This window comes from Chionomys nivalis, chromosome 3, assembly GCF_950005125.1.
Source record: "Chionomys nivalis chromosome 3, mChiNiv1.1, whole genome shotgun sequence".
Lineage (NCBI taxonomy): Eukaryota > Metazoa > Chordata > Mammalia > Rodentia > Cricetidae > Chionomys > Chionomys nivalis.
The window spans coordinates 123701515-123811696 of NC_080088.1; the positions used below are offsets into that span (position 1 = coordinate 123701515).

General features: G+C 47.5%; 1 protein-coding gene and 1 pseudogene across 1 annotated transcript; both read right to left on the bottom strand.

The window, feature by feature from the left end:
• LOC130872270 (small G protein signaling modulator 1-like) overlaps window positions 1-43646 on the bottom strand; it is a 92283-nt pseudogene extending 48637 nt beyond the window's left edge.
• A 4971-nt stretch (window positions 43647-48617) lies between these two features.
• LOC130871430 (RIMS-binding protein 2-like) lies at window positions 48618-109829 on the bottom strand. Its single transcript, XM_057764764.1, is given in 27 exon segments — window positions 48618-49076; window positions 49533-49667; window positions 58399-58470; window positions 59852-59955; window positions 61554-61722; window positions 62273-62457; window positions 68413-68530; window positions 69891-70132; window positions 70135-70446; window positions 70449-70590; window positions 72898-73056; window positions 74509-74655; window positions 75933-75979; window positions 75982-76369; window positions 77630-77780; window positions 91261-92077; window positions 96074-96183; window positions 97623-97643; window positions 97645-97694; window positions 99452-99588; window positions 102655-102697; window positions 102699-102883; window positions 103965-104117; window positions 104194-104232; window positions 105846-105945; window positions 107894-107980; window positions 109698-109829. Coding segments are annotated over 27 exon segments (4272 nt in total). The 3' UTR covers window positions 48618-49049.
• Between the last annotated feature and the right edge of the window lie 353 nt (window positions 109830-110182).

The following is a 110182-nucleotide window of genomic DNA, read 5'->3' on the forward strand; positions in this document are numbered from 1 at the left end:
CATGCCCACCTCTCCCACAGAGCCCTTTTGCTGCAGGTCTCCAAGATAGGCTAAGCCAGCAGATCTGGCTCTGAGTTCAAGGAAGAGACCTGGCCTCAGTGGACAAGGTGGAGAGTGACCAAGGATGGCATTTATGCCAACCTCCAGTTTCCACCCAGACACACACACACACATGCCCACGTGTGAACATGTACACGGGTATACACATCACACACACAGAAATAAAATGGGGGCATGGTTTCCAGTTGGCACTTAATCTCTCAACAGCCATCTTGTGCGATGAGCCGGGAGCTAGACACTGCCTGGAAGCTGGGGACACAGATGTGGCAGCCTGGAGGCTGGGGACACAGACGTGGCAGCCTGGAGGCTGGGGACACAGACGTGGCAGCCTGGAGGCTGGGGACACAGACGTGGCAGCCTGGAGGCTGGGGACACAGACGTGGCAGCCTGGAGGCTGGGGACACAGACGTGGCAGCCTGGAGGCTGGGGACACAGACGTGGCAGCCTGGAGGCTGGGGACACAGACGTGGCAGCCTGGAGGCTGGGGACACAGACGTGGCAGCCTGGAGGCTGGGGACACAGATGTGGCAGCCTATTCTTGCATTCTCAGACTCAAGTTCATGGTTGGGGAAAGAACAATGCAAGTGTAACTACAGACAGGAAGACAGGGAGTAAAATAACAGGGGATGGGACAGAGATGATGGAAGTGGGCGGGATTTAGAGAGCTGGGGGAGCGGAGTGACAAGTGGGCGGAGCATGTGCCAAGGCTCTGGGGCAGGAGCAACTGGTGGGCCTGAGGAGCAGACAGGAAGAGAGAGAGAGACAGATAGACAGGAGGCATGGGCCCTCACCAAGCTAAGGAGCAATGCACACTGATGCCTCCCATGCCACACTCACGCGCTCTCGATGAGCTGCTCTAGTTCCTGCACCTTGCGGCTCAGCTCCTCGGCCAGAGGGAAGCCTTTGCCCACCTTCATGAAGAGCGCGGCAATCTTGTTGCTTCGCAGGAAGCCAGCAGCCCTCCGCCGCAGCCCGTGCAGCACACAGGCCTCCACTGCCGCTGTGGGGACACGGTGATCAGTAGCTCGGTCCACACTCCTTAGCACCAAGAACAACTTAACACCATGAGAAAATACATCCATGCCCACTCGTCAGGCGCACCAAAGGAATCAAGAGAGGTTGGGGTCAAGGTTGGCCACGGCTGCTCACCTCTGTCAACCAGCAGCCTGCTGTGGACTAATGACTTCCCCCTTTCTGCCTTTGTCCCCCCCTTAAAAGGGGGTGCAGGGTGAGCAGTGATCTATCAGGATGCTGTTAGGATACAGGACAAAGTGCACAGGACATTCTTAGAGCCCACACAGAGAGCTCTTTCTGAGTCCAGGCATCCTTGCTGACAAGAAGACAGATATTGACGAGCCTCACCTGAGTTAAAGAAACCATTGCCATCTTTGACATCACAGCCACCATCCCACCATCATGTCCATCAGCTGTGGCCATTGCCATTACCTTCTTCACCCTCACCATCATCACCTGTTATCACCATTGTCTCCATTATCATCAGTATCATCGTTATCATCACCATCCACACTATCGTCACCACTATCACTAACCTCACCATTGTCACCACCACCATCTTCACCATCGTCATCATCATCATCATCACCATCACCATTGCCTTGTCTAGATTTTATGTCAACTTTACACAAGCTGTAGTCATCGGCAAAGAGGGAACTTCAACTGAGAAAACGTCTCCATAAGATCAGGCTGAACACAAGCCTGTAGGGAATTTTCTTAATCACTGATGAATGTGGGAGGCCCAGGCCACTGTGGGTGGGGCCACCCCTGGGCTGGTGGTCCTGGGTTCTATAAGAAAGCAGGCTGAGCAAGCCAGCAGCAGCTCCCCTCCATGGCCTCTTCATCAGCTCCTGCCTTCAGGCTCCTGTCCTGTTTGAGTTCCTGTCCTGACTTCCATCAGTGAGGGAAGTGTAAGTGAAACTTCCAAAGCTGCTTTTGGCTATGGTGTTTTATCACAGCAACTATACCCTGAGACAACAATTATCATCACCTTCATCGCCATTATCACCACCACCACCATCACCATCACCACCGTCACCATCATCATCACCATCACCATCATCACCACCATTACCATCATCACCACTATCACCACAATCATCATCATCACCACACAACCACCATCATTGCCTGGGAATCCTCTTTCTATTTTCCACCGGTATGCATTAGGTGCATACTCAGTGCTCACTGACAAGTGAATATACAGTAAGATCTCCCCCTTGCTGGGTAGTAAACAACTGTTAGAACTGATCTTGCCCTGTACCTGCCACAAAACCGTGCAGCGAGAGCTCTGGTGAGCACACCCTGAAACGGTGAGCCAACTGGCGTTTGGCAAAGCACACACATACGGAGAGACACTAGGGACTTGGCTATTTTTTTTTTGTCACTGGGTTCCTTCATTTCGTGTTGAAGGTACTTCATTTTGAGGAATGCCTGATGGCGCGCTATCTGCACATGCAGATGGGCAATCTGGGCAGGGCTCCTGGGGGCTTCCATAAAATGGGGCTTTTAGCTGACCTGTACAGTCCTCTAGGATTGGTCAATCGGCCCCCGGGGTTTGGATGTGTCTGTTTAGGTCTTTCTGACAATGCTCCCCAAACAACAGAGAATGAGAAAACTTTACACTGCATTCAATGTCTTTCAGTTTCTCCCACTCCCAAAGAGCATCAGTCTGATATTCTTCTTATTATTTTTAAGCCAAGGTCTCAGTATGTGGGTATAGCTAGCCTAGAACTCTTTATGTAGATCAGGCTGGCCTTAATCTCACAATGATCCACTGCTTCTGTCCCTGTCTCCTGAATGCTGGGATTGGGTGCAAGGGGCTGGGGATGGAGCTCTTTACAATTCTGCTTTGAGACAGAGTGACTGTTTAAATGAGAATGTCCTCACAGGCTCATATGTTTGGATATCTGGTCCCCAGTTGGTGGAACAATTTGAAAAGGATTGGGAGGTGTGGGTTTGTTGGAGAAGGTGTGTGATTTAGGGCAAGTTTTGAGGTTTCAAAAGCCCATGCCATTCCCAGTCAGCCCCGCCCCCCTCTGTCTCATATTTATGGATCAGAGAGTGTAATCTCTCAGGTACTGCTCCAGAGCCACGCCTGCCCACTGCCACACTCCCCACCAGGATGGCTATGGACTCGCCCTCTGAACTCCATGGCATTTTGTTACCAAAGAAAAATCCCTAAGACACAGGGTCTCACGAAGATGCCTGGACTGGACTGGAATTTTTGGACCAACTCACCACAGCCTTCTGAGTGCTGAGATGACAGGCCTGTACTACCAGGTCTGACTGGCTATGACATTCTTTAACTGCATTTTATTCCCCTGCAGCTTAACTGACAGCTGTGTCTGCAAGTTTTAATATGTCATTTTATCCTCAGATAGAAACATCCAGAAAAAAGTAAAAGCTGTCATAAGCATATAAAATGCAAAAATACATTTTATATAAATAAAATATTACAGTCTACACATATACAAGTGTGCTCATATATGTTTAAATCGACACACTCTACTTTGCTCGTGACATCCTTGCTGGCCAGCCAGTTGGTCCAAAATGAAGACATTCAGGCTCAGCAAGAGACCTTGTCCCAAAAGCAATTGGGTGGAGAGCAACTAAGGAAGGTACCCCATATCAATATCTGGCTCACACACATGAACACATGTGTACACATGCATATATCACACACACTCAAAATAAAGAAAGATAAATGAATAGGAGAACTTGCCCAAGGTCACTCTTTGGGTTGGTGTTTGTCAACTGGATACAGGCTAGAGTCCTCTGGGAAGAAAAAGCTCTACTAAAAGAATGCCCCCATCAGACTGGTCTACAGGGAAGCCCATAGGGCATTTCCTTGATTAGTTATAGGTGTTGGAGGGTCCAACTTACTATGAACGAGCTGGTGGTCACCGGTTCTATAAGAAAGCAGATTGAGCAAGTCATGGGGAGCAAGCCAGTGAGTAGCACCCCTCCATGGCTTCTGCTTTGGTTTCTGTGCCCAGGTTCCTACCCTGATGTTGTGGGACAATCTCAGTCAACAGAATGGCGTGCCAACATGGGGCTGACCAAATCTACTTAAAAGCCTGAGAGAGCTTGGGAAGTTACTCTAGATAAAAAAGAATAGAGTTAAACACGGCTTCTTAATAGCAGCATTTTCTCAGGTGGGCTCTGCTTGCGAGAGGAAAGTACTCTCATTTAAGAGAGGCTTCCTGACTCAGCTTTAGCTGTAAAACCTTGCAGGTCTTTTAAAGAGGTCCTGCCAAGAAACACATAAATGGTATTGATGCTTTTTGGTGGTGGCAGGGACCTTGAAATACCATAGAGTTGTGGCAATAGACATGGCTCCAGCCAGTACCTCCACCATGAGGCTGAAATCTCAGAAAGCTAAGGAATGGACTGGATTCAGCTGTCACAGTCATGGCTTTACTCTTAGTCATATTTCTTAGCAAATTAAAGACTCACATGGTTAAAAAAAAAACCCAGAAATACACAGTAAAGAGAGATTCAAAGATGAAGAAAACCTCTAAGTGGTTTACAGTGTGTTAAAAATATATGCAGGCTTGGGAAAGAAAAGAGAAAGGTTAAAGTTCTTAAAATAAAAAAGAAAGAAAAGGAGTAGTTGGGTGTGGTGGCACACGCCTTTAATCCCAGCACTTGGGAGGCAGAGGCAGGAGGTTCTCTGTGAGTTCAAGGTCAACATGGTCTATGGAGCGAGTTCCAGGACAGCCAAAGATACACAGAGAAACCCTGTCTCAAAAAGCAAAAATTAAAGAGAAAAACTAAAAGAAATTGAGGTTAAAATAAAGCCACATAAAGATGGAAAACACACAGAGAATCTGCATACTGTATGTTATTATGTTCTGTTTGAATTGTTTGAATGCTGAGGAAGGAGCAACAGTTGCTAAAAGATATTTGTTTATAAATGCTGCTGAATTAATACAAGATAGATATTTTGAAAATACCTTGACTTCAAAATTGAAGTCAAAAGGTATGTTAATTTGGAGAAGAGGTTTTGCTTTTGTTTCCACAGGAAATGGGAGGCTGTGGATTCATTCTGAGTTAAGAAAAATCAGGTTTGATCAAGGAATACCACCTAAGAAATCTCCAGTAGGAATAGATGACACAGATGTCTGAGTTCTGCATTCAGAACAGATTCAAGACTGCTGCCTGAGATGATCAAGCCTCACAGGATATTCCAGTCATGACTTGATCATAATTCTAAATTTTCTTTAGGTCCGCATAAGATTATCAACACCCCCAACTAGCAGAAAGTAGCCTGGAAAACTATGCCCACATTCCCAAAAAAATGGACTCTGGATATTTTCCCTTATTTGGAATGTTGGTTACAAGTTGTTATGAATAATAGTCAGGAGAAAAGTTAAACAAAGGATATTAGATTCAGAGTTCTTGTTTTTTTTTTTAATTTTTTTTAAAGAGGGGGAAGTGCTGTAGGACAATGGTTTGTACCCTGTCAATTGTATTTAATAGAATGCTGATTGGCCAGTAGCCAGGCAGGAAGTATAGGCAGGATGATGAGAACAGGAGAATTCTGGGAAGAGGAAAGCTCTTTCTGCAGTCACGACCCAGCCACAGAGCAATCAAGATGTGACTGCCACACTGAAAAGGGTACCAAGCCACGTGGCTAACAGAGACAAGAATAATTTTTGATTTAATTAATACAGTTTCTATGTGGTTCAGTTCTGGGCGGCAATCCCCTGCAACCCCCTGATGTTCCTCTGTGATGGACTGTGACCTAGAGCTGTAAGGAGAAACACACCCTCCCACAAGCTACTGTTGATTCTGGTGTTTATCATAGCATTTTAATGCAAACCAGGTCATGCACTCAACAGGAAGAGGCAGAGGTGGGATTTGAACTCAGTCTGCCTGCTACAAAGTGGTGAGGTTCTGCTCCACACACAATCAGTCCCAGTGGTGGTTCCCCAGTCATGTGGATGGACCTGGGCAGGCTGGCTACATATCCTTGCTCGGGTATCTTCTTCACAAGGCCATGACCATAGGAAGGGACCCCACTGTGCACTTCCAATGAGACATTCCACTTACTAAAGTTCCAAGGAGAAAAGACAAGAGGTTCCCCCTTCAAAACGGCCACCCCATCATTAGCTGGAGGTGACCTCAGGCACAGGGAACCTGGCTCCTCCTGAGCGGCGATGGCCTACAGTGGGGTCTGAGTCGCACTTCAGACCTTCCAGGCTCAGTCTGCTAAATGTGGGTCTCGAGATACCTCAGTGGCTGCTAACTCCCCACACCCACCTATCTATTACATGGTCTTCTTTAGCCCAGGCTGGCCTGGAGCCAATATATAGTTGAGAATGACCTTAAACTTCTGGTTCTTCTTCTCCCACCACTGGAGTGTGGGGGTACAGGTGTGTGGCGCCATGCATGCTATGTCTTGCTGGGGATGGAATCCAGGGCTTTGTGCATCTGAGCCAAGCACTCTGCAGGCTGAGCTGTGCTTCAGCCCTCAACCCTCCTTTAAGACAGTTCCCATTCGCTCCATCCTCTACCCAGAGGGAGATGACTGAGACCATCCCTCGTGCCTCAAGTGGATGAGTCAGTGTGTGGCAAGCCCTGCTGGGCCCTCCATGGGACACAGGAGGCGTCCTCAACCCTTCTCCCACGACTCTGCGTTTCCAAATTCACTTCCTCCCGCAGAGTGTCTTTGGGATCCCAAAATAGCTTAAGAGTCACAAAGCTCAACATAAGGCAAGAGCTGGCTCCTAGGTGCATCTCCCCCGCTGCAGCCCATCCGGAAGCCGCTCCCCACTGCCTCCACTTCTGAGGCCGCTTCTGAGGCCACCACTCACCACAGAAGGAGATGATGTGACTGCTGTCCTCGTGGACAAACTTTCGGGTAACGGCCTCCTCCATGATCTGCTTCACCTGTAGGATGCACAGGGGTGGGAGAGAGTGATCAAATGGGCTGCTGTGCCCCAGGGCCCATGCTGTACCCCCAGAGTGTCCACAAGTTGCACGGAGGCTTGTCACCTTTCTCAGATGTCACACAAAGTGCCTTACCCTACACACAGTTCCAGAACTGCTCCTGTGTGATCCTTCCAAGGACTCGGTGCCATTCCTGCTCTGATTCCTATGGTGTCCTACCTGCATCTCCTCTCCAGGATACAAGTCCCCCTGCCTTGCCCTTTGCCTTATCCGCACTATATATTAGGTGCTCTACAAAGATCCCTTGGATGCAGTGATAAATGAGTTGGAAGATAAAGGAATTATGGGGGCACCATGGCGACAGTCAATTGTGGGTTTTTGGAAGCATCGGGATCCAACAGGTTTGTGGGTGAGCTTTGGGAAATAGAGGCTCACAAGAGTCCACCTGCCAGGGAGAGAGGAAGGGAATAGATGAAGATGGACCACCAGCTGGGGTCCCTGTTACAGGCTAGGGCCTGTCCTCATGACATTCGGTCCCTGTCATACACTGCTGAGTGACTCCAGGATACACAGGTTTCTTTGCGAAAGGACAGCTGGCCTCAGAAAAGTAATGTCCTCTGGGGCTTGAATGTCCTCTGGCTTTACCCAAACTTGCATCCCATTATGCCTGGAGGCATTATGAAATTCAAGCAAAGCCTTTCTCCTGGGCCTCAGTTTCCCCACCTTGAGTCTGAGGTCAAAAGGTGATTCAAAGGCCTGTCCCAGAAATCCGTCACAGGACCTGTAATACAGGACAAAGGAAGCCAAGTCCTGGACCCTGCCCTCTTCCTCCAGCGAGTCCATATTTGTTTTCCTGCAGGTCACCACACACCTGTCTGAGGTGCCCGCAGCCCCTGTAGCCCCTGTCTCTTCCTGCGGCTTGCTTCCTGGAGGTGCACACAGGATGACAGAGCCCTCGGTCACATGTCACTAAGTGCTCAGAGGCAGCAGGGCAGCCACAGCCCGTCCACCTGCGTCAGCACCAGTGCATGACTGGCTCTGAGAACAGCAGCCAGGCTTCACAGGACCTATTCTCAGCCTGAACCCCTCCGCAAGCCCACGGCATCACCCTGCTTTACAGATGTGAGCCCAGGGCTGCACACATGCCAGGCAAGCACTGTACCACTGAGCCACACCTTCAGGCATCTTTCATTGGCACCGTCAAAGGAAACTGGAAGTCAAGAGCAGAGGGGCAACAGGAAAATCCACAAACATGCAGAAATGAAAGGGCTCATCTGCCAGTCAAAGAAGGCCCAGGAGACTTGAGATAAAAGTGAACAAATACAATATGCTGAGGTCTACTAGATGCAAGACCTACTAGGTGCAAGACATACTAGATGCGAGGCCTACTAGGTGCAAGAGAACAGTACTGAGGGTGGAAGACCTAAATGACAGCTTACCTTCACTTCTTAGGAATCAGCAAACAGGAAGAAATAAACCCAAGGCAACAGAAGAAAGGACATAATAAAGACTGAAGCAGAGAGAAAATGATGTATTGGGCCAGGGAGATAGCTGAGTAGGTAAAGCCTGACCATCCGAGTTTCCATCCCCATGGTGGAAGGAGAGAATGAACTTTCACAAGTTGCCCTCTGACCTCTGCAACACGCCCTCACACATAAATCATCTAAGTAAATAGATAAGAAATGAAAGCCAACAGAGGGCTAGATTTGGAAGCTGGCCAGTAGCTTGCTGACCCCGCATGAGTGTGGCTCTACCAGGGTGATGTCCTCTGAGTCCTGGTCCAGGCTTTCACCCAGCTGGGCTAACCTGGGATAGCTGAGGGACTCTGACATCGCCATAGTGTGGTGCTCCAGGCTCCAGTCCTCGGCAGTGACCGCGGTGTCTCAGGCAGGTGTGGTTCTGCTGCCAGTATCCTCCTGTTTTCCGGAGGCGGCCATCTGCTTGTCCCTACCCCCACCCCCGGGGCTGCTCTTACTCAGCAGCTCTGCTCCTGCCTGTGCGCAGAGACACCAGGTCCCATCTGTTCCGTGTCCCCAAAGGAAGCCATGAGCCTCCTCAGGACATGTGGCAGGTCTCCAGGCTCGGGTGAGGGGAGGGAGCAGGCAAAGAACCAACCCTGATAAGTTCTGCTCCACTCGGCTTCCTAGAATGTCTCATTTCCCTACTCTCCCCACACACCAATATTTCTCTTGCACTCCCCAAAAATTGTTGCGACAGACCAGCTCCCCAACTGGCTTTGTGCCGGGTTGTGTGCCCTTCTCTCTCCACCCACAGGCTATTTTTGTTTGTTTGTTTGTTGTTTGTTTCTGGTTTCTCTTAGCTTTGGATCCCGGGACTCAGTCTGTGGAGCAGGTTGGCCTTGAACTCAACAGAGATCTGCCTGCACCTACCCACCGAATGCTGGGATTAAAGGTGTGTGCCACCACTGCCCAGCGCCAACTGGCTATTTTAAAACACTTTCTCCTACTTAGTCCGAGTATGACCATGACCATATTTGAAAAGAAAATCTTTAAAATTAGGCCATTAGGGTTGCCCCCAGTCTAGTATAAGCAGTGTCCTCATATGAACAGGGACAGAGGGACACAGGACAGACGGTCCAGAGGGAAGATAGCCCGGAGACAAGAGAGAAGATGACATCTAGAGGCCAAGAGAGCACAACACAGCACAAAGGTCTCTGTCCTTCCTTCACAGCCTCCAGAACTTCAGGACAGCACATTCCTGCTCTGTGTAAATCAATCTGCCTGTGGTATTTTGTCACAGTAGCCCAAGCAAACAAAAGCAACACCCTCACAGGATCAGGACCTGTGTCCTCATCTCTGTGTGATGATCAAGGTCATGACTCAGCACTTTGCTCATTCCCTCATACACACACACACACACACACACACACACACACCTCCCCAGCACACATCAGAGACTGCAGTGCAACCATTCTAGCAAGGTTCAGTTTCCTTTACGGGTGGGGAAACTGAGGCATGGAATTTTTTTTTCTTTTTCAGATAACTCACCCAAGATCCGAGAAGTCCAACCCGGGTCCTTGTCTTACAAAATGACCACATTTTGGTTTTAAGGAAGAGGGAGGCTTTACTGAACATGTACCACATCTCGCTGCCTGTGGGCAACACCCTCCTCAATGCTCACGCGCACATCACTGGCTCTACTCTATGTAGAGAGTCAAGGTGTGTGGCTCAGGCACAGATCATGTACTTAACATGTGTGGGACTCCATCCCTAGCACTGTGACAGGGCAAGACAGTGCAGAGCTTCCTCCATGTTTGAATCTTGCTGAGGTCATTTTAGGTTTAACTAGAATTTGGTCTTTTTGGTGGGAAGCCCCTGGAAAATTACCCAGCTCTATCCTAGAACCTGAGACCGCGATGCCCCAGCTAGCTTATCTTAGCTTCTGTTAAACAACTTGTTTGTGCAAAACTCCCCCTGAAGCTTAAGGGCAAGATACCAGGATGTGGTTTTTGCTTTAAAAACCCTTACTCTAAACACTTGGCACTGCACTTGGGTCCCGAATACTTGAGTTGACAGGAATCAAGATTGTCGGTTAGCTATAAACAGAGTGAGTGGTCATCTCTGGCGGGCTCCCCTAACAGCAGCATGTGAGCACTGTGTCTGTGGGGTTCAGAGAGCCGAGGCACCTTCCCAAGAGTCATACAGACTGGGAATAGCACAGGAATTCGAACTCAGTTCTTTTGGAAGAACAGGCCTGCCCCTCTGCTGAACACCTAAGGAGCTGGGAACTCGGTGGAAAGGGACTCTCACCTGGGTGTCTGTGGCAAGGAGAAAGGTGGAATCGGCTCTCAGGCCAAGGCTGGGAGTCTCTCCCACACAGAGACCAAAAGAGACACTGAGCTGGGGGTCAGGAGGGAGAGGTACCCCAAGAAGATCCTGCCAGCAAAACCCTGCGGGGATACTTTGGGAGGCCTTAGGGGCCAACATGTGACCAATAGGGTGTCTGGAGTCTGGATGCAGTCCCCCACAGCAGAACTTGTTCCTCTCGAAACCTGCTTAAGCTGTTAAGAATCAGTGCACGTGTGTTGGGGCAGGGGTGTTAGATGGCTCAGTGGTTAGGACTACTGGCTTCTCTTCTAGAGGACCTGGGTTCAATTCCCAGCATACAACAGTGGCTCACAATTGTCTATAATTTAGTTCCAGAGGCTCTCCAGCCTCCATAGGAACCAGGAATTTACATGTGCACAGATAAAAATGCTAACAAAACATCCATATATACTCACTAAATTTAAAAAAAAAAACAGACAAGCATGGTGACACACACCTATAATCCAGCACTCAGGAGGCAGAAGCAGGCAGATCTCTGTGAATTCGAGGCCAGCCTGGTCTACAGAGTGAGTTCTAGGACAGCCAGGGCTATTTAGAGAGATCCCATCCCCCCAAAACAAACAAACAAACAAACAAACACAACAACAAAAAACAAAGTGTCTAAAAGGCCTCCCTGACCTGACACAGTCCTGAAATTCAGGCACCCAGGAGAAGGGGCAGGAAGAAAAGGTGTTCTAGACAAGTCTGGGCTAAGGAGCAGAAACCCTGTCTCAAAACAGACAAGCTGGCCAGGAAGTAGAGCTGTCCGACTGGGTCTCGCTTTCTGGGAAACAGATCTGAGGCTTCAAGCAAGCAGAAACCTACCAGGATTGTGAAGATGCAAGGGCATGAGCTCTCCATAGGGGGCGCTCATGGGCCTTCCGCGGAAGGCCAAGGAGTTTTCACTCAGGGCTGCCCAGGACACAGCTGGCCCCGGGGTGGTAGCTGCCCTGCCCCTCCATGTAGGCCTCTGCAACACCTGCTTCCATTCAGAGAGCAGCCCTGCCTCCCTCCCTCCCTCCTTCCACCTGTAAATATTTAAACAGCATAGGAAAATGGATCTCCAGAGGAAGTCAGGACAGGCTGTGAAACCAGGCAGGTCTTCCAGGCTGGAGGGATGTTCCTGGGTCTATGGTTGTCCCGTTTGCTGACCACCACGTGTCCCCATCCTCCCACAGCCCACCTGGAGTTCTGCCAGGTTCCCAATCAACTTCCACATTCCTGTCTCCTGCCCAGTGTTCCTAGTCACATTGATGCCTTTGACTTGGATAGGACTAGGCTAAAAATTCCAGAATCTCCAGGCAAAATGCTTCTTCCCCTAGGACCCTGCACAGAGCTGCACCAAAACAACAGAGCCCTTCTAAGGGACAGAGATGGAGCACGAAGGAGTCCTTGGGAGCCACTAGACCCAGGTCAAACCCTGTCATTCATAGAGTGATCTCCAGCCTGGGTTTCCCATGGTGAAGGTGGGGGCCCCATTCAGCTCTACCCTGGTACCCTCCACTCACATGGTTCCTTAGAAGGATCCCCCACCTCTCTAAGAACATCTAGAATGTCCTCCCGTCCCTCCCAGCATGCTGTGTTCTTGGTATACCCTACCATGCTTGGACTCTTACACACCGAGTTTGTTGAATGGCCGTTGGAGACCCTGAGGGCCATGGGCACACAACAAGTGCTTGCTCATATGAGACAGTGACCACTCTGGGGCTGTTATCACCGCTAATGCCAGTCACTGATGCCTCGGTAGCTCCGTCCTCAGAACTGTCCCCACCTCCTGTCCTTCCTGATGGGGCTTTGTATATCAAAGGCCAAGGGCAGCAAGGGTTTTTCCATAAAGGGCCAGAAAGGAAAAGAAAAAAACTTTCTGCCTTTTGGGAGAATGGCCCCAGGCACCCGGGTCTCAGCCGCAGGGAGGTGGTGTTAGTAAAAGCACGTCTCGGATATCGTGTGGAGTACTGCAAGGGTCTTTTCCTTCTGCTTCACTGAAGTTCAGGTCCAACTGGGCACTTAGAATTTTTATTTGCTAAACCTGGGAGACCTAATTGCAGGCCACAGTCTAGGTCGCATGGTCTCTTTCGTTTTGTTTACAAATCTTTAAAATTGTTAAACAAACATCTTGCCTTAAGGGTGGGCATGATATGCTGGACTTGACCCACAGGGATCCCTGGCTGGAGGCACCCAGTACACAGGCTTGAGCAGAAGAGGACTACACCCTCTCCTGGGCCCAGCTACAACCCCTCCAGCCCCTGCTGACACCTGCTGGTTGGTGAGTGAGGAAACACCATGGGTGTCTCCACTCTTCCCGTGTTCCCAGAGAAACTAAGACTGTGGAGCTCAGGGAGCTCCAGGCTGTCTCAGGTGGGGACCCCAGCAGCAGGGCAGCAAGCAGCGTTCACTTGACCCCCTGCAACTGAACATCAGGATCTGGTACATGGGCAATTCCTGGCTCCCCGGCCTTGATTCAGTTTCTGTGGGTCACCTCTCCCAGCCCACCTGGCACACACTGACTCCCTGGGAGAATCATGCTGCCAAAGGAACAAGCACCTTCCTTTGTCAATTACCAGGCCGAAGAAGGCAGCACTCAAAGGCCGTGCCCTGCACAATGCCAATGATGCCATCCTGGAACAGGCGCACACACGGGGGAAGTGAAGAGATTGCAGGATGCCAGGGCTAGAGGGGAGAGTAATAGGGGACTCAAAGGGTGCGCAGGGCAGTGATGGAATTCTGTTCACACACTTGTCCAAGTGACCTGTGCCAAGAGGACCCTCAGTGCAGCCACAGGCCTCCAAGGAGACCATGACGGGTCCCTGAGGATTCCTTAGAGCCAGAGTGCAGCACCCCGTCCAGGGGAAGCGGGCTGCAGGGAAGGCCAGCATGTGGAGGGATGAGGGGATGGGGGATGGGACTCCAGGCCAGACCTGTAACCCTCTTCTCCAGTCTTTCCTGTTCCTCCACATATGCAGATGGAGGCAGCCAGGCTGGGGAGGATGACCCACAACATGAAAGGGTGCAGAGGGCAGGCCAGGGAGGTATGAAATTGGACAGCAGTGGGCCCCAGAGACTGCAGAGGATTGGGAAATCTTTCCCCTGCCCACTCCCAGCCCACCGGCTCTAAATAGGTGTTTGGATTGCAGGATGGAGGTCTGTGGCTCAGTCGCCTGAGTTAATGGTTTATCTCCTTGCTATAAATAGGCACTGGGCATGGTTCCCTCACCAAGGGCTTGAGGACTGGCCAATCCCCCCACAATCACGGAGAAAGGTGTTCTAGGCGGGGGATGCGATTTCTACCAACCTGTACTGGTGCTCCAGGCCCCCTGGAACCAACCCTTCTCATGGGATGAGGTAGTTGGAAGGAGGAACCCCAACCTCCTCTACGCCCAGAGAAATGAGCCAAGCTCATGCCTCACATCCCGCCCACACCCGAGAGCCGTCTGCCTTCTAGGTGTGCAGGATCCATGGGAGAGAAGCTGTGGCTGACTTGTTCAATGTTCAGTTCCTACCATCTAGAATAGACCTTGGAATGTACTAGACATTTAATAACTATGGGATAGATGGAAGGATAATGGATGGAAGGATAATTGCATGCAAGAGTGGGTGGGTTGCTGTATTGGATAGGTACATGATGGATGGATGGATGGATGGATGATGATTGGATGGATGATGGATGGAAGGGTGGATGGGTGGATGGATGGATGGATGAATGGGTAGATGGATGATGGATGAAAGGGTGGATGGGTAGATGGATGGATGGATGGATGGATGATGGATGGATGGATGTATAGATGATGGATGGATATAGAAGACCATATTATTATGTTTTATGGTCCTGTCTTGCTTACAGGACCCTATGCTCCTTAAAGAAGCTGATTATGTAATGTTCATCATGTGTTATACTGAGTTTGGGGGTCACTGTGGGCTCAGGACCTAACAGTTAAAGGAATAGGGTCCAAATGCCTCTAGTCTATATACAAGGACACCCAAATCCAGAGAAGAATATGACTTTGCTTTACATAGGAAGTCCTCACTGCCACCTCTGTGCCCTTCTTCCCTCCTGAGATTGTTGGGGACAGATCTTAGCTCTTGGATCATCTCTGTTTCCTGGCTGGAGCTGGCGGGACAATTGCTGATGCCCTAACTGCGGCAAAATCTAGAGGCCATCGGGATGCCCAGCCTCTGATCTAAATCCTTAGTATCCCCAAGAACCTTGGGATGAAAGGCAGGTGCCTGCTCTCTAAGTTTGGGTCTGAGCCTCAACTTGACCACCCGTGGATGGAACAGCACCACTCACTAGGTGCTAGCGCAGGTTCCTTCAGCTGCTGAGGCCAGCAGGACTCAGCCAGTGGAGGTGATCACTAGAACTTACCTGGTGTGAGGGGAACCACCTCCCTTAGGCTGTCCTCTGACCTCCACGTGCTCACTGGAACACCCACTCCCCATACACATAATAATTTTTTAAATTAAATTGAAAAGTCAGATCTAGACAAAGCAGAAACTGTCCGTTCTGTCTCATTCCGGCTCACTGTAGGTGAACACCGGTAACTGGAACCTGACAAAATGTGCTTTGGGGTTGGAGGGCCTCAGTCAGTTTTGGGCACCTGTTTAGTGGCTGTGATTTTCACAGGTGACACTGAAGCTTACCCAGTCTTTTCAAGGACCCAGACACACCAGAGCACCCTGGGGCAGTGGCGGATGGAGGGTAACCCTTTTGTATGCTATTGGCTGATGAAAAAGCTGATTTGGCCTTTAACAAGGCAGAATAAATCTAGGTGGGAAAGCCAAACAGGGAGAAAGAAGGGCAGAATCATGTGAGACAGGAGTCAGAAACCAAGACACGAGACACAAGCAGACAGGTAGACCCACGGCCACAGGGCAACACATAGATTAAACGAAATGGGTTAATTTAACTGTAAGAGATATTTAGTAATAAGCCTCAGCAATAGGCCAAAATTTGTAATCAATATAACCTGAGTGATTATTATCGATTGTATTTTGAGACAGGGATTTTCTGTGTAACAGTTCGTCTTAACTGTCCTGGAAGTAACTCTTGTAGACCAGGCTGGCCTCTAACTCACAGAGATCCGCCTCCCTCTGCCTCCTGAGTGCTGGGATTAAAGTCTTGCACCACCAGCTCCCAGCCTAGGGATTATTTCAAAGCTGCTACTGCACGGTGCAGTTCAGAGAAACCTCCGTTTCCAACCCCTCCATGAAATTTGTAAAATGGTTTCAGGATCACCTTAGTCACAGAGGTTGCTCCAGCATGCTTCAGTATCTGGTACAGATTTGTAGCACTGAACAGATGAAGAGGGAGGCCAATGCCTGTAATGTCAGCCCTTGGCAGTAGAGCAGAACGGGATGTTTGAGGTCACCATTAGGCACGTAGGGCCCTCATTGAGCTTCGGCATGGGTCACTAGCCCTGTCTCGAAGAATCAAAAATCAAAATACTTTGAGACATACCAGTCCACAAAAGTTGAATTCATTCTTTATGATTCTCCATGCTCTGTCCTGTCTTCCTCTCTCTCCCCACCCCCACCCCGTACTGTGCCTGTGTGTATCTGTGGTTCTTCTTACATGTACATGGATACACTTGTGTCTCTGTGTACACATACATTCCTTTAGTGTATATGTATGCAGAAGCCACAACAAAACCTCAGTGTTTGTTCCTAAGACACATTCACCTTGTTTATTGACACAGGTCACTCATCTATATCGGGTCTTGGTGATTCTGCTAGGCTGCTGGCATTGACAGTGAGAGCCGATAATCAGCAGATGGCTGCCTTGCCAGTGGTGGGATTCCAAGCATATGTCACCATTCCTGTTTGTCAACAAAGAGGAGGAAGACAGGAAGTCAGAAATCATGCTTGCCTAGCAAGCAGTGAAGGGACACCTATTTCTCAAGCTTCCTTTGCTTTTTCAGGGGAGGGTTTCTCTGTAAACAGCCCTTGCTATTCTGGAACTCCCTTTGTGAACACGGCCGATCTTGAACTCACAGAGATCCTTCTGCCTCTGTCTCCTGAGTGTGCTTCCTTTGCCTTGGTTTTTATGTTTTCCCCAGTTGCTCTGATTTTTTTTTTTGTGTCTCTGAATTTCCTGAGGCAGGTCTGTGCTCATGGCTGGATAGCTAAAGAGGGGACATCTAAGCTGAAGGCACCTTCCCAGGCCTCTTTGTTTGTTGCTGCTGTTGTTGTTTTCTTGAGCTATAAAGGTTTTTCAATATGGTTGGGCTTTACATCCCTTAAGGCCTCCTTTTCATTTGGCCATCCCAGAAACTGGTTTCTTCCCTCCAGTGAGAGCTCTGGGACCATGTGACCTTGAGCACAGAACACCTTCCTAGCTACTTCCTGGACTGCTCACATCAAGGCAGTCAAGAAGCATCGGGTGTGACCATGCTGCAGACGTGACTTGTCTGTGTGCTTCAGACACAGCTACCAATGAGACATAGGTGCCCTGAAGCATGGGCTGCTACCAGAGTCAATGCCAAAGCTTTGTGGGAAATAGTTCTGAAAAATACCAGCCACGGTGAAATCAAACAGGATTAGAAAATCCTGACTGAGAAATTGTGCTGCAGTATTTCAGTTCACTTGGGATTGGATATCATAGGTGTATATCAACGTGAAGAGGTGGGTCAGTGTCGGGGTCCAGCCCCAACATAAATTATCTCCCTGGGCCAGTGAGGAAGGGTAGGAATAGTCGAGACACAGTTCACAGGGCAATATCAGGAGGGAGTCCCAGGATTCATTCTAATCCTAAAGATCACCCATGTTTATTTTCCAAACAGCTTTTATATCAAAAGGTAAACTGAGGGGGAAGTTCATTAGCACTCTGTTTTGGGGTAGGGGGACTAAAGTCACTTCCACAAGTATGGTTGCTCTGTCAGGCAGCCTGGATTAACACTTCCCAGGTAATCTCCATAATGGCAAAGAAAGAATCAGAACAATATTAGCATATCCTAATCTTTTGAGGATGGCGACATCCTGTCTGGAAGTCATGTGACCACCTTCCCTGTGGCCAGGTATGAGCTGGTCTGTAAGTTTGGCTGCCATACAATGTAGGGCCTGTATAATACTGCCCCACGGGTCAGGATAAAAATCAAGTCAACATTTAATAAAGTAAATAATAAAGAGGAATTTATTTATTGAATAATGAAATAATAAACAGAGAAATTTCTCTTTTAGGCCTGGGATATGTTCTTAAGAGTAGAACATAGTCCTGATGCGCCAACATCAAGTGAAAAGTAACGGTGGGTTCCATACCACTGTGGCATCGTTGGAAATGCTGCCACACAAAGCTATGAGCTGACATGTTATCCCAGAGGGGGAGCTTACAACAGGTTACCCCGCTGTTCTTCATAGGTTCAAGCGACCCATGATTTTCAGCAGAGTCATCTGAGGAGACAAAAATGAAGTTGAAAGCACAGTTATGCAGGAGCCTTTCGCTAGAATGCTGTGGACAAAAATCACAGTTATCGCAGCTTGAGGAATAGATCCCGCACATAAGAACAATCATTTATGAAAGATGAAGCCTTCACCCATGTTTCTTTCTATTCCCTTTTCTTCATGCCTCCCAACTTTTATGTGTGTCTAGGTTCATATGTGTCTTCTGGAGCACTGCCTGTGTCCACTCCTGTGTGAGTAGGAGGGGTCTCAAGTGTCATACTTACTTCCTGAGACACTTTCCCTGAACCTGTGACTTGTCGGTAACTCTAGACCACCTGTCCAATGATGAAAAGGGGACTTCTCCCTTCTACCTCCATAGAGGTAGGATGAAACGCTCACACTGGCCTTCAAGGCTTTTGTGTGGCAGCTGGTTCTGAGCCCACGGCCTCACATTTAAAGACCGAGCACTTGGTGGAGTGAGTTATTCCTGTCACTAGGAGGGCAATATCATGGCTACATTCTCATCTTATGATAGCTCTCAGGAGCCTAATGTTGTCAACAGAACAAATGAATAATTGACCCTGTGTGTAGTCAATCCCCTGTTGGAGCTCTGGATGGGAAGCAAGAAAAGCTTATGGTTGAATATGTTCACGAGTGCCTGCAAGGTAAGGAAGACCAAAGGTTATTATCCATTTCCTGCCATGGTGAGCAGCCTGGGGATCAGGAAGTTTGGCCAAAAAAGAAAACAAAACAAACCACATGGTTTCTTGACTTGTGTGAAGATGAGCAGTGTGGATTTGCTGTCTGAAAGGGGCAGAGAAGCGACCACACGCGTTCCTGAGGTAAGACCGAAGGGCAGATGAGGTTGGTGCCTTCAAGTCTTTGAAAGGAAGTGGCCTGGCTTTACTGGATGGTGTCCCTAATGGATTCTGCAACCTTGTCTGTCAGGGACAGATTTCTTTCACATTGTCCCTGGCTAGACAGCCTTTGCTTGGGGAGAGCTGACCAGACATGTGTGTCCCATTCTAACCTTCCATGGTGCTCAGCCTGAATTCTCTGGCCACCTGCCCACCTGCCTCCCATTCAGCTTCCCCATGACAGGAGGCAAATCATGATGTCAGAGTCACACAGAGTTTACTAATCCCCTGCTTTCCAAGGTCTCATGAGAAAACTGAGAAAATCGCCCTTTGCTTGCTTAGATGGCTTTCCCAACACAAGGAGCTGATTGGCAGGGCACTCCCTAAACTCCATGGTGCCCTGCACTGGTCCAGGACTTATGTTCACATTGACTACTGTGTCTGGTAGTCAGCGGCAGGAAGACACCAACACTGAATGCCCCACCTCTTTCAGCAAGTTGGCAGAGAGGCTGTGGCATGGGTTGGTTGACGGGGGCCACTGTGGTCAGGCTTCCACTGTCACATAAGGCAGACCACTGATGGTTTTGTATGTTGTGTCTTCCAATGAGGATTGAGGGGTGTGCCTGTTATTTGTTCTTTTTTCTGAGACTATCTAGCCCATTCTGACAGTGTGAGGTGGTCACAAACATCCAATTGGGTGCAGAGAGGCAAAAAGGGCTCCTCTAGGTGAGGGGCTCCACAAAAGAAACTTCGTTGTGGATAAAACTGAGTGTAAAGGTCTCTTCTGTCTTCCAAACATCTTTATGGAAGTGCAGGTTTGCAACTTTCAAGAGAGACAGTGGTGTCATCTGCTCTCTGAGAGTGCAAGGAGAACGGAAGAGTGGGGACATCAACAGTCAGAACTCAGGGCAAGGCTACCCAAGAGTTTCCTCTCCCCATCCTGGTTAGTATGTGGCTTAGTTTGAATGAGAATGGCCCCCACAGATGAACATGTTTGGATATGGAACAGGAGGTATGGCCTGGAAGAAGGAAGTGTCAGTAGGGGTCACAGAGCTTTAAGGATTCTAGAACCAAACCCATTCCAAATAACTCTCTCTCTCCTCTCTCTCTCTCTCTCTCTCTCTCTCTCTCTCTCTCTCTCTCTCTCTCTCTCTCTCTCTCTCTCTCTCTCTGTGTGTGTTGTGTGTGTGTGTGTTGCTTGAGAATCAGTGTCAGCTATCACCTCCAGCTCCAATGCCATGACTGACTGCCTATTCCTAGATTCCCATCAGGATGTTCATGTGCTGTCCCCCTCTGCAACTGTGGACCCCTAAGTAACATGCTTTTTCGCTTAAGTGGCGACAGAGTAGAAACAGCAGGAAAGGGCAAATTCAGTAAGTGAATGCTAGAATAGGTATCTGTCTGCACCAAGTTCCTATCTCAAAGGCCCCAGGGTATCTGGCAAATGATTCATGACACAGGGAGACAAGTGTCAAGCCCTCCTCAGGATGACCTGCTGACCCACTGCACCATCAACACCAGTAGAGTTCGGCACTGTAGGCTGCCACAGAGACTTGTGTGTGCAAGCTGTGCTCAGCAGTGGCCGAGGGAGTAGACTGCTATTTGCTAAGCTGACACAACACCCATATTCAGAAAGACCAATGCCAGCATTCTCAGCAGTCATAAGAAAGCCCGATTCATTGGTGGATTCCATCAAGACCAGGCTTCAGAAACTCATCCTCCATAAAAAGACACTCAGAGAACTCAAACTAATTCATCACTTCAGCGCTTCTCAACTTGTGGGTCTCAACCTCTTTGGGGATCGAATGAACCTTTCACAGGCTCATCTAAGATCAGAAACAGGAGCAAAGGTAACTGTTTTTTGGGGGTCTCCACAACATGAGGAATTGTATTAAAAGGTTGCAGCATTAGGAATATTGAGAACCACTGATCCAAATAATCCCCTCAGGAGAACCCTGGATTCCCTGTCAGCTGGGAAGATCTCGCTGACCCAGAGAGCTGTTCACAACCTGCATGGTGACCATGAGGATTCTGCAGACACCTCACTCAGCAAGAATGTACACAATAACACTGGCTGACACCTTGTAGCTCCATGACAGTGACTGTTGCCCCAATCTAGACCCCGGATGTCATCACTGGACACAAAGCCATCCCAGGATGCTGGCCTTGTCCAGCAGTGATGTTCCACAGCCCTCTCAAGTCCTAGTTACCTTTTCACAGTAGCCAGAAAAGTCCTGTAATTTTAGTCAAAGTGAAAGAATCATTCACTGGGATAAAAATACTCCCACAGTTTCTGAACTTCTGGAACATGGGAAGGGCAGCGTGGACCCTGGTGGCAGGAGGCAGTGAGGAAAAGAACGCAGATTCTTCCGGATCAGCCTGAGGTTGTTAGAGCAGAAAGAGGAGGAGGATCGTGGGAAGGGGTTGGTTTGAACCCCTGGGGAGGCATGGTCTTCCGCTCCTGGGAACCCATGCCCTGCATCTCATATGTCTCTTCTTCAGGGAGTTTCTCCCGATCAGCCCGCCCAAGGTCCCTGTCCCTGCCCTACATTCTCATCTCTTTCTTCTCAGCTGCCTGGCTGGAACTGGAATTTCCTATGGGCAGACTCCTCTCCTTCCCTAGTGTCATGCCCTGTCCCCCTCACTGTCTTACTGATTTTCTTCTCTCTTGCCTTGTCCCACACACCTCTCTCCTCCTCTCTGCCCTGTCCATGGACTTCTTTACAGCTGGTCATCGATAAGGATCTTCAAAAATTAGGGGACGACTTGGTGATGACCCCATGTTGTGTGGAACATGAAGCTGCATAACGTGGATTGCAGAAGTTGGAAGGCTGGCTCTTTAAAATGGGGTGGCCCTGTGTCCGACTTTTCTGTCCAGCCATAGTGCTGGGACGACAAGTATCAGCTTACCTTAAGGGAGCTAACAGCTCCCACTGCAGGGAGAGGAGGGGTACAGAGCTTGTCCTTATGAGTCACAGCATGTGTCACTGGGCGTGATGATTTCGGGTACAATGCTCTATAATGTTCTGGCCTGGCCCCCTCTTGTGGCTGGTAGGCCACACCAGGCCGAACGAGACCCATGGTTTAAGAACCATGGCCCCAGGCCTGTTCTTCAGACCTTGAAAGAAGACACAAGCAAAGGACTCTGTTAGTGACTCAGACACAGGCAGGACTCACCACTGGGCTAGCCTCTTGTCCCACAGCACTCTACATGATTCCTCTTGCCTAACCTGATCTCCCTTCCCCAAGCCCAAACCCCTCTCCTTCCCTCCACTGCCCCTGGTTGCATCCTCTGCTTGTCTGCTTCAGGCTCAACTTTCCCAGAATCCATATAAAGGGGCAGAATGGGAAAGCTCCTTCTAGGGTCACAGACATTAGGATTCTTGTCCTCTAAATGGTGCCGCGTATCCACGGCAAAAGCAAAGATGAAATACACAAGAAGTCACTGGGCTTGTCTACCCGGTCTCACTGGGACTCCATTCCCCACCTCTCCCAGTCCCTCACCTGGGGGTTGGGGCTTCTTCCGTTGGGGTGAGGAGACAACAGAAGAAACAGCAGCAGAGACGGCGGATTTGCCTCCTCACCCCTTTGAGGCACCATCTCCTCCTCCTGTCTGGGTTCTGGTTTTCCTCACCATGCAAGTTGTCTTCATTTGGGCTGGGCAGAATGCCCTCAGTATCTTCACATGCTTCCCTGTGGCTCAGGGGAGTGTTCAGGGACTCCTCACTCTCCCAGGGGGGGCCAGGGATAATGATGACTTCAGGGTACAGACAGGGAGGCACAGGACCGCCAAAGCTTATATCAAATTCTGTGCCCTGGCTTGGATCATCACCTACAGTGCCCTCACTTTCCCTGCTGGGGCCAGTGTCCGTGCTGACATTGGTCACTGTATTCTGGCTCTCGGGAGCACAATAACCGGTTTCATAAATGTCTATGGCCTGGCTTGGATCATCACCTACGGTGCCCTCACTCTCCCTGCTGGGGCCAGTGCCCGTGCTGACATTGGGCACTGTATTCTGGCTCTCGGGAGCACAATAACCGGTTTCATAAATGTCTATGGCCTGGCTTGGATCATCACCTACGGTGCCCTCACTCTCCCTGCTGGGGCCAGTGCCCGTGCTGACATTGGGCACTGTATTCTGGCTCTCGGGAGCACAATAACCGGTTTTGTCAATGTCTATGGCCTGGCTTGGGCCATGGCCTATGGTGCCCTCACTCTCCCTGCTGGGGCCAGTGCCCGTGCTGACATTGGGCACTGTATTCTGGCTCTCGGGAGCACAATAACCGGTTTTGTCAATGTCTATGGCCTGGCTTGGGCCATGGCCTATGGTGCCCTCACTCTCCCTGCTGGGGCCAGTGCCCGTGCTGACATTGGGCACTGTATTCTGGCTCTCGGGAGCACAATAACCGGTTTCATAAATGTCTATGCCCTGGCTTGGGTCATGGCCTATGGTGCCCTCACTCTCCCTGCTGGGGCCAGTGCCCGTGCTGACATTGGGCACTGTATTCTGGCTCTCGGGAGCACAATAAACGGTTTCATAAATGTCTATGCCCTGGCTTGGGTCATGGCCTATGGTGCCCTCACTCTCCCTGCTGGGGCCAGTGCCCGTGCTGACATTGGGCACTGTATTCTGGCTCTCAGGAGCACAATAACCGGTTTTGTCAATGTCTATGGCCTGGCTTGGGCCATGGCCTATGGTGCCCTCACTCTCTCTGCTGGGGCCAGTGCCCATGCTGACATTGGGCACTGTATTCTGGCTCTCAGGAGCACAATAACCAGTTTTGTCAATGTCTATGGCCTGGCTTGGGCCATGGCCTATGGTGCCCTCACTCTCCCTGCTGGGGCCAGTGCCCGTGCTGACATTGGGCACTGTATTCTGGCTCTCGGGAGCACAATAACCGGTTTCATAAATGTCTATGCCCTGGCTTGGGTCATGGCCTATGGTGCCCTCACTCTCCCTGCTGGGGCCAGTGCCCGTGCTGACATTGGGCACTGTATTCTGGCTCTCGGGAGCACAATAACTGGTTTTGTCAATGTCTATGGCCTGGCTTGGGCCATGGCCTATGGTGCCCTCACTCTCCCTGCTGGGGCCAGTGCCCGTGCTGACATTGGGCACTGTATTCTGGCTCTCGGGAGCACAATAACCGGTTTCATAAATGTCTATGCCCTGGCTTGGGCCATGGCCTGTCTTGGAGTCAGTATCCCTGCTGGGGCCAGTGCCCATGCTGACCTCAGGGACTAATCCCTGGCTGAGGGGAGCACCAATGGTGTCTTCAATTACTTCGCTTTGGCTTGGGCTAGGGCCCATATTTTCTTCAGGGTCTTCCCTCTGGTGCAGGGCACAGAGCAGATGGAGGCCTGACTGGATGGTGATGCTGCCCTTCTCCTGGATCTCAGCCTCTCCGCTGTCATCCTCCATGTCTAAATCCTCTACGCAGGAGAAGTAGTCCTCCTCTAACTCACTGTCAAGGACAGTTTCATATGATGACGTACTTTCCGTCTCCTCAGAATAAATCTGTGGGGCCGAAAAACCCGGCCAGCTCTTATGCCACAGGTTTTCCGTTTTCTCCTCCTCCATGGCCCCCACCCTGACAGGTGGGGGCTGGGACCACCACAAGATTCTAGAAGGTAAAAGACAAAACCAGGTCTAGAAGAGAAGTTTATGGCTCTCAATGTCTACATCATGAAAATCATCAAAAAATTAGCTATCTCAAACCTCCTTATGATACATATTGGGGTCAGAGGTTAAAAAGAAAATAAACGCCAACCCAAACCCCAAAGCAGTTATGAGAAAGCATGAGAAACCTCAGATATGAAATAAGTGGTCTCTTAGAGTCAGAATCAAAGGCCAAAGAAACAAAGATCAAAGCAAAGATCTGGTGATTTGAAAGGATGAAGTCTGAGAAACCCTTGACCTGCGTCACCCAGAGAGAAGATTCAAATTCTTGAAATGTGAGACAAGACATGAGGAATGAAAGGACAAGCAGGACCTAGGGAGCCCTGCGTGTGTGATGTGAACTGACTGCAGAGTTGATATCCCTGTAAGCAAGAGATTTCTTGAGTCATAAAAGAGACACTCACATTGATAAGATGTTATCAAACCTACATAGCACTTGCTGCCTTCCAGATACTCCACCCTGGGCGTGAAGATCAAGTCTGGATGTTACAAAACATACAATATAATCAATTTAGGGATGACAAGGAAAGAGAAACACAACTTCTGCTAGCAAGGACATCCCAGGACCAACAGAGTGCATGATGGGTCTTTCCGTATAGCGGAGACCAGTGTTCGTCAGGTAGCTTCAAAAAGATACTAGGAAAGATCATTGCAAACACAGTCTTGAAAAACAGTATAACCCTGAGGCTTAGCCCATAACAACAACAACCACAAGACACACACACACACACAGGCTTGAGTATACTCCGATGTTCTTGAGGAATATCCACTTGTACATCTGTTATCAGATTCCTTGCTTCTTCACACAAGTTCAAACAATACATGACAGCTAGGATGTTTCCTGTTCACAGAGAGTTCAACGGGAATCCTAGGACAGTTCTATGGGGAAACTAGCAAGCATGTAAGGAGATCAAGTGAAGAGGTCCACACTTGGCCACAAAACATCAACTTTTGTCATTCTCTGAAGAAGAAATAGACATGAGCTTCGCACTGCAATGCCCTCCCCCTTCCAGTTCCAGAGAAATGGTGACTAGAGCTATGGATCAGTAGCTCGAACTTTAATTGAAATGGGGAACTTTGGGGCACACACAAGGGGCAGCTGTAATGTCACAGGCAGATGAAAATGATCCCAGGTCACTGTTTATATCTATAGAAGTGTTACAAAGGATTTTTTATTTCATACAGATATCGTTTAAAATAAGAAAAATGAAACCAAAGTAAAACATGGCAAAAAATTTAAATGGAACAATTAAATGAAATGAACACATAAGCAGAAATCTGTGCCTCAACAAAAAGCATTGAGTGTATGTATCAAAAAGAACAACTGAACACAAAATCCAGCCAACAAAGAGGAAATCTCCCAATGTCAAGGTCCAAGACATTAGGAGATTCCAGTTTATCAGGTCAAGTGTAGAAGTCCGGTGCTCTCTATCCAACAAGAGTTTCTCTGCAGCATCAAGACAAACCGCAGTCGGCTGCAGGGCCTTATAGGAAGAGATTTCAATAACTTCTCACAAAGGCTTTTTGTGATATCACAGTAAGGAATGGACCAGTAACAGCAAAGAGACCAAAAGGTGATTCTCTACCCTGCTCCAGGGACTGCATAACTTTTGTCAAGGCTATGAGCAAATCCCCCAACAAGATACATCTTACATGACAAAGGGTAACCCTCCTCTTAGGCTCTCAGGGGACAGGGAGGGATGGCAGATGAGGAGCTGGGGACTTGGGAAGATACGTCTGAAGCAGTTGGGTACATGCCTTTGGCAGGTCCATGGTGCATCCAGTCACCCAATTTCTCCTGAGGCCCTGGGCTTTTATGATTTCTCCAAACTGCACCTCCTGCTAGAACCCAGGCATTCAGACATGTGAGAAGGTGTGAGACCATTCCTATCAAACCTGAGCAGGACACTTTGACTTTAAGAACATAGTAAGCAGGTAACATGGTAACAAGGTAACAAGTGCCATAGTAACAAGGTGAACAGACTCAGCAACTCTGTGCTGACCTTTGCTAGGGACACGGGTATGGACTAGTTAGAGAATGAACCCATGGTCTGTCCCAACGCCCTTTGCACTAGGATACTAAAGTTCTCTAAGTATTCTGACGACTACAGACATTGTCTCCACACTTCACATATTCCATTCCTTTGTCTAAAACTCATATAGATGCTCATCTAAAGGATGCCAGCCCTCCCCGACACTGGGATGCTGTAATGAAATGGACTGTACCTCATGGTACACATGACAGTTTTTGGTCTTTTTTGCAGGGCGTTGGGGTGCAACATAGCAAGTGTGGAAGATAGTTACCAGGGTGGATGAGCATTTAAGTGCTTCAAAGGATTTATGAGATAATAGAGGGCACAGGTAGATGTGATAAACATCTACATGGTGATGAAATAGATGGCTTTTACAGCTTGTCCATACTAATAAACTTTGAAAACCAGAAAAAATATATTTAAAAATATCAAGGAACCATGTTTAAGAATAGAAATATGGGACTAGTCAGAAGAAACTGAATGAAAAGCACAAATTAAGACAAGAACCACCTCAGAGACAAAAATCAAAACCAACAACCTGGGAAGCAAACTCACTGTTTGGATGTCAAAGCAAATGAACAGCGTCTGTTTTCGTAGATCAGTAATATCAAGGTTTATGTTAATCAAAGTCTGAGCTCAACAACTCCGCAAACAACCTAGCTACAGCTTCTCTGCAGAGTGAGAAGCCCCAGCCAGGGCCTCATGTGGGCAGAGTCTGCAACTCCTCACAATGGCTCCAGTGAGGTCATAGGAGGAAATGAACCAATCACAGCTATTCACAACCAAGAAAAAAAAAACCTTCACCTTCTGTCTCCTAAAACTGCATTGGTTTTCTCATTGTCATGACCAATTCCCTGAGAAACAGCAACATTTGTTCCATGGGTTGTGCTGTGTCTCAGACTCTCAAAGGACAGGGAATCCATGTCTGGGGACTTGGGAAGATGGGTCTGAAGCAGCTGCTTACACGCCTTTGTCATGTCCTGTTGCCTCTAATGACTCAATTCCCCCTTCTGGGTTCCACCACCATGGGGCATTACAATGTCCTGAACAGCACCCCCAGTTAGAGACTGGAAATCCAGAGAATTGAGATGCTGTGAAACCTCTCCCTCACAACCTTGAGGACATTTGGACTTTAATAACAGCAGCAGTAACAACAAGAGTGGACTCAGCCGGCTTTGGGCTAGCCTGGGTTAGAGACAGGCTATGGACTAGATAGGGAACACGCAGGTTTCTTTAAAGTCCTTTTCACTCAGACCCTCAAATTCCCTGATGACTCCAACTACTGCAGCCTCTTCCTCTCCACCCTCAGGACACTCAGCTTCTTTCCCTTAAACTCGTAGTTATGGGCACCGAAAGGATGATGGCCTGTCTGTGACACGAGGAAACTGTCGTCCCTCAAGACATTCCAGAGCGTGTTCTGTTTAGTGAGTGGCATGGTGGGCAGGAGAAGAGTCTTAACATGGTAAGGGGATTTATAACCACAGGGAAATGCCGGGGGAAATAACAAGGCAGGTGGGTATGCTCCAAGTGCACGACCAAATCAAATCCCTTATCTTTTACAGCTAACTTAACAAAAGTTAAGGTAAAGAAATAAACCAATGTATGAAATGTCAAAGATGAATGTGTAGAGAATAACAGAAAATGGTTGATGATGAAATAAACTGAAGCAAGGCATAAACTAAACCTAAACCAAGTCAGTCAAAATTCAGGCACAAACCCGACCCCACTGGAAGCACACTCACGATATTCAGGTCAGTGGTGATCACAGATGTTCAGACGCACACTAAAAATCAAAATCTATAAAAATCACAGTCTACAGTCAAGTCCTCTGGAGCTAGCTAACCAATGGTTTCACCGCAGCCTAAGAACAAAGTCTAGGCCCAGCTGGTGCCTAATATAGGCAGGCCTCTCTCATACATCACAATGGTTCCTTGTGAGGTCATAGAGCCATGCACCAATCACAGTTGACCAGAAGCCAGCATAGCTTTAGAGTTCTTTGCTCATGGCTCCTCCCACATCAATACCAAGATTCAGTGTAAGGGAGGTAGAGGTTATTTGGCTCAGCCTTGCAGAGGATCAGACCAGCATGGTGGTGGGCTCAGCTGGTGGCACTGGCAGCAGGGCCTCGGGCGAGGGCTTTCACTGCATAGACATCTCCTCACCCTTGAGCCTATTGAAATATCCTTGCCATCTAGGCCACTCCTGAAATTCTTTTCAGTGTCAAAACCACAAATCCCGGTTTCTCCTGAGTCAAGATCCCTAAAATCTTAAACTGATGAGGTTGATAGTTCGAAGTTAGTCTTCTGTCACGTCAATGACTGACATTTCTGGGGCCTTATGCCAAATCAGCAGGGCAGAGAGCTGGCTGTGTTGCCTGGTGGCCTAGGTTTACCTTCTGCATCATTCCTATATAGAATGAGAAATATATAATAAGCAGATCATGTGACTGCTTGATACTTATCTTTTCTACAAGCTGGGAGCTTTACTCTCTAACTTGTATCACACTCCAGGTATCCCGGACTCTGACCATACAGCCTCATCCCATCAGCTAAGCAGGGTTGGGCACCAGGCATGTTGGCACACGTGGTAATCTTACCATATGGGGGTGAAGGCAGGAGGATCAGAAGTTTAAGGTCATCCCTAGACTATTAAGAACAACACGAGCTCCATGAGACCCTTTCTAAAAAAGGAAATGAAAACATTTTAATACATTTTCATAGCTTTGGATTCAGCAATGCTTTCTTATCCCAGCAGCATAGGCACACACCAGGTGAGAGAAGGCTGTTAAGGGAGAACCCGGAACAGACAGACCTGGGTGCTCACAGGGGAAGAAGAGCAGCAGCTTATGTTCAAAAACTCAGAAGGTGGAAGATAGACCCCTTGTTGTAACTCTGAGTCATGGAAAAAGGTCAACATCGACTCTGCTCCCCACCAAATGGGAGGGTTCAGGGTTTTATGTAGCCCAGGCTGGTGTCAGATTTACTATGTAGACAAAAATAGCCTGGAACCTTTGATCCTCCTGCCTTTGTCTCCCAACTCCTTGAACTGCAGGCACGATTCCATGCCTGGCACTGCCTTCAAAATTCTCTTCATTATTATTTTTAGTACTTTTTGCGTGTGTTCCTAGTGTATGTGTGTATGTTCCTATGTGTATGTGTGTTCCTATGTGCATGGGTGTTTGTTCCTACGTGTATGTGTGTGTTCCTATGTATATGTGTGTGTGAGTTCCTATGTGTGTATGTATTCGCAGCATGTGGCTATCAGAAGTACTTGCTATATATCATATCCAAAGCAGGCACTAAACTCATAGGAATCCTCCTGCCTCTACCTCCTCTGTGCTGCTGGTATTCCAGGTGTACTTCCCTATACCTGGTTTAATTTACTCTGCATTATGAAAAAAATAGTTTACTTGGTTTGTGTGAACAAAAATGTCTGAAAAGATGCTGTCTGGCTGTGAACAACAACAACAAAGCTCCTGGAAGGAGTCTGGGTTGTGTCTGAAGAGACAGACAGTCTAGGCAGAATTTCAATACTGTGCAGAGGTTTGAATTTGATAGGTCCAGCGACTAATTACTTTACCTTGTGCTAGTTCTAGCTCCTTGCCGCACTCAGTTCCTGGGTTTCTTCCTGTCTTCCTTCCCTCTTTTTTTTTTTTTTGACATTTCAACACACACAGGGTTTGGTTGTCTAGTTTGGGCTGTCATGGAATTCACTCTGTAGACCAGGCTGGACTGGAACTCTGTAGATCCACCTTCCTCTGCTTCCTGGATGCTCGGATTAAAGGTGTCTGCTGCCACCACCCAACTGTCACTCTATCAAAACTAGTAACTCATGATAATAAACACCTCCTTGAAGCTATTAACTTAGCAGAACATTAGCTTCTCAAAACGAAGAGCTCTAAGAATGTCATCAGATCACCTGTTCGCCTGTAGAATAGCGCTCCCCACTTCTCGATGTACCTGCCGCTCTGGTGTACCCACAAATGTATGGTAAAGTTGCCTCGACTTACGACTGTCTTTGTTGTGTAAAACTGCGCAAATCCTGTGAAAGGCTTCCACATTGGAACATGGAATTTTGGGGTAACCTAAATTTGTGTTCCTGGGGCATGCTTACTCTAAATGACTCCAGAATAAACCATCTCTTATTCCCTTTAGGATGAGAGCTGAGGTGCTAATGTTGGCATTTCTTTATACCTGGGAGATCGATAACACAAGGCGTCCTCAGCCACCAAATCTTCATAGAAACATCGGGAACCCCATGTTCAACACAGTAATGTGGTGCGTTGGTTTTTCCCTGTTGCTGAGACAACAGTGACTTGAGGAGGTTGGAGGGTAGAGTCTGCTGTGGCTGTGGGAGCTGAAGGCGGCCTCTCACATGGCATTCACAGTCAGGAAGCAGAGAGCCTCTCCAGATGGAACTTTAGCCCCCACTCCTATATTTTGGTTTGGAAACAAGGTCTCATGAAGCTTCACTGGCTTCACACTGTTAGTAGCCACGCAGAGCTGCACCTTCAAGGGTGGTCGCTGTGTCAATGACAGGTGATCTTTTATTTCCAGATAAATCTTTGCAGCACACACTGGGCATGTGCAGGAATGCGCCCTCCCCATAGGAACAAGTGTGGCCTTCCTATAAATTCATACCTGTTCTTTGGTTTGAGAGAGCCCGGCTGTAGAGACGATGCCTCGCTTCTCCTTCCTGCTGCAGCTGATAAGTCCTTCTTCCCTCGCTTCTGTCTTGGCATCTTCATTTTGGCTTTGCACTGGTCAAGAGGAGAATCCACTGAGATCCATCAGTCACTGGCCTGTAACCTCTCACAGAAGAATATGCTCACATCTTCCTCTATGTCAGAATGTATTGAATAACACTAAAGCTGTAAGGCTGAGCAGTTTTAATGATGGCAGTTAGTATAAGTCTGCCTATCTTAGCAGTTTGGCCGAGGCAAATTTTGGTTCTTGATTCCAAACCTTTTTGTTTCTTTTTATTTATTTACTTTGAGACAGAGTCTCTCAATGCAGCCCTGGCTATTGTGGAACTAGCTATGTGGACCAGGCTGGACTCAAACTCACAGAGTTCTGCTTGCCACTGGCACCCAACTGTTGGGATTAAAGGTGTGCACCCCACTACCCGGCTTTATTTCCATTTGAAATGCTAATATTAATTCACATCAGACATCACACTGTAAATGTGGCTGCATATCTCTCCACAAACATGCAGGTTAAGGAAAGAAAGCCACTGCAGAGCGCAAGGGTTTCAACAGTGTGCTGGGAACGTGATCCACAGAGATAAGGAACGAGGCCCATATCAGGAAGGAATACGGTGTTACTGCTCCTGGAATCAGGTTTGAGAATGAAGATGCAGAATTCATCTGTGAGATGAAAAGTCTGAACCAAGTCCACAGCAAGAAATGGGTCAGGAGCATGGAACGGTAGTGGGTCAGGTCCAGGTCCATCAAGTAAGCTCTATCAGTAGTGAGGGAAAGAGCAGAACAGCGGTCCCCAGTCCTTGCACACACAGCATCAGATGGTAGGGTGGTGTGCAGTCATGCCATGGCAGCGTTTTTGTTTGCTGTCAAAGGGTTTTACTGTTTTGAGTCACGAGGAATCAAACCCAAGTTTTCACACATGCCAGGCGAGGATTCCACCACTAAGCTGTGCCCCCTCCTGCCACTGCAGTGTGAGGGGACAGCATTTTATGAAGCCCATGTGAGGGAGTTGTGCCCTTTCCACAACCTGGAGTGTCTGGTATGTCCTTGGGCCTGATCTACTTTGTATGATTTAAATGCAGCCATGTTGTGTGGGTCTCTGCAAACACCACAGGCAGCAGGGTAACAGTCCAATGGTGGTTCAAACTTCAAGTTTGATGCCAAGTAGTTTATTTAAGGCATTTTTAGGCACAGCACAATTTGGTGAAGTTTCCTGATAATTCACTCAATCTCATGTGCACAGCAAATCTAAAGACGTGACCACATCAAAACTCTGTGTTAAGTACAAATGCCATCTTCTATAAAGATGGGTTCTATAGATTAACTAAGAAAACAAGTTCAATATGAGGGTCTGGGTGTAGTCTCGGCCACATAGGTAGCCCAAAGGTCACCAGGCTGTTAAACACATCTGTTCTCACCTTTCTGGGCAGAAAACCAGTTATAGCCTGTTGTTTTAAGGTCAGTAGAAGTCCATAGTGGCCGGGGGAATCCTGATCTTCCAGCTCAATTGAAGGTTTGCTGTGGCTCCTGGCAGGAGTGCTCCCCAATATCATGCCAACACTTCCAGGCCAGTAAAACTTAAGGTTGTGGGAACAGGAAGGAATTTTTTTTTCTAGGGAGTCACTAGGGTGTAATGAGTATACATATTGCCTTTTCCATCCTGCCTTGTTTCCTGGACCCATGGATCCTGGCTATGGGAGAAACTGTACCATATACTGGATGCTGATTCAAAGCATACAGCACCTTCTAGAGAACCCTGCCCCTGCCCTCCATGCTGCTGCCATCTAGCTGACACTGGAACTATGTCTTCAAAAGACCATCCCATCTTTCATCAGGTCAGCTCCCTCGGGATAGCAGAGAACAGGGCGAGACCAGGGGATTCTGTGATCATGGGCCCCATGAACTACACTTTCTACCTCCCCTTACCAGCCTACTGTACCTTAAGTCTGGTTATGGGTCTAGAGGCAGCTATTGGTGACCCCGAGGGGCATCAGTATTGTGTTGCCTGACATTTCCTTCACAGCTGGTTTAGAAGACAATGAAGAATGAACTTCCTCAGTCACTGGTGACAATGATAACATTTCAAGGGGAGGGGGTAATGAGGGTAGAGTGATTACCCCCCAGGTGAGATTAACCCTTGAGTACCTGAGAGTTCACAGTTCTCAGCCCTAATAGAGTCCTCCCACACATCCCCATCTCAAGTCCCAGGATTCCATACTTTACCAATTAATGCCCTTGACTAACTGCAGACACTGTCTGAGGCTGGGACTTGAGTATTTGCTGTAGTTCAGCCAACCTTATCATGTGGGCTGCTCTTTGATTTTCTGTAGCTTGAGGTCTATGGCTGCTGGAAAGATTCTCTTCCGGGACACACTTAGAAACTTTTATCCTGTTTCCTTTAATACTGGAGCCTGTCAATCTTATCACTAAATTCATTGTTGTCCTCAGCACGTGCTGAGAAGCTAGACCTTGGTTAACACAAAGCTCGTTCCTATCCTTTGTTAATTTACCAGAGATGCTGAGAGCAACTGACCATCACCATCACTTTCCTTATTTTGCAACTGTCCAAAGTTTCCTATACAGAACCACCAGACGCATTCCTGCTCATAATTGGTGAATCGGGATAATGGATGGCATTCTTCTCCTTAATTTGTAAAGTGTTCTCACCATGGGCTCTCAGTTCTCTCTGAGCTCCCAGAAGAGGCTTCATTAGCTGTAGCTGTTGGCAAATGGAAAAGCCTACGCCAGATACTTGAGTCACCCTTATCCTTCTGCTGCTCTGGATTCACTTCTGGTGCCAAAATCTGCAGTAGTCAGAGTTCTCCACAGTTACAGGACTTATAGAAGGAATATCTCTCTATATATACACACACAAGCAAACACACACACACAGAAACCCACATAATAAATCCCCATTTATCATACACATATATACAAACATATGTGTATACATGCACATATATATATATATATGGGTGCGTGTAAAACCCTAGAAAGGCAGGAATTTTAAGGAAGGGGAGAATCACAAGTTACAGCTGCAGAGACTGAAAGTTCCACTACAAGACAAGCTCCAGAAGGAAGAAGACAGGGAGGGGGCGGCACAGTTTCACAGAGAGGAAACTATTCCCTCCTCCTAAATCCAGGGTTTGTATAGATTCTTCTGTTGTTGTCTTACATTTGGTCTAACTGATCATGTCACCTGATCTCTGCGCTAAGCCTAGCTCCTGACCTGCATCTGTCCCTGCACACAGATAAGACAGTGACATCTGCAGGAAGAACAAAGGAGTGACAGAATGGGTAGAAAAGGAGAGATCGCTGGGCATCTTTCAAACTAGCTGAGGCTTGCTTCTCACAAAGCAAATGACAACAATGAAGGAAATGCCCAAGTGACTTCATGAGCGAGCGAGTGGACCACATTGCTGACCTTGGAATTTGTTTCGTCCAGACATTAATATATATATATTAATACATTATATTAATTATATATTAATATATTAATATGTATATATATACACATATGCATGTCAGCACAAAGAAAGCACCTGCAAAGAATGCTTTTTCCCACAGCCAGATCACCAACAGTATGACCTAGAGAAGTTTCTACAGTGTGACCTTCAGCTGGGCCAAGATCCAGCCACTGGAAAGTCAACCAGCAGCAACTGAAGGCATGCTCACAGAGTCTGCTGGCACCCCAGTCAATAGAAGGTGAAAAGTTAGGAGCATGTGTACTCTGGTCATTCGCTTCGGACATGCAATCTCTGCAAAGCTATATTATTTTGGTGTGTATATTTGGTGGGAGAAATAGAGAAGGCAGAAGAGGGAGGGGGAAGACAGGACGAAGTGGCTGCTATCATTTTAACATTTGAAAAATATTAAACCAACATATAACAACTAACCAACACACGCAAGGTTCAGGAGCCTGAATACCAGTGAATTCCTGTTCTTTGCTCTTAGGTGCTGGATGCGGCATTTGCTGGGCTCCAATTTGTTTCCACTTCCCAACAGCAGCCTGATTTCCACCTGGTATGCACTTCTTTAGATACCATACCCCTGCCTTCTCGGTAAAACTCCTGAGCCTCCTCCAACTAGAAGATCTAAAAGCTCTCTGGAGACTTTTGCTGTAAGCCTTCCTGAGGGTCCTGCCACAGGCAAGGTCCAAGCACACGACATAACTTTAAGAACCAACCCTGCATCCCCGAGACTTAGGCTTCTGAACCTAATAAAACACTGATGGAGGAGGCAAAGTTAACATAGTCCGGCCAAGCATGTGGAAATAGAAAGACCTGCTTCTTTGTATGCTACCTGCCTTCTTCCAGGCACACTCTGCCAGCTTCTTTAACACCTCACTAAATAAAATGTCTTTTTGCTTTAGTGACCAGAATCTGTGTGTTTCCTTGCAACCAAAGTATATTAGCAGACAGCCAGTAACCTACAGGGAAAAACTTAGGGTATATACAATTGGCCATTTGCCATAAATAGAGTAAAATACAGCAGCGTTCTGTCTACATCGCAAAAGGTGAACCTCGTTACCTGTAGCGTATAGTGTAGAAACAGAGCTCCAGCTAACACTCAACATGATCTCTTTACTCTCAGCGACCAGATCCTAATTCCTCCTTTACCAGGAGCTGACTGACCTGCTTTAGAATAGCATTCTTTGTCATTTTCCCATGGGGCTCTCATTTTAAATCAATGTCACCATAACGGTTGTTTTGAAAAGACTTCTAGACTGGAGAGATGGCTCAACAGTCAACAACCCTGGCTGCTCTTCCAGAGGAAACAAAGTTTGATTCTCAGAACCCACTTGATGGCTCACAACCAACTGGAACTGCAGACCCAGGGCATTGAACACCCTCTTCTGACCTCCAAAAGCACTGCATGCATGTGTGGTGTAAGCAGACGTATATGTAAGCAAAACACCCATACGCATAAACAGAAATAAAATAAGAATAAGCTTGGGTGAGTTTGCTGGACCCCTAGTCTGAATTTCCAACTTGTCTGGTAGTATATGAGACACAAGTACAGTGAACGTAGTTCTTTGGCACAGAGGAGCAGAAACATAACCAAGAATGACTCATCTCTGCATGGCCACCCTTCCGAGAACCAATGGGAACACCACATACTTCCAAGAACAACATAAAGGCCACACAAAGTGTCACGTGTCTACAATCACAGCACTCTAGGAGTGGATGGAGGATAAGGATTTCAAGGCCAGCCTCAGCTACATAGCAAGATCAGGCCAGCCTGAGCTACAGGAAACCCTGTTTCAAAAATTCCAAAACAAGGGTCTAGAGAAATGGATCAGCAATTAAGAACCCTTGCTTCTCTTACACAGATGGTTTCATAACTACCTGTAAGACTTCCTCTGACCCCTGTTGACACACACACACACATACACACATGAATACACCCATACATAACATGAATCAAAACAAATCTTTAAAAGCATTCTAAAACAAAACATGGCAATAAAAAGATAATAATACAAAGAGACAGAGCTGGTGAGTTGAGCTTGGAAAAACTAGAAGAAAATTTTAATCCTTCTCTGTTTTGCAGACACAGATTTCCTGCATGGAACAATGAATCAGTTCTAGAAATGGAACTGGTGATGGTTGCACAGCTTTAAGATTCTATTTCATGCCTCTAAGAGCTATGAGCTGAAATGTATTTAAACTGATAAATGTTGTATTTCACCTACTTTATCACAATGATTTTTTTAAGCTTTCTGATGAAATCTAGTAGCAATCAGAGTTTGAGAACACAGTCATAAAGGGGCAAAGACACTTTTTTCTGAAAATAGTTGGGTGGTATTTATCTGAAGATGTGCAACATTATACTCTTTGATTTATTCCTCTTCTAGGAAATTTTCTAATAAAAATTTTTGTGAAAATGATCATAATTCCAGCACGACTTCAACACTCTGAGGCTGTTCATGGTTTTGAAGACAGATGTCGCTCTCCAATCAAGGCTGCCCTACAACCTGAAATCATTCAGCTCAGGACTCATAAGCGTGAGATTCCAGGTGTGTGTCATCACACCTGAATCCTAGTATGATTTTTTAAAGCCAAAGATTTAAAGTTTGAGCTTGAGCATAGTGGATTTGTGAAGTAATTTATTATATATTCACATAACCAAGTGCTAGGAGGGTATTTAAAATTATAGTGTGGAAGAATATTTAATAATCTAGAAGTGTTTCAGTATAATGCTAGTGAAAAAGACATGGAGTTTAGCATGACTGAGTTCTGGGTGTGTGGTCTGGTGTGTGCTCTTACCTTGTCTAGCCATCTTTTCCTCTGATTGGTGTAGTTGGGGCTGTCTGTGTCTCTGGTGATCAATCTTCCAGGTGCCAGTGAATCCAAGGCTCCGATGGTTGCTCCTCATGGTACAGTCAGGGCCATGGTTCCAGTCAAACCGTTGGTCACTCTGTTCCTGGAGGTCACTCAGTGGTGGCTCTGCAATACCAGGGGTTATTTTGGCCTGCTCCCATGGAGATTGTTTTCTTGGGGCTGTTTATGCTGAGGTTGCTGCCTTGGGCCTACTCTGGAAGAGGTGGCTGGTTCCGGCCTGCTCCAGTAGATATTGCTAGCTCAGGCCTGCTACCTCAGAGGTTGTTTATTCATGCCCAGTCTGACATAGGACTCTGGTTTGGGGCTGCTCCCTCAACAGTGGCTCCCTTGTACCTGCTTCTGTGGAGGTTGTTGCCTCAGGCCTGCTCTGGCAGGGGTCACTGACTCAAGCCTGCTCCTGTGGAGGTTGCTGCTTGGGGCCTGCTCAGGCTGAGGTAGCTGGCTCAGGCCTGTTTCCATAGATGTCCCTGGCCTGGGCCCCCTCCTGCAGAGGTCCCTGGTTTGAACCCCGTCCTGCAGATGTCTCTGGCTCAGGCCTACTCCCTCAGTAGTTGCTCCCTTGTCAGGTTAATTTAAATTATAAGAACTATTTAGGAACAAGGCTAAGCTAGGGCTGATATAATATAGCATTATTATATTCATGATGGAGGAAGGTCATTGGTTAAATAATAAAGAAACTGCCTAGGCCCATTTATAGGCCAGCCCTTAGGTGGGTGGAGTAAACAGACAGGATGCTGGGAGAAAGAAGCCGAGTAGGGAGTCGCCATGATTCTCCCACTCCAGACAGACGCAGGTTAAGATCTTTCCTGGTAAGCCAGCTCGTGGTACTACACAGAATATTAGAAATGGGTTAGATCAATATGTAAGAGCTAGCCAATAAAAGGTTGGAACTAATGGGCCAGGCAGTGATTAAAAGAATACAGTTTCCGTGTAATTATTTCGGGGGAGACCCTGTTAATTGCTTCTATCCCAATATGGTATGATAGACCATGCCCTCCTGAAAGGTTGCTGTGAACACCCTCAAAAAATTGCTTCACTCAACTGCCCACTGAGATGAACCTGGCACACAGGTTATACCGTGAAAGACATGAATAACAGTGCCCCCATTCAGCAGGAAGCAGTTTGGAGAGAAAAAACTGCGCCCATATTCCCAAATATTGTTTATAAATGTTCTTTTACATTTAAAGGGGGAAATGATATAGGTATGAATAATTTGCATTGGTATGGATTTTAAGGTCAATTTTGTTATATGTATATGTATTTCTGATCTTGATTAAGGTATTGTGATTGTGTAGTTCATTTAAAAATGTAATGTATAATTAGGAAATATAGGTTGCTAATGGATAATCATAAATAATAGTCAAGCTTGTAGTCACGTTAGTTAGATTTTCTAGATATATAGAGATATATTTCAATTAGGCATTCTTCATATCTTTCAAAGACTACAGAACATGGCATTTAATGTTTTAATAACTTAGGGCTTTTCATGACAATGAGACACGTCTGCTCCTGGCAGCACCAGTCTACTTCAAGAGGATGATGGGCATCGAAGAGGCTCCTTAAGGAGTTTGATAGCCATTTGGGCAAGAAACTGCTCTTGCCTGGACTGTTGCATAAACTGGACACAGAGAACCCGCAGAAAGAGGACTGCTAAACTTGCCTAAAGGTGAGATGGTCTTTCGGGGTTCCTGACTCATGAAAGAGTCTATGAGACATTCTGCAGGACACAACAGAAAGTGACTAAACTGTCTTTGGAATTTCCTGCTTGATGAAAATGTCTGCTGGATACTATGGGCCTGTAGGCTGAAGATGGATGCCCCAACAATACAAAAGAACTTTGGGTGACTGTCCAGGCAGCAAGATGTCTCTGTCATTTCTAGAGTTTTCTTATTTCTTGTTTACTTAGGTAATATTATATCCTTCTGGAGTCTTTGATGGAGTTGAAGAATGGTTAGTTATAGTTACAGTTTTCCATTGTTATGATAAAAGATAAAATAGATATAAGTATTGTAACTGTAATTCTTGCTTTATAACTGTTTTGTTATATGTAATTTTACTATGTTAAAGTGAAAGCCTTTTTTGTTTAAACAGAAAAAGGGGAAATGATGGAGGAAGGTCATTGGTTAAATAATAAAGAAACTGCCTAGGCCCATTTATAGGCCAGCCCTTAGGTGGGTGGAGTAAACAGACAGGATGCTGGGAGAAAGAAGCCGAGTAGGGAGTCGCCATGATTCTCCCACTCCAGACAGACGCAGGTTAAGATCTTTCCTGGTAAGCCAGCTCGTGGTACTACACAGAATATTAGAAATGGGTTAGATCAATATGTAAGAGCTAGCCAATAAAAGGTTGGAACTAATGGGCCAGGCAGTGATTAAAAGAATACAGTTTCCGTGTAATTATTTCGGGGCATAAGGTAGCCATGCGGGCGGCTGGGTGCCGGGGACGCAGCCCCGCCGCTTTTATTCCAACATATTCATAATAAGTCTCTGTGTCATTATTTGGGAGCTTGTAGCCCCGATGAGAAAGTATTCCTTCCCTATGGTTTCTCCCATAGCCAGGATTCATGAGTCCAGGAACCCAGGGGTGGAAATGGGAATTGTTTCACTCATTATCACTCCTAACTACCCACTAGGAAATTATTTGCTTCCTGTTCCTGAGATCTTAAGTTCTGCTAGCTTACAAGTTTTGGGAGCTCAGGCTTCCCCCTCATTATTCTGGGTTTCTGGTGCCTTAGACATTCTTAGCCAACATGCTAAGAAAGGGAAGACAGCATTGGGAGGGATGACAGATTACCAAGAAGAAACTGGATTGCTTCTTCACAATGGAGAAAAGGAAGATTACGTCTGCAGTGCAGGAGATCCCTAGGGCATCTCTCGGTGCTACCATGTCCTGTGATTAAAGTCAATGGGAAATGACCACAACCTAATCCAGGCAGGATGAGAAAGGGCACAGATCCTTCAGAAATGAAGGTATGGGTCACTCCTGCAGGAGAAGAAGCAAGACCTACCTACATTCTTATTTATGGTGGAGGAAATACAGAATGGGTAGGAGAGTAAGCTACTCATATCAGCCAAGGCCATGTGACCATTACAGGAATGAGGATTATTAGCAGCAACACGAAACCTCATGGAACCCCCTCAAGCTAGCAGAGTACATCCAGACTCTGCACCAGTTACATTCCCTTGGGACAGCGTGGATACAAGACAGAAGCCTAAGCAAAGGGACATCTGCCTTTGAGACTGCCTTCCAGGGGTCCTACGCAGACACTAGGTCCACCCATAGGTTCAGACAGCCAGTCACCTTACAGAGTGAACAGCTGTCACATACAATGTGTCATCAATTTAAGTGAAACCCAAATCCCACCACCTTGTCATCCCCCGCCCAGATGATGGCAAAAGGGAACAGAATTCAAAGGAGGCAAGTCAGCCCTGACTTGAGGTGCTAAAGGGTTTAAATTACAACACTAAATATATCAACTTAGGAATTTTTAGTGAAAAGAATTATTTTGATTTTTAAAAAAGACATGTATTTAAGGCATTTCACTTCTTCCATGGCTAGAGACCAAGAGAAGAGAAACCAAAGGAGGGCTCGGTCCTCAGAGCACAACTCACCCGCCTGGCTTTGCTCTGATATTTGATGGCTTTCTTGGTTTCTTCCTTGGCGTGTTCGACGTAGTCGGCAGCATTCATCACATTTCTCTCGATGTTGTTGACCATTTCACCCTGAAAACAAGTTTCAAGCTCAGCAAACGTCAAGTCGCTCTCTCATGTCTCCCGAGACAGCTCTCAGGTAAGCCCAGCACGAGAGGGATGGAGACAGGATCCCTCACGGTTACAAAGTGGTGCAGACACGCCAGCAAACGCAACCCAATTCCTGTTTCAGGAGCAGCTGAAAGGGGCGGTGGCAGCAAGGACAGGTGAATGATGACCTGACATGTCTTCACAGATGACAGGTGAAGACTATCCACAGATGAGCGATGACCTGACATGTCTTCACAGACGCACAGTGAAGGGAGGGCTGCAAGCTCAGGTTAGTCTCATGTTTTACCCTCAGTAAAACATCCCACACGCAAAGGATGATGTCTTTTCTAACAGGCAGAAACCCACTACTGCTTATCTTTACAATATCAGCGAACTAAGTACAGCCTCCAGGTGACAATGAATTGATGGTCAAAGATGACAATGGGAGGAGAGTCCACAGCACGTGTGGGGAGGTGCATTACCTGGGTCCTGTCCGGGAGGAGACCGAGTCTGCAGCAGCCAATAGCAAAGCATTGGAGAAGGATGGATAGGTGACTATCATTCACAAGCAAATGCACTAGCAAGTCCTGATTCTGGGTTTCTGTGTTACCAACCTAACACAACGGCAGATGTCTAAAAGGTAACGGGAAGTGAGGCCACCTCTGGTGGCTTGTCCTAATGAAGCTTCCCACCACACATTAGGTATGAAGTGATTATAACTAAAGCCTGAGCCGTACAAAGCTTTGGGATTTCAAAATCGATCTACCATCACACAACTACTTCCCTCTGAGTCCGAAAGTCACCAGATGCCCCACTCCACAGTTCTTAGACCAAGTGGCAACTGGTCCATCCCAGGTCAAAGAAAACCACACGTGTCCATCAGTGCTAATCCCTGCCCACAGATACCCACTCCAACCCACCAGTGCCTACCCTTGCCTCTCCATAACTGTTGGCATCCTCCACAGGTATCTGGTACGTGAGCTTTTTCACAGGTTTTTACGATAAAGTTTATCAAAATAAACACCATTCAAGGCATGTGGGGATGAATCCTAAACCCTTGACATATCTAGGCATCAGAGAACGTCACTAGCTATCAGCCAAGGGACTCTGACAGCTGCCTCAGAAAGGTGGTGACGAACAAAAGCTTGTCTCGCTGGAGGCCAGCTGCACCCTAGCCTGTCCCAGATGCTCCTGAGGGATCTGAAAACCCTGGAAGACTGGTTCCGTCTCTGTAGGTTCCCAATGCAACTGAGTCAGTATGGACACATCGCCCATGCACACACAACTTGATGTTATACTTGCACACACTCTGGTCATCCCTGCCTGAGCTGCACAGCAGGCAAGAACACCATAGAGTGAGGTGGGCTCTGGTCAGTCTCAGTGATTTTACCCTCAAGGTTAGTCTTTAAGCACTATCCTGATCCTTGTTTCGGTTTTTCGAGACAGGGTTTCTCTGTAGCTTTGGAGCCTGTCCTGGAACTCGCTATGTAGACTAGGCTGGCCTCGAACTCACAGACATGTGCCTGCCTCTGCCTCCCAAGTGCTGGGATTAAAGGTGTGTGTCACCACAGCCTGGTGCTCAGTCATTCTTGGAGTCAACAGCCCCAAGAGGGGAAGACCAATGTCCCCACAGTCCTGCCAATTTCAGGGTGGTTGGCTTGGCCACCTCCTTCCTCTGTGAGCACTGTTATATGTAACTGAGGTCACATGATGTGTGTTCACATTTATTACATGTATTCATATCCGTGGCTGTAGTAAGGTTTCTGTATATCCTTAAACCCACCACAGACATTTGAAGGTTTCATTATTCTCCAGCACCTGGTGCTGCCTGTGGCTCTCTACCTAAGCAGCTGGCCAGCGAGCATGGCTCCTGTAAATGACTAGTGGCCTACGGAGGAAGTGTCCACTTAGGTTTCAGTTAAGCATTCACCACAAACAGCACCTGACTCGAGACTTGATACCTAGCCCTGGCTTCCCTGGCCAGAGCATGGGGAAGATGCCTCATTACCTGGGTCTCCACAAACATGGCCATATTCATGAACATCTCGTGTAGCTCTCGGATGCTGCTCTCCAGCTTCATGATGTCTTTGTGACGTGACTCGATCTCGTTGAGAGCTTGCCTAGTAATTTGTGAATCCGATATAATCTTCGGAAGGCAGAAGAAAAAGTATTACTAACTCCAGGCTGGCTGGTAAGTTAAAGGCAAAAGTGCCCGTCTACATTAAGTGTGTTGATGTACGGCTGTGGCACTCACATCCGAGATGAAGATGGACGGCTTCCCGCTCTCCAGCATCTCCTCCAGCTCATCGTCTGTGGTGGTCCTCCCAGCTGAGGGGCAATGGGAACTGCACTGAGGATGCAGCGTGGGACGCAGCCAGGGATCGTTAACTAAGGGATCACTAAGCTCTGACTGAGCCATTAGCCTCGTCCACAGAGTTTCCCTGCCCTTTCTAAGATCCCTTCCTGGGCAGGCTAATGTGGCGGAAATGTGACCGCAATGTGTCACAAACCCACCCTGGTATTACAGAGGAGTAGCCGTGCCTCTCCTACAGGTTCAACACAGGCTTCAGGACAGAAGCAGCTAGTCTGAAGGTGGCATGTGACAAACACATGGAGGTCATCTCCCAGCCAGGCAGGAGGGACTGCAGTATACAGAAGCGCCTCAAGCTTTGCATATGTGACTGATGTACAAGCGCCAGCAGCTATGAGCAACTCAGCACCGGCTCCCCACCCCCAACTCTGAACACATCTGGCTGACACTAGGCCCAGGCATTAGAAAAGGGTTTCCGGTTTATGGTGCAGCTGAAGGTGTGAAGGATCTTTGAAGAGTGTCTGCCACACTCTCCCTACTCAGTGATCTCTAGCTGGCGCTGGATGCGGCCTTTGCTTCGCTCCCGAAACAGGATCTGCGCTTCGTTGTATTCTGTCATGACGTCCACAAATTTCCGTGACAGCACCGAGTGCTAGAACATGGAAAACACGGTGTTAGTGTATGAGAGTCATTCCTTCCTTTGTAAGAGGTAAAACCTATGACTGGAAAGCTCAGACCGTTACTCTTTTTCAGTAGAAAATAAGAGCAAAAGCAGCAATGGAAGCTGTATGACCTGAGGTCACCAGGCCGTAGTAACACACACCTATAATCCCAGCACTCAGGAGGGAGAGGCAGGCAGATCTCTGCGTTTAAGGTCAGCCTGGTCTACACAGTGAGCTCCAGGCCAACTAGGACTACATAGTGAGACTATGTCTCAAAAAAACAAAACAAAATGCCACCAACAAATAATCTGGGGCCTACAGCAGTCAGCTGACTTCTGGAGGTGAGCATTATGGGAAGCTGAATCCAGCTGGCAGGCACATGGACTGCCTTGAGCTGGCAGGCTTGTTCACACAGCACTGAACTTCCCAGGTCTCAACCATAAACCCCCAAACAATTAAGACCAAACCACTAACATCCAGATGATTCAGCTGGTCCCCTGCTCTGCAGCACAGACTGTGTGGGTTTCTGAGGTGTCATTTCACAGTGAAGAGACGCAACCCATGTGCAGACAGACAGTGAGGGAGGGCAGACATGACAAAAAGATGCAACAGCTAGGCTCAGATGTGGCTCAATGACAGAGCTCTTGCTGAGCACATGCAGGGCACCAGATTCAATTCCCAGCACAATAAACAAATGGAATTGCTTTGGATTTGGACAAAGGGAGATGCTGTTCTTCCACATCGCCTCAATCTAACTGAGGCTGGAAGGCTGACCTGGGTCCTTCGTATCCGCAGGTCCACTGACGTTCGGTTCCCACTCTCGTCCTGATCACAACTCTGCTCGATAGCTAGAAGGAAGCAGGGCAGAGTCACCCAAGTATGACAGCAGTCTCAGGATGGCCTCAATTTTCCCCATAAAACTAAAGAACAGGTGATATCTTAAAATAATCCTCTAAAGCAGTGGTTCTCAACCTTCCTAATGCTGAGACCCTTTAATACAGTTCCTCATGTTGTACTGACTCCTAACCATAACATCATTTTTGTTATTACTTTATAACTGCAATTTTGCTACTGTTGTGAATTGTAATGTAAATACCTGATATGCAGGCTGTCTAATATGTGACCCTATGAAAGGGTTATTTGACCCCCAAAGAGGTCAAGACCCACAGGTTGAGAATTACTGTTCTAGTTACCAAAAGAAATGTTTATAACACTGTACACATAGGTATTCATGACAGACATGTAGACAGACATGCACAAACTTGTGTGTACACACATTAACACCCATGTAAACACATATATACAAATACCAACATACCAGTATGCACATACTTGCATACATATAATGTATGCATACACACCCAAATCATAAATACATGTATATAGAAAAATGCATAAAAAACCAAACACATACACAAATATGCATACAGGTGTGTGGTTGTGCAGGGGCCTTGTGTGTTTGTGTTTATGCATTTGTATGTTTGTGTTCGTATGTATGCGTTTGTATGTCCACATTTGTCTCTGTTGCTCTGGCTGTTTGCATGTGTGTGCATCGGTGTTTGTAAGTAGTTGGTGTGTATTTGGGGTGTGCCAGGTGTCTTTAAACACCCAGTCACTATAATGAGTCTGAATTAGATACTGAGTGGTTGTATTCTTGGGAACAACATTGTTTTTAAGGTGCACACTCTCAGGGTCCGCCTTGAGATCAGTGGGGAGCACACTAGGACCTGGGCAACACGTCTGCCACCATGAAGTTGCTGTCCCTGAGAAGAGGGTGTGACATGCAGAGATGAGATTTGCTCCTTTTGATGTGTCTCTGTGAGTTAAACACGTCTTCCTCACAGATCAAGGAAGGCAACTTCTATTTAAGTACTGTGCAGAAAGCCACAGCCCTCACCCAGGCCAGGTGTCATGCTGAACGCAGAGCCCCATGGTCTCAGCTGGGCTGATGTCAAGTGTGTGCCGGCTGGAACTGCAGGTAGGGGGCGCTGCAGAGAGCCCTCCCTCCCCTGCTGCTCAGCCAGTGTCCCTCCCACCTCCCACCCCAGACCTGGGATAGAACCTTGGGAGTGGAGAAGGAGGGGACCACAATGCAGCCCCTCCCTGATCTCTCCAATGGTATTACGTGGATGGTAGTGTAAGTGTGCATCTCTCTACTGCTATGGGGGTGGGGGGGGGTCAAGGTTGGGTTTTGGGAGTCATGAAAGCCCTAGTTTGGAATTAAAGCAAGTGACATGGATTTGGAATTGTCCGGAGGCTCACGGGTCACTTCACCGCACCCAGCCTTTTCAGCAGTTTCTTGCCTCTGGAGAGCAGCCCTTTTTTCTTTTTAGAGGACATTTCCCTGCCTCTCCTAGGACCACCAGAACCCATAGATGATGTAGGTGACCCCGAATGGAGATGGGCTGTGAGGGATGGAGCTCTCCTTGCTGTCCCTGAACCCTCGGGAGGAACCTAGTAGGTACATTGCGACAGTTTTATTGGGTGTGTCAGTGCCAACAACAATTCACTCGGTAACGCGTACTGCCCCATCTCCCGCCAGCCAGGGAAAAGGGTGGTGGTTCGTTTCTTCTTTCAATTTTTAAAGTATGACATGTTCAGCAAGTCCGGTTTTATCCCATGCTTTTTCAGACCCAGGCCAGCTGGCCTTGGTGAGTTCCTGATAGAACATCCCCATTGTCTCAGTGTGTGGGTGCACCCCTCGCGGTCCTAAGTTCCTTGCTCGTGCTGTCTCCTGCTCATGATTTGGCATACTTTAAAAATTGAAAGAAGAAACATGGGATAAAACCGGACTTGCTGAACATAATGGACAATGAGGACTACTGAGAACTCAAGAACAATGGCAATTGGGTTTTTGATCCTACTGCACGTACTGGCTTTGTGGGAGCTCAGGCAGTTTGGATGCTCACCTTACTAGACCTGGATGGAGGTGGGTGGTCCTTGGACTTCCCACAGGGCAGGGAACCCGGATTACTCTTAGGGATGATGAGGGAGGGGGACTTGATGGGGGAGGGGGAGGGAAATGGGAGGTGGTGGCGGGGAGAAGGCAGAAATCTTTAATAAATAAATAAACAATAAAAGGATCTGAAAAAAAATAAATTAAGCAAGCAATTAAAAAAAATAAAGTATGCCATGAGAAGTACACGCCCACTCCCAAGCCCCCTCTGAGAGAGAGGCTGGCCTCGATGGGCTTTCGCTGTCTGTGTCTTGGGAGACAGGGTGGCCATCGCTTTGGCAAAGAAAGCCAGGTCATAATTTACTCTGAAAATTCAGATTAAAAGCAGGGGAAGTTATTGTCAATCAGATGGATAGGCAAGGTGGCCGAGTACCCATCAATCATTGTAAAGCAAAAGCTCTCAATGGGAATTTGGATGGATCGTGAACTAGGTGGGTAGATAAGACCCTGCCATGGTGGAGTGAGCCCTTGGGTCAGTTAGAATCCTACAGAAAGTTTGGGAATGGCACACTGTTTGAAAGAAAAAAAACTGAAATGAACCTTAATTGCAATCTAAGGAAGCTCAGAGGCCCTTCTCACGGTTTCCAAAGAGAGGTATGTTTTCCCCAGCACGTGGTGGGCTTTGAAAGACTATTAGGTGGGGAAAAAAGCTAACCAACAGTGTTTTGAAGGGATGGAATTTGATTAAGGAACATAGAGTGCCAATTTAACTTCATTCTACAGCTAGGCACACACCTGAGCATGGCCAGTAATTGCCAGGCCTCTGGTTCTCTAAACTCCCCAGGGCAGAACTAGGCAAGTGAGAGCTGGCCACTCAGTGGGCGCATACACCAAGCAAGGCAAGGGGGCCCCAAGCTTGCTTGGATTGAAAATCAAGGTCTAACACTAATGGATAACACCTAGGGCGCACCCCAAAGCACACCTGAAGATACCACGGGACCAGCTAGTGCAGTCTCAGGAACTGCCACGTCGGGAGACAGTATTGCATTGGTAGGCCAGCACCTCTCTCTCACCTCCATGAGCTCTGAAAAATTGTGCTTTGAGGAGAGGGAACACCTGCTCCTAAGGCCAAGGTGTTGCAGCTGGGTGTTCCGGCCAGCTTTGGCACGCCCAGAGCCAAGGCTGCCCTTCAGGGCTTGACCTGGGATTAAAGTTTTGGCTGTTAGTGTGAGTCAAGCTTGCTCACAGTAAACACGTGGATCGGGTTGTGCTTTTCCCGAGGGTGGCTAACAATGCAACAGGCAGTTTTCCTTTTGAGTACACGCTGGCGCACTCTGTGTAAACAAACGGCTTTAAGAAATATGTTCCCAAGGTTGGCCTTTCCCGTATTCTCAATGGACATATTTAAAAATGATTGTTCAAGATGATTCGTTTCACTATGAATTCAGTTGCTGGGCAACTGAGACCAGGTGAGATAGCCTATAATACTTTAGGTCCAATGGGTTTTTTTGAGACATATTTCTTTTCTCTCCCTCTTTCTTTAAGCCCACATTGAAGTCTTAAGACTACCACGCTGTCCGCTTAGGGTAGCTTAAGTCGGTATCTCTCTAAGGTGTCTTCGGTTGCTCACTTACGTGAAGGCTACATGCCTGATTAGGGTGTGAAATGAACACTTTTCTTCTATGTTCAAGCAGATGAGCGAAGAGATAAAAACATATACTTAAAACACAACAGATAAGAACTCGCAGTGATGGCAAAATGTGAAGATGAGACACTCAAGAGAATGCAGTCTCAGGCAGGCGTGCTACGCTGCAGAAGCCCTGCCATCTAAGCCCTAAGGGGGTGGCCAGTGGCATTTTGGTCCCCAAACCTCACTCTCTGTCAGCTGAACTGTGCACCTATTGTAGAGGCCAAGGAAAGCCTCTGACTGACTGAAACCCAAGGGTCCTTCTGTGGGACACCAACATACAAGTTGGAGCTAAGCACTTGTGGGCACAATGGCCAAAGAAGGGCAGAGGGGAACAAAATCAGGGCAGATGCTGGTGGGAACCAAGTCATGAAAGCAGCAATGCAAAGATTGCGCCAGACCGCAGAGAGGGGAAGAGGCAGGCAGGCAGGCTAAGGGGGCTGGCTTACCCTTTTGGCCTTGGAGCGCATGGGTGGGTCGTGGGAGTAGTGGGATGGAGCATCAGCAAGGTGGACCTCCACATCGTCAGGCACTTCTTCCAAGAAGTTGGAGGGCACAAGGCCTTTCTGCCCATTCAGCTCTCCCTGTAAACAAAGAGTGGAGAAAGGGTCAAGGAAGCCACTTCATTTTCCAGAACCTATTTCTCCCACAAGGACACCCTAGTTAAGAGGACAGATGTGACCAGTTGATTCTGGCTGGAAGTGGCAGGGCTTGAAGGAATGTTGGGTAAACATTCCCTACAGAGTCCAGATCATGACAAGAAGCCCAGTCATGCATGAGGTAGGAATCCAGGGCCTTACAAGAGCCAGGTAAGTGTCCTGCTGCTGAGCTGAGCCACATTCCCAGCTCTCTTCTGGCTTACTTTGAAATAAGATCTCACTCAGTTGCCCAGGCCAGCCTTGAACTCACAACCCTCCTGCTCAGCATCCTGGGAAGTGGGAACTCCAGTTCTCTACAAGTCTTCTTCTGGCCTGTCAAGTGCAGCTCTTGTTTAGGATTGAGGTACAGATTCTAAAGATTCAACTCTACTTGGAGCCACTCCTTAATTCTCAAGCCCAACGTCCTCTAGGGCTGGAGTACAGCTCAGTGGTGAAGCACTTGCCTGGTGTCTGCATTCCACCGAGCCAGCCTGGGAGACTGAAGGAGTTCAAGGCCAGCCTTGGCAACTTGACAAGATCCTATATCAAAATCAAAATGGATGAGGGTGTAAAGACAGCAGCTTGTGACGGCTAGTGACCCCAGCTACTGCTATTCCTTGACAAATATGGGAGCCAAGGATCCAAAAGAGCAAAGAAGGTCAGACCAGCTCATGTCAAAAAACCCTGTGTTTTTCCTTCTTATACAGGAATGTGTCATTACTGTAAAGCTTGACCCAACAAGGCAAAGATAAAGTGTTCACGCCTGCAGACCTCTGCTTCAGGGTAGCAGAAACTCCTGCAGCTGTGTTCATACATCTGCACAAATACCGGGTTAAGGTGGAGTCCCGCAAATGCAGACACCCTCAGCAGCCACACTGCTCCATCCTCAGGACTTCTAACACCACCCTGCCTGCAAATACTCAAACCAAGTTCAAAGTTGGCTGGGACTGCGCCTCCCGCCTGTAATCCCAGCTATGTAGGAGGCTGATGTAGCAGGAGGACTGCTTGAGACCAGCCTGAGGAAAACAGCGTAGTCCTGGCTCCAAAACAAAGCAACACCCTGGCTGGTCCTGACAACATGGGGTTACGTTTCTTCATTGATGGTCTAGGACACGAATTAGCCCACATCAAACAGAACTTGCAAGCCTCACAGTGCACAACCAGAAGTGTAATGATGGACCCAAGGGAGGGATATATAGTTATAAATGGTCTTTTCACCAGAGGCTAATAACCACAGTATGCAAAGAAACAGCCAAACAAAAGACGTTTAAAATAGGCATTTCTTCAGATGAATAGACAAATGGCCAAAAAAGATTTGGGAAGATCACTACAGGCCACAGGGCAAACACAGATTACACTACAGGGTGGGTCAGCAGGTAAGGTGCCTGCCATCAGCCTGACAACCAGGGTTCAGTCCCTAGACCCACTGGGTGGAAGGAGAATTCCATCAACTTGTCTCTGACCTTCACATGGCACCTACCACCCACCCCATCCCTGCCAATATAAAAAGTAAAAAATATGTGAATCTTACACCATCAGGATGAATATGGTCAAGAACTTCCCGGCAGCTCCTCAAACCAGAAGACAGATACTGGCGAAGACATGGACCCTCCCGTAGCACTGATGGGAGTCCAGTGGTGGAGCTGCTGTGCAGCACAGCGTGGTGGGTCCTCCAGAAACTACAACGCTACGGTGTGACCTCACAGTCTGCACCTCAAAAACTGGAGATGGATCCAGGTCTCAGCCAAACGTACGAGTGTTTATGCCTCCATTGTCTGCACCAGTCAAAAGCCAAGTGCAACTAACGTGTCTACCTCTGGATAAATGGATCAACAAAAGAGGACACATGCTTGCCACGGCATATTCAGACTTGAGAGGAAAACCCCGTTCCGACACATCCGTGGCATGGCGAATTGAACCCGGTGCTGTAAAAAAATTTTTCAAGGATTTCTGGGTAAGCCGCTAGGCTGGAAGTCTTACCACCAAAATCCGACAAAAGAAAAGAGCGAGTGCTCAGTGTGCTCTCTGGGAAGGAAGAGACAAGGTCTGCTGGGGAGATCCCTGCAGGGAAGCAGGGCTCAGCTGGAAGCCCTCTTTATACCAGCGGGCCTGCCAATCAACCTGCAAGGAGAAAGCTGCCCCCTGAATACACGCCACCTACAGGGGGTCCAGGGGTCCAAGATAACTACCAAGAAAGGACTTAGAGCCTCCCATTCCTTAACCAGAAGACTGAAGCTGCAGAGGTCAATGGCTCCCATTGGTCCCTCCTGCACATGGCAACAGAAGCCTTCTAGGGCCATAGGGATTTGAGAACTTCCCCCTTTCAACTCAGCACAACTATGCCAGCCAAGTCAAACTGTAAATGTTCTGTTATTTCCTATTATATAACTTGTAAGCTCACATACATAGATTCATAGCGTTGCTTTTGTTTGTGTACTGCTCATTATCTGAAGTGTTTATTTTACATCCCCACTACCCAAGTTTACTATTTTTTAAATATTTATTATGTATACAATCTTCCATCTGTGTGCATGCCTGCATTCCAGAAGAGGGCACCAGACCCCATTACAGATGGTTGAGAGCCACCGTATGGTTGCTGGGAATTGAACTCAGGACCTTTGGAAGAGCAGGCAGTGCTCTTAACCTCTGAGCCATCTCTCCAGCCCCCAAGTTTACTATTTTTAACTATATTGCTCAGCCATGCCTCATACTCTCCCCTTCCTACATTTCTTCTCTCCTTTTTACTTCTCAGATCTGACACTCTAGATCTGTGAGCCCTAACAGCATGTCAGCTTCTCCCTCTCACCACCTTATCCATCTCATTTGTTCTTTTCAAAGTCAACTTATTTTCCTTCCCACAACACTGCCCACTCCCAATCTCATTAAATGAGTCCATGTGCACGCCATACTGTCCTTGGTTGTCTTCCAACAGTTGCTGATGTCTCAAGGGCCCCTGTTAACTGGAGAGTCTAAAAACTGGGTGGCAATAGTCAGCAGTTAACATGCTACCCAGGGGAGAATGCAGAGCCTACCCAAGCGCTCAGAGCTCCTGGACCGAGGTGTTATTTTATCAACTACACAACTGTACCAATCTTGTATGTTAAAAATATAGCAACTGAACGAAAATAGCAAATTTTAAAGAACCAAGCAGCAAAAATAAGATACATAAATCCCATCGCAGTGCCATAAACCTGAAAAATGAAGACGCAGAACCCCTCCAAAAATTACCAATCCTGTAGCAGTGGCATCTAATGGGAGTGGATTAAATGAAATTCCAGTCACAGAACTCAATATCATGATCATAAGGATGTTCAAAACCCAAAACAGAGGAAATAAGGAAGACGATTAAACAGTGTGAAAAGGGATTCAACAAAGAGATGCTGAGGAAAACCTAGTCTGACGTACCAGAAATGAAAAAAAAAAAAAAAAAGAAAAACCAAGTCCATGGAAAGTCTCAATGATATCATAGATCAAGGAGAGAATTGAATGCCCAAGCCTGAAGACAAGGTGGAAGGAACAGAATGATCCAGCAAGGGCAGTGATAAAATACTGACACTATCTATTCCAAGTGGGAGTTTTAAGACATAAACAACACTCTAAAGAAACCAAACCTTTGCATTATAGACACATGAGGGAAAGAATCTGGTTCTACAGGCACAGAAAACATATTCAAGACTAACAGTTCTCCAGAGTTAGGGAGAGAGGCCCATCCAGATGACATAGACCAGAGAACCTCCCTTCGTCATGTTTTAATCAAAATACTAAGTACACAGAACAAAAAGAGGATATTCAAGAGAAACACTAAGTCACAAATAGCAGCAGCCCCACCAGAGTAATAGCAGACCTGGCAACTGACGCTTTAGAATCAGGATGGTGTAGAAAATGCACTTCCGGTTCTGAAAGACAACTCAGCAAACTGGACTCATACACAGCAGTGGGATCTGCCATAGAGTTGAAACTTTCCCCAGTAAAGAGACTGAAGGAATTTGTGACCATTAAGCCAACCCTACAGATAATATTTGAAGGAATCCTTCAGACCGAAGAGAAAACCAAATCCACCACAAGACTCTAAAAAGAAGAGCAAACCATACTGCAATAAGGGAAGGAAAACCCAAGCACTACAAAACCAACAAAGTAGCCGGAATAAAAAGACAACTTTCAATAATAATCCTGAAGAAATGAGACCGTTAGAATCCATTCAAAAGACATGGACTAGTAGATTGCATTAACAACACATGAAGCCTCAAAAAACAAATGCACCTCACCAAAAAAGGCCAACACTGCCTTAGGACAGAAAGGGTGGTCCAAGCAAATGGGAACGAGGAAACAAAGCTGTTCTAACATCTGACAAAATAGATGTGAAACCAAACTAATAAGATAGTAAAGGGGACTTTATATTAAGGGGAGCAGTCCCTCATGAGGACATTGCCATTCACACATGCCTGAACACAGGAGCATCCAAGTTCATAAACAAGTGCTGTTAAGTGTCACACAGTAACCCCAGCACAATAACAGTGGGCAATCGGGCATTCTGAAGGAAAACTATCTGAATTACATGACCCCATAGATCAAATGGATTTGACTGACATCTATAGAACATTCCACCCAACCACTGTAGAATGCATATTGTTATTAGAAGACCATGGAACTTTGTATAAAAGAGATCATATATTACCCAATGCAAAACTTATCACAGGAAAACTAAAATATTCCTTGTATATCCTCTCTGGTCACTGTGGAATAAGACCATGCAGGTCAACAGCAAGAGAAACCCTAGAGCATATACAAACTCCTGGAGATTAGACAACACAATTGAATGATGAAAGAGGAATCAAAATGGAAATAAAAACACCCCTGGAGTCAGGTGAAAATATAACATACCAACAGCTCTGGGATATAGTGAAGGCAGTCCTAGCAGGGCAGTTTACAGCTACATTTATGCCTACGTCAAGAAATTGAAGATTTTGAGTAACTATCTTAACAAGACACCTGAAAACTCCAGAAAAGGAGCATGCCAAATCAGTAAATGGAAAGAAATAATTAGATCAGGGGAGCGATTAATAAAATGGAAAAAGATACAAAGAATCAATGAAAGTTGGCTCTTTGAAGAATGAAACAAGATTGACAAACCTTTAGCCAAACTAACCAACAGAAAGCAAGGAAAGACCAACCTGGAGATGAAAAGTGAACCATCACAACAGATACTGACAAGCTTCAGAAGATCATTGTGTATTACCTTGAAAAACATACATGCCAATAAACTGAAAAATCTAAAAGAAATGGATGTATTTCTAGATGCATTGTGACCCACCAAAGTAAACCAAAATGAGACAACGTTTAATTAGATCCATAAGAGTCAGCGAGACTGAAGCAATGATTAAAGTTCAGGCCCACGTGGATTCCTGGTGAATTTTATCAGACCTTCAAAGGAGAGTAAGACCAACATTTCTCAAATTACTCCATAAAATATAAAAGGAACATTACCAAGGTCTTTTAACAAAGCTAGTATGACTGAGATACCAAAAGCAGAAAAATATGCAATGCAAAAGAAAATTGCAGACCAGTTTCTCTGATGAATACAAATGCTAACATTCTCAACAAAATATCTGCAAACCAAATCCAAGACCCTTCTTATATGCTAATGAGTGTATGAAGAAGGAAATCAGAAAAAACAAGCCCATTTAGTATATATATATATGCATGTATATATGTACGCACACACACATATATATGCACATATATATTCCGTAACCAATGGGCTAATAAAGATCATTGACCGTGACCAAGTTGGGTTTGTTCTAGAGATGCAGAGACTTCAATATATGTAAATCAACAAAAATTTTAAGTAGGTATCATCAAGGAGAAAAGTCACATGGTTATCTCAAAAGATGGAGAAAAAGCTTTTGACAATATATAATATCCTACATGTTAAGTCCTGAAGACACCCAAAATAAAAGACAAATGTCTCAACATAATAAAACCTATACATGACAAACCTACAGCCAGCATTGTATTAAGTGGGAAAAACTTGAAAGCATTTTCACTAAAGCCAGGAACAAGGCAAGGGTGTTCATTTCTCCATTCCATATGGCGTTGAAAGTCTTAGAGCAATGAGACAATAGAAGCCGAGATATTGGAGTGGAAGAGGTCAGAGTATCTGTCTCTGTTTGCAGAGGTCATGATCCTATGTGTGAGATCACAGGACTCCAACAGGAAACTGCCTACAGTTGATAAGGATCACTAGAAGAATGACAGAATGCAAATTAAAATACAAAAATTAGTAACCATCCCATACAGTAATAAGTGTGCTAAGAAAAAAATTAGGAAAACAAGCCCGTTCAGTATGTGTGTGTGCGTGCTTACATGCATTTTCATCTATGTGCGTACATTCCCACAGTCAATGGCTTGGTTCATGATAAAAAGAATTTAGTAAGCTAAATCATGAAAAAGGAAGCCTACCCTGTGCAGACACATCTGCTACTGAAGTCTGCAGCAAGCCACAGGCCAGCTACCCCAGACATGTTTCCCAGCATTGTTATGACAGTAAGACAGCAAATGGAGGTGACAGCTGTCAACGTCAGAGACTAAACAGTCATCATCTGGAGCACTCGAGAATCAGCTGATGACTACAGACGTGCACTCATGACAGTAGTTCATGGAGACCACACACATCCCAAGAAGATTCTGTGCAGCCAGGCCTACAGGTGCAGGTCTGGGACCCAGCCACTCAGGAGGCCAGCCTGGATGACACAGGGTGTCTCCCTGTGTCTTACATTTTCAAACTGAAAAAGTAAGCTAAAGCCTGGGCGTGTGGCTCAAGGGTAGAGAATACAGTAAGATCCATAAATCCTTAATAATTTAAAGACCCATAAAAAGGGAATAAAAATAAATTTCTGACTCTCTTGTTAGACAACAGGAAGTATATTCCCTGTCAGACATGACGGTTTCCCCTGAGCCTAACCTAAATATGGCATAGACTTTCTCTAAACAGAGGAATGAGGGTCTGCTGTAGAGCCAAGGCTCACTGAATATATTATAAAACCCTGATTATAACCATATTATAAAAATACAGAGATGGAAAGAGCAGACCCAAGAGCTTCAGTCTATGCAATCCTCCATACCAGTTAAATTTAGCATATATGGTAGGGATGAGATATTTAAGAGGGCAGCTTTCTTTAAAAAAAAATTGCTTTTCTTCCATTTGTGTCCATTTATGTGTGTGTTTGTGTGAGTGTATGTAACGAGTGTGCATATGGAGGAGGGGTAGAAGAGGGAGCTGGAGTTATAAACAGTTGTGAGCCACCAGGCACGGGGAGTTAGAACCAAACTTGGGTCTTCTGCAAGAGAAGCTTAACGCTCTGAGCCAGCTCTTCCGGCACAGGACAGGTCACTTTAGGAACGATCTTTATAAGGTTCTAACTCAGGAGAAAACGAAACATAGCCACAAGTTAGCACGTGAGAAACAGGCACAGAACTGAAGAAGGAAGGGTAGCTCACCGCGGTGAGCCGCCTCCTACACACCATTCATGAAGACAATGCACTGTGACCTCATACAAATTCATAGACCAACACTGCTCCAAATGAAAAGTTAACCAGTAGACTGTGTGGCCTATAGAAAGACATTGTCACTCTGTGCAAGGAGGTGTGGCTATCCCACCAAAACCCACATGGGGGTGTCAAAAGCTCACCAAAAATCTGCACGGCAGTGTGGCTACCCCACTAAAACCTGCTGTGAAATCTCGGCAGCTCAGAGAATCGGACCTCTAAAACCCTGCGTGCCTGAGGCTGTGGAGAGGGGATCTCTGGGAGCATCCACCACTGTATGGAGAAAGCAGGACTCCCAAGAGGGGGTGGCCATGGGAGGCAACCACAGAGAGTAGTCACAGGGGTGGGGGATATGCAGAGGACAGCTAGACACAGACGCACGAAGTCAAGCCCACCCTGTGTATGGCCTCCTTTACTCAGCCGTAGAAGAGGACTGAGCAGGAAGAGTGACTCTCTGGTGTTGGGCTGTGGGTGACGCCAGGGCTGGTCCACTTGAGGGTTTGGCTGTGGGAGGGGAGGTGGGGGATGCTGGGGCTGGTCCACCTGTTTGTTTTGTTTTTTTACATCCTATTCTCCATGAGAGAAACTCCACCACCCAGGCCATAAATAACCTAGGAAATCAGATTGTTTTGTAAATGTTTGGATGGTGGCAATTTTGTGCTTGCTTTGTCTATGGTTTGTAGACACAGAAAATACTATAACTAGTAGAGAATAGCAAGAGACCACAGTGCTAACTTCCTTCCCTCCCTCCCTCCTTCTCCCTCTTCATTCCACCCTCCCTCCTCCTCTTCTTTTTCCTCTTGCCTGCCCTCCCTCCCTATCCTTCCTCCTTTCTCTCCTTTTCTGTTTTTGAGACAGGATCTAGCTATATAGCTATATAGTTCAGGCTTGCCTTGAACTTACAATCCTCATGTCTCAGCCCCCCATGTCCCAGGCTCGTAGCCATGTGTCACTTTGGCCCCCAGATTTCCGTATTATATACAAAAGAAAACTCAGCTCAGAGAGGCAGCAAACCAGGCAAATGCTTCAGAATGTGATATATACAGATCGCAGCTTATGTGCTACTTTAAGAGAGAGCAAACCAGGGCTTGGGATAAAATGAACAGCATTTCTCCATGTTCCAAAAACTTACATAATAAAACCCATCTTCATCGATTTCACCAAAAACAGTAATAATGTCTCCTGTGCAAAACGGAAGTTCTGCCTGCAAAGACAGAAGACAGAGCTAAGAGAATGTTGTAACACAGGCATTCTACAAGGCCCTGGATTCTTCCTATTCTTTGGGAATTAACCTGTCTTTCACCTAAGATAGGATGTAGGGTGCAAAGCTGAGGGGACGGGGAGGGAGGTTATCTGCTCAAAGCTGGGGGAGGGGGGGCATCTGTTCTAAGTAAACCTAAGAGAAACGTGTAGATTAAAAGCCATCGCCACCTCCTGGTAATGCACAGGAACTCTAGTCACGTGGTAACTCCACACACCTGGAAGACTGGAGAATGAGGACCATTGGGAAACAACCTCTCAGCACCAAGAAAATCGCCCAGCCCCACCATCAGTTCAACACCCATCTGTTCAATGTCAGGTCCCAGTCTGGGGAGAGCAGAGAACGTATTCAGGAGTCAAACTGTCCTTAGACCCTTTGGACTATGGTCATAGAGCCCGGAAGAAGGGAGAAACAGAAAGCTAGCTGGGGATGACTACAAGTGTGGCTGTCTCTAATAAGAGGGAAGTGATTAGGTTTCCCAGCCAGCAAAAAAAAGCTGTGGGCAGGAATTCAGATCAATCTGGTTTAGGGGTGGGCAACTCTTTTTTTTTTCCTTATTTCTGATCATGTTCTGCTTTTATGCCATGGGGTGCCCGGCCGTCCCAGGCACCCAGAACACCCGCCCTCCCTCTCATCTTTCATATGCACATGAGGGATCATCAGCCACAGTGAAGTTGGTTTCTCTGCTAAAAGGGACTCCATATTGTCATGAATGTGGGTCATAGGTCGCTCTTGTATAGTTATGCAGGGAGACTTGAGCCACAGGGACAAGAATTTGCCACTCTAACTGTCCTCATGACATCAAACACTTGCGATATACCATACGTGTATTTTTGGCATACATCTCCATGACACAGTTTGTAAACTAGACACCCTAATAGATGGGTAGGAACTTAGAACACAATGCGCAAGAATACCCTAGATAAGGCTAGCACGTCTGCATTCTCAGCAGCAGACTCGTGCACTACGCTGGATCAGGGTGATTCCCAGCTGGGTGGAATGCAGCGGGAGAGTTTGTGGGTGTGGCTAAGAATGGTCATTTGCTCTCTCATCGTTGATTTCTGGAGTTTCCACTGGCATCCTTGGACCTCGGCTGCCCACAGGTAACTGAAAACATGGACCTGTGTTTTCTGAAGCTGTCTGTGAGCCAGAGAATGAGACTGCCATCTCTGACGTGGCTTGCCACCCGGTCTCCCTCTCTACAATGCTCAGGGAAGAACATGACCTAAACGCAGATGGACCAAGTGTGGCACCCACGAGAGGCTTAGCCAGGAAGGCATTAGGAGCAGGTCCAGAGCAGTGTGAAAGACCTCTGGGCTGGTACCTCAACATCCACATTGGGGGAGCTTTCCCTTGGGTCATAGTCGTAGAGAGCCACCATTCTTCGTGTGGGCACAGAGTGACCCCGGCCACCTCTTCTGCTTCTCTCTGCAAAACCAGAAGATCTAGTTGTGAAGAGGCCACTCAGTGCCCAAAGGGTGTGTGTAAGCTGTTAACGTCCCTGGCTTGGGAAAATGGTCTCAGCCTCCAGTGCTTACCTTCACAGTGGCATTCCCCCTTGGGACTACCATGCCATGGGGGCTCCATGAGGTAGGGGACCTCCTCCCAAAGTGAGTGCAAGTGGTCTGAGGCACCAGGTGGCTACGACTTGGGAAAGCCTAGTAGGCACCATGAGGCTCTGACCATTGCTTTGGAAAAAAGCCACAGCTACCCCTTGAACTGAAACCTTCCCTCCTACAAGGAAGATGGAGGCTCTTAATAAAGCTAAGGAAACTTGGATGGCTCAGCACACTCGGAAGCTTACAAGGCTCACAAGGCCCCACCCCAAGCTTCTAAAGCTGTGAATAACTGCTAGAGAACACAGCTCTTGGTGAAACCAGCTAGCTGCTGGGTGTGCAGGAACTCGGTACAGTTTTGGCGAGTCATCACATATGCTGGGGGTGATGTCTTTGAGTCACCCAGAGTAGCATGGCCAGGTGGCAGCATCGTCTCACCAAAGGCAAGGTGAGCATAGTTACCATGATGGACAGCACCGGCAAAACAACGCCTACAATGGCCTGGCTTTGGGGACAGGCTCATTAATCATGGTGTTTCTTAGAACAAAACAGATACGCCTACCCAGGTACTGCTTGATCTGTATAGCAGAGAAACTCTAGAACAACTGAAAGAAAGGCTATATCGGATCATACTAGCAGAGAATCACAGCCCATCAGTGAGTTTCCAGACTTAAGTTAATTACAGATCCAAAGCCCCCTGAATAAAGGGGAGGCAGACCCCATGAGGAAGAGCCACGTTACAGCACCGATGGGTTTTACTGTCAGCCTTCCTCCCATCCTTCTCCAGAGAGCCCTACAGCCTTTTATTAGTGTATCTGTACACTGGGGAGGGGGAGCCTCAACTGAGGATTTGCCTCCACCAGATTGGCCTGTGAGCAAGTCTGGGGGGGGCATCTGTTTTTATTGATGATTAATGTACGGGTGGGGACAGCCCTCTGTGGGCGGTGACACCCCTGGGTGCTAGGTTGTAAAGGCAGCAGGTTCTGGTCTATGCCTCAGATCCTGCTCTACCTTTCCTCAGCACTGTGCTGTGGACCGTAAGGTGAAATAAACCCTTTCCTCCCCAGGTCATCTTTGCTCGTAATGTTTTATTACAACAGAAAAAAAACCCCAGAACAGAAAACGAAGCCTTTTAGCAGCACTTCACCCATCAGACACTTTCGTGTGTGTGCGCGCGCGTGTGTGTGTGTGCACTGTGTGTGTGTGTGCACGTGTGTGTGTGTGCATTGTGTGTGCACAAATACTAGGACATGGTAAATGCTCCTAAAGCGTGCAGGTGGAGTGCAGTGCTGGCTTGCAGAGTGAGTTCTACCCAACAAGAAGGGAGGGAGTAGTAAATTCCCCCCCCAAGAATTGGACACTCAGAGGTTCTGTGCGGCCTGTGCTTCTGGGGGTTGAGGCTCCCCCCATACACCCCACTATGGGCTGCTCTAAATGTAAGTACAGCTGAGCCTAAGGGATTGTGCGCACCTATTTTATCCACAGGTGAGTTCAGAGGGCGGAAGCCTTGTCTCAGCAGCTGGTCCATCATCTCCTCATCATCCTCACGGATCTCGGAGACCATGTTACAGGGAATGAGGCCGAGCCGGGCGCAGGTCTCCCCACGGTAGAAGCCATCTGCGTCTTTGTCTCCATATACCTGGAGCCGTTGGGGACAGCAGAGCATTTTGATAGACTGGCTCAGCCATATGTTAGCCCCACCAACAGCAGAGGCACCTCAAGCCCAAACTGCTTAGAACACACATTTCAAAGCCCACCCTTGACCTGCATCAGTCATAGGCCTAGTGGCCCAGTGACCATGGCTCCTCGCCTTCTCGCCCCTCCCCTTTGTTGGTGTGCCTGCCTTAAGTTTGGGTGTAGGACACAGAAACCTCTGCTTTTCAAATTCAGGGTCTGTAAGCATAGACTCCGATTGCACATGAAGTACACAGAACACATTTAGGCAGGCAGGTCTGTGTGCATAGGAATGTGCACAATCCCATCAGGCAGACAGGCGAAAGCAGTGACCCTCTTCCTAGGTGAAGCAGAGGCAATGCCTAGCCTATGTTCCAGGCTTTCACAGTCCCAAGTCATCTCCTCCATCAGCCCATTAAGTCTAAAGGCCACGCCCTCCCATGCTTGCACAAGCACCACTCCATCCCCGCTGCGAGTCTCGGCAGCCTGTCCCACCATACCGCAGCCATCACTACCTTGATGATCTGTCCTTCTTTGAAGGGAAGCTCCTCCTCAGCGGCATCAGGGTTGGGGGACATGGTCAGTGGATCATAGTCAAACAGTGCCACGAAGATGCGGGCTGGGAGCTCCTCAGCACCAGGGTCAGTTTCTGACTCATCATAGAAGTCTGGAGAAAGGTGGTCTCGTCGGATGTATTCATCTAGACAGTGCAGGGGACAGAGCAAAGGGACGGCGGCGTGACGCCAGGGGTGCATCTGTGGAAAGGGTAGCCCTGGGTGTTCCTCTCTGTCTGTTTGGGCTCACCCTGGGGCCAGAAATCCCCCTGGGGGATTGCTTCAGAACAGGACCTCACTCCAAACTAAGCTACAAAGTGAGAGGAAAGCCGTTGGAGCAAAAAAGCCTTGGGTCAGTGGCTCTGCCAGAATAGGTGTTTGGTCCCCTCAGAGTGCAGGTGTGACCCTCGTGAGATGCTTCCTGGGTCCTCAGCAGAGCACAAGGCTAACTCTAAGTTTATTTACCACTCACATCTCAGGGTTCAACATGGTGGACAGCGCCGTTCTCCCAGATCTGGGTGTTACCCAGAAGGGAATCCATGCCTTTTGAGTATCTAATTCCGATTTGTTTAGGATCCTAATGCGTGTGTGGTGTGTGTGTGTGTGTGAGTGTGTGAGGGTCACTTGACATCATGAGGTGTGCTATACCTGCGAGGTGCCCATTACAGACTCCTCTCATGCTGACACTGAACTTCACCATAATCTTGCCTCTTGAAAAGATGGCAACTAGAACCTTTGCCCTTCCCACAAAGGATTTGTTTTTAATTATGTATAGGTATGCGCATATGGGTGCAGGGGCTGCAGAGGCTGGAAGAGTCAGATCCTCCAAGAGCTAAAGTTACAAGCAGTCATGAGTTTCCTGGTGCAGTTTCTGAAGTCAAACACCCACTAGAAGAACAGTGTATGTTCTTAACTACTGAACTACCTCTCTAGCCATCCCCTCCCCCACCCATCTTGGACACTTTCATTGGCTCCAGGGCTCTTCCAAGTCAGTGTCGATGCTTGACTGTCCCGCAGTTTATGGGGTTGTGACAAGAAATAAAAGTCCGTGTATGTCTGGGGCAGGTCAAAGTGTTCTTCAGATACTTTCTGTGTCTAGTTGGTCAAATCTGAGAATGTGGAAGCTGAAACGCAGTGGCCAATTGTGTGCACATGTGTGTAGCGAGCTGCGTGAAGCCACACCTGATGGCAATGTAGAGAGCTGCGTGGAGTCGCACCTGATGGTGCTGGCTCCCGCCCTCAGCGATCCCGAAAGCAAGTGCTCTCTGTGATAATCAACTCCTAATATCAACTAGGCCTGACTTATGCTATTATCACGCAATGATTGTCAGCTGCTTGCATATGCGTGGACCTATGAGTAGTGCCCACCTGGCAATCCAGGATTGGTAGCCCATGCCTACTTAAGGGCTGGGAGAGGTTTGCCCTGGGAGAGAGGAAGAGAGAAGGAGAGAGAGAGAGAAGAAAAGAGAAATTTTACAATTGTCAAAAGGTCCTGAATAAAACTGCAGTGAGAAGAGCTCCAATGGTCGCATCATCCTTGCTGGACAAGGGGGGCAGCCACACATGTGCACGCACATGTATATAGGTATGCATTTCATAGAGAGGGAGACAATAGAACAGAGATTCTCAACCTTCCTAATGCTGCGACCCTTTAACACAGCTCCTCGTGTTGTGGTGACCCTAACCATAAGATTATTTCATTGCCACTTCCTAACTGTAATTTTGCTACTGTCAGGAATCATGATGTAGGTGTGCAGGATATCTGACATGCGATCCTGTGAAAGGGTCATTCAACACCCACCAGGCTCACAACCCACAAGCTGAGAGCCTGCCCCGTCTGTGGCCAGGTAACGATCCTGGGAACGGATCAGGAACCAAAATTGGCAGGAGGAAAAGAGGCTTGGGAGATAACCTGGCCAAACAACTATCTCTAGCCTGGGACTCAGGGGACGGCATAGGTGGACAGAGAACACCAAGGAGGTGGCTTCTTTCACCCCGCTCCCATAATGATGCAAAGATGCACACCTGCACTGATGTGGTCATCACATTTGATCATCACCCATCATTCCATAGTCACCATTTTCCAGACCCCAAATACGTGTAATGTTTACCTGTCCCATGCCAGAAAATCTAAGTGAAAAAAACTAAAATCTTCCGGATTTAAAATGAAGTGAAACGAGAAACCCCCCACCATACGATTTCCCTTGTCTTTATTTCTCCGATGCCATCTGTACCTTAGGGAACAAACTATTGGTACCGCTGCCTTCTTGTCCTGGCATCTCTCCCTTTCTTGCTCACGTATTGTCAACATGCCTGGTGGGCTGGGGAGATGGCTCAGAGGTTAAGAGCACTGGCTACTTTTGGAGAGAGCCCGGGTTCAGTTTCCAGCACCTACACAGTGGTTCCCATCAACCTGTAACTCCAATTCCAGGGTATCTGGCTCCCTGTACATGGAGCACAGACACGCAGGAGGACAAACACTAATAATATAGATAAAGACAAATCTTAATTAAAAACATGATGCGTATGTATGGGTCTATAAATAATGTTCAGTAACTGTAAAAACATAAGATACAATAGCACAAAATGCCTTTTAACTTGTGATTGAAACACAGCCTGGTCTGCTAATGTCTTCATTGTGGTTGTGGCAGGCAGCAGTCTGACAACCCCCACAGCCACTCTTAAAGGATGATGTGTAGAAGCAGAGCAGCTGAGGGGCCCCATGTTGGCTCTAGCTGGGTATGCAAGAGGAGCTTAGCTCCCTGTCATGTGACCTGCTTGGAGAAGTTTCAGCTTAGAAACAGTTCTGGGATTGGAACTTGTGAGTGGGGCCTTGGCCAGCGTTTGGTGTCTGTCAGTTCTTTGCGCGTCCCTGGGTTGAGTGATGTGGCACCTCTGTGGCTAGCAAGGCTCTGTGGTCAGGAGCTGAGTGTGAGCCTAAGGATGGAGGCCTATGGTCAGCTTCCCCTGGACAACATCAGTAAGTCCTCCGGGGTCCACAGGAGTGCCTGCGCTCAGGAGCGGCCACTGCAGCTGGTGCGTGATCAGTCTCACCGAAACGTCTGATGTTGTCTACAATAAGCAATGTTTTCTTGGCAGAGACGGATTCTGTCTTTTAAAGGGCTAGACTTTGCCCGTCTAGTTTCAATTGTCAGCATTTCCTGTGAGCATAGGATGTGCTGTGTTCCCCAATACCACCAGGAGGATGGGAAACAATGAGGGAGCATTCAAGGTGATTAGTAAGACAGATTCTATTATGCTTGGATGGGTGAGACCACTGGCTTTCTGAGCGGTGATGCCCCGCCCCCAGGCCTTGCATTTGATGGGCAAGTAAAAGTAACCCAAAGGTCAAAAGTTACTGAGGAAAAAATTAGACACAACAAAATGTCTTTTGAAACAGAGAGTCAGCTAAGGAACCCGGTGCCATTAGACAGGGAGCTAAGAAGCCTTTGTTTTTAAATCATGCAGAACACGGTTTACTTAATATTAGTGTTAGAAATCAGAATATTAATAGCCACCATATGTTTCTTAGTTGCGGCTACACTGTCTATTAGAGTGTGCCCAGGAAAATATGATATGCAGACTTCACTACCTCTAGGAAAGAAACACTGATGCTTTTGGAATATGGCAGGTTTCCAAAATGCTAATTACTGATGTTTTTCCTTAAATTTTACCTTTTATTTTATATGTGAACTATGTGTGTGCGGCGAACAGAAGATGGCACCAGATCCCCTGGAACTGGAGTCACAGCCAGTTTTAGGTGCTGGAAAACGAACCCAGGTCTTCTGCAAGAGCAGCAACTGCTCTTCACCACTGAGCCATCTCTCCAGACCCTAATGGCTACTGTTTTAACATGCAAAGAGAACTGAGGAGCAGAGAAACATGTTATCTGACCCCTGGTTATTACTCACTGACTCCTTGGCCCACCTGCCTATGTTCTTCTTGGTGAGTGATAGGCCTATCACATGGATGTTTCCTTCCGAGCTGTTCACAGGCACTTGGCTTTGTCTTTCCACACCGTGCAAAGTGCTGGGTTTAAGTTATAATTTTCACACAAGGTCTTGAGTGACTCCAAGAACTAAGAAGAGATAAGGGAGCTGCCATGGGCTCATTCTCTTTCAAGTATTAGGATGGAGGGTGTGATCTTTTTTACATGGCATTACTCTCTTTGGGGCCAGTCACATGCCTGCAGCCTCTTGAGTTCTTCACCTTAAGAATCCAGAGAAACCTTGCATAAGATTTGATGACAAGGGTCCCAACTAAGACAGTAAAGGCTGTCCCTGGCTCTTACTGACAAGGGTATCTGACAGGACAGTGCAAGCAGGCTGTCCTCAGCTCTCAGTGACAAGGATATCTGAATATCTATCTGGGCATGGGATGTCCCTACCTTTCCTTTTCTTTTCTTTTCCTTTATCTCCGACTTTCTGTGGTCATAGCAATAAGTTCCTGGCCTGGGAGACTGAAGTAGGAATTCTACTCTAATGCCTTAAATGACATAAATCTCAGTGCCCATAGAAATGTCCATTCCTGCCTATGACATCTCTGCATGGAGTGGCAGGGTGGAGATAGGATTCATAGAAGCCTGTTTATTTGGCCATGTGGCATCTCCAGCAGCCCTGCACCCTTTCTTTGCCCAACAATAACACTGAGACTGGGCAGGCAACTTGGCTAGCAGAGCAGGAGCTGAACTCTGAGTGGGTCCGCCCTGGCTCTCAAGCCTCAGGACCGAAGTCCCACTGAACAAGACAGCCCAAACCCTTTTCTGCTCACTTTGTCAGGGACATTTGGCCTGGCTAGGATTGGGAGAGCAGAGCCCTGCACTGATCAGCTATCTTGGGGTCCATGCTTTTTGAGTCTGGTCATACACCTCTTGCTATCTTTTGGATTAGTAAAGACAGGTTTTGGTGGTAGTGGTTGGGTGGGGTTTGGTGGGTCACACTCCACCAGCTGAGGACGTCCAGCATCCCATGGCATCCTTAAGGGTAAAGCAGGTGCCTGGTGATGAGAGCAGAGCTACAGAAGCAAATGCTTCCCTGCAGAAGGAACAAGCCCAGAAGGGATTCCTACTGCTGTTTTGCTTCTTCTTGGGGTTGGGGAAAGAATCATGTTCCAGTACTTCCTGCTCACTGTGATTTGAATCCTTTCCAATTTGGGTCACCTGAGCTTTTTTCTTCCACTCTGAAATGGCGAACCTGGTATTGTCCCCAACCATTCCTGCTTTGTGTCTTTCCTACGGTGTGTGTGTGTGTGTGTGTGCACACGTGCACAAAACCCTGGTTTATTGGATCCTCCCAATCCCTGTTACCTCACGAACGCCACTTCTTAGAATTTCTGTCCCCATGGCTCTATCCCAATGGCAACACTGTCACCCCCATCTGCAGACACCCTTAGCATGAGTTGGTGACAATCAACAGCCAAAGGACAGTTTTGAGTCCCACTGACTGAATTCCAAATGGTTTGTAAGAAAAGGAAGCCCAGGTGTCATGAGTGGGTGGAGAGAATAGGACTGAAGTGGATGGCGGGGGGGCGGGGCCAGTGGTGGGTAAGAAAGGGAGCACATGTCTTAGGGACACTTCCAGCTTCCAGGTGTTACCAAGACTTGCATCAATATGACCTATGACCTCAGATGACTCCACTCACCACGAGCTCATCTGGATATTTGGGGTATATAGTCAACTATAGTCGACTCAATCTCCCCCCCCCCACAGGAAATTCCTAAAGCACATCTCTGAGTGTGTCTCTGAGAGTGGCTCTAGAAAGGATTTATCAGGAGGAACTGTGTCCTCCATGTGGGAATGTGGGAGGCACCGTCCTAGGGACTGGGGTTGATGACGTAAGAGAGGAAAGGATCAAGCCAGTAGATAGAGTATTCTGTTCTCTCTTTCTCCTCTCCCCACTCCCTCTGTGTCTCCCCTCCCCACCTCCTCCTACATCCTCCCTGCCACAGTGGACTGAACCCTGACACTATGAGTCCCCTTGTCCTTTTTCCTCTTGTTTTTCTCAGGCACTTGTCATGGGACAAAAGCCCTAATGTGTGACCTGTGAACTGTTCTTAAGTAGGTGGTGTACAGAGAGTGTATGATAGGGATCAGGCCACTAACCAATGGATGGAGCCATCGCCGGCCGGTGCCTCTGAGGACCTCCGCCACTGTGAGAATACCTTCGGCTCACGTGATCCATCCGGTCTCCTCGCCCCATCAAAGTGGGGTTTCCTAAAATCTAGTCCCAAGAGAACACCGTGGTTAGATCTGGCCAGCCTTGGAAGGAAAAGAGGAGTTAAAGCCAAATCAATCCGGATCAGAAGCAGAAGCACTAAAGGCAACTAAACGTAGCTTTTAACTGAAAGGTTAGCTGAGTGACCTGGGGGAGGAGCCAGCCGGGCCCAGGAGCCTGCTTTCTACACCAGGGTCCTTTCTGGACTCGCCACAGTGGGGCTGGTAGGGCTGGGAGTCAAAGGGAGTCATAGGAGGAAGCTTTTGGTTGATGTTATTGCTGCTGAAGCCAAATCCACTGAAGCAAATTGACTGTGGTTTACAGCTCAGGCTCCATGTCAGTTAAGTCTTCTGGTTTTACTGTCCCACCCTCAAGTGTCACAGTACCAGAGATACACTGCTGTAGTTCCCAAAGTCCCTCACAGATTGAAGGGGTTTGGAGGGTTCTGGACCCTCAGAAGGTAGTGCCTGTACTACCGGCTTTGATCGTGCTCTATGGTTAACCTGAGCTCGAGCCGGCCTTCTGTCTAGGGATGTCGACTTCTCGTCTGGACTAAGGGGCAGAACTGACTGAAGGGAAGCAGGTTGGTAAGAATCAGCCTGTTGATAGCCATTCCCAGGACTCAGGAGCCAAGGGACAGAGGCCGTGGGGTGCAGGCAGGGCCCAAAGAGTGCAAAGCTCAGAAGGTGGCTTGCTGCGGTGTTGATGGCCCACCTGTGTGCCCAATGGCAGCTGAGCACAGCAGGGGCGCAGATGTTGTAGAGAGGATACAATTACAGAACTATGAAGCCTCAGATGACCCCCCCCCACTGTGTGGTAGACACAAAGGGAACAGAGATTGGGGGTAAGGAAGACTTTGGGAACAATTTACAAAACTGAGTTTCTTCCCTGGTTATTCTCCGTGTTTTTAAACAGTTATAGATGAAAGCCAAAAGGAAAAAGTAAAACTTAAAAAGCCAAAACAACAAGGGCAAAAAGCCTTTGATCATACCACCCATCCTCCGTGGGCCCCTGAGGATCATTTTAGGGGGGTGGGGGGATGTGTGTTTCTCGGGTTCCAGATACTCAGCAGTTCAGCTAACCCTTAATTAAAACTTAGATTCAGTTGTCCTTTAAGTAAAGCAGCCGTAACCATCGCTGATTCTGTGGGGGAGATTGTTACTCCAAAGCAAGAAAACCTTCGGGATGGTCAAGCAGCTGGGAAGCAATGGGACTGAAGAAATCAAAAATGCAGGGAGAACCAAAGAGAGCGGCCCAGAGAGTCCCCGAATGCACTCCAAAACCCAAACCAAAGGCAAAACCAACAAAAGGATGAGAGCACGGATTGGTTTGGCAAGCGCGCAGGGAGGATGGTTACTTGACACACCAAAGGGCCGTCTGCCACTCGGGGAGGAGGCTGTGCCAGACGCTCAGCTGCCCTATTGTCGGGCATGGCTGGGCTTTTCCTCCAGACACCCCGAAAATCTTCGTGGTCGCTGGCCTCGTCCCTGCCATCCCTCCTGGGCACGGGCCTCTCCGGGCTGAGTTGGGCATCATCGCTCCTGATGATGTCACTGGGGTCCACCTGCTCCCCAAAGACCTCTTCGATGCTGCTCTGTTGGGTCAGCTCCGCCTCCGGGCCAGCAGGGGCCTTGGGCTTCTCCTACATGGACAGTGACCAGGGCCTGGACTGCACTTGGCCAAGGTGTTCCTGAAACTAAACCCAGATTCTTCCTCCTCACTGCCACAGTCCAAACCACTGTCCGGGCTCCTGGTGGCCGAGCGGCTTAACCGACAGCCTCTGTCTTCCAGAAAGAGATCCTCCATATGGATGCCCTTGTGCTCTGCAGGGAGCCAGGAACCCTGTAGGACTGGATGCCCCCAACAGGACCTCACTGGCCTACGATCCATAGCCAACAAGGCCCTGGCTCTGGAGGACCTCATGTCCTGAGCAGCGGCTCGCCATGCTCCTTGTCCTCCTCAGCTACCTCGGGGATACTGAACAGTCTCTTACTGCGGTGGGGCTGTTGGGGGAACTCGGGCTGCTCCAGGAAAGCGCCTTCCAAACTCCTAGCCTTATGGCATTCCTTGGGGACAGCATGTGTGAGAGAGCGGTGTATGACCAGATATGAGGCGGTGGAGGAAGGAGAGAAAACACACACAGAATTAGTCTTGGCAGGGAGGCAGAGGGGCACAGCGTGAGGCAGCCTCTGCTCATGGGGGACCTGCAGCATGCCTGCTGGGGCTCTGGGATGGAGCAATGGGTCACGTGGTGGGTGCAGAGCAGAAGGTGAGGGACAGCACACAGAGGAGACAGCGGGACGTCAGGAGCAGACGCAATGCGGGTGAGCCAGAGGGAGAGAAGGTGGCCCAGATGGGAGGAAACAATGCTCCCAGGCCCTTGCCTGTTCCTATGCTGAGGGGTTCTCCAGAGTAGTGAGGGGAATTTGTCTGCCACTGGGGCTGACTCCCTGCAGCCCAGGGGCAGCTGCCATTGAATGCCCAGTGTGGCTGGAGGTGGCCCCACTGTATCCCTGTCTGGTCTTGTGGACTGTTGCCTTCCCAACACTTAGCACCCCAGCTGATCGCCATCCTCCTTTCCCTTAGCTGAAGCACACCTGTAGTCTAGTGAATGTTGCCTCAGCAGACCCAGTGCCTACTTGGTGCCTACAAAGGAACAAGGTCCTCTGCCTCTGCACCTGAGATGGATTTACCATATCTGGCCCATCTGGGCTCAGCAGCTGGCACCGAGCTAGCTGGTCTTGAGGTTGCTATGCAAACCCTCCTGCATTCCAGCCTTAGCCTACATTTCCTTGGGCACCGTTCCCTACCAGCTGCAGCCCTCGGCCCCTGCCTATTTCCGAAGGGCATATTTTGGTGCCAACCACCGCTCCATATTCCCCTTTGGGGAGATCTGGCTGACTCTGGGAAAGCTGCTTTTATCCTTTGCTGAGATCTGGGGTTATATCTTATGATGAGTACCCATGATGGATAGCTGCCCCCACTGGTCTGGGGACACCTCGGACCATGGGGGGGGTTGTTTCCTAGTGCAGTCTACTGTACGCTTGTGCCACTGTCCACGAGTGGATGGGCACAGAATCTGCTAACTCATGTATCTTTCTCCTTTATAGCACCGCATTCAAGGATGTTTGGCTCAGGTGTGCTGAGCACTATGAAGGTGAAGGATGATTGCTGAAAAAGAGGGTACCATGGGGTAGGCAGGTGAGCCGAGTCAGTTGGAGATGAAGGGTCATGGGCGCTGGTCCCTCCAGGAAACCTGGCTTGGCTTAGCCTGTCACTACCATGTGAGACTGTGGGGCTAGTGTGGTCACAACTCCCAACTGATACTGGCAGTTATTAGGAGAATTTTGAAACCCATACCCATAAGAAGCCCTGTGGGTGAATGGCACACCCCTGTGGCTACCCTGACCCTAGTTCCCCTAGGATACTGCTGGGCTGTTTAAAAGAGGGTGAGGGATGGATGGGGTCATACCTCCTGCTTCACAGCACCCTTGGTGGCCCTTCCTTTGCTAAGCAGTGCTTGGGAGGCAGCTTGTAATATCTTCCCCTGTCCAGAGAAGTGTCTGGAAGGTGAAAAACACAGCTGTATGCCTTTCCCTGACCCACCCATGAGCACTTTCAAGGTGGCTCTTGCTCTGGAACATAGCCCAGGACAGGTAGGAGGCTCAGGTCAGGAGTCTTCAGAAGAGGCCTGTGTGGGACCCACTGCAGGAGGGGCACAGGCAACAGTGTGAGTCATACCATGAAGGACCTCATGGAGGTCCCCAAAGTCCCTGCAAGGACTTTTATGGGGAAAACCTTCATATGGTCCCCATAGAGGCCCTGAGCAGACAGCGGTAATGAATGTTGTCTTCTGTCCGTACATCACAGCACAGGATGATCTGCAGAAATAAGCCCTGCAGGCTTCATCACCCCCACCCCCATTCTGATGAAGTAGCCACCCTTCCATCTCAGATCTCCTGGGGCAGATGGTGTGGACTCTTTCCTGGTATGGGGTTTGGGTGATGGACCCAGGAGTGTGCTCTCCTAGGCCTCCTGTGGCCTCATTGGCATGGCTCTAGCCCACATGGAGTCTTCCTCATTCATAGGACCGTGGGGCCCAGCCCCATACTGCCAGTTCAGTGCTAACCCGGAAGCTGCACCTACTGTGTGAACATGTAAGGCTTGGCTGGTTCTGTTCTCTTCCCACTACAGTGTTGGCTGTGTCCAGGGGTTCCAAATGGATCCCCCAAATTCCAGGACCCAGACCCTCTTGGCAAAACAGACAGGAGCAGCAGGTAACTCCTGAATGCAACCATAAAACAATCCCAGCAAAAGGGCAGAAGGGAGCATCCCCTAGATTTGGGGCACCCTGTCATGAGCTCAGTGCTCACCTTGAGGGCATTGTGAGAGGTGCCACTGGGCCGGCACCGGCCCCCATCCTCCAACTGCATCTCTGAATACAGCTCCTCCTCATCTTCCTCCATGATGTCCGACAGGTCTGACCCCTGGCTGCTCTCTGTGTGGTAATCATCTCCATGGCAACAGTGGGGCTGTGGTCAAAAAGGCACACAGATAGAGCTTTTCCTCTTTTACTTATTTTTATGTGTATTGGGTGTTTTGTATGTATGTCTGTACACTTCATGTGTGCCCAGTGCTTGTGGAGGCCAGAAGAAGCCATTGGCTCCCATGAAACTAGAATTACAAACAGTTGTGAGCCACCATGTAGGTGCTGGGACTCCAACCTGGGTCTTCTGAAAGAACTATCCTTAACCACTGTGTATGTCTCCGGCTCCTGACGGGACATCTTGTGCATGCCACAGGCTCCCAGGCTATCCTCCCTGAGTCCTGGACCCATTTACCAACTTGTAGAGCCCATGGAACAAGGAATGCGGGAAACAGTGCATGCCCGGCTCATCGTGGTGAAGGAAACAAAACCTGACACGAGTTTGTCTACGCAACAGAGAGAGGACAGCACGGTCACCCCACTCTGACAGGCGTGAGGATCCTGGACTCTGCAGGAGACAGAGCAAGCAGTCCTGGTAAGTCACATCCTCTGATGCTCAACTTCCAACCTGTCACTTCTGTACTTCACTAGCTGAACAGAGGCTTAAGCCCAACGTTGCCAGTTCAGATGGCTGAGGGCCAGGGCACCCACGTGTACATGTCTACACAGTGTCACACAAGAGGACATGACAGGGCAGGTGGTCACACGGGGTGACGCTGAGGCTTTTAAAAGAACCATTGGAAAGTAAACAGATGTACATGTGTATGCACATGCACAGACACATGTGCATGTAGAGGTCCACATATGAGAACACACATAGGAACATGCTCACATGCACACTCATCCCAATACACACACATGTACTCATACAGAGACACATAGATGCGTAGAACACATGGTGACATGCATGTATATGTCCACACACATACATTTCTGTGCACATAAACATGTATACAATGATACATAGGAATTCAGTCACATGTACACATGAGCACATGTACATAGATACTATATATGAGCACATGAATAAACATACTCACACATATACACACAAGACAAGTAGATATGCATACACACACAAGCATACACAGATATACATGAACACACATACATGCACACCCACATAGACACACAGGAACATATTTTCACATGTCCACACATAAACACACATACACATACATATTCGTGTACAAAGGTACACACAGAGGCACACACACACAGGAGCATACACAAACAGGAACGCATACACACACCATACTCACTCATACACAGGCACATACACTTCTACACACATGAATATATCCAATAAGCACAAGCACATACACCGCAAATGCATGTGCATGCCTAGACACTTATGCCTGGACACACACATACATATATGAACACATGGGCACACGCCCAAGGCAGGTTAGGGCAATATCTTTATAACTTTAAGCTCCTATGCATCCAGCTAAAGGCCTTGCCAGCCAAGGGCTGATGCAGGGGTACACACTCTCACCTGCTTGCCCAGCTCTGACCCTTTCAGGAAGTCATCCACAGATGTACCCCTCCTCTTGACCTCGGGGGAGGCACAGCCAGCCTCCTCGTCTGAGTTGGCATATTGCCCAGCACTGCTTCGCTCTAGAAAGAGGCTCCTTTTCTCTAACTTGGAAAGAGAAAGGGACAAAGATGAGCAGGTATGTGGGGAAAGGCTGGATGGGGACCCAGGAGCACACACTGCTGTTAACCTCGGCCCCAAGTTCTGAGAAGGGCAAGGAGATCCCCAGAGCTACCCTGGAGAGGCCTTACACACACTGAGCCCTGAGGACTCCCTCAGGGTAGATGCATAAAATATGCTGGACTGTGACCCCTTAAGCATGTGACTCTAGGCTGCTACTGGAAGATGGTTCACATGAGATCTAGGCTCCTGGGACCAGCTATTCCCTTCACCTTTCCTCCTCTTCACGAGACCTGGATCACTCTAAGCTTTATTCAGTGGAAAACTTCCTCCATCGCTCGCCTCACCTGGCTTATTTAGACAGTGACCATGGCATTGAAGCAGGAGCCCAGGAAGGATCTCTGACCCATCCTAACAGCTACTGGACTCTTCTGGATCTGTTCTGAGGCTGCCCTGGGATCCTCTGTTCCTCAGCCATAAGTACCATCCAGTGATCCCAACACAGCTCCAGTCTCACTGAGCCTCAGCACAGAGGTCCCAAGCTCACAAGTTCATAAGTATCAGAAGCTGCTGTTCACAAATCAGATTTCACAGACAGGCTGACCCTCTGGTTTCCTAAAGGGTTCTGGGGCCCTGGGGTCAGGGTAGCCTTGTGCCCTCGTGGGGATACATGGGACTGAACTTATGTTAGAAACATCCTCCCAGGTCCCTGCAACTCCAGTGCTGACCCTTGGCCATGTATCCTTGCTCTCCTGACCTGGGCCCTGAGAGGAGGGTGCCCCAGCCTTGGCAGACATTTCCAGGGGTCACCATTCTGGAAAGGCCCACAGAACAACCCGACACCAAGAGGGTCCTGCCAGTAGGTCCTGCTGCCCCCTTGGTGGAGAAACTCTTAACTTGCCCCAAATATCTGGGAGAAATGGTAAGGTCCTGGGCCAGTTCAGTCCTGGGTTCTACCCCCCCCCACTAGTGGGGAAGGGGTACCCTATGGGCGACTTAGTAGGTGCATATCGCTGTCCAAACCTCACCCAATCTCCACAGTCACCATAGCCCCTCCCCCACAACATACACACATATACTCAGGCAATGTATATGTATATGAAAGTTGCAATGAAAGAACAGGCCCTGTCCAGTTCAGGACAACAGTCCTAGGCTGAGGTCTAGAGTGCTCTCTGGTAGATCTGTCTCTATCTGCCGGCCACAGGGACAGGCCATACCCCACCCCAAGAGCACAGGGTCCAACCTGCTAGGAAGACCCAACTTACCCTGCTGGTTTCAGCCACCCTCTGTGCAGCCTCACGGGCCATGGCCTTGGGGCTCCTTGTGGCTGAGGGAGGATCCGGCTGGGTGAGGGTGACCTTCTGCCTGGGCCAGCACTGTGCATGTCAGGTGGTTCCAACATGTGGCCATGTGCGGGGCCGGGTGGCCGGCTCTGCTCCCAGGACTCATCCACTTTGACGTGGGGACCCAGGTGTTGGTCTTTGGTATCCAGGTCACTTGCTAATGGCTTTGGTGGGGGAGCAGTCCTCGGGTGGGGGGCTGGAGGCACCAGGAGGTCAGGGGGGATGGCTGTGAGGGCAGAATCCATGGACTCTCCCTGTGCAGACAGGGTACGCACACTCACAGCCTTGGCCTCCAGGCTCCGCAGTCGGACCAGCTCCACTGCCGTGCCGTCTGCTGTGGGGGCGATGACCTCAGCCACCTGCACACAGAGAAAGCCATGTCATAGGCTGTCAGCATGTGTTGACCCAGCAGTGGCCTCTGCAGACATCTGGCAGAAAAGAGGCAATTCATTGGTAGAGCTAACAAAACCAAAGAGTCTCTGGGAGCCCAGGACCCAGGAAGTTGTGAGATCAATGAAGCATGGCCTTCTTCTTCCGTCTCTAGACCAGATGCAGGGTTCCACAGGGATCTGAAGGCGATCTTGCTTACTGCCGAGCTGTAGGGAGGGGATTGGGGGTGGCTTCCTGGATGTGCATGAAACCTGCCCTTAGGAATCATGTAGCCTGTACCCAGAAAGCCTACAGCCTACAGCCTACAGCCTATGAGAGGTGAATCATGGGAGAAATGGCTGGGGCCCTCACACCCAAGTTAGGCAGCCCAATCTGTCACTGGGAGGAAGAGTGAGGTGGCAACAGTTGTGGGGATTTGAATAGGAATGGCCCCCATAGGTGCATATATCTGAATGCTTAGTCACCAGAGAGTGGCACTATCAGTGTGTGTGGCCCTGTTGGAGGAAGTGTGTCACTAAGGGTAAGTTTTGGGGTTTCAGATGCTCAAGTCAGGTCCAATGTCTCTCTCTCTCTCTTCCTGTTTCCTACTGGTCCCGATGTAGAACTCTCAGTTACCTCTCCAGCACCATGTCTGTCCATGTGCCTCCAGGTGGGATAATAGACTAAACCTCTGAATGTAAGCAAGCCCAATTAAATGCTTTCCTTTATAAAAGTTGCCGTGGTCATGATGTCTCTGCACAGCAATAAAAGCCCTTTCTAAGACGGCAGTGAACAGATAAACAGCAGCTTTCCAGAGCCTTCCTCAGGTTAGAGTTTCTGCTTCATGTGCCAGGAAAGGGGTGGCAAGCTAAGATGGTGGGTTCTCCACTTGGGGACACCGGAGACACAGGTATTTCTCAGAGTCCAGGTCTGCTCCCCTGCAAAGGGAAGATTGCCTAGGTGGGTCTTAACTTGCTAACACATAGTCTGTGAAAACTGGCAAGCCTGGGGGTCTGATGCTTCTGAATTCAGTGTGGAGTGGAGCAGGGCAGAGGTGAGGGAGGCAGAGAGGACACTGGACCCAGGTGGGAAGCAAAACAGGATGGGACTTCCTCACTCTCAGACCTGTGCAGACAGTCCCCAGAGTGAAGGCCCAGCTAGAAGAGCCTCAGATTCTCCCCTGAGAATCTGCCCCCTCCTCCCTCCCCAAGCCTACCCCTGTACAGTGGAGCCTCGCATCCCATGCTCACCCTCTGCCCTTTGGCATACACTCCATATCCTGTGACATTCGCTCCATTGGACAGCCTAGTGGGAGTCAGCACAGGGGGCTTCCAGGAGACCTGAACAATGGCGGCTGTGGCCCCAGCTTGGACGGTGACATCTTGGGGTGGGGCTGGGGGCCTGGAAGGAGAGAAGGGACAGATGCTGTCAGAGCATGGTCCTTGGGCTCTGTCACACCTGGAAGAGGAACCATCCATATGGTTGACAAGGAAGAGGAGAAAGGAACATAGAGGCAAGGATGTAAACAGTAGATTGTAGGTAGTGAAGGTGATCACTCAGCTCGATGCCCATGTAAGCTATGCTGCTTCCCAGTCCAGGCATCTATTCATCTGTATCTAGGGGAGGACCTCATTGTGCCTCTGAGAAGCCTGCCCTTGTGCTCCAATTGAATGGAGCTTCCTCTGCCAAGGGGCTTGGAAGCCAAGCAGCCTGGGATGGCTCCAGAGGAAAGATACCTTTGACACACCCCTCTTCCCTTTTCTTACTCTCTTACTCCTTCTCCTCCTGACTGTTGCCACCCCTCCTTCATGTTCATCATCAAACTCTAGAGACAGCAACGTTTGACCTCACACCACCCATCAGACTATTCTATGGAACTGGGAAAACACACTTCAAAAAGGCCCAGATATTGCAAGTGTCTAGACTGGTGGCTTCCTTGTGGACTGACATCATGGAAACCATGCTCACTGGCTCTCAGGAAAAAAAAATGTCCAGAGCCACTAATTCAGGTCATAGGTAAGTACTGGCCAGATCTCCAAGTCATTTCAGTGTTTGTAAGGTATAGCCCATCTGCCCTCTGACACCAGGGACATAACATTTTTTACTCTAGACTTGGGGTGCAGTTTCTCACCTCTTCTTGACTGAGAGTCTGGATGGCTTCATTTAGGAAGGAATGTACTCATGAGCTCAAGAGGAAGAAGGCCAAACATGTCACAAACCTGGCTAAGGCATCCCAGAGGAGGATAGCGCTCACCAGGGAATGTCCACATGCCAGCCACCCTGTGTACTTTGTTGCTATGTATTGTTTGGCCCTCACCAGAGTCATAGGACTTCTCCACATCATTTCATAATGATATTATAAATGGTGTCTCCAACATCATTTTGTAAATGAGGAAACCAAGGCTCAGAAAATCTGCTCGCTGCCTAGGGATAGAAACTGGATCCTTCCCTCCATAGCATGTACCTGTGGCACAGGTCAATGTTACCCTACTGAAGCAAAGGTCTCAGAAACGCAGCCTGGATCAGAGTCCATTTTTCCCCAGTGGCTCATGAGTGACCTTTGTCTAAGGAAGGTGCATTCAGAATGAGCTTCAAAAGCCCTTCTTTGAGAAGTACTCTGATGGTAACAGTAGGAGTGACAGCTGACTCACCACAGACACAATGGCAGGTCAACCAAAGGTGGAACAGCATCAAAACAAATCACCCAGAACTCAGTTTCATAAGAGGATATACTTGAACAATGAAGGCTGGTGCAGGAGAATTGTCTGTATTCTGTCAATCATGTTATAAATAAACACTGATTGACCAGGCAGGAAATATAGGCGGGAAAACCAGACAGGAAGTAGAAATGATGTAATGAGAACAGGAGAATTCTGGGAAGGAGGAAGTTGATTCCTGCCACTCCTGCCCAGACCACCAAAGCAGCAGGATGTGATCTGCCCCACTGAAAAAAGGTACTGAGCCACATGGCTAACATAGATCAGAAAAATGGGTTAATCAAGATGTGAGCGTTAGCCAGTGAGAGGCTAGAGCTAATGGATCAATCAGCTTTATAACTTATAGAGATCTTTGTGTGATTTTCTTTGGGGCTAAACAGTTGTGGGAACCGGGCAGGACAGAAACCCAAACAAGCAGGCCAGGCCCGTTCATATTACAGAAGGCAAATAATGAGTTACTTTAGATAAACTAAAGCATAATGAATTCTAAAGGAAACTCATTGGGTTTCAAAGGAGACAGCAGGTGGAAACTAGGGCTGCAGAAAGAAAAACCAAAGTGCATTGTAAGTGGCATTTGCATTAGGAAACAGAGAGGGCACTTTCTTAAATTCTCCCAAGAAAGCATTATTTGAACAAAGAGAAGAGAAATGTATTCGGGGCTGTGAAGTGTCATGAGCTGTTTTAGCTTTTTTAAAAAAAATGGTTCTGGAAGTAAGGTTGCCTTCCACTCTCTCAGATCCAAGCATGCTTGGCTCAAGATCTCCCTAAAATTCCCCCGTGGATCAGGCTGACCTGGTCCCATAATAGGGAGAGAGAAAAACCGCTAATTGCTAAGGAATTAAAGGCACTGTGCCCTGTGAACAGGTGGAAGATAAACCATTTCCAGCAAAGTTTACTGTTTATCCTACACAATACAAATGTCTGAGGAGAAAAAGAGAGAGAAGCTGGGGGTGGGGCTCAAACAGAAAAATCTCAACCCAGAATTCTAGCCAGCTGCCTCAGTTCCCCCAGTTGTTGGTTCGATGCTTGCGAGCTCTTTGTTCTTCCCTCAGTCCGGCTACTCCAGTCACCTCGGCTGGATGCCCTAAGTGTCCAGTTTGGTGATGTGTTTCTACAGGCCTGTGCTTCTCTCTATCTGCCGCCTACATACTTAACAAACTTGTTCAAAACTATGGTAACTGTTCTACAGACGGTATAGAACGGCGTGTACAGCATTGCAAGATCAGAGTCTATGCAGAGTATATGAAAACTAAACCAAAAGAGAACAAGAGGAATTACATTGACATTTACAGCAGTTTATAGTATGTTGTGTATATGCACCTCAAAATCATCTCTAAAAAGTAATACTGTGTGTTATTTCCAAAAAAAGTCAATTGTATAAAGAGAATGAAGTATAAAAACCTGTGTCTGGAAAGTACTGTGCTGTGTGTGTGTGGGGGTGGCTGAGGTGGACTTGATCAGAACGTATATGCATTTATGAAGGAGTAAACACTAAATATGTTTTTAAAAAATAGTTAAAAGTTATTTGTCATAGCCAGTACCAGGAAACAACCTAAATGCCCCTCGACCAAAGAATGGATAAGGAAAATGTGGTACATTTACACAATGGAGTACTACACAGCAGAAAAAAATGATGACATCTTGAATTTTGCAGGCAAATGGATGGATCTAAAAAACATCATATTGAGTGAGGTAACCCAGACCCAGAAAGACAACTATCACATGTACTCACTCTTGAGGTGGTTTTTAAACATAAAGCAAAGAAAGCCAGCCTACAAACAACAATCCCAGAGAACTTAGATAACAATAAGGACCCTAAAAGAGACATACATAGATCTAATATACATGGGAAGTAGAAAATGACAAGATCTCCTGAGTAAATTGAGAGTATGGGGATCATGGGAGAGGATTGAAGGGGGAGGGGAGAGGCAGAGAAAAATGTAGAGCTCAATAAAAATTAAAAAAAGTTAAAAGAAGGAAGAGGTCAGGAACAACATAAAGAGCAGACAGGATGGGTGCAGAGAGCAAAAATGGAAACTTCAGTCTTATCAATGATGAAATGTAAAAGAGACATTCCGGGTAAAAAGCAGAGGCTATCAGACTATGGAAATTCAAATTGCATGCTACTTATAAGAGACAGGTTTAAAGTATAAGGACTCAGAGAATTTGAAAGTAAATGTTGGGAAATAGGATGTGTAAATTCTAGCTTATGAAACCTAACAACCACATGAACATCAGACAAAACAGACCTAAAAACCACCAGGGCCAGAGAGGATTATTGGTTATGAGAACATGTCATCGAGGAGAGCTCACACTTTCAAATACATATGGAACTGGTAGAGAGAGCCCAAAATACATAAAGCAAAAACCAAAGTGAGAAACAACTATTGTCTGTAACTGATGGGTCAGACGAGCAAAGCCCGGTGAGAACTCGGAGCCCCGAGGAAGCACTGCTAAGTCATCTGACTGTTGTCAGGGTTCCCCAGGGCTGCGGGAAATACACCAGGAATATTCACCAGGGCAGACAATGTCCATACAGCCTTCAGCACCTCTGGATCACACAGGAAACTGTACCCAACCCTGAAGCAAATTGGAAACCAGTAATATTGCGTGTTTTCTTTTCTTAACTATCGAATATTTGGACACTAAGCAGTCTATTCATAACCAGAGCTGTGAAGATTCTACCTGGAAAATCACAATATACTTAACAATAGCGAAAAAGAACATGCTGAGAGCTGTGGGTTTGCATGTCTAAATATTTATATTAGAAAACAACGGTTTTCAATTAGTTATCTCAATTTTACCTCAGAAGCATGAGCCAAAACAGAAGAGTGAGGTAAAGCCCAAAACCAATAAAAAAGGAGGACAAAGTGATATAAAGCCATGAAAAATAGAACTCAACCAAGCCAAAAACTTCAGCTTTGAATCCATCAGTGAAGTAACAAATGCAGTACAATTCTCACCACTAAAGTGAGACAGCATAAGTTTTGAACAGGGATTCAAGACAGTTAAAAGATAATTTAGCTGAGCATGGTGGCACGCACCTTTAATCCCAGCACTAGAAAAGCAGAGGCAGATGGATCTCTGAGAGTTCCAGGTCAGCTAGCGCGATAGGGAAATTCCTTGAAATACCTTACTTGGCCCATGAGGCCTCAACCCTATACAAAGAGCGACAGGTAACTAAGGAATGCCACAAGTGGGCGAAACAGTCTTCTCCAGGGAAGAGCACACCAGTTGGTTATCCAGTACCATACAAGTAACATACAGACTGAGCAGGTTGCATTTAGGATGTGTGTGTGTAGGCCTACATATATGCCTATATGTGTCTCTCTGCGTGTATAACATGTAACATGTAATAGCAATTAATGGGAAAGAGAGGCTATGAATTTGGAAAAGAGCAGGAAGGGATATACCAGATGGTGTGGAGGGAGGACTAGATGATGTAATTGTATTATAAACTTAAAGGAAAAGATGTAGCTAACCCAAACTGACAAATGAGAAGACACAAAAGCTAAATAACCCTGTGTCTATTAACTACCTTAAACCTGAAACTTTCAACATTTCTTCAAAGAAAACCATTGGTCTGCGTGGCTTTCACTGCATCTATCAAATGTTAAAGAGAGCTAATGGTGACGCCACACAAAAAAAAAAAAACCCTGCACAAGCACTCGCTGGAGACAGGATTCTCTGGTCACTGCGTGAACCCAGCAGAGGTTTGGTACCCAAACCAGAGGACATTACAAGAAGACTGTACATGAGCACCCGTCATGCACATGGATGGAAAACTCCCCAATGAGGCTGGAGAGGTGGCTCAGCAGTTAAGAGCACCCGCTGCTCTTCCAGAGGACGTGAGTCCAGGTCCCAGCAACCACAGCAGGTAGGTTCTAGCTTCCGTGGCTAACTGCACACACGTGGCTCACATACCCATACAAACACACACATGTGTACATGTGCATGTGCTCACACACATACTCATAACTGAAAATAAAATAAATCACTTAAAAATAAGACTCACCCACCCATAAACACCAAATTGAACCCTAGAAGTATGAAATGACTGAATATTCAAAAGTAGCATCATCACCACATTAACTGAATAAAGAATGATCATAACTTGATAAATGGAGAGATTATCAAGATTGAAAATTTAATTCAGAGGCCCGGGCGGTGGAGGCACCGGCAGGCAGGCAAGTCCAGGCGGCAGAGGCACCGGCGCACAGGCAGGCCCGGGCGGCGGAGACACCGGCAGGAAGGCCCTGGTGGCGGAGGCACCGGCAGCCAGGCCTAGGCGGCGGAGGCACCAGTGTGCAGACAGGCCCCGGGCGGCGGAGGCACTGGCAGGCAGGCAAGTCCGGGCAGGCAGGTGGGCCCAGGCGGCGGAGGCACTGGATGCGGGATAGGGCGGGCAAGAAACAGTGAAGCCCGTACTGAGAGCAGATTGCCCCGCTACAATTAAATCAAACCCAATAGATAGCATCAATAAGAGGAGATGGGCAGACGCCAAGGCAAGAATTCACCCAACAATCTGAAAAACAACATGAAAACACCAGAACCCAATGATCTTACAACACAAGGACTTGAACACGCTAACACAGGAGAAGAGGAAAAAACTGACTTTTTGAAAGCAATAGAGTCCCTTAAACAACATGTAAAAAACGCCCTCATAGAAATGGATGAGAAGTATAACAAAAAGTTTGAAGAAATGAGTAAATACATAAATGATACCCTGGGAAGCCAAGAAAAAACGATCAAACAGGTAATGGAAACAGTCCAAGAATTGAAAACTGAAATGGAAGCAAGGAAGAAAACACAAACTGAGGACCAGTTGGATATGGAAAATATAGGTCAACGAGCAGAGACTACAGAAACAAGCATAATCAATAGAATACAAGAGATAGAAGAAAGAATCTCAGATTCTGAAGACACCATAGAGAAAATAAACGGACTGATCAAAGAAAACACCAAAACCAACAAATTCTCATCACAAAACATTCAGGAAATATGGGACACAATAAAAAGACCAAACCCAAGAATAATAGGGATAGAAGAAGGAGAAGAGGCACAGCTCAAAGGTCCAGAAAACATTTTTAACAAAATTATGGAAGAAAACTTCCCCAACATAAAGAAAGATATTCCTTTGAATATTCAAGAAGCATACAGAACACCAAACAGACTGGATCAAAAAAAAATCCCCTCGCCATATAATAATCAAAACACAAAATATACAGATTAAAGAAAGAATATTAAGAGCTGCAAAGGAAAAAGGCCAAGTAACTTATAAAGGTAAACCGATCAGACTTACACCTGACTTCTCTATGGAAAACATGAAAGCCAGAAGGTCCTGGATAGAGGTACTACAGAACCTAAGAGACCATGGATGCAAACCCAAACTACTATACCCAGCCAAGCTATCGTTCACTATCAATGGAGAAAACAAGACATTCCAGGATAAGAACAAATTTAAACAATACGTTGCCTCAAATCCAGCCCTACAGAAAGTAATAGAAGGAAAATCACAACCCAAGGAATCCAACATTGCCAACACTGCCTACAACAACCCAGGCATCTAGCGACCCTTCAACAGCACAACTCAAAGAAGGGAGACACACAAACTCTTCTACCAAAAGCAATAAGAATAACCGGAGTTAACAACCACTGGTCATTAATATCACTTAATATTAATGGTTTCAATTCACCAATAAAAAGGCACAGGCTAAGAGATTGGATATGAAAACAGGATCCAACAGTCTGCTGTTTGCAAGAAACTCATCTCAACCACAAAGACAGGCATCTACTCAGAGTAAAGGGTTGGGAAAAGGTTTTTCAAGCAAATGGTCCTAAGAAAAAAGCAGGTGTGGCCATACTAATTTCTAACAAAACTGACTTCAAACTAAAATCAATCAGAAGAGATCGAGAGGGACACTTTATACTCATAACAGGAACAATTCAGCAGGATGAAGTCTCAATCCTGAATATCTATGCCCCTAATATAAAAGCACCCACTTATGTAAAAGAAATATTGCTAAAACTCAAGGCAGACATCAAATCACACACACTAGTAGTAGGAGACTTCAACACACCTCTCTCACCAATGGACAGGTCAATCAGACAGAAACCTAGTAGAGAATTAAGAGAATTGTTGGAGGTAATGAAGCAAATGGACTTAACAGACATCTATAGAACACTCCACCCAAATAGAAAAGAATACACCTTCTTCTCTGCAGCTCATGGAACCTTCTCGAAAATTGACCACATACTCGGAAACAAAGGAAACCTCCACAGATACAAAAAAAAATCAGTGTCCACATGTGTCTTATCAGATCACCACGGATTAAAGTTAGAAGGCACCAACAATGCTACCCCCAGAAAGCTGACAAACTCATGGAAACTGAACAGTCAACTACTGAACCACACCTGGGTCAAGGAAGAAATTAAGAAAGAAATTAAAGTCTTCCTTGAATTTAATGAAAACAAAGAGACAACATACTCAAACCTATGGGACACGATGAAAGCAGTGCTAAGAGGAAAGTTCATAGCACTAAGTGCCCACTTAAAGAAAATGGAGAAAGCATACATTGGGGACTTAACAGCACACCTGAAAACTCTAGAAAAAAAAAGAAGCAGATGCGCCTAGGAGGAGTAGAAGACTGGAAATAATCAAACTGAGGGCAGAAATCAACAAAATAGAAACACAGAAAACAGTCCAAAGAATCAATGAAACGAAAAGTTGGTTCTTGGAGAAAATCAACAAGATTGACAAACCCCTATCCAAACTAATTAAACGACAGAGAGAGAACACGCAAATAAATAAGATCAGAAATGAAAAGGGGGACATAACCACAGACACAGAGGAAATTCAGAGAATCATTAGATCTTACTACAAAAGCCTGTATGCCACAAAACTGGAAAATGCAAAAGAAATGGACACTTATTTAGATAAGTACCATATACCAAACCTAAACCAAGACCAGGTGAGTGATCTAAATAGACCTGTTAGTTGCGAAGAATTAGAAACAGCTATCAAAAATCTCCCTTCCAAAAAAAGCACAGGACCAGATGGTTTCAATGCAGAATTCTACCAGAACTTCCAAGAAGAGCCAATACCTATACTCCTTAATGTATTTCACAATATAGAAACAGAAGAGTCATTGCCAAATTACTTTTATGAAGCTACAGTTACCCTGATACCAAAACCACACAAAGACCCAACCAAGAAAGAGAATTACGGGCCTATCGCACTCATGAACATCGACGCAAAAATTCTCAATAAAATACTGGCAAACCGAATCCAAGAACACATTAGAAAAGTTATCCATTATGATCAAGTAGGCTTCATTCCAGAGATGCAGGGCTGGTTCAACATACGCAAATCTATCAATGTAATCAACCATATAAATAAACTGAAAGAAAAAAACCATATGATCATTTCATTAGATGCTGAAAAAGCATTCGACAAAATTCAACACCCCTTTATGATAAAGGTCTTGGAGAGATTAGGCATACAAGGGTCATACCTAAATATAATAAAAGCTATTTACAGCAAGCCGACAGCTAACATTAAATTAAATGGAGAAAAACTCAAAGCCATCCCACTAAAATCAGGAACACGACAAGGATGTCCACTCTCTCCATACCTCTTCAATATAGTGCTTGAAGTTCTAGCAATAGCAATAAGACAACATAAGGGGATCAAGGGGATCCATATTGGAAAGGAAGAAGTTAAGCTTTCATTATTTGCAGATGATATGATAGTATACATAAGCGACCCCAAAAACTCTACCAAAGAACTCCTACAGCTGATAAACACCTTTGGTAATGTGGCAGGTTACAAAATCAACTCCAAAAAATCAGTTGCCTTCCTATACACTAAGGATAAGGAGGCAGAGAGGGAATTCAGAGAAGCATCACCTTTCACGATAGCCACAAATAGCATAAAATATCTTTGGGTAACTCTGACCAAGGAAGTGAAAGATCTATTTGGCAAGAACTTTAAGTCTTTGAAGAAAGAAATTGAAGAGGACACCAGAAAATGGAAGGACCTCCCTTGCTCTTGGATTGGGAGGATCAACATAGTAAAAATGGCAATTCTACCAAAAGCAATCTATAGATTCAATGCAATCCCCATCAAAATCCCATCAAAATTCTTCACAGATCTGGAGAAGACAATAATCAACTTTATATGGAAAAACAAAAAACCCAGGATAGCCAAAACAATCTTATACAATAAAGGATCGTCTGGAGGCATTACCATCCCTGACTTCAAAATCTATTACAGAGCTACAGTATTGAAAACAGCTTGGTACTGGCATAAAAACAGAGAAGTCGACCAATGGAATCGAATAGAAGACCCTGACTTTAGCCCACAAACCTATGAACACCTGATTTTCGATAAAGGAGCTAAAAGTATACAATGGAAAAAAGAGAGCATCTTCCACAAATTGTGCTGGCAAAACTGGATGTCAATCTGTAGAAGAATGAAAATAGATCCATATCTATCACCATGCACAAAACTCAAGTCCAAATGGATTAAAGACCTCAATATCAGTCTGAACACACTGAACCTGATAGAAGAGAAAGTGGGAAGTACTCTACAACACATGGTCACAGGAGACCACTTCCTACGTATAACCCCAGCAGCACAAACACTAAGGACATCATTGAATAAATGGGACCTCCTGAGACTGAGAAGCTTCTGTAAAGCAAAGGACACTGTCACTAAGACAGAAAGGCAACCCACTGACTGGGAGAAGATCTTCACCAACCCCGCAACTGACAAAGGTCTGATATCCAAAATATATAAAGAACTCAAGAAATTAGACCGTAAAAGGTTAATCAATCCAATTATAAAATGGGGCACTGAGCTGAACAGAGTCTTTTCAACAGAAGAAGTTCAAATGGCCAAAAGACACTTCAGATCGTGCTCAACTTCCTTAGCAATCAGGGAAATGCAAATCAAGACAACATTAAGATACCATCTTACACCTGTCAGAATGGCTAAAATCAAAAACACCAATGATAGCCTTTGTTGGAGAGGTTGTGGAGAAAGGGGCACTCTCATCCATTGATGGTGGGAATGCAAACTTGTGCAACCACTTTGGAAAGCAGTGTGGCGGTTACTCAGGAAAGTCGGGTTCAACCTACCTCTCGATCCAGCAATACCACTATCGGGAATATACCCAAGAGATGCCCTAACATACAACAAAAGTATATGCTCAACTATGTTCATAGCAGCATTGTTTGTAATAGCCAGAACCTGGAAACAACCTAGATGCCCTTCAATGGAAGAATGGATGAAGAAAGTATTGAATATATACATATTAGAGTACTACTCAGCAGTAAAAAACAATGACTTCTTGAATTTTGCATACAAATCGACGGAATTAGAAAACACTATCCTGAGTGAGTTAAGCCAGACCCAAAAAGAGGAACATGGGATGTACTCACTCATATTTGGTTTCTATCCATAAATAAAGGACATTGAGACTATAACTCGTGATTCTAGAGAAGCTAAATAAGAAGGTGAACCCAAAGAAAAACATATAAGCATCCTCCTGAATATTAACCTTCATCAGGCGATGAAAGAAGACAGAGACAGAGACCAACATTGGAGCACTGGACTGAAGTCTCAGGATCCAAAGGAGGAGCAGAAGGAGAGAGAGCACGAGCAAGGAACTCAGGACCGTGAGGGGTGCACCCACACACTGAGACAATGGGGATGTTCTATCGGGAACTCACCAAGGCCAGCTGGCCGGGGACTGAAAAAGCATGGGACAAAACCGGTCTCCCTGAACATAATGGACAATGAGGACTACTGAGAACTGAAGAACAATGGCAATGGGTTCTTGATCCTATTGCACGTAATGGCTTTGTGAGAGCCCAGGTAGTTTGGATGCTCACTTTAATAGACCTGGATGGAGGTGGGTGGTCCTTGGACCTCCCACAGGGCAGGGAAACCTGCTTGCTCTTTGGGCTGAGGAGGGAGGAAGACTTGATTGGGGGAGGGGAATGGGAGGTGGTGGCGGGGAAGAGGCAGAAATCTTTAATAATTAAATAAATTAAGTAATAAAAAAAAGAAAAAAAAGAAAATTTAATTCAATCTTGATAAAATTCTGGGAACACTGGGGATAGAAAGGAAGTGTCAAACTCCGATGAAGAACAGTGGTCTATCTTCCTTTCTGTGGCTGTGATAGACACTGATGAAAAAGACCAACTTGGATAAGGAACAGGTTTATTTGGCTTATACTTCTAGGTCTTGTCCCATCACTGAGGGACTTCATGGCAGGAACTCAAGCAGGAACTTGATGCAGAAGTCACAGAGCACAGAGGAACACTGATTACTGGCTGGTTCTCTGGCTCATATTCAACTAATTCTCTTACACAGCCTATGGCTACCCACCTAGGGAATGGTACCTCCTGCAGTGGGCTGGGTCCTCTTATACCAATTAACAACCAAGACAATCTCCCACAGACAAGCCCACAGACCAATGTGGCCTAAGCATCTCCTCAAGGCTCTCCTCCCATATGAGTCTAGACTGTGTCAAGTTGACAGTTAACCCTAACTAGAGTTATGTGTAACTAGTTAGGGTTCCTGTGACCAATGGCCAACAAGAAACGATTCTACAGTTTTCTTCATCAGAGTCAAAAGCCAGCAACAAGGCAATGGTGGCCAGCAGGAATCATGAGCCAAGCGATTCTTTTCTTTCTTTTTTTAAAAAATTTATTTCTTTATTTCTTTATTAAAGATTTCTGCCTCCTCCCCGCCACCGCCTCCCATTTCCCTCCCCCAGTCAAGTCCCCCTCCCTCATCAGCCCTAAGAGCAATCAGGGTTCCCTGCCCTGTGGGAAATCCAAGGACCACCCACCTCCATCCAGGTCTAGTAAGGTGAGCATCCAAACTGCCTAGGCTCCCACAAAGCCAGTAAGTGCAGTAGGATCAAAAACCCATTGCCATTGTTCTTGAGTTCTCAGTAGTCCTCATTGTCCGCTATGTTCAGTGAGTCCGATTTTATCCCATGCTTTTTAGACCCAGTCCAGCTGGCCTTGGTGAGTTCCTGATAGATCATCCCCATTGTCTCAGTGTGTGGGTGCACCTTCTAGATCAGAACTCTGTTGCAACTAAAGGACCCATTGTAGTTGCATGGGAAGACACTAGCAGGGACAATGCCTTCTCTCACCAAGTTCTCCCTTTACTTGGAACCTATTTCACCCTCAATTCTAGAACATCCCTCCTAGGCAGGCTGCATAAATAGACCCATGGTGACAGGGTCAATGGTCACTTCTTTACATCTTCCCTTAACCAGGGACCTGTACATGGGTGTGACCAAGTTTTTATGACATACTTTGGTTTCTTTCCATCTTCTTCCTGAGGATGGTCACACTGGGCTGGCAGACACCATCCAGCCTTTTATTCTTCTCTGGGACACACAAACACCCTTGAGTGTATATACGCAAGTGTGTGCCCTGCACTTGTGTGGACTGCCTCAGCATCAGACACCTACTGGGATGCACATAGCAGCCACCAATATCACAAACACTCCAGGACACCCAAGTGACAACTCATTAATGTACGGGCACAGGGTCCTGTCTATACCAGGAGACCTCCAGACGCCTGATGTGCCCTGTCCCCAAGAGTATTGGAGAGGACGAGAGGGAGTACACTATCTCCAAGTTACAGCCAAGAAGGCAGAGGAGTCAGTTTTGCCCTGTGGTGGCATCAGCAGACAGCTTCATTTTTTTGTACTGTTCATCAGTATTCATTTATAATCAAAACCAAGAGAGGACAGCAGTAGAAGCATGGGCTCTTACACTCATGATCTCCCTTGTGTTATCAGAGGAGGTATGAGGTGTAAGATGTGGCTTTCCAGTCCCAGAGGTGGCCCTGTTGCCCTCCTGTCTATTACAGGACAGCCCCTGGCAGATCAAGTGCTAAGGACACATCCCCAGATGCTAAGGACACATCCTTGGATGCAAAGGACACATCCCCAGATAGCCAAGAGCCAACTCTAAACCCATGAGCAGGTACCCATGCTCTGAACTTCCCATGGGGATCTGAAGGTTTTCAAGGATAACACAGACTCCTATGGTCACCTCCTCTTGCCTTTCCCTACCCGTGCAGGGTGTGCGCTGGCATCCTTTCATTACAGAATCCCCCCTGAGGATATGGCTCACCTGCAGGCAGTGTGGAGAACTCCACACAGGCCTCCTTCTTCTCCCTCTGCTCCAGGGGCAGCTGCCAGGGCATCTGGTGGGGCTGGGCCAAGACCTTCACCTTGTAAGCCATATTAGGCCTGAGGTTGAAGAACTGATACTTGTACCTGGTGGCCTTCACGATGTCCAGTTCCTCCTCGTTGAGGAAGATGACATGGCTGTAGTTGCTGTTGGTGGGCAGCCAGGAGAGCTGAGCAGAGATCTGTGTGATGTTGTCCACACGTAGCTGGGATGGCGCTACGACTACATCCTTGCCCACCAGCAGCGTGCACTGTAGCTCGTCCGAGTTGCCCCGGCTCCTGACGCACTGCACGGAGATGCGGTAGGTGCAGGCGGCTGTGTTAAGTTTTTCGATCAATGCCTTGGTTCTCCTACCCAGGGCGAGGCTCATGCGTGTCTCCTTGTCTACCAGCACGTTATAACTGCTCACGGTGCCCCAGCCGGGTGGTACAGCGGGGGGCTCCCAGCCCACGATGACACTTTTGGCAAGCTGTTTGATAAGGGTAATTTTCCTAGGGTAAGGCACAATGTCTTCTCCGATGTCATGGATGCTCATGTCCAGAGTCCCCCCACCACTGTCGGTGACGCCCGAGTCCACTTGAGTTGGGGAGTGAAGGTGAAGGAAACTCTCACGCTCCAGGCTGATGCCAGAATGATTGAGAAAGTTCTGGTCCTGCTCACTCCCCAGAGTACCAGCCAGTCGTGACTCATTGTCTTGGATAAAATCCACAAAGTTGGAGGGCACCAAGCCCCTCTGCCCATCCAACAGCTCCCCTGTTGGATACAAGAACAGATATCACTCACCATCCCCCAGGGCCCTGGGCCCCACAGCACTGGCACAGCAAAGCATCTCAGGCAGTCACATGCTTAGCCCCTCCATACCCTCTGTCTGCAATAACCCCATCCATCACCAAGTTTGATTTCCTCAGCCAGAGCTATGAGAATCTGTGTGTACACACCAAGCACGCTCTGGTAGCAGGGAAGCTGTTCAATAGGGATTAAAAGCTCATGTTGACTGAATGCCCAGCACTGGGAAAACCCCAGCACACAGTCAATAAATGTCAGGATAAACAAACATGTCAAATCCATGGCTTTGGGAGATGAACAAATGTCTTTTGTTTTTGATCATATGATCGATGGTGTGAATAGGGGTCTATTTACCCAGCTCCCTGCTGGGTAAATCATCAGAGCACCTATTATCCACCTGATGTGAGATTAAAAACACTGAATTGGTTGTCAAAGTGTCAGAGAAAATCAGGTGATGTGGGATTTCCCCTCTGTATGCTGTGAATACCATTGGTTAATAAAGAAACTGGCTTGGCCTCATAGGGTAGAACAGAGCTAAGTGAGGAAAACTAAACTGAATGCTGGGAAAAAGAAAGCATGGAGCCACTGCCGGAATATAGACGTGCTGAAACTTTACTGCTAGGCCACGACCTCGTGGTGATGCACAGATTAATGGAGATGGGGTTAAACTAAGATGTAAAATGTAAGAGTTAGCAAATAAGAAGCTAAGCTAATGGGCCAAGCAATGATTTAAATAATATGGTTTCTGTGTGATTATTTCAGGAGTCTGGACAGCTGGAAGATGAACAAGGGACCTTCTTACAACAATCAGGGTTGTTATTAATTTGTGTGGCATAAGCCACAGGTGACTTTTTGTGGAGGGTGGCCTTTTTTATTCTGGAATTCAGTTGAATTCCGTGTGTGTGTGTGCTCTTGGATAAATGGGGCTCACATGGATGCTAGTAGTCAAAGGAGACTATGTAGAAGAGCTAAGGACTCCAGCGCACACACACACACACAAAACCATTCTTCATAACATACCTTCCAAGAGAGGCCATGTTGCCCCAGGAGACTGGGGCACCATGACCATTGGATTTTCCCCTACCCAGATCCCCCCTGCCTTAGAGGATCTTTGACATGGCCTGTAGAGGGCAAGTCAGCTACCTAATTAGGGTTTGTATTCTGTTCCCAACCTCTACTTAGGGTATAGTCTTGAGGCAGTCAGTCCTTGGCACCAAAGACAGTCTGGTACATGGAAGTAATGATGGTAATGATATTGGTAATAATAATGATAATAATAATAGTGTTGGTGGTGGTGAGGATGGTTGTGGTGGTGGTAATACTAATAATACGGTAGTGATGGTGATATGGTAATATTGCTGATGATGATAATGGTGGTGCTGGCAATGATGAGAAGGATACTGGTGGTAATGATGATGGTGGTGATAATAATGGTCATGCTGACAATGGTGACTATGATAGTGGTGATGTTGATGGGGAGCATGATGGTGGTGGTACTGGAGATGGAGGTGATAAGGGTATTTATGATGGTGGGGATGATGATGACAGTATCTAACATTTACTGAGCTATAGTCATGTACAAGCGTATATTACAAGCACTTCCTAGCAGTCAATCCATCTTCCAGACAGAAAAGTGAGAGCTATCGCTGTTCTGCAATGGAAAAGATTGAGCCACAGAGAATAGAAGCAAGTCCCACTGTCATACAGCCTATCAAAACCTGAGTCTGGAACCCATTTGAGTGAGGCTCTTGGAACCTTTTAGTGGGCATAATGCATGATGGGAAAGTTTCAAGGACTTCAACCAGGTCATCTGGCAGTCGCACTGGGCATGCTGTTGACCCTAAGGTGAGATCTGCTGGGGCTGCACAGCCAGGGAGAGGGTTGTCCACTGACTTGGCCTCAGCTTATAATGTCACAGCAGCAATGCAACCTCCTATAAGTGGGCATCCAGAAAGTGAGTTCTGGAGCTCCCATATACTCTGAGAAGCAACACAAGCTCTCACAAGAGAAGACTAGTTCAAAAAAAAGTCCCTTCCACTCAGAAGACCAGAACAAGACAGGCTTTCCCACATAGCAGAAGGGCCAGGGGATAGACACTCCCATCTAGAATCAGAAAGCAGGGTCTGGAGAGACGGCTCGATGCTGAAGAGCATGAGCTGCTCATCCAAGAGGACCTGGGTTCGATTCCTAGCACCCACTGTTGTGCTTTCCTGTCCCTTTAAGGGACAAGCCACGCCCACTCCCATTACCTCTGACCTGCCCGCTGCCATCTTGCCCCTTCCCTCTTTTGCTTCCTTGGCATGTGCACGCGTTCTCTCTGTCTCTCTCTCTTTCCTTTATCTCTTCTCTATCTCCTCTCTCTCTCTCTCTCTCTCTCTCTCTCTCTCTCTCTCTCTGCCTCTCTCCCTCAATAAAATGCTTTATGCCTATCTTTGTGTTTATGTGTCTGTTACCTGCCACCACCGGCCGCAGGGCACATGCCCTCCCACTGGTGGGAAAGTGTAGCCGCTTGTCACCTGGTGGGCCCCGCCAACCCGCCTCGGAGAACGTTTTAAGAATAACACCCACACCATGACTCAAAACCACCTGCAATTCTAGTTTCAGGGGATCTGATGTCCTCTTCAGGTCTCCACAGGCACTACACACATGTGGTGCACAGACATACGTGCAGACCAAACATCCATATACATAAAATAAGAATAAAATAAAACCAGAAAGCTGATTGTGGGCAATAGCACCATTGTCAGGCTAAAAGGCAATGAAACTGAGGCCTTCTGGGTAGACAGAGTCCAGGTCCTTTCTGCAGATTCTAGAGGTGAGTAGGATGGGAAGGGGGTATCAGGGTATGAGGCTGGGCCCCTGAGTATGAGTCTCGAGGCCTCTGAGAATGGGAAAATCACACTCAGTGAGGTCACATCATGACTGCACCACAGAGGACAAAGATGGGCACTTTGGGGAACACAGTGGCCCTTAGTATTCACTAATCCTCTGTCCTCAGAATATGGAAAAGGTTTTTTAAAAATAAATAAGATTGGGGTCAAGATCATGATGGGGAAACCCACAAAGACAGCTGACCTGAGCTCATGGGAGCTCATGGACTCTAGACCTACAGCCAGGGAGCCTGCATGAGACCGACCTAGGCCCTCTGCATGTGGGTGACAATGTGTAGTTTGGTCTGTTTGTGGGACCCCTAACAGTGAGACCAGGATCTGTCCCTGTTACATGAGCCAGATTTTTGGAACCTATTCGCTATGGTGGGTTGCCTTGCTCAACCTTGATGTAGGAGAGAGAAGCTGGCCCTGCCACAACTTGGTATGACAGGCATTGTTGACTTCCATGCGAGGCCTTACGCTTTCTGAGAGTGGATGGTGGGGGTAGAAAGGAGGTGTGTGGAGGGAACTGGAGGAGATAAGGGAGGGGAAACTGTGGTTGGTATGTAAAATTAAAAATTAAAAAAATAGGTTTATCTGTATAGAACATGTACAGAGTCTACAGTCTGATTGTTGTTGGTAGGGATTTTCATTGTGTGTGTTAGAAGCCATCTAGGAAGGAGTCCCAGTGCGCAGAAGGTACCTAGGCTATGTGCAAACACCTCACGATTTTAAAAGGGCCTCAAGCATCCTTGAGGTTGAATGTCAACCTGTTCCCCATGGATAATGAAAGGTGACAGCAAAGCATCTATCAGCGTCAGTGTCAGCCCGCAGCTGCTCAGGAGCTCTGCAAGATGAACACTCAGGGCTCCCAAGTGCCAGCCATCTACTGCCATTAACACTCGGAAAACCAGCTCCACTGTCCTGGCAATCATCACAGAGGGAGACTGGGACCTCTGGGGATGGGGAGGGACAGAACAGAGAGCTAGCAGCCAGGGGCATGAGGGAACCTGGCACATCTCCCAGGGTTCGGGCAGGCTGGTCTTCCGCCTGGAACAAGTCAGTGCCCACCAACCGCAGCACATCCACAGACCTTCATAGAATCCATCCTCATCCATGTCTCCATAGACGTAGAGGTACTTTCCTGCCGTGAGAGGCAGCTCGGCTTCCCGGTTCTCATTGGGCCCATCAAAGGGGTTGTAGCTGCGGGAAGAAGCAGTTTGCATGTTAGTTGCCCTGGCCATGGTCTGCCAGTATATGGTTCCTTATACCTGTTACATGTCAAATGGTGTCACAGCTCACTTAGTGAGATCCCATGTCTCCTCCCCAGCCTCCTCTGGCTGGCTCACACCAATGGTTAAAGGTAATTCTGAAGCCACAAGAGCTCTTTGAATCTGAGGACATCTTGTCCAGACATCTTGCTCCCATGTGTCTCTTTCATCTGAACTACACATTTCCAAATTAGTGAGCTACTATGAACAGAGTGAAGGCTGTTGCTTTTGTTTTTTGTGATTTATTTCTTTATGTGTATGTGTCTGGGTGTGTATATGTGCACATGTGTGTTCAGTATCTGTGGGAACCAGAAGAGGGCACTGGATCCCTTTGAACTTGAGTTACAGGCGATTGTGAGCTGCCTTATGTGGTTACTTGGAACTGAACCTGTGTCTGCAGGGAGGGCATTCAGTGCTCTTGACAGCTGAGCAGTCATCTCTCCAGTCCAATTATGTTGCCTTTAAACAAAAATTAGCTAACTGAGGTAGAACAGCATTGCACATACTACTTACCATGTTTTTTCACCTTACTATGTAGGATTCCATATTTCTATCCCACCAAGTCTGCCATTGCCTTTTTAGTTTAAGTATAGTAGCCCACTGTTGAAGTCACCAAACTTTATGGAACTGTTTTTCTAAAGTCAGATGTAGACCCTGCTTCTACCTCCTGACTAACAATGCATTCAGTGTCCTGGCTAATGTCCTTATAACATATCTTTGAACACTTTCACAAGGAAAGACATTCTAAAAACTGCATTTGCTTGATCAATGGTATGTTCTACTGAAGACTTCTAAGATATGATGCCTGGGATTTGGGCAAGAGAGTAGAGGGGTAATTGGAGGCATCAGTGGAGGAGGCTCTGGACACGGTCTCCCCTGTGACATTCTGTTTGACACTTGTTGTGTCCCCTATAAATATCTGCCACAAGTCTCAGCCTCTGACCTCTATGAATGTGGCCTCATTTGCCAAGAAGTTCCTACATGTATCACCCAGGTGAGAGGATATCACACTGGCCAGGGTGGACATTGATGCCTGAGACATGGGAACACACGTAGAAGAGGTGGCCATGGGAAGGGGGAGACAGAGCCTAGAGAGATACAGCAATAAACCAAGAGCCCTGGGGCCACCAGAACATGAGAAGGATCCAAGACCCTCGGTCAGAGTCTGCCTGGGCCATGGCCATAGGGTACCTTAATTCATCTGCTGGCCTCTGGAGCTGCGAGGGAGCAAGTTCCTGGGAGCTCAGCTTGAGACACCGAATCACGGCAGCCCCGAAGAATAAAGTGTGATCTCAACCTGTGCACTCCCTGCCTCTCACCTGCTTCTTCTGCCCCAGCACTCGGAGTGGAGGTGTGGCATCACATCCCTACCTGTAGCGGGCGAAACACAGGTTTCCCAGAGCTGCTTTGCTTGGAGTTGTTAGAGTTCCGGTCATTGTCCATCTGTGAGGAGTGATTGTGGTTTACAGTTGGTGATACTAAAGGCTACATGTCTCACACACACACACACACACACACATAGTGATACAACTCCTTCCCTGGACATTCAGGAAATCTGCCTGTAGTCCTACTGGGCTTCACTAGGAAAGTATCCCAGTCTGTGAAACTCTCATGTAATGGGAATCACCTCCATAGACCTTGCTGGAATCCTAGCTTGAACATCAGCAGGGACTTGGGTGCCCCCCGCCCAATGCTGTAGCCTAAGACACCAGAATGTCATACCAAGTAGCTTGTGGAAGACAGAGGTGACCACACCTTCTGCTTTCAGAGGGCTCTTGCTATGGAAGACCCCATTTGTCATCTCCAGGGGCATTCGATAAAACATGGAGATCCACAAGAAAGGAAAAAGTAGGGATCTTCTGGATAAAGTGTTTTGAAAATCCCCAGCTGTGGGATTCTCCACTGAGGCAATAAGCCAAATCCAGCCAAATTAATGAGACTGAATTTAATCTGAGCAAAGCAATTCCTGGGTGATTCTCAGGGTAAGAAAATAGGAGAGAAATCACGTGGCAGGGCTATGAGCCAGGTCTCAAATATCCTGTAGGTGTATAGGTTCTCTGGGATTGTGATTTGTGGGCTGGTTTTCTTTGCTTTATGTTTAAAAACCACTTATGAGTTAGTACATGTGATAATTGTCTTTCTGGGTCTGGGTTACCTCACTCAAAATGATGTTTTCTAGCTCCATCCATTTGCCTGCAAAATTCAAGAGAGAGCTAATCTACATGGGAAGTCGAAAAAGACAAGATCTCCTGAGTAAATTGGGAGCATGGGGACCTTGGGAGAGGGTTGAAGGTGAGGGGGTGGCAGGGAGGGGAGTAGAGAAAAATGTAGAGATCGATAGAAATCAATTTAAAAAAATATCCTGCATGTGTGGTCTTGAGTGTCTCAGGGGGAGGAGCCTCTGCTTGGTGGGCTTTCTCAGGGACAGGGTCTGGAGAGAGAGAGGTGGGGCTGAAGTAGAGCCTCCACCTAAACACCTCTCATTTCCCTCTTTCGCCCTGCAGTCTCAGGGTCTGCAGGACATAAGGAGACGGCCACCAGAGTCCCTACACTGCAATAATCCCAGTAGCACGGTAGCCTTTCCTGGGAGGCCACGTGCCTCTGAGATAAGGACACTTGACTCAGTCTCAGATAAGAGGGAGACTGAGTCCCAGTGTCCTAGGGAAAGAAAGTTCCCCTCCCACCCCTTCTGTGTATGGAAGGCAGAGTAGTCCTTCATGATGACGATTAGGCCATGCAGCTCCTTCCTGGGAGCTCTCCAGCACCACCCTGTGTGGCTTACACAGAGATTAGTGCTTTTCAAGGGACCAAAGTCACACCTATCCCTACCCCCACCACCTCCCAGCTCTCCTCAACCAAACACCTGGCTTCTCGGGCACACAGTAACACCAATGGCCAACCTTCCTGGCTCACAGCCCCTCCCTGCCCACACAGCCAGTTCTGCTGTCTGCAGAACCCTCACCAGGACTTGGTTGTCCAGATACTGATGGAGTGCTTGTCCTCCCACCATATGTATTCCCCCCATAATATCCAGGACCTTGGCCTGTAAGCTGTAGGTCCCTACTTCCTGACACATGGTGGTTCACTAGGGATGGATGTAGAAAATTAATGGAAATGAAGGAAGAGGGCATGGAAGGATGGAGGGGCGGGGCATAGACATCCTCCCAGATACACTCTGGAGCCGGCTAGGCGGGACTCACCTCGGACTCAAATCTGCATCTTGGGCTGCTGGATCGTAACAGGAAGGAAGGCTTCACACACAGAGGCTCCAGCTTGTCTCCAGACAACAGGATATAGTCCCCAATCACAGAGTAGTGTCCAGTGGGACCCTCGTGACCTGGCCAGGACACAGGAGTGGATGGGGGAAGGAGACAGGCCATCAGCACAGCATGCTAGCTATTTGTCTTCCCTGAGCTTTCCTCTCTCTGGTGTCTGTGTGAGGACCACCCATGTCCTAGACTCCTCAGACTGGTTCACTGCAGCTCTGGATTGGATCATCATGGGTAGCATACAGGCTGACTGTATTGAAGGCTTGGCAGTCATATGTAATAGACAGCACAGGATGGCTGTACTGAGGGCTTGGTGGTGATGTGTGATAGGAGACACAGCAAGGCCCAATCGGAGAGGGTGAGTGCATCCTGAACTGGGAGTCTTTCCCTTCTGTTGGCTTGAAATTGGTAGGCTGTGAGGCCCAGTAGTCCCTCGGCCTTTCTGACTTGGATAGGAAAGAACATGCAAGAACAGAGTCTGCCCATAGAGCTGGGCACTGTAAAATGGAGAGGCAGAGTCTGGACTTTCTGTGACATCACCAAAGGTACCTGAGTGGAGCTGTACCTAAAGCTACACTCTAGCTCTTCCCCTCTTGGATGGCAATGACCTCCCTGTTCATACCGGTTTACATTGAAGTCTGTTGTCACTTTGACAAAAAAGAAAAGAAAAGAAAAAAGGAAAAGAAAAAAAGAAAAAGAAAAGAAAATTGTTCAATTACCAAGTTTCTGGCTAGAAATTATTTGATAGGAGGCTTCTCAGTACCAAAGCAGGTCCCTGAACACTATCCTCACAGTTACTGAGTTACTGTGTTACTGAGGCCAGACCTGCAGCACACTCACCCAGGATGGCCTTATCTAAACCCCAAAGCCACATTCTTTTACATCAGGATCCAAATATGAATTAGGACAGGGCCTTTCCTGGCACCCTCTGCTGCCTTCAGGTCCACATGTCTCTTGCCCGGGGCATCCAGCCGCTTCCTGAACTGCCCCATCAAGAGGTCATCTCATTGAGGGACAGGAGACCAAGACTAAGGAAATAAAAAAGTGGCTAAAACTAATGCAATTAGCGACCTAGCAAACGCATTAAATAAAGAGGAAAACCCTGCTGCCTCTTCCAGTGTGGAAGAACCTGGAGGGCCTTATTCAAAAGAAAATAATAATAGTCTAAATAATCAAAATAATAAAATAAACAGCAGAAGATATAGACCACACTTTCCAGTCACACGTGGACTCTGCTGATGCCAGAGTCCTAGAAGCAGAGAGGAGGAAGTGGTGGCCAGCTGGGCAAGGGAGTGGGAAGGTGTGGAAGCATTAGTGGCGAGGTCCTGGGCTCCAAGGGGAATAGGTTTAGGCCCTGGGATTCAATGCTGCATCTAGAGTGAGTGCATCATGCTATGTTGCTCCCATGCACAGCTAGGAACTTATGCCCTGGGTCCCATCACATGAGCACATCTCTAAGGGACTATAGGTTGGTAAGCCAACAAGTTTAAATAGAGCTATTTAGAAGAGCAGGGGACGATTAAAAGCAGTTATGCCACAGAAGAAAACGCAATATATAACTACCTACATTTAACCCTTACGGGCTGGGAGCCTCATAAGCCCCTCCCACAGCAGTCATGAAATGTCTACAAATCCTCAGGGTGTGTGGGGGAGGTCTCATGAGCCCGTTCTTGACAGGAAGTTAATGGACCCAGTCCTGTGCAACTCTCCTGTAGACAATCATAGCTGCTGAAAGTACACGAGGGCACCAGTCGCTTCATGCCTGAGAAAAGTGGTGCATACCTGTGGCTGGTGCCAAACTCTTGTATTCCTTCTGAGTCAGAACTGGAGACAAGCCGTTAGAGGTGTGTGTGTAACCAGCACCCCCCCCCCTTAAGAAACCTTCAGCTCTGCCTCAGGTGGCCTCCTAGGATTTTGTCATGCTGAGAGGGTGATCTGTGTGACTCCCTTGCAGCTAGGATGCAAAATGGGAAGCTTTGGGTTCTCTGGGGAGAACAGAAACTGTCTTGTACCTTTCATAGCTTGAATACATTTCCCATTGGCCACTCTTCTAGAACCCAACCATCCCTTCTGGAACAGCCCCAGCTTCTTTTTTCACCACACCATCTATCTGAGAGCATCTGTCTGGGCCAAAGGCCACCTTGAAGCTTATCTGATCTCTTGCATCAGAACAGGGCTTCCTACACAACTCTGCCATCACAACCTTGATGTTAAGACATCACAACCTTGACACCCAGACACCCGGATGCACTCTGCTCAGTAAACAACCAGAAGGTTGGGGACAGTCCCATGCCCTCAATCTCGTTTCTCATAGCAACAGCCACTGATGTTGTCTGTCAGTTTCTGTGATCTAGAGGTAGAAGAAAAAATGTAATAGCTGAGGAGCTGGGGGCGGGGGAAGAACTCCAGTGATGATGACACAGAGAGATGAGCATCGCCTCGTTTTTATAATTAAAAAAATCAGGAGCATTTCTCTATTTTGATAAGAACCAGGAGAGACTGGAAACTGTCTTAATAAAGTTACAAAAGGAAGTCTGGCATTAGGATCCCTATTTGGTCCCCTAATTAAAACAAATCAACAACTTGGGGGTTTGTTTTTTGATTTAAAGACAGGGTCTTGCACTCTAGCTAAGGCTGTTCTGGAAGTATCTGCAATTCTCTGGCTTCAGTTCCTCAAACGCTGGCTTACAGGTATGAGCCTGCAATCTAGATGGAGAGGGGCTACATAAGAATTGAGTTCCATCCCCAACATCCATGCAGAAAGCTAGACAGGGCAGCACATCCATAATCCCAGGGCTGGGACCAAGGAGACAAGCAAAGCCCTGGATCTCACTCACCAGCCATCCTAGGCTAATCTGCACATCCCAGGTCAATGGAAGACCCCGTCTCAAAAGCAAGGTGGACGGTTCCTGAGGAACAACACCAAAGACTGACCTCCACATGCATGCACTTAGACATGCATGTGCACCTGTACCCACACAAGCATGCTCCCCCCCACCACTAGCGTATCCAAGCCACTCTATGAACGGATAAGGACACAGCAGCCTGGGCTGTCCTTAGTCCTGCTGTGGTAGTTCTTTATACTCTCCACCACAGGCCCCCTTCCCCAGCTGTTGCAAACATCTGCCACTTACCTTTGCATATGGAAGTGGCTAGTCCATTTATGTACTGTGGGAAAAGGCTTGCCAGGGGCCAAGGGGACATCCAGCAAGGCCACTGAGCTGCTGCCCAGCAGGTCAAAACTCCCAGTGTGTTGCCGGAACTTCTCCAGGTCCCGGGACAAAAGGTTAAACTGCTCACTCTGCACACGGCATTTCTCTTCCAGCTCTCGGACCTGTTCTCTTCGTTTGTTCTGTTCGTCTTCTTCTCTTCTTAGTCTTCTTCGTCTTCATCTTCTTCGTCGCGACTCGAGGGAAAGGAGGATGCAAGACACAACAAAACTCGGCGCAGGAGGTTTATTGTGGCTTGCAGGAGAGAAGGGGAAAAAGAGAGAGAACAGAAGGCGTTTCAGCCTTTTTAAAGGGTCCCCCACGTGCATGCGTCAAGCGCCACGTTCTGCGCCTGCGCAGCCTTTGCGTGGACCGCTAGGGGCTCGTGGGAAATGTAGTTCCCCAGGCGAGCCACGCTCAGGGGCCTTCTGGGGAATAACAGGACCTTGGACTGTACAGCAGAGGTGGGACAGTGGTCAGAGAGGTATTCAGTGGCGCAGATATGCACCGCGGCACATGTGGCTTTTGGGTTAGAAACACCACCATCATTGGCCAATACCACCATGACACCTAGGGAAAGACAAGGATCTCCCAGAGAAATGCATGGAAGACAAGAGCAGTCAGCAAGCTCCCTCCTTGAGCAGGACAGGTGGGGAAGGTTGTCCCTGAATGCCGTGGGACTCTACTAGAATGTCAGCATCATGAGGTGAGGGTTGAATCTTTGTGCTTCCTGCTGCTCCCCAAAAACTTGAACCTGACCTAACTAAGTACCTAGCTGGTGTTCAATAAAGTCTTGTTTTATTACAGGCATGTGGGAATGTAGGGAAAAAATGGCTGTGAGTCCGTCTGTTGGCTGGCTTGATCAGGGCTCAGGAGTGTGGACAGTCCTCCTCTTCCACCTTCCATCCTCTTTAACCTCCTCTGCCTCTTCCCTTCTCTCTCTCTCTCTCTCTCTCTCTCTCTCTCTCTCTCTCTCTCTCCATCTCTTTTCATCCCTTCTCCCTCTCGACATCTCCTCCCTCCTCTTCCAGAGCTTCACCTCTCTCCTTTACCTCCTCCTCCTCCTCTTCCACCTCCTCCCATCCTCCTCCACCTCTTTTTCTTTGTTGGGGGTTGGGTACCAGAGAACACTTTAAGTTCTGAACACTCAGCCACCACATTGAGACCCACATTAGAAACAAAACATGATATACAGTAGGCATTCAATAAAGACAGCACATTCCTACCTTGCTCACCTGCTGGGCTCCGACTGGCATCTCCAGCACCCCCACCGTGACCATGCTCCCAGCCCTCAGAGTCCCGGGCAGTTGTACTCATTCGTGCCTCAGAGGCCCTGCGCATGGGAGGCCCATGGCTTCCTCGCCCAGGAGCACAGGGGAGATCGGGGCCTGCAAGAAAAGGGATGGCTTAAAACAGAGAGAGGGAAGTGATAGGGTGAGATGGAAGACATTTGACAGAACTCACCTGGCTTCTGACCTGGGGCCCTCCTTTCTTCCACATCACCTGAAAAGAGAGAGAGAGAGAAATGACGCAGAGAGCTAGTTTTCTGGTGTCTGTAGAGTTCTCACCTCAGAGATACACAAGGGGATCAGTCTGTTACTGAAAAAAGTTTTGAAGCATTAAATAAGTTTTCCCTCCAACCTCTTCCCTGAGCTTCTTCCTAGTGTCTCATTTCCTTATTGTAAGAGGAGACAAAAGCACAGACCAACAAAACAATGCCATTTCTTCTGCCTAGACAGGCAGGTCTGTCCAACCTTTGACACCACAACATATCATTGTTATCTGTGAATCCATGGTCAAGCACCACACAGCCACATTACCAAAAAAAGACTAAAAATTCTGCTTCTGTGCTAAATAAATTTGCAGTTCTGTTTGAGCTGCATGTGACCTGTGGACTGTGGGTTGGACACTCTGAGAGAGAGGGAAGGGTGATCAGGAGGAAAGGTAGTTGGTAGGATGCACGCTCCTCAGGGACACAGTGGCTATTGACAACTTGGTGATTCTACAAGAAGTAGAAATGGCTTATGACACTCCCTAGAGAAAACCTTTGGCACCGGGCTCCATGACTCTGAGAAGTTGTCCTATGAGAGATCAGGTCAGGCACTTAGATTTGAGCCCTGTATCTCTAGCTCTCTTTTGAGAAATGATGCCCCAACATTGTTGCTCCAGTTGATCTTACCATCCAGTGTTAATTGAGATTATTATAAGGGATTCGTCTGGCCAGTCTAAGTGGTACTGTCCAATGAAAGTGTAATTCTATGGAGTCATTTTTCTTCCTGTTTGCCTCTCTCCCTTTTAATGAACACTTTAATTATTAATAACTATACTCAGATAACAGCCATGATATTAATAGTGCTGGTAATTTCCCTTTGCTAATTTCATTTCTACTCATCTTTCACTTTTAATTAGTCCAGTTGCAGAATTGTTTACAGTCAATAGAAGAAACAAAAGTGAAAATCAGGCATGGTATAGCACACCTATAATGCCAGCACTTGAGAGGTAGAGGCAGGAGATTAAGGTTCAAGGTCACCAAATCCTCAGATAAAAAGGGAGTTCCAGAATATCCTAGGCTACATAAGATTCTGCCCAAGAAGAAGAAAAAGAGAGAGGAGAGGGAGGAGGGAACAGAGAGAAGGAGGAGAGGGAGAAGAATTAGGAGGGAGGAGAAAAAGAAGAAAAAATGGAGATGGAAGAGGAAGGAAGGAACACAAGAAAACCAGGAAAGCCTTTTTAGCAGGTCAAGTTCCACAGGTTCCGTGGTATATTCAGGTGAGTGGGATACTCTCCCAATTACTAATTTTAATTTCTTATTTTGTGCTTTTCATTTCCCATAAAGGAAGACAGCAAAGTACTTGACAAGCTGGCTTTTCTAGAAAGTTCCCTGTGCTACTCTCCCAAAAACAGGTTCATGGAAAACAACTTAGGGACTAAGAAGTCCTAGACTAGAGACCAGAAGTTGATTGGCAAAAAGAACTTTTCTAGGACACCTCCAGGTAGACCAGTAAGCCGGGACCTGTCCAAGGTTCTGGAAGGGGTTGGTTTTGTCCTACCTTGAGCTGGAGTTCGGGCTGTGTGCCTGGATTCAAGTGTAGGCTGTTCTGGGGCAGCAAGCTCACCAGCAGCCTGCTGGGGCTTGGTCTTCTTTATAGGCATGGGCTGTGGAAGAACCTGTTTGGGAAAACCCTTGAAGAACCATGCTCCTGAGCGCTTCCAGACCTGGGAAGGAAAGAAGGCAGGTGTGGGAGACATGGCAGCCAACTGCCAGTTTTTATCTTTGTTCCCATAGCTCTTGGTCATGACAGTGGCCACATGCATTTGTTCCATGACCTGATGGTCATTTTATTGATAGAGAAAGTTGAATGTTTGCCATGTCAAGGATCAATCCAATAGCTCAACGTCAGAGAGGGAAAGATTGTGGGCTCAATGCCAATTCTCTCATCTTGTAACAAGTACATCTTGTACTTGATATAAGAATTACGTAATAATATAAGCCCCAATACTTGGAGGCAGGAGAATCAGGAATTCAGGTTTGAGGTTAGCCTGGGCTACATGAGACCTTGCCTCAAAGGGACAAAATAAAACAGATGATCTAATCCCTGACAACTTCTTCAAGACCCCAAGTTTTTATCATGACTTCAGATTAGGCAAGATGATATAGGGACATCTGGAAGACTCCCAATTCCCATCTTGCTATTTGCTCTACAGGGTTACCCAGTGTGGCACATAATAACGGGACTTCCACAACTTTGGTTCTCTGGCTTGTGTGGTCCAAGGGAATACCAGAGGGGTGTGCAGATGTGGAAAGGGGAGTCATGGTATATATCCCCTTGGCTCTCTCCCTACTGCTGGGTGGTGATGACCTCCTTCAACTTTCTTCCTGGTTACTGTGCCGTCCTTCCTCTTTTATTCAGACCAGGAAGTGAATTCAGAGCCCTGTCATCACTCATATTGGAGGGTCCCCTCCACTTTTGGTGTCCCCCACTCTGCCATGAATAGAACCTTCATCAAACCTTCCCTGTGTGTCCTGCTGTCCTGAGGCTGAAGGGAGAGAATGTGGTCTTTAAAACAATCTCTCCAAGTTAAGAATCTGGAGAACCAGCTGGGGATGACTGGTAAAGAAACTGGAATGACTGGGGATAAAGTCAAAATCACAAAGCAGGTGTGGGCAAGAGAAGGATTCTAGAAGAAAATGGACAGAGAAAAGGGAAGAAGGATGGGGGAGGCAGAGGTTGAGGTAGGAGTAAGAGAAGGAATCAAAAGTGAAGAGATAAAATATCATGGAGGAATGGAGAGGGTGAGGAGCAGAAAGCAGGGAGATGAGAAAGACAACAGGCACGGAGGGAGAAAAGATGAGGGGAGTTTTGTAGACGACTCAGTGGGTGGAGTACACACATGAGAACCTGACCTCAGATCTCTAGCACCCACATAAAATCTTGGCAGTGTGCACCTGTCACTTCAGTACTAAGGGGTCCCAAGAGCCCACTGGTCAACCAGTCTAGCTGGAACCAAGAGCTCCAGGCTCAGTAAGAGACCTTGTCTCAAAATGCAGGGCAGAGACAATAGTGACAGACACTTGATGTTGACCTCGGATGCCACAAGTTCACACCTGGGCAAGCACACCATCACACACGTGTGTATACACTTATGTCACACAGAGAGAAAGAGGGAGAGATTTGGGGGAAGGGAGACTCAGAAAGTGAGGGACTGGGATGGGAGGGAAATTGAAGGGCAAAAAAAGAGGCAAAAGAAAGAGAGGAGGGGAAAAGGCTACTCTGGCACAGGAAGAGGCCTTGCCATTTCTCCAGTACTCATTACTTTTGTTTTAGACAGTCTGTTCAGGCTGGCCTCAGATCCACTATGCACTTGAGGATGACCTTGACTCCTGATCCTCCTGCCCCCAACTCTCCAGTTCTAAGATTGCAGGTGTGCACCACCATGCCCAATTCAAGCCATGTTGGAATTTTAATCTGGGTCTTGTGTGTTAGGCAAACACTATCTACTGAACCAAACCCCCAGCTTTAGGCTGGTTCCTTTCTTACCAAAATTTTAGGACACAAGAACCAGGCCAAGCCCCAAGCTTCCAAATGCCATGATACCCTCTCCCACCCTCATCTTACCCATGCCACCCCCATCCTCACCTCCAGACACAAGCCTGGCCACTCACCTCCCTCTGCTCAAGGCAGATCTTACACAGCCATACCGGATGTGGGCGGTTGTTGGAGGTCTTCACCCCACACTTGGTGCAGACATTCTGTGGACAAAACAGGCAGAACGCACACAGGTGAGGCCTAAGCACATACAAGTGAGGCCAGAGCACACAGAAGTGAGGCCAGAACACACGCAGGTGAGGACAGAGCACATGCAGGTGAGGGACAGCACACGCAGGTGAGGACAGAGCACATGCAGGTGAGGCCAGAGCACATGCAGGTGAGGCAGGCTTTGGGCTGTAGGAGACTAGAGACAGGCAAGGAGGAAGTTGGGGAGCAAAGGAGTTCAAAATCTCTCGGGGCATAGAAAGAACTAGAACCCTTCCTCACTTCCTCCCAAGAGCAAGGCCAATTGGAATAGTTTCACTTTTAGCCTTGCTGCCAATGGCAAGAGCTGAATTCTTCCTCAAGTGTTGGAGGGGAGGATTCTCAAAAAATTCATCCTGTGGGGTCTGGGTTCTCACCCAGCACATGGAGGAAGCCACTGGCATGATTTTGAAGAAAAGTCAGTGTATTCTTTCTGTTTATTGGCTTTTTTCCTTTCCCAGAAGACTTGAGACAATTTTAGCCGTGACCACACGTCCACCCACTCCAGTAGACAAGTAATGTCTGAATAACAGCCAGACAACACAGGGATACTCTACTCTGGGATGAGCTTCCATTGTCTGAAGACAAACAGGAAAACCCATAAGTGCATAAAATTACCTATCAGGGTAACTGCTATCATGAATTATCTTTCAGACAAACTTTCCCCAATACTGTATTTGTTTTGTTTTGTTTTAGACAGGTTTTTCTGTATTGCCCTGGCTGTCCTGGAACGCACTCTGTAGAGCAGGCTGGCCTTGAACTCACAGAGATCCACCTGCCTCTGCCTCCTGAGTGCAGGTGGCCTGAGCCACGACACCCAGCTAGTTCAATACTGTACTCTATGAGCTGCTTTGATCACAGGGCTGGAGATGCCCAGTGGCATGATGGGTTTCTCTAGCTAGGTGGATCACCAAATTCCTTGAGTGGGGTAAGGTGGACCAAAGACAGTCATGTCTCTGTTCTGGAGAGGCTGGATACACCCATTTCTGGGGGTCATGACAAGAACTCAGGGAGGGGCTTCCCTGCTTGGACAAATGCTCTTAAAATCCAAAGAATCCAAGTTGGCTGGAGAGAGGTTTTCTAAGTCTTTCTTTTAAAAAATAAATCATATATTTTTTACTAGTGCACACTTTTGAGTGTGTGTGGCCAGAGGAGAACTCTGTGGTGTTCTCATCTACATCACCAGGGTTCCAGGGTTGAACTCAGGTCACTTGGCTTGTACGACAGGTGCCTTTACCTGCTGAGCCATCTTTCCTGCCTTTGCTAAGTCTCCTGTAGCTTGATGCATGTTAAGGGAACAAACATGCATGTGTGGGTTCATGCATGTGCATGCACACACACACACACACACACACAGAGTATGCTCTTCAGACCACACATCTAACTTACTAACTAACCCATAGTCAGGATCCTCATGCCCCAGACTTCTGAGTTCATCCTGCATAGACCTCAGCTCTAAGAGGACATAAAGACCTTCCATGGAAGGAACCAGAACCCAGCCGACCTTGGGAGACTGAGAATCCTGAGGGATTCACACCCTACAACTGTCCTTCAGAGGCCAAGCTCCATCCTTCAGACCCCAGGCCCCAGATCCACAGTCCAAATCAGTCCAGATCCCTCTTCCCCATGCAGGTGTTCAACAGGAAAGGAAGAAAGGAAGCGTGATACTGGTACCTTCTTACAGTCTTCACACACGACACAGGCAGATCCCAGCATGCCCAGCTGCTCTCCACACAGAATGCAGCGGTTCACACCATCCCCGGCCACATTTTTCCTCATGTTTTCCAGATGGTCCACCAGGCGCATGGAGCAGAGACAGGGCAGTAAGGACCCCCAGGACCCAAGCAGAGGAGGACCCTCCATCTCTGATTCTACGTTCTCGAGGATCTGACAGTGGCTGCGAAGCCTTCCCTGGAAAGGACTTCCAATGCCAGTACTTCCAGAATGTCTGAGCTCACTCCAAGTCCAGGCTCCTCAGTGGCCATCAGTGCTGATGGCTTCAGGTTCAGGCCTCTCTTAGCTCACACAGCCTCCTCCAGTGATCGGCAACCAGAGTTCTGAGCTGGTCTCAGGCATCTGGAACAAATGCTTTCAAACTAAGCATACTGCAAGCACCTGCCAAAATGCAGATTCTGAAACAGGGGTCTGAGGTGGATCTT